We start from the raw sequence: 144,179 nt of genomic DNA, 5'->3' as shown, positions 1-144,179 counted from the left end.
AAAAAAAACATAACCTACTGATTTCTGCCAACATCTTCTGTTTAGTGCTTTGTCTGCTAAAATTGGTCTTAATACTGCTCAATTTTTGACTCAAGTAACATATTTAGCAAGTTATATGAAAACGGTGCTATATAGTGCTAAAAACAGTCACGTTAATAAAAGCCAGACCTGTTATTTTACCATTGCAAATTAACATATTCTGCTTGTTTTCTAAATATATAGATTGAGATACATTTTGATAAATAAATAGAATAGATTAAATTGCACAGATCTCTTGGTAACAACTGTGTGCTTTTCTAAGTTAACATCATCAGGTGTCTTTAATGATTTAAGCTTGAAATCTAAGTTTGCCTTAACTGCCAAACATAATAGGGTTTAAAGTGCATTCATCTCTGTGCAGTCAAGACATCCCAATGCTCTTGTTACAGTTTCCACAGAGCCTAAACACTGGCTCATGGCTTCTCACCAGCAGAGGCAGTAATAGTTTGTAATTGGATTTAACTCCATCCACTCATTCTGCTATAATTATTTGTACGCAGCAAAAAAGAAAATGTGGGCTTTTCCTGTAGCTTGTATTTTCTCTCTATTTTGAACACACTGCACTGAATGTTGCTAACTTCTTCATTCCTTGATTATCCCCCTGCTGATAAAGGTTGGCTGTGCAAGCAATTACAACCAATATGATGTAGTTAAATCACAGAGACAGTCTGTGTAGGAAGCATGATATGGAGAAGGTTGGGGTTGATAGACACAAAACCTGTTGCGACACTCGCATGATGTAACTTAATACCATAAATAAATGTAGCAAACTTAATTTGACCTAAAACCATGATTTTATTTTCTCACAAAGATTTTTTTTTGTCTTAACTGAACTACACTGCCTCCATAATCAAATCAATGAATATATTTGAACTACACATACCATGAAAGGTGACTGTTATGGTTAAATCCCTTTTTAGTGACAGTAATGCATAGGATAAGTGCATAACACTGATTATAACAGTCCCCAATCCTACTGCCACATGAACGTAATTTAAAATCTTGTGTACAAGGCAATGTTATGGGACAGATTAATAATACTGGCTATTGAAGGTAAATATCATTTAATAATCTTCTTCTTTTAGTTTGCATTTCCAACTATTTTTGGGCGGACACTGAACCTCATTTGCTCAATAACACATAAAAGTAACTTTCAGTATGTGAGTGTGTGTGTGTTTGATGATGATGATGACCCATGTAGGGCAATTCATTAGCATTTAAATGTTAATTGAATAGTTTCTTATTGTACAAGTAGTGTATAGAACACATTGAATTTTAATGGCAGTATTCAATGGCTTTGATTGTATGCAGTTTTCAGTGGGTTAAAGGGATACTTCACCCATTTACATGAAGCTGTGTATCATTAGAAACATGGTAGTAGTGTTGAATGGTCGTGAATCCAGCCCTCATGCAAATGGGTGAAGTATCCCTTTAAAGACTAAGTCAGCAAGGCACAGACTGTGCATTGTTTTATTCTAATACTGGTGAAACAGTTCCACCAAGCCCTGGATTCAGAGTAGAACTATTTCAACACAGACTTAGTTGGGGCTGACCTTTCAGAGTGCATCCAATAAAATAATAGCTGTGTGTTGCGTGGAGAAGAGACATGCACAGAACAGCGCTCATATTGTTTGAATAGCACATTAACGTACCACCTGAAACCTTATGTAAAGTCAGAAGTCTGTGGCGTATGTTCCTGCTTTTCACAACACACTTCCGCTGAGCTTTTTCCAAACACAGAATGTACAACAGCACATCGACGCCACGGTTTGATATCAGGGCATCTGCTGCTATATTCATATTGACTTTTTAATGGGACAGAGGGATGAGTGACAGCGACCAACAACAAGCTCTCCTTTATATGCACTCGTTTCATACACACTGAAGACCAAAGGTCTCAATGATGCCTGAAATAATGAAACATAAACTGTAAGAAGTCTGATATTGGTTTGTTGAAACAGACATAATCAGTTTTTTTTTTTACGTTTACTTTCTTCTACTTCTACATTTACTACAGTCCTTGCCATGTTGAACCCAAAAGCAGCATAAGGGTGTACCTGATGTTTGGTTAGTTATGTTGTAGCCTACACATTGGATGAGACATTAAACATGTTGTTATAACATTTACTGGTTCTATAAAGCCTTTCTGGTGATTGTGTTCGGAATATTTAAATATTCCATAACAACTCTTTGTGCATGTCTGATCGTAAATTCTCTATAGATAAGGGGACCAGGAGATGTTTCTTTATTTATATATGTCTCTTTTATGGTTTAACGATGTTGTCCAGGTCTATTTTTACTCGACTGTAATGGTACAGCACTAAAAACTTAAGATGACCTGGATTCCTACACCTATATAGAGTGAATCTCGGGAGACTATGGTGTCTCTGGGCCTGCCGTGAACCATACATACACCATTCTAATTTTGTTTGTATCTGTGTCACAAATATGTATAGATGTAGATATGTAGAGATGTACAGTGAAGTATCCCTAATTTGTTTTCAAACTATTATATAGACTTTTCTGTTGATTTGTTAAATGGTTCAGAAATGTTCTTTGTTTTTCCTGTAATGACAATGACCTCTGCACCTGTACAGCAGATGCCCGTTTGACAAGTAGTCTGGCTCCTTAAGCGTAAAGCAGCTGTGAGCATTAAAGAAAGCAGCCGTCATTGAGGGAAAAGAATACAGGGAAAACATGTTGAAATAAATAAATAAGGTGTATTTTATATATTTTTTTTACAGTATAGAAATATACAGCATAGGTTGGTACGAGCACCTTATGTACGAAGGGGATAATCCTCTGGGTGTGTGACTCGGGTTTGAATCCAACCTGTGCATTTTTTCCAGAATGTCATTCCCTGCTCTCCCCAATTTCTGACCCTGTCCTGGCTCCAAATGCCCCCTCAATAAACTCACACAAACACACAAGAACGACATGCATTTTGTTTGCATGCAGTTGCTCTCTGTCTGCACTGCCTTCTGCCATACCTGCAGATCTTACACAGCCACGACACAGCAAGACCGTTCAAAAATTCACAGGTCAGCTGAAAAACCCTGACTTTAGAAGGTAGTCCTACCCACAAATGTAGAGCCAGAACAAAAACGAACCTGGCACTCTCACTGAGCACTCTGAATAATGCAACAGTATAACATCCAGACCGGAGCTCGGAGGTTGAAAGGAGCTTTCCCCTCTCCTGACCTGAAGGTCTGGAGAAAGTTTTGAACTGGATGTGAGCAGAAGTGAACTCAGCAGAAAATTAGAGGGGTAGAACCTGTTGGGAAAGAGACCCTCCCTGGTATAAATCAACAAAGGTGGTTCATTTCAACTAGCATAAGACAAGAGAAAGTAAAGAATGACACTTACTTTTTACAAGTAGGGAGCCAACAACTTATCAAAATGAGGATAGAATTGCATTCGTAGACCTTGTACTTGAAGATGATGAAATTACGCGGATTAGAAGGCAACATAGTATTGATCGGCTAATTGTTTGACCCTTTAACATGTCATAAAGAGATAGAGGTATATTACTAAGACTGGAGATATTTCCTGTATACAAGAACGGATAGCATGGCTGCTTCAAGTCCCCTGTGTTTGTTTGGACATCGGCTGTGAACTCTTCAAAAATATCAACATATGATGTAGAATGCACAAGAATAATAGGGTCAGTGTCGATGCAGAGGGGATGCAACACACAAGAGGGACAGTAATGACAGAAAGTTATTTCAAGATATAGGCCACACCAAGCTGGCAATTATTCAGATGTATATGATGTGTCATTGTCACTCACAGAGACAAATGTGTCTGTCCAATTAGCTGGTGACAGATAAATTCCATTTTAGAAGTTGAGATGGTGACATGCAAAATCAAAAGGAAACAAGTCTGGTGTTTCAGTTCAACGAGCAACATTGTAAACTGGTGCATAGTGAGTCAGTGGCGGCATTGTTTTTATTATTTTTTATTTTCCAAATTCCAATAGCTGCTGTAACCATGAAATGTACGCTTTTCGATGAAAGTGTCTCATTTACAGGGTCACTTTTTAATCTGTAACACCAGGCACATTCAGTCTGTGCATGGAGGAAAATGCTGGAGAAACAGAATGCTTAATGTTCTGATCTTTTGTCACCTGAGTCTAACGTTATTATTGATTATTAATGCTAACATTATGTTAGTTCTGATCTCAGAATTAACATTACAGTAACCTCCTCGAGTCTGTACTTTACATCCCTCTCTAGAGGGCAGCCTCTAACCTTGTGTTAAACACATACACTATAATTATTAATGGATAAAGCATCTTTGAGTCCCGCCAATGGCAGTCGCCATACTGAAAATCCTGTCTCCACTTTACTTTTAGTCAATCTAATGACGGGCTTACAGCTGGAACTGAGGTGTGTTTTTAGCCTCTTGGCAAACTGCTATATCGTGTCCGCATCAGCTATGCACCTTATTGTGAGGAATGATTCTTCTGCATGAAATCAAAATAGAAACATTTTCTAAAAAATCTTGACAAACTGCAGGATTTTGTACTTTAGACAACAAGTATACCTACAGCCTAGTCTATAATATCAATCATCAATGTATGCTGGGTGAATAATATGGAGACCACTTCAGGGATCATGCTTGTCAGCATTAAATCTGTTATTACCTGACATATCTGATTCATATGTTCATAAAATATTTTCACAACACATTTACACTCTCCATGAACAAACAGGAGCAGGAAGAAGAAAACGTATAATACTTGCCCTGTACATAAATAACATAAATTACTGTCGATGCAGAATCGTTAACCTGTTGTTTTCTTTTACAACTCAAAAGTTATTAACAATGCCGACAGAAAATATCAAAAAACAATCATTGCAGAGTTAAATTTACTTAACAAATTTTCCCATAACTTTGTCTTGGGGCGGCAGTAGCTCAGTCTGTAGGGACTTGGGTTGGGAACTGGAGGGTTGCCGGTTCAAGTCCCGGCACGGACCAAGTTCGGAAATTGGTCTGGTAGCTGGAGAGGTGCCAGTCGATTTCCTGAGCACTGCCGAGGTGCCCCTGAGCAAGGCACCGAACCCCAAAACTGCTCTGGAGCGCTCGCTGTGGGCAGCCCCCTCACTCTGAGACCTCTCCATTAATGCATGTCACTGGAACCCTGTTTGTGCATGAGTGTGTATCTCGGCCTATGTGTGTGTCATTAGACAGAGTGTAAAAAACCGAATTTCCCCTCGTGGGATTAATAAAGTGTAACTTCTTCTTCTTCTTTGTACATTATTTTCAATTGAGTTAATTTTCCAGAACATTCCACTGTTTCAATGCATTTACGTTCCAAACATTTGTTTGAATGTAATGTGTTGGAATGGATTTAAATCTCTATGTCTAGGATCCTCATCATTAGATTATCATCGGATGGACATAGATTTATGGATGGACATAGATGTATAATTCATAGTTCATACTTTTTTTTAGTTTATTCCTATTCCATTATACAATGTAGGGTATATTTGATTTGTATGAATGACATATTTTATACAATTGTCAGTTCAATGTTTATAATATTAATCTATAGGAGTGGTTACAAAGCTTACATTTTACCTGGGGATGAATACATTTGATTAATTTTGATTTATTTAAGTTGCTTTTGTTCATTTTCTCATCTCAAAGGGAGGCACCATTTTTTTCAGTGATATCCCAGAGTTAGGATCAAGGGACTGGCCCTTCATTAGGGTACAGGTAACAAGAAGTATTGGTATATAAATCTAATCAGGCTTTTTATTGTGTGCCTGACATGATGTTCATAAAAAAGAGGCCATAAAGTCTTTCTTCTACACATATCCTCTCCCATTCTGTTTGATGAGAGCTCACAAACAGGCGGGTTCAAATCCAGGTTTCAGTAGAGTCTTATTATTGAAGTGCAACACAGAGGCAGAAGGAGGATCTGGAAATACACTGACAACTGCTAGTCACAGATGGAGACATGAGAAAATAGAAAGAGGCACTAACGTGTGGTGAATCTTCATCGAGAGTATTGAGAGAATGTTCACCCCCCTACATTATATGTCCTTTAATAGTATACAGTTATAGCTCTGTTCCTCTTCCAGGGCTGCACGTGATTCTGTCACTCTTTGTTGTCAAAGACTGCTAAATGAGCTCAAGATAACCAGAAATAAATGCTTTTATGTTATTTGCAAATATCTATTTAAAGAGTGACAAAAAATGGATCAGGGCTTAAGCAAATCTTCTGTCTGTGATGTTTTTCTTACATTCCCATCCATAAGCAGCTTGAAAACATGATTGATGAAATACTCAGTGCTAAGAGATGAAGACATGCAAATGCAAGCTTGTACATTTTTTTTTGTTTGGTCCTTAAGGTTAAATAACTTCTCATGAGCAAGGACGACATTATGCATTTTAGATATGTAAAGAGAGATTATATGAATGATAAGGCAGATGAATATATGCTAAGATAATGGTATAAGTAGGCTTGTGAGGTCAGGTTATAGGTGTGGCTCTTGACAATTAAGAGAATTGAATCACCAAGTGTGCGACAAGATCCGAGCAATCTGATAGTGTTCCTGGAAACAATTAACACGTCCACTCACTTTGTCAGGCTGTCTCATCCCTTCACTCGAGAAGTCCTTCTTGTGCTCTGTGTGTTGCTAGATTTGTTGAAGCAAATGCTTTCCTTTCCCATACTTAGCAACCACCAATTAGTGAGGAAATCCAGGAGTCACATAGTGATTAATTAATCCTCTCAGTGCTCCCTTTTAAATCACATAACACAGTGACTGTCAGACTAAAAATAGCTTACAGCTGCCACTATGTAGCCTAATTATAACATCATTGCAGTTTTTCTGTTTTTCCTGATATTCTGTGTTTTATAAATTCTTTTATTTAAAGGTCAGTTTCCCATGCAGCTGCACATAAATGTTTTTTTCTCATAGGTGATAGATAGTTAGAGGGCCGCCTTCTGCAAGCTTAGCTTGCTTGCCTTTCAGATGATAACTTGTGACTGCTATAACAATGCCTGAACTAAGTTCTTGAAAGTGCTATTCAAAAAATGAACACATGGTGGGGTGGGGCTGGTGGCGCAGTGGTTAATGTGCGCATCCCCATGTATGGAGGCTATAGTCCTCAACGCGGGTGGCCCGGGTTCGACCCTGGCCCGTGGCCCCTTTCCCGCATGTCACTCCCCTCTCTCTCTCTCTCTCTCTCTCTCTCTCTCTCTCTCTCTCTCTCCCTGATTTCCAACTCTGTGCCCTATCAGCGTCTAATAAAGGCATATAAGGCCAAAAAGAAATCTTAAAAAAAAAAATTAACACAAGGCAAGGAAAAAGACCTGCCACAACCCTGGAGCTCTGCATCACAGCTAAGCTGAGGTCTTCCTTCAAAGATAGCGGAACATACAGTTACAACCAGTTTGAGAACCTATCATTAATCAATACGTTAGGAATAATTTCCCTGATAACCACAACAATCTTTGAGTGGCTTATTTAATGCACAGATGTTATAGCCAGGATTGATTTTATTTGGTTGAATAAAGGTGCATCTTTTTCCTCCTATTCAGTAGTGCTAACCCTGCTACTGAAGCACCAATGTCTCTGATTGAAGTAGAGGGATACTTTAGGACATTGCTGTTCAATGGAGCTTTTGATATTGTTTTACAATATAGCATCACCTGCTTACTTTAAGGTCCAGTGTAGTTGGTTAATGAACCAATTAGTTCACTATTGAACCAGTACGCTGCTGAATGTGGGCCGGCTGTGGCTTGGTTGATAGACGCGGTCGTCTTTTAACCAGAAAGTCAGGGGTTCGATCACCAGCTCCTGCAGCTCCGTGTCGGATTTGTCCTTGGCAACACAATTAAATCCAAGTTTCTCCCGCTTCTTACTCAGTTGTGTAGAAATGGGAATAGTTTTAGCGCTTTGAGTAGTTAAAAAGCTTGGAAAGTGCTCTCAAGTCCTTCTGTAGTTTAACATTTGTGTACACGCAAAAAAATACATGCAATAAATAAACGTGAATAAACACGTTTTAGCTTAAACAGTTGTGTACAGTCAGAATGGACTGATTTATATTGTTTGAGAATGTAATGGAAGTATTTGGTGTTGCTACCATGAAAATGTCGTACATCAACGGAAGTGTTTTGTATTCACATGAGAAAACGAAGATGTGCTTGGTTTCTCTGAATTTGTCACAGTTTTTGGGCAGAAAACAGGGAGGGAGGACCCAATTGTAGAATAAACAAAAATGCTGATTTATTTAAACAAAAGCCAAAAACAAAGTCACTCAAACAATAATCCAAAATGTACAAAAACCACAAGAAGAAAAACAAAGCATATCCAGTGAGCATAAAACACAGGGCAACGTCCAACTAGTAGCACAGACCAAAAGACAATGAACTGATAAGGGGGTAACAAAAACACAGAGACGAAATAGACAGGGGTAATCAGACACAGGTGAAACTCATAAGACAGGTGAGGACAATCAGGGTAATCAAGACAGGAGGGAAACGCACGAGAGGCAGGAAACAAGACAACACTGAAGACCAGAACTACAACTTAAATCAAGGAACACTAAAGACTGACCCAAGAAACATTAATGTACAAGTAAAACAGGCAACAATATTAAAGACAACATAGAAGGACACGAGGAAACAAAGTAACACGGAAAAACAACACCAGGGAATAAATGAAACGGAACGCAAAACTCAGAAATACAACATACACAAAACCAAACCATGACAGAATTACCGAGAGAATTATCTGAATCACGTGTATTTATAAGAGGTGCGAGTGTTTCTCTTCACCACACCTGTGTCTCAGTTGACCTTAATGGAGATCATGTATTTGCAGCAATTAACTTGTTGTTTCTTGAGTCACCGCATAGCCAGTCTGAATGCATTTCAGATGCATCATGTGATATTAGTGAAGCATGACTAACTAGCAAAGCTGATCCTGACAGATCACAGTGTGATTTGTGTCTGAACTGCGGTGTCTACAAACTAACATCATCATCTTGTCTCAAAATAAAACTAGGTCAAACAAAACAGTCTCTGAATATTTGCCCCTTAATGTTTTTATTCATTTTGTATAAAAACTTTACTCCTAATTTCAAGATAATTCACTTGTTAACTAAGAGAAACAAAGCAGATGAGTTCACATCCCATGTTAAGTTCACAGAGTGTTAGTTGGTGAAAAAAATCCTGTCCAAATGGTTGGTGTGTCTAGAGTTTTTAGTATGTAATGTGACATTTTGTGTGTGAGCTGCTGAACAGCAAAATGGTGTGACAAAATGACTTTTCATTATCTCTGTGCTATACGCTATGACTGTGCATTCTCGAATTTCCCTGGATTAATAAAACATTCCTGATCTGAAAGAAGATTGCAGAAAGAGGGCAGAAAACCAGGCTCCTGTTGGTCGATGGCGCAGTCGCTTTCTCCTTCCTCAAGACAGGAAAGTCGCAGCTGTGCACCTGTTCATGTCTTATTTTCAGAACAACACAGGGCCTAGTTTGACAGTCTTAAACACATAAACAAGGCAAAGTGATTTGGGACATGTCCAATTTTGCTAGTTATGCACAATTTAGGAGACAAATGTATAAACAGCTTTGATTATAGATGTGTATTTAGGCATAAAATGAATTGTATCAGTGTTCATTCACTTTAGGAGACAGGTGCATCTGCAGGCTGGCAATGGGGTTTGGTCTTTATTCTTAAATAGAACAAACTCTGGTCAGCTCCTTTATCTTCTCTCCTCTCATTGTGCCAAACTGTGTGAACACATATTGAAGTATGCAATGTCAGACTGAAATGATTATTTTCTTGAGGCATTAGAAACTACCAGAAGGGTGAACACTGGTGAACAGTGAGGCCCACAAGTGTTACTTCATTATTTATTAAAATTTCCACACATGCCTTGTTCATTGATGTTCTGTGTGCTCAAAATCAAGTCAAGGTAGGCTGTAAACATTTACTTGTTTTCTCTACTGGAACGTTTGGCTATATTCTTGTGCATTCATGTGAATAATGGACATTGGACAGTCTCTATCGATATGTCTGGGTTTGATTGGAATTTAAGAATTCTTATAAATCAGACACTTGAGAGCCCGTGGGTTTGGGCTTCTGTGTGTATTTCTGTGTTCATAAGACACAATGTGCATTGGAACAAGCGCACATGATGGATTCCGAGTAAGCGGGTTTCTAAAAGCTACCTTTTAGATGCAAAACCCTGTTATAAGAAGTTCCAGATTATGATTAACCAGTGAGTGCTTCATTGTGAGCAGTGTTTAAAACAAGCTCAGGAGGTGGTCCCCGAGACAGAAATATGCCGCTTCTTGCCTTAAAACAAGGGGGGGAATAACCACAAATAACTTGAAACTCTTGTCGATCAAAGTTAAATGAAAACAGCTAAAAGGCACCATATCAAAATATAAAATGTTTGATGTCATGAGGTGGATATTACTTTGACCCGTGAATTCCAGCTCCCTGGAATTTTTGTTAAGGGTGAAATGAGACCTTCAAAGATGCAGTTGTGTCATTCCTTTCCATCAATGTGACTACAGGGAGAAACTTAGGAGGCTTATCTAATGTGCACCCAAAAGGCCAAAAGGAATATATAGCAGTAATTTTATAGAAATATCTAGCACTATCTGTAAAAGAGGATCGAATAGTGTAGTATGATTCTTTAAAGTACATGTTAATACTATGAGCTGATTCTGAGCTTAAATACTCAGTATTCCAGTGTCCATGTAAACTATACAAATATGATTACAGCTGCAGATAACACTGAACTTTACTGAGAAGTTAGCCACTTATTGTTTGCGCAGGTACTGTAGGTGGAGCAAGAGCAGTTGAACATAAATGAACATGATGAAAGTAGAACAATGCATGCACTGCATGATCAGTTGTCAAGTGGAGAGGTGAACAATAGCTCCTCTGATAATGGCTTTACTGATGCACTAACAAATAGAAACACATCATTTCAAGTGTTCTGCATGTGGTGTGGTACTGAAATCTACCTAACATGTTGCAAGTGACATGTGAGTGAAATGTTGAGGAAAAACATAATGTTGGCTGTTAAACTGTCAAAACGGATGACAGGATTAATTTGTTTAATGAAATGTCAAAAACCACAATTGTATGTTTGTATGTGTATTTATGCTGGGACAGTGGTAAGGAAGGTATAATGCTGTTCTCATGATATGATCTGGTGTGTCATGTTATTAAACGGTAATAAAGAGTCAATCATGCACACTGTTGTATTTGTCTGTATGGTTTCTGAGCTCTGCATTGTGTCACGCTCCCTGTTTTTGCATTGCAAAACTGCCCCCTGGTGTCTGAACTGTGCTATTCTTTCTTCAGTATTTACCCAGAACCCCTTTGACGGTCCCTCAGGGCAACAAGGATGTGGGGGTTGTATTTTAAACCCAATGAATAGTTTGATAGTTTAATCCTTAACAATGTTGCCTTCTTAAGAAGTTAAAGTGATGGAGGAAAAAGCACAAGTATTGCCACTTTACATGTGACATTTATGCTGATTGATCTAATCCAGAAGCCACTTATCATGCTGTTGTGTTAACATTTGATTGTTTGTTTTTGTATTGTCCACAACACACAACTTATTGTACTTATTAATTGAAAGACTGTGGGCCCAGGATTGTTATTTCACTTAAAGGTAAGAATGTGCAAGGCAAGTAGGGTTGAACCATTTTTCTACCTATACAGCAACTTATAAAGTCTTACTCTCCTGACATTGAGAGCTTTTTTTCTCTGTATGTTTCTGACTGATACAGTCTCTGTTTATGAGCTTTCCTGATGACAAATGGTTTCATGGTTGAATGCTGAAGGATGCTGTATCTGCTGTTGTCTCCTTTAGGGCCATGCTGAGTGACATTGGGGACTATGTAGGTACCGACATTGAAATATCCTGGTTACCTAATCTGGATGAATTAATGAAGGGCTATGCCAGAAATTTTCGCCCTGGGATAGGAGGTGAGTATGAGATCTACTGCTCGTGGTGTTTGGGTTTGCATTTCATCCCGTCACATTTACAGCCATCCTTAGCATCGAAAGTTACAACAACAAAGGACCTTAGCATTTCCTTTTTCCAATTCCATCATCTCCAGAGGTGTCTTTGTTTTCCTGTATGACAATAAACCACATCTGTATTGTCCATATATGAAAATCAGCATTGACTTTTCGGCAAAGAAACATTTCAAATTAAAATTCCCATTAAGGCAAAGAGGGAGATGGGGGCTGAAAACAATAAAAATCCCTCTGGAGAATCTGCTAAGAATGGCTTTAAGATGCGAAGAATCCAACGACCACAGCGATAGATTTCTCAATCTCACAGCTTAACTCAGCTGAGAAAAGGTGAAAATGAGGAGCAGCAGCATCGCTTTCACCACATATGGCTCCGTGCACGTCAGATGTGCAACAAAACCATCCGATCACAGCATCACGTGGTGAATACATTTCTATCGATGTTACATTATATTGACCACTGAGGAATCATGTCATTTTATTTGGAATCATTCCCATCATTCAACCCACATCATGTAGCATTAGTCATGAATTTGTGTTTGTGTCATGACGTTTACACGGTGAGAGAAGGATTCATTAATATTTTCTATATCTTAAAAATGAGATAACGATCAAAAATAGGACTTTTTAAATATTTGTGTATTTCTTAAAGAGAATCCACACGGGTAAGGTGATACACAACTACAATAACAAGTATAAGGTTTATTTTAGCCTATGCCTTTATTTAGAGATATGACAGTGGATAGAGAGAGAGAGAGAGAGAGAGAGTAGGGGATGACGTGGGAAAATAGCCACAGGTCAGAATCGAACCATGGCAGTCCACTTGGAGGACTATAAGCTCTGTACACAGGGCACACATAACTGCGACGCTACAGACGCCACACAATTAAAGTTTTTAATGAAATATTTACGGTTTGGAAAGTACAGACAGATTGTTTTTTCTTCATGTGGGAACATAAAAAAAGACAAAGTAGTGATGGATTTAATTTATCAAAATTCATACTATTTGTGTTGTGTAAATGTAAACCCTCGCTTTTAACCTACTCAGGTGTTTGCACTACGCAAGAAAATCATTTCTGAATCCTATGGATCTTAGTAAGAGTAAAAACCTTAACAATAGATTCTGTTTGTTCAAAACAACTGATTAACAGAAACCCAAGAGGTCATGACAATATTTTTTTCAAGACCTACTTTTGCATCCCTTTAAATGCTTCTGTATTCCCCTTATGATAACTTCTTCTTTTTCTCCCTCTTCTTTTAAGCTGTTAGACTTTTTCTTTCTGAATTTTACATTGAACTTGGCATTAAATATGCTGAAAGGAAATGGATAACAGCATGGTTACAGATGGATGTAACTGGGTTAAACTGCAGTCATTGTTTTAATAAAAAAAGAGAGAAGATTATAATGCCAATATTAATAGATGTATGTATTCATCTATTTATTGTTTTTTATGCCATACAGTTCTGCAGTGTGGGTCGGTCCCTCCTTGCCGTTTGTCTTTCCTCTCCCTTTTTCTAGATTGTCCTTCCATATAGATGGATACTGTGTGTTAATCATAAGGCGTACCTTTATTTTAGTCATGCAAATTCAGTTTTCTTACTTGTACAGTAATATTATGCATTTCAAAAACTGAATCAAATAATGTGAATTCCATAACTTAAGTCTTCTCAGTGTAAATAATACAGGAACGTGGGGAGATAAGAAATCATAAATGCAACGTGTTTTCATCAAAATGTCTTTGATTTACAGATTTAGACTACGTTACTATAAATAAAACAGCCATTAAAACTGGAGCTATGGGGAACAGATGGTCTAGCGGTTAGGTCCTGCTGTGCCATGTACGGAGACTGCAGTTCTCCAAGCAGGCAACCAGCACATCTCCTCTCCGACATTCCTTACTCTCTCTCCCTGATTACCAAATCTACCGCCCCCCCCCCCCCCCCCCAAAAAAAAGACAATCATGTGTAAAAATACATGGATTATATTTATAATTTAACAACAAATAATAATAAATATAGTAGGTAACATAAATGTTTTGGTAACAATAAAACAAATGTCTCCATGACCTCTAGTTGCTCTTTATACATTGCGTTCCTGCCTGTCAAACAGACACTTCAGAGAGTGTTAGTAGCAGTAGTTAATTCAATCAAGAGTTACAATGTAGCAATGTCAAAAATACAAAGATATTCAAGTTTCAAATAAAAACATGTAGGGATTAAGCTGATGGGAAAGATGTGTGCTGAAGTTTAAGCTTGCTTTAATGACCCTTTTTACTTTAAATAAACTTGAACACAACCCAATAACACAATAACAAAATAAAGTTTCAGAACATTCCACACTAATGAAGTGGGAAGCAAATAAAGAAGATACAATAAAGAGTTTCAATCTTTTCTTAGTCACATGTTCTTTATATCTGTTTATCATCCTTTTTTTTAAATTTAAAAATATACTTCCCCCTCAGGGAGTTTGAATTAGACCCAAATCCAAGTGCTGCATACATTCAGCTTCTTTCACATTGTACATTACCCATATTGCCTGAGAACTGCATAAAACACATCAGAAGTAGAGAAAATATAAAGAGGTTCAGGAAATGTTACAACACCATGATGCTATTACACAACCCATACAGCCTAAGAAACACTATTCAATCATTATGCTTTTAAATCACTTCCCACTGTACTCAGAAGCTGTGGTCAGTCACATGTAATTATACGTTAACTGTGACTCAGTCAAGAAATAGTTGAAGCAAACAAAGCAAGAGGGCAAAACATAATTCATGGGCATTATTTACAACATAAAACCTTTTTGAAATAGGTAACACTTTACATCCACTGCAGAGCTGGTAGATTTTTATTCACTGTTTTTAGGGATGATGTTGAATGGGGGGAAATTCTGAAATATGATTCCTTAATGTTCAGTATAAATAGCCTTTCATTCTGCCAATTGAACTCCCCGGTAGATTCCGAACTCTCATATCCAATAGCATAGGCGCAGTCTATGCTAATTATATGACAAACTGTTGAATTAAAAAAATACATTAGTGTGTGTGTGTGTGTGTGTGTGTGTGTGTGTGTGTGTGTGTGTGTGTGTGAGTGGGTGCGTGTCAATGTTGGCGGGAGCTCAGTCTGTGCGTGTCTGTAAAAGCTCAGTGCAGTTCATGAATGCCCACAGTTTGATGTGCCACTTAGCTTGGTTAAGCTGAATAATGCTTCATCTCTATGCACTGGAGAAGTGTAGGAGACGTGGGAGGATGGTAGGTGGGAGGGAAACAGATGGGTGATGGAGTGAGAATGAGAGCTACTGATGGATCCAAAAGGAGCAGGGAAGCTACGTGTGGGTGTGTGTTTAATTGTGAAGGGTTAGGTGTGTTTTCCTTTTCTTACTTCTCCCTCCATAGGTCCACCAGTGAATGTGGCCATGGCTATTGAAGTGGCTAGCATTGACCACATTTCTGAAGCCAACATGGTAATGTATACATTCCCTTTCTCAAACCTTCTACAGTGACGTTCTCTTAATTCCCTCAACTTTGCTATAGCTGCAAAGATCACATATTTGCTATTAGCATAATCCTGATTTATCGTGGAGCGTTTGTAAGTACTCAATGTGAACATATGTGACACATTAGCTGAGTTAAAAGATAATCTGATACTTTGATGAATATGGTACGGTTAGAATAAAATCTAGTGGGGAGCTCTCATTGTGAATGTAGTCATGATTCTTTTACAAACAAAGCCATCTTTTCCTTCCTTCAACAGAAAAAGTTTAAGAGTGTTAGATTTCTTTTAAATGTCACATATTATGCAAATACACGTTACCATGTTTTTCGAACACTAATATATGTCACTATAGTCTATCCTTTTCGTCTTTTGCCTGCTCCACTTTTCAGAAAATGTGTCCTCAACAGGACATTAAGAGGTTTTCCCTTTGTGACATCACAAAGGGCAGTAACCCCTCCCCTAGGTGGGTTATAATCCAACCGCGAAGTGTCTGCTGTGTCCCATGAGCTTGCCTTCTTACTGAAAAGGAGGCAAGGCAAGGCAATTTTATTTATATAGCACATTTCAACAACAAGGCAATTCAACGCGCTTCAAACAAGACATCAAAAGCATTATGACAGGGAAGAAAAGAAGGAGGAGGATTATATGTGACCTTTACTTTTCTTGAAATTGATACTATTAATGACTCCTTTGAGAAATAAAATCCATTAAAGAATAGTAGAGCCCTAGAAGATACTATTCACATATTTTTCCACATACCGAGTAAATTCCAGTGTTTCTTGTTCCTTGCAGGATTATACCATGACTGTGTTCTTGCGGCAGAGTTGGCACGATGACCGCCTGTCCTACAATCACACCAACAAGACATTAGGGTTGGATAGTCGATTTGTGGACAAGCTGTGGCTCCCTGATACTTTCATCGTTAATGCCAAATCTGCTTGGTTTCACGATGTCACCGTGGAGAATAAGTTGATCCGCTTGCAGCCCAATGGAGTCATCCTATACAGCAGCCGGTATGAGTGAACAGAATACTGTCTTTAATCGTCAAACCAGTTCCAAACCTGTAAACCTCCACAGTTTGTATCAACATGCGTTGATGTTTATCTTGTGCTCTATAGACAAGATTTCACCAAAGGCAACCGGGACCTCAATATAACAATATGTACAAAATATATATTGAGTAATGAAAATGTGTACTTTATACTTTAATAAAAGACATTGTAAATGTATAAAAATCATACAAATTAAAATGTATAGGTATCAATCCTACAGTATTACTCTGCTAAAGCTATGCAACATTATAAACATTAAAATAGAAATTATCAATATTATCCTGACAAAATATAACATTGAGTAAAAGCTTTCTAAAAGAAGAGGAAGCCAAACTCCATGGGGCTTTATTGTTCTTAGCTCTGTGTTCACTCTAATGGGATGGCACTTCCTTCAGCTTGTTTTTGTCTCATTTAGAGTCTCAAACATGTTTCAGACATGTTTGATTTTTTTGGTCAACCCCGTCCTTTTCCAATTGTTAGCCCTTCTACAGTTCCACACACTCAGGGAGTCTGTTTTTAGAAGCATAATCTTAGATTGTCACCACATTAGAATAATTGCAGAAGAACCATCAGACTTTTTTGTTCTTCTATGATACAAAGTAAAAATAAGAACCAAACCATCTTTGGCAGTAAGTCCATATGGACATGAGACTTACAAACAGCTGCACTCCATTGGCACACTAATGGACAGATGCTGTGCAGCAGGGAGTGAGGGGCTGCACTGAGAGAGGTTGTTTTTATCTGAGAGACTTGAGCTGAAAGGTGACTTCTACATGTTTAAAAGTTGCATATTATACCTTTAAAATGTTACCAAAAAATCATGAATGAGTTTTGATCATGGAATGTGTTGTAGCTGTTGACAGGGATCTACTACAAGTCTAAGGGCCTGTTGATTAAGACTGAGTGACTAACACTGCAAAAGGGAGAAGATGAAAGTCTGATGATCACAACAAACAGCAACCTCAAGTGTAAAAAAGACACTTTCACAGGAGTTTCCACTGACTGATAACATCAAAATGATGACTCTTTTGTTGCTCAGAATTGTATATTCTATTTTCTTTTTTTAGTATCACTTCAACAGTGGCATGTGATATGGACCTGACCAAGTATCCCATGGATGAACAGGAATGTATGCTAGACCTGGAGAGCTGTAAGTTGGGGTTTACACACTCATTTCACACATAATTGAGGGAAAAGTAGCTGTCTTTATATCTCTCCGTGTGTCCTTAAATGAAAGGGACATCTAGAGGAGTCTACTTTGTTTTGGTTTTATTTTATACATTTTATTTGATTCCATGCTTTCAAGCAGCTTTGTTAAGAGTTAGTGATGCACAGATGCATTGGTTCAACTTTGGTATTGGCCAATATCAACCATGACATTGGCACATCAGCAAATAACCCTCTGGTCCCGAATATGTTTGCAAGCTACTGTAATAGGAAACATTAATACATTTACTTTGGACACTAGATTTGAGGCACTTTTGTGAATTCACGCAATGTTTATTTAAAGATATAAAATCTTCCTGTACGCCTCGAAAGAAGGATAAAAGTGGTGAGCAACCCTATAACTAATGCATCTTTCTAATTCGGACGAATTTTTTCACCCCCTAGATGGTTACTCCTCAGAGGACATAGTGTATCACTGGTCTGAGAGTCAGAGACACATCCATGGCCTGGACAAACTGGAGCTCTCCCAGTTCACCATCACAGACTATCGGTTTGTCACAGAAATGATGAACTTTAAATCTGGTGAGAGTTCATTTCAGTTTCTTCTTTTTGTCTCCAGTTGTCAAGTTCTTTCAGTTAAAAAAACCCTTGCATGTTTCTTGATTTTTTTTCATGCATTATCTACTGTTGTGAGATTTTGGACTTGGTTTGCCTCTTACAGTGAAGCCTCAAATTCCATTTGATGCTTAGTTTTTTTTTTAAAAAACATCAAGCAGTTTTGTGGTCATATTCTATGCAAAGAGGGAATGGATCAAGTCAGGCTCACTGCTGAGCCAGGCAGGGGGTTTAGGAGATGAGAGGAGCTGCTACTGCAAGTGTAGTTTTAATACTCTTCTATATCTTGTAGAAGCCTTGCTGCCATGGAAACGTGATAAGTCAGTCATCCTATAGTATCAGTATCTGTGTAGAACAACTGGACATTTTCTAACTGATAATTAGCTTCTCTAGTGAAGCAGATTAACTCAGTGTCTGTCCTCTTCTTCCCAGCGGGGAGATTTCCAAGACTCAGCCTTCGCTTTGAGCTGAGACGTAACCGAGGTGTCTACATCATACAGTCATATATGCCTTCAATTCTTCTGGTTGCCATGTCTTGGGTATCCTTCTGGATCAGCCAATCAGCAGTCCCTGCTCGTGTATCCTTAGGTCAGTATTGGTTACTTTTTACCTTTTGAAATAATGTCTAAAAAAGTGTCACTTTAATCAGTGAAAATATTGATTAATCTGTTGAGTCTTTAACCATTTAGCATGAGTGTAACATGCTCTTGTTGTCAGGTGTTGCAGCTTGCTTAGTCATACATTGAACTGCCAATAGCCAGACTTTTAGTTTAAATTTTTGAGTGAATTTGTCTGGGATCATAAAATTCTCCTGTCTCTTTATCAGCAGTTTGGCTTCTTTAAAAAAAATTACAAAGTTAAAATGTTTTAGTTGGTTTGAGCCAAAGAAAAATATCATATCATCGTTAAAAATGTAAAAGGTATCTTCACTTGTAAAGGTATCTTCACTTGCAGTGTATGATCCCTTATACATTTCATTGCAATATGTGTGCAATACATTGATTTTTGATGTGGAAGATTTTGGTTAGACACCTGGCCAAATTCTTGTTTGCTTAACCATTGTAGAGCCATAAAGGTAACTATTGTAAAAAAACAACAAAAAAGCCTATTAGCTTCTACTGTCATGAAGATACTGTTGTTTATCATTCTGTCAATAATTAGCTTTGACACATAAGAGAAGAATTGAGTCTCACTCAGTAGGACCAAAGAGACAGAAAAAATAGGGTCTTATTACTTTTGTATTATCTTGCTTTGGTAGACTATAACTACAGAGAGTACATAAAGAATCACTGCTAGTTGAGCATTTAAGATTTAACATCAACAAAGAAATGAAAAGCTGAAGGGTGAGTAGTGTGTACTAGTTATTACCTTCAAAATGTAAAAATAAGGGTCACATTGCAGCAGCTCCAACTATGGTTGTCATAACGAAGCACTGGGTATGGGAGTTCAGACACTCTTATTTAAAGCAATGAGTTTTTTTTATGCTTTGATGTCATATTCCTCAGCTACCCACCACATAAATAAAAAAAAACATAAAAGTCATTCAGGATAGCATAAAGTACAATTGCAAAACAAATTGTGTTATGGATTAAAACAGCATAAGCTAAATGTTAAAATTATAATTTATCATAATTTTCTTTGACCTTTAAAAATGTCAAAGAATAGCCTTTGCGGTATTTCTTCCTATACAACTGGGTCAGTGCTTGCATATTTTTCTTGTTTATCTATTTATTTGTCTTTCTCGCTTTCTCGCACACACACACAAACACACACACACACTTACAAAATGTTTTTTTTGCAGATGCACTATACAAAGTAAATTATTATTTTTTGAATGACACATTCAAAGCAAATGACATGACTAACTATCCAATTAGTAAGTAATCATGCAAACATGTATCAATCAATATGTACTCGCAACCAAGTGAGTTGTTTAAAATGAAATTAGCTTGATATAAAGACATAATACATAATGAAGGTCCTACCATTGACAAGACTGCCATCTAGTGGCCACCAAATGAAATACCTCAACTGTACTAATGTACAATGCTGATCATCTTCAAAGTAATTTTAACAAGACCAGTTGTAGTTCAATAAGATTGGAGGCTGAAGTTTCTGGTTGCAGTATTGAGAAAGAATCTCTATGACAGGATAAAGTCATAGAATTGATATCAGATTGTTTTTAGCCATTTTGGCATCATCTGATGTCTTATTCTATTTAATAATTATTGTAATGATAGATATAGATATTAAGGAAAATGCAAATTGGATCTCAAGATAATCCAGCTATGTGGTGGTGCCTCCAGCATGTGTTTTAAGTCTCAGATCCCTCACGTGTACTTTGTGTTTGTGTCCTTACCACAGGGATCACTACTGTTCTCACTATGACCACACTGATGGTAAGCGCCCGCTCCTCCCTGCCGAGAGCATCAGCCATCAAGGCGTTAGACGTCTACTTCTGGATCTGTTATGTGTTTGTGTTTGCTGCACTCATTGAGTATGCCTTTGCGCACTACAACGCTGACTACAGACTTAAAGAAAAGGCCAAGGTGAAGGCCAACAAGCTCAGCTCGGAGGTGAGGAAATCATTTCCCATCATGTGCTTCCATCAGTATAGAGGTTTTGGGGGATGGAGTGAAGGGGCTGTAAAAACATTATCATGGCCAGGCATTCAAACTGATGCATTGACATTTCACTGACTTCTAGGTAAACAAACACATTTCTACTTAGCATACTGAACTACAGGATAAAATACGAAGTACAAGAGAAAAGAAGAGCATTGCTTTTGATCTTAAAATATCAAGACTTTAAAACTACATAAAGCTCTCTGCAGATCATCACTGAAATCTGGTATTACAGAAATATCTCACACATATGAAAGGATGCTTTATTGCATGGAAACAGGGGAAAACATGTCCTTCTGCATCCCAAAGCATGCAGAGCTATTATATTCTGCTTTTTTTATTTTTTAGATATTTAAAGTGCGGCTGAAGGGTTTACTGTCACTTCTCCCTGTTATGTCAAATAGGTTGCTTGATACTGAGAGATTATAAATCACATTCTTTGAGACCTCTACAAGTTTTTACATTCTTCTGTGTGCCTCCCTACAGTCCATTGTGAAGAATGGAAAACAGGCTATGGTTCTGTTTTCCCTTTCGGTTACCGGTATGAACCAGAGCGTGATGATAGCCAACCGCCATGGACGGGCCCAGCGTTCAAGCAGTGAAATCCCCGGAGAGGGCGGCAGCGAGGAGACTGAGCCGAGGAGGAGAAGGTCCAAGCAGACAGAGGAGACCAAGGAGGAAAAGAAGTGCTGTTCCAAGTGTGTCTGCAAGCCCATTGATGCCGATACAATCGACATCTATGCCAGGGCTGTTTTCCCTTTCACTTTTGCTGTGGTGAACGTGATCTACTGGGTGGCTTACACCATGTGAAGAAAAGGCAACCTTGCTTTGAGAATGGCTGCCATCTAGAGCTGTACATAAGACACTGCTGGAGCTGTGCAGCTACAAAGCTGGCAGAAAGATGCAGCTGAAGTAAATCGTAGGCCTCAGTTAGAAATCAAAATGTAAGAAGAAAAAGTGTTAAGCCTTTGACAATGAATATCTGGTTATTAATGATTTATGGAAGTAGTAAGGAGTACACAAAATGTAAAAAGGACTTCCTTTATTTAAATACAAATACAGAAATGAAGTCACAGAACTAGGTTGCCTATTAAAAGTACACATATATATTGTGAAGTTGTAGAAGCTTTACAAAAGGACATATTGGCAAATGTTCCTGCCGAAAGTTCTGCCCTCAAGCTGACATCTTCAAAAGACGATCGCATACAGTTGCTGAACTGCCTTCGAAAAAACCTGGAGTGAAACAATGTTATTATCTCTGTTCCATGTATCCCACAACACCAAGCCGACTAGAGGATAACATGATGAGGTGTACTATGACTCTGCATGGCTCGAATCTCGTCCGCTTCCCCTGTAACTCCCCCCCCCCCCCTCTCTCTCCTCTTTCCTCCATCTGTTTTCTTTCAACTGATTTTTTTTTTTTGTCGAGTTCACACACCTGGAGTGTTTTATCTCCTTCTGCTAGTTCTGCCTGTTTCCTCACCAGTAAATGAATACTTCCATTACCTGTAAGTGTCTCCTGTCTGGCTTATTATTTCATGAATGAAATAAAAGCAAATTATAATCCCCTTTGACAGATGCAACTTGTCAATGCACTCCTGAAGTCCTGAACTCCTGAAGCAAAACTATTAGCTGCTGGCAGTATCACATCAACAAGAAGGATTAAAATCCCCCTGATGGAGTATGGACACTGGCAGTTGCGCTGAGGGGGTCGAGAGCATGGGTGGAGATCTGGATATGGATGACGGACCCCCAGGCGCTGAATGACAAGAAGACCGCGGGGTGAGGGGGGGATTCTGTCACGTTGCTGAAATGACAACAGCAAAGAGGAACAGTTTCAAATATAACAGTTATTAAAGGATGCGCTAACTGAGTTTGGTTTCACTGAAAGTGGAAAAAAACACCACAACAGTGAGCTGACAAACGATCACAAGAAAAACAAGACGGAGAAAGAGAGACATAGTGTGAGTAATGAATGAAAACAATGAAAACCTTACAGGTAATATATATACCGTTTTACGAAGGTCTGGAAATAATTACACCTGTACGAGGTAGTGCTCTCCAGGTGTTGTTTTGTGAAGGGTTGTAGCTCTGCACCCAATTGGATAAACCCACTACCTTCTAGTTTGCTGAATATTCATGCCATCCTAAAGCCAATGACAGTCGTCTTTGTTGTTTCTAAAAATGTCTCAGTTATCATATTAAACCCTGATAATTCAAAAAGGGCTGTGATTGGCCCTGCCTGATCCAGGTCGACTTGAAAACTCAGCGTTTTCCTGAAGTTTTCAGGAAACTCAGGGATGTGCACAAGGACTTTTGGGAGCAGCACAAGAAAAACAGCTTTCTTTTCACAGGAATTCCTGAGCTGAGCCAGGCTCATGATGAACGTTCCTCTGCCAAGACTGTTCTGGGCTGAGAAAGTGGGAGAGCGGGAGGGGCAGAAAGAGAGAGAGTGAGAGAGAAATAGAGTTGTCTGACTTCTCCAAGTGCTTCCCTGTCACAGTCACCCCCTCACACAACATCCACACACTGATTGCAGAGGCTACTACCTTAAACTCCCACACTGTAAAAATGATCAAGGTGGCTCAACTTAGAAACTCAAGTTCAAATGCTGCCTTAAAAACACAAGCTGACTCAACTTCAAGATGAGCTTTGTTTCATCTCACAATGTTAAGTTGCAGAACTCGTTTAATTCATGATCACACTTTTTACTTGATACTCTGAGTTAAAACAACTATCACTCATAATTCATTCAAGAAAACTAGCTTTCTCTTGTCAAAGCAACACAGAATTCCACATTATTTCAACTCTCAAATTGAACTTATGCAAGTCGTTTAATTAATAATCATTTATTGCTTGAACTTGATACTTTGAGTTCAAACACCTAATTATGATATGTAATATGTACAGGAAAACTAGCTTTCTAGTGTCAAATCAATGCACACTATTTCTCACTCACATTTCCAAGTTAAGGTAACTTAAACCAATTCAAACTAATTGCCTTTTCGAGTTTGGTTAACTCGAGTTTTTAAGGCAGCAATTCAACTTAAGTTTTCAAACTAAGTATCATACAGTAGATGATGGCCATAAGTATTGCAAAGCTGCATGGAATATCCTTCTTGTTGTGCAGCACAATGGTCTCCTCAACCACAACTGCCACGTCCAAGATATCACATGGAACGGCCTCCCGTCCAGCACCTTCATGGCCTATCAGTAGGTCAAGTTTCATCCCCTTCACGGCTTCATCCAGAGTCTAAAGAGGCTTTACAAGTGTCATTTTCAAAATAACGTCTCACTGGCTCGTATACATTTTCCTGTGTCACTATCCCAGATGTAAACCTTAACTGTGCAAAATATTCAGACGCACAAGCCCGGTCCTACGCTCTCGCTGCTTTGATCGTTATATCCTACACATCTGTAGTGTTGCATTACTAAATACTTACGGTCTTACGTCACACATCCTGATGACATCTGATGGATCTTTGCCGGTTATGAAGTGTGGCAGAACAAGCAGAGCAGCAGTCCTCCTTCTCTCATTTGAGTCCTACAAGACAAAGAAACATGCAGTATGAGGACAATCTCATACCAAACAACAACGGCTGCATCATTTTATGCTCGTCAGCTCCTCCACTTACATCTTTCTCAAGGCAGTACAACATGTCAAGCTGCTTCTGCTTGATTAGTCAAACATTTTAAATAGAAAACACAGGGCCTGATTTACTAAACCTTTGCGCGTCTTAAAACGTGTGCAAACTTGATACCACCAGAAATAAATGTGCCATCTGATCTACGAACAGCGTGCAGTGAGGAATGAGTCTTTCATGTGAACAAAACAACACCTATTGTCCAAATAGTACGTTTGCCTTAATGAATATGCAACGCAAGGCGTTTCTGTCTCAGCGTGCAAAATACTGGGAGGAGAAAATGCAAACAAGTTGAGTTAGTACACGCTATGTGATTTACCAAGCCAGTGACGGTGTCTAAATTTAACACCTTTGAAAGGAACGTGCTAATCCAAGTGCCCAGTGTTACGTACAACAGGCTGCAGTTAGGAGACATAGGCTCAATAAAAGAAGGTGTAAAGATCATTTCAACTTCCATCATCTTGCGCTTTTCCTCCATGTTTTCAGGACTCAATCCTTCACCCTCACCCTTCTTTGACTTCTTCAGACGTTTTCCCTTCGCATCTCCTCCTTTTCTTTTGTTCACTACCACCTCCGAGCATCCTGCTGCACTCAACTTTTGCAGATAGTTTCCAAACTTAAATTTGAGGCTGTGAAACCACCAGTACTATCCTTTTTCGGACCCTGGCTCCTTCAGACTGGGATGTTTCTCAACAAGCCAAGCGTTGACTGGATTTGACGGCTCTTAGTAAATGAAAGTTCAATGTCTTTCCATCTGGATTTGTGATCTTTGTTGCATATGTAGCACTTATGGTGCTTTCTGTACCCTTATGTAGTGCAAGATAGACTGAAGGGATAACTGGGCCTGATCAGAAGATTCAAGATTCGTAGGAGCCTTGGGGATGCAACACCAAAGGAGGCGCACACACAAAGTTGCAGTGAAACAATGACTTTACTCTGCAAATTGTTTCAGAAGAATTATATACAAGAGCAATACAACATGCGTGCTTTGAAAAATAAAATAAAGTACCCTCAAAAACAGTAAAGTTCTTTCAATGTTCTTTAAGTCCTTCAAAGTTTTGTTTAGTCGTTCAATGTTCTTTTGAAACTGTAGTTGGGTTACGGTTACCAGTAGTTGTGGTTCGGGCTACGGCTCGCCATCCAGATCTGGAGAATCTTCGGAAATCCAATCCAGAACAAAAAACCTAACCTGGAAACAGGTCAGACAATATCTTAAACTGCGTTTGTAACACTGGTTCATTTAAATTTCCCACTCCCTCAAATGCACCGTCACATGAGGCGATCATGTGACGTGGACTCACCAATCACAAGGTACCAGTTTAGCTGCCCTGGCTTCATTCTCCTCAGGTGTGTGGGAGAGAAGCCAAGGGACAGCAGTTGCAGAAACCAGACCATTGTCACTGCGTTGGGGAGCTGGTATCTTGTGCGTGCCTTTTGATTTGACTGAACTGGCCAGGTGTCCTGCTTTAGGACCAGTTCCCCGATGGCGAGCTACGGAACACGGCCAGGAGCCTGAAAACTGTACCTGCTGTTGATGGTTTGGTAGGAGGCCCTGCAAGCCTGTTACCCCTCCCACATCCTCCAACTGAGCATTAAACTGCATCACAACCAAACCGTACTGGACTTTGCACTATTGGATCATTACTTTTCAAATCTATAACCTGTTTTTTTCGAAAGCTCAGTGAATTAATTGTTTATGCAGTTAAGGACTTGGGGACCAGGCTACTGCAGTTCAGGTTGGCAGTTTAAACAACTGCACTGGAATATTGCTTAGTGTGTCCATTTTTGAATTTTGTTTTGAATTTCCAACCGGCTCATGAACTGCAATATGTAAATATTTTGGGCTTTACTTTGGGATTTTTTCACTGGTATTCAATATATACTCAACAAAAATATAAACGCAACACTTTTGTTTTTGCTCCCATTTGTCATGAGATGGACTCAAAGATCTAAAATTCATTCCAGATACACAATATTACCATTTCTCTCAAACATTGTTCACAAATCTGTCTAAATGTGTGATAGTGAGCACTTTTGCTTTGCTGAGATAATCCATCCCACCTCACAGGTGTGCCACATCAAGATGCTCATCAGACACCATGATTAGTGCACAGGTGTACCTTATACTGCCCACAATAAAAGGCCACTCTGAAATGTGCAGTTTTGTCTCACAGCAAAATGCCACAGATGGCGCAAGCATTGAGGGAGCGTGCAATTGGCATGCTGACAGCAGGAATGTCAACCAGATCTGTTGCTCGGGCATTGAATGTTCATTTCTCCACCATAAGCCGTCTCCAAAGGCGTTTCAGAGAATATGGCAGTACATCCAACCGGCCTCACAACCGCAGACCACGTGTAACCACACCAGCCCAGGACCTCCACATCCAGCAGGTTCACCTCCAAGATCGTCTGAGACCAGCTACTCAGACAGCTGCTGAAACAATTGGTTTGCATAACCAAAGAATTTCTGCACAAACTGTCAGAAACCGTCTCAGCGAAGCTCAACTGCATGCTCGTCGTCCTCATCGGGGTCTTAACCTGACTCCAGATCGTCGCCGTAACAGACTTGAGTGGGCAAATGCTCACATTCGATGGCGTCTGGCACGTTGGAGAGGTGTTCTCTTCACGGATGAATCTCGGTTTACATTGTTCAGGGCAGATGGCAGACAGCGTGTGTGGCGTCGTGTGGGTGAGTGCTTTGCTGATGTCAATGTTGTGGATCGAGTGGCCCATGGTGGTGGTGGGGTTATGGTATGGGCAGGCATCTGTTATGGACGAAGAACACAGGTGCATTTTATTGATGGCATTTTGAATGCACAGAGATACCGTGATGAGATCCTGAGGCCCATTGTTGTGCCATACATCCATGAACATCACCTCATGTTTCAGCAAGATAATGCACGGCCCCATGTTGCAAGGATCTGTACACAATTCTTGGAAGCTGAAAATGTCCCAGTTCTTGCATGGCCAGCATACTCACCGGACATGTCACCCATTGAGCATGTTTGGGATGTGCTTGACCGGCGTATACGACAGCGCGTACCAGTTCCCACTAATATCCAGCAACTTCGCACAGCCATTGAAGAGGAGTGGACCAACATTCCACAGGCCACAATTGACAATCTGATAAACTCTATGCGAAGAAGATGTGTTGCACTGCATGAGGCAAATGGTGGTCACACCAGATACTGACTGGTTCTGAGTCCCCAGACCCTCAATAAAGCAAAAACTGCACATTTCAGGGTGGCCTTTTATTGTGGACAGTCTAAGGTACACCTATGCACTAATCATGGTGTCTGATGAGCATCTTGATGTGGCACACCTGTGAGGTGGGATGGATTATCTCAGCAAAGCAAAAGTGCTCACTATCACACATTTAGACAGATTTGTGAACAATGTTTGAGAGAAATGGTAATATTGTGTATCTGGAATGAATTTTAGATCTTTGAGTCCATCTCATGACAAATGGGAGCAAAAACAAAAGTGTTGCGTTTATATTTTTGTTGAGTGTATTTTCACATTTAACTGCAACTGTTGTGTGTCTCTTTGTTTGCTGCACCTGCCCTCCAGCAGCCGAATCCTAGTCTTCTAATAATTTACTAGCCACATCAAATTAACTGCAGTAACTACATTGTGTAAACTCTATACATGTTACACGTTCTATATAGCTACTAGAACTATAGCTACTAGAAAAGCATTAAGAATTTCTTAAATGTCTCAGTTGTACAACATTATATTTCAAAAGTTACTAAATGGAAAATAAACCATGTTTACAATAGTTTACATTCAGTAACAAAATGAGTGTTTCTAAAGTGTATAGCAAGTACACTTTGACTCCAACAATTACACTTGCAGGCTTTAAGTGTATAAAAATAAACCCAAAAAACAGGCAAAGTGCGTGTGCCAGCACTTCACGTGAACTCTACTCATTTTCACAATGGCTAACCACACATTAGCACTACAAGGAAAAATGAGCATGTGCTAAGTCCACAATTTTGCAGAAAACAGCAATTTACAACTCTACACAAGTGACTTTTTATACATCTTGCAATAGTATTTCGTATCAATTGAATTGGGACCTTGGGTAATCATTTATACCTCTTAAAAGTGCATTTAAGTAATGAAAAAGCTAGCGGAGATACCACTCGGAGGTTAGCATCCGGAGATTAGCATGCTAACTAGCTCCCATACAGTTCCATCTTTGAATAAATGATCTTATTTGAGTCATAAGGGGGCTATAATTAATCTTCCCCAATGTGGGCATTTCTTTTGGTAACAGTATCCCAAAGTTTTTCAGAGTAGTCTGATCCCACTTCAACCTGAATTGTTGTCAAATTAAAGGTCATTATCTGGGTTTTTGGATAAGGGCTTATTCTATGTGTTGTTAGTCTGTCATTAACTCCTTGTTTCTCTACACCTTGATTAATTCAAAGTTATATTTCAAGCACTTTCTTACTGTAGATTCTGGCAGATATTTCTCCAACAACTAAATGTAGTTTCTGTCTGGGATTGGTGGCGGATTGTTACACATTGAGCCATCAAAGTCAAAGAGCAGCATCTTAAAGTCATGGGATTGATCCAGTCAGGCACAGCTTCCTTTTTAATGATCATGTCATCCACTCCAACCATACAGCTTATTTATGTTTTGATATGTTTCTCAACAACAGTGTCTTCATCACCTGATACGGTTTTGGCTACACAGGCGACATCGGTGCGTAGGACACATTCTTTGATGTTTGGGTTTTAAAATGGGATTGCTTTTCATTTTTTAAAAGCATTAAATATAGTTTAGCAATTCTTCTGTCTACTGATTCTCTGACCAACATGCTGAATACATTCAAAGAGTCCTTTCTGTGGATATGAGTGGTCCCGCAGGGTGCTCCTCACCCGACTGCGACTCACCCCCTCACAGTCCCCATGTCTCCTGGCTCCGGGGCAGCACAAGTCCCTGAAGCACCTCTTGAAGTTCTCCTGGAGGAAAGCGTCGAGGATGGCCTCCAGGTGGTCTCCGGCACGTTGGCTGACAGGGCCTTAACCATGATGACGATGCGGATGGGGGTCCAGTACACCACCAAGACTCCAACCACCACCAGCACTAGGCGTGTGATCCTCTTCAGCCCATGAGCAACAGAGTGTGGCAGACATGATGGTTATGACAGGTGCTACAAAGGTGAAGACACAGATCTTCATCAGGGTGTCCCAGTAGATGTAAGCTTCAGGGAACTGTAGAGCACACTCTGTAATCCCTGTTTGAACACAGTTAGCACCAAGGATTCAGTCACTCAATAAAACTACAGTCGCCTTGCTAACAAATGCCCTTTAAGCATTGACAGTAATGCTACATTTTAATGTTTGCTGCTAGCTTATGTACTCACAACGACAATGCAAACCTGTTGATGACATCTTAGTCAACATATACTATTATGCATACAGTGTTAGCCGTTTTAACATGCTAACATTTAAGCTATGATGCTCTCCAGCCGATTCCTCCACTAAGAGCCATGGATGTCTGAAAGGTTAATAACCCCTAAAGTCAGATCTCTAACAGCAGTCAGATTGACACTACACACAGCTAGTCTCACATCATATACCTGGGTTAAGTGCACTTTGCTTATTGTCTACAGGCCTGTTGTCAACACACACCATCTATCAGTCTGCCCCTGAAAATGAGCAATATTTCAATTTATTTTCTCAAACTGTGTCAACCAATAATTCAGGCTATAGCTTTACCAGGGCCTTGATTGGTTGGCACACGTAGCTCACCACGCTCATCATGGTCAGGGTAAAGATGCTGGTGAACGTCTTGTAGAAATCCATGGAGATCAAAACCTTGCACGCCAAACAGCCAGGAGCCGAGCAGATAGTCAGTGCTCTGGAAAGACATGCTGTGAGTGACCAGAGCGTCGGCCACGCCCACACTGAAGATGTAGATGTTGGTGGCTGTTTTCATCTCGTTCTGTCTGTTGTGGGGGCAGACGTGAAGAGCAGGTCGCCGTTCACCTGCTGCAGCTGTCCGCTGAGCCACAGGAAACCGGACCAACAGTAAATCTGACAGAGAGAAGGAAGAAGAGCGTGGAGATGGATGTCATTGGAGAAGGATTCTTAAACATGCCTCTGCATACCAGGAGTGTACGTGTGATAACTGCACCTTGAGGAGAGAGAACCTTTCATTCTAATATTGACATCTATCTTCATTTATCCTGACTCTTGACCAGCTCTAACCACACCGTTTCTCATTCAGCTTTATCTTATCTTCCGCTTGCTTTCAGCCTCACTGTGACCTGAATGAAGTTGAACTACAGCAGCACTTGCACACAAATCAAGCATTTCACACTACAACTCCATACAGAGGATCAACTCACTCACTTAGCTGCAGTTAAACTCATACAGCCTAATATGACAGTCTGCATGGAATATCCTTCATGTTGTGCAGAACAATGCTCTCCTCATCCACACAACTTCTTGGAGGCTGTATTCTTCACCTTTTCCTCAGCTTCTCTTGGATTGTGTTCATTTACTTAACCCTCATCTTATTTCTAACATGAAATAATGTCAAATGCAGCTTTTAATCGTGTAGCATCTCTTTCACAGTGGCTCCTTATTTATCAAATTAGAAATCCTCTTGTCAGTTCACTTTTACTTGAATAATGACTCTGATTCCTCTATGCTCAATAAAATAAACTATCAATGGTAATCCTTCTGCTTGAAAACAAATGGTTTATAGTTGTTGTTTTGTTTTTTGTCAGTCTTTTGACTATGTGCTGTTCTACCAATCAGGTGTTCCGATTATACCTCAAGTCACACCTACACATTGACACACTGTTGTCAAGAAGACGATCTCAGTAATTAATGCCACCATTCACAGCATTCATACTGGGCACAACGGACATGTTTCTGCAAGAATCAAACTTGGCTCATTCACATTGTACCCATCAGCTCGACCCAATTAATAAATGATGATGTGTCCTACTAATACGATAATAACGATGATAGAGAAAACATTAATGGACGCTATCGCCAGGCTGCGATGAGTTGGGCGGGGTCTCAGCTGGTCACGTGCTCTACTAGCCGAATCCGCAGTCTAGGAGCGGCAACTTGGCCATGTGTACCTGCAGGTCGCTGCTTTACATCGACCCCCTGATGATAGCGTGCATAGGGCAAGCCCTGGAAGGGCAGGAGCTGGAATCGAACTCTCAACCTTGCGATTGAGAGACGACCTCGCTACCTGTTTCGCCACTTCCGCCCCGAAAAAATTCGATTTTTTTCGTATTTAAGGTATCCACCCCCATACAATGTTAAAAAACTTGATTATTAGTAGAATTTAAATCAACGTAGCCACAGAAACAATTTACAGATCACAAAAGCGCTTAATTTTGAGCTAATACAAGCTCGACTTTCATGGACAATAACTCGTTTTACGTTTCTATGGAAACAGCGCTACATAAGGCAAGCTGGCCAGCAGTTCCATCCTAGCTAGCGTTAGTCTACAGCTAACATTAAAACAAGCAGGCAGCTTACTAGAAAGTCAAAACACTTACTTTCAATATATACGCAGGTCTTTAGACAGTCTTCTTTATCTGATCCCATTAATTATTTCCATAAGAGATTTAATGCTCCATAATTACATAACCATCCAATGAAGACTTACAGCCTGAGTGTAAAGACGCTGGTTTTGACCGCTCGGAGCCAAATGTGAGCCGAACACGGAGGTTTGCTAGCAGGTTAGCTAGCACGAAAAGTACTAATAACTTTGTCATGCCGCTGTGAATGTAGCAAATTATCATTTAACACAACACACGCTAAAATATATATACATCACTTGCACTGACAGTATAAGAACTATCAAAACAACAAAAGTCCCTTTTCAGAAGAAATATAGAAATGAAATGACAGTGTCTTCAAAGTGAGGTCTGAAGTGAATGGAAGGCTGCTATTGCCACTCGTGTGGACAAGAAAATGTATTTTACACATCAATCAAATAAGTGGATTATACATTTTTATATATTTTATAATATTCTTGCGGAGGCTTTGACGTAATTGAACGTTCACTGTCTCATGCACAGACATCATACAGAATGAAGGTCCTACCATTGACAAGACTGCCATCTAGTGACCACCAAATGAAATACCTCAACTGTACTAATGTACAATGCTGATCATCTTCAAAGTAATTTTAACAAGACCAGTTGTAGTTCAATAAGATTGGAGGCTGAAGTTTCTGGTTGCAGTATTGAGAAAGAATCTCTATGACAGGATAAAGTCATAGAATTGATATCAGATTGTTTTTAGCTTTTTTGGCATCATCTGATGTCTTATTCTATTTAATAATTATTGTATTGGTTACAGTGTGGATAATTTACCTGCTGTAGGTAACATAAAACATATGTCATAGATATTAAGGAAAATGCAAATTCGATCTCAAGATAATCCAGCTATGTGGTGGTGCCTCCAGCATGTGTTTCAAGTCTCAGATCCCTCACGTGTACTTTGTGTTTGTGTCCTTATCATATGAAAGGATGCTTTATTGCATGGAAACAGGGGAAGACAGGTCCTTCTGCTGAAGGGTTTACTGTCTTTTTTATGTCAAATAGGTTGACATTCTTCTGTGTGCCTCCCTACAGTCCATTGTGAAGAATGGAGAACAGGCTATGGTTCTGTTTTCCTTTTTGGTTACCGGTATGAACCAGAGCGTGATGATAGCCAACCGCCATGGACGGGCCCAGCGGTCAAGCAGTGAAATCCCCGGAGAGGGCGGCAGCGAGGAGACTGAGCCGAGGAGGAGAAGGTCCAAGCAGACAGAGGAGACCAAGGAGGAAAAGAAGTGCTGTTCCAAGTGTGTCTGCAAGCCCATTGATGCCGATACAATGGACATCTATGCCAGGGCTGTTTTCCCTTTCACTTTTGCTGTGGTGAACGTGATCTACTGGGTGGCTTACACCATGTGAAGAAAAGGCAACCTTGCTTTGAGAATGGCTGCCATCTAGAGCTGTACATAAGACACTGCTGGAGCTGTGCAGCTACAAAGCTGGCAGAAAGATGCAGCTGAAGTAAATCGTAGGCCTCAGTTAGAAATCAAAATGTAAGAAGAAAAAGTGTTAAGCCTTTGACAATGAATATCTGGTTATTAATGATTTATGGAAGTAGTAAGGAGTACACAAAATGTAAAAAGGACTTCCTTTATTTAAATACAAATACAGAAATGAAGTCACAGAACTAGGTTGCCTATTAAAAGTACACATATATATTGTGAAGTTGTAGAAGCTTTACAAAAGGACATATTGGCAAATGTTCCTGCCGAAAGTTCTGCCCTCAAGCTGACATCTTCAAAAGACGATCGCATACAGTTGCTGAACTGCCTTCGAAAAAACCTGGAGTGAAACAATGTTATTATCTCTGTTCCATGTATCCCACAACACCAAGCCGACTAGAGGATAACGTGATGAGGTGTACTATGACTCTGCATGGCTCGAATCTCGTCCGCTTCCCCTGTAACTCCCCCCCCCCCTCTCTCTCCTCTTTCCTCCATCTGTTTTCTTTCAACTGATTTTTTTTTTTTGTCGAGTTCACACACCTGGAGTGTTTTATCTCCTTCTGCTAGTTCTGCCTGTTTCCTCACCAGTAAATGAATACTTCCATTACCTGTAAGTGTCTCCTGTCTGGCTTATTATTTCATGAATGAAATAAAAGCAAATTATAATCCCCTTTGACAGATGCAACTTGTCAATGCACTCCTGAAGTCCTGAACTCCTGAAGCAAAACTATTAGCTGCTGGCAGTATCACATCAACAAGAAGGATTAAAATCCCCCTGATGGAGTCTGGACACTGGCAGTTGCGCTGAGGGGGTCGAGAGCATGGGTGGAGATCTGGATATGGATGACGGACCCCCAGGCGCTGAATGACAAGAAGACCGCGGGGTGAGGGGGGGATTCTGTCACGTTGCTGAAATGACAACAGCAAAGAGGAACAGTTTCAAATATAACAGTTATTAAAGGATGCGCTAACTGAGTTTGGTTTCACTGAAAGTGGAAAAAAACACCACAACAGTGAGCTGACAAACGATCACAAGAAAAACAAGATGGAGAAAGAGAGACATAGTGTGAGTAATGAATGAAAACAATGAAAACCTTACAGGTAATATATACCGTTTTATGAAGGTCTGGAAATAATTACACCTGTACGAGATAGTGCTCTCCAGGTGTTGTTTTGTGAAGGGTTGTAGCTCTGCACCCAATTGGATAAACCCACTACCTTCTAGTTTGCTGAATATTCATGCCATCCTAAAGCCAATGACAGTCGTCTTTGTTGTTTCTAAAAATGTCTCAGTTATCATATTAAACCCTGATAATTCAAAAAGGGCTGTGATTGGCCCTGCCTGATCCAGGTCGACTTGAAAACTCAGCGTTTTCCTGAAGTTTTCAGGAAACTCAGGGATGTGCACAAGGACTTTTGGGAGCAGCACAAGAAAAACAGCTTTCTTTTCACAGGAATTCCTGAGCTGAGCCAGGCTCATGATGAACGTTCCTCTGCCAAGACTGTTCTGGGCTGAGAAAGTGGGAGAGCGGGAGGGGCAGAAAGAGAGAGAGTGAGAGAGAAATAGAGTTGTCTGACTTCTCCAAGTGCTTCCCTGTCACAGTCACCCCCTCACACAACATCCACACACTGATTGCAGAGGCTACTACCTTAAACTCCCACACTGTAAAAATGATCAAGGTGGCTCAACTTAGAAACTCAAGTTCAAATGCTGCCTTAAAAACACAAGCTGACTCAACTTCAAGATGAGCTTTGTTTCATCTCACAATGTTAAGTTGTAGAACTCGTTTAATTCATGATCACACTTTTTACTTGATACTCTGAGTTAAAACAACTATCACTCATAATTCATTCAAGAAAACTATCTTTCTCTTGTCAAAGCAACACAGAATTCCACATTATTTCAACTCTCAAATTGAACTTATGCAAGTCGTTTAATTAATAATCATTTATTGCTTGAACTTGATACTTTGAGTTCAAACACCTAATTATGATATGTAATATGTACAGGAAAACTAGCTTTCTAGTGTCAAATCAATGCACACTATTTCTCACTCACATTTCCAAGTTAAGGTAACTTAAACCAATTCAAACTAATTGCCTTTTCGAGTTTGGTTAACTCGAGTTTTTAAGGCAGCAATTCAACTTAAGTTTTCAAACTAAGTATCATACAGTAGATGATGGCCATAAGTATTGCAAAGCTGCATGGAATATCCTTCTTGTTGTGCAGCACAATGGTCTCCTCAACCACAACTGCCACGTCCAAGATATCACATGGAACGGCCTCCCGTCCAGCACCTTCATGGCCTATCAGTAGGTCAAGTTTCATCCCCTTCACGGCTTCATCCAGAGTCTAAAGAGGCTTTACAAGTGTCATTTTCAAAATAACGTCTCACTGGCTCGTATACATTTTCCTGTGTCACTATCCCAGATGTAAACCTTAACTGTGTAAAATATTCAGACGCACAAGCCCGGTCCTACGCTCTCGCTGCTTTGATCGTTATATCCTAAATACTTATGGTCTTACGTCACACATCCTGATGACATCTGATGGATCTTTGCCGGTTATGAAGTGTGGCAGAACAAGCAGAGCAGCAGTCCTCCTTCTCTCATTTGAGTCCTACAAGACAAAGAAACATGCAGTATGAGGATACCACCAGAAATAAATGTGCCATCTGATCTACGAACAGCGTGCAGTGAGGAATGAGTCTTTCATGTGAACAAAAACAACACCTATTGTCCAAATAGTACGTTTGCCTTAATGAATATGCAACGCGAGGCGTTCCTGCCTCAGCGTGCAAAATACTGGGAGGAGAAAATGCAAAGAAGTTGAGTTAGTACACGCTATGTGATTTACCAAGCCAGTGACGGTGTCTAAATTTAACACCTTTGAAAGGAACGTGCTAATCCAAGTGCCCAGTGTTACGTACAACAGGCTGCAGTTAGGAGACATAGGCTCAATAAAAGAAGGTGTAAAGATCATTTCAACTTCCATCATCTTGCGCTTTTCCTCCATGTTTTCAGGACTCAATCCTTCACCCTCACCCTTCTTTGACTTCTTCAGACGTTTTCCCTTCGCATCTCCTCCTTTTCTTTTGTTCACTACCACCTCCGAGCATCCTGCTGCACTCAACTTTTGCAGATAGTTTCCAAACTTAAATTTGAGGCTGTGAAACCACCAGTACTATCCTTTTTCGGACCCTGGCTCCTTCAGACTGGGATGTTTCTCAACAAGCCAAGCGTTGACTGGATTTGACGGCTCTTAGTAAATGAAAGTTCAATGTCTTTCCATCTGGATTTGTGATCTTTGTTGCATATGTAGCACTTATGGTGCTTTCTGTACCCTTATGTAGTGCAAGATAGACTGAAGGGATAACTGGGCCTGATCAGAAGATTCAAGATTCGTAGGAGCCTTGGGGATGCAACACCAAAGGAGGCGCACACACAAAGTTGCAGTGAAACAATGACTTTACTCTGCAAATTGTTTCAGAAGAATTATATACAAGAGCATTACAACATGCGTGCTTTGAAAAATAAAATAAAGTACCCTCAAAAACAGTAAAGTCCTTTCAATGTTCTTTAAGTCCTTCAAAGTTTTGTTTAGTCGTTCAATGTTCTTTTGAAACTGTAGTTGGGTTACGGTTACCAGTAGTTGTGGTTCGGGCTACGGCTCGCCATCCAGATCTGGAGAATCTTCGGAAATCCAATCCAGAACAAAAAACCTAACCTGGAAACAGGTCAGACAATATCTTAAACTGCGTTTGTAACACTGGTTCATTTAAATTTCCCACTCCCTCAAATGCACCGTCACATGAGGCGATCATGTGACGTGGACTCACCAATCACAAGGTACCAGTTTAGCTGCCCTGGCTTCATTCTCCTCAGGTGTGTGGGAGAGAAGCCAAGGGACAGCAGTTGCAGAAACCAGACCATTGTCACTGCGTTGGGGAGCTGGTATCTTGTGCGTGCCTTTTGATTTGACTGAACTGGCCAGGTGTCCTGCTTTAGGACCAGTTCCCCGATGGCGAGCTACGGAACACGGCCAGGAGCCTGAAAACTGTACTTGCTGTTGGGGTTGCCATGGAGACCAAACCGTACTGGCGCCTGTGACTGGCATTGCCACGGTTCGCTCTCTGTTTTGTAGATTATTGATGATTATTGTTTCACTATATGTGATATTTGCAGCCCAGATGACAAATGGAAGTGTCCTGGCTTTACTAACCTATGATCGGGACTCTTTATTTCGTATCAAAGAGTCATTGGAGGACATGTTTCATACCTGGGACCGTTACAAACAGGCATTTCCGCCTCCGTTTGAAATCGATCCCGTCTCACCTGACTACTTGGTGCTGTATCGGGTGCCGGGTAGGACCCGCAGGAGAACCAGAAAAAGGGGCTCTCGGTCCGGTATCCAAGTGAAGCGAGGGCGTGCTGCGGCTGCCGGGGGCTCCATCGTCTTCGGCTGCCGGGACCACGCTCGGTTCCTGCGCCGGATTCCTCTCCTCGATGTGTGCGCCAGCGTGTCCTCGCTGCTGCCTGCCCGCACTTCAACAACTGTCCTGGACCCTTCGCAGTGCTGGAGCCATGATCAGGGGTTTTCATCGCCATCGCCTACTTCCGTGTTTATGCCGGCTTTTCCAGCGTGGACCAGCTGGAGCTCACGTGACCGCTGGATGTGCCTTCGTCCAGTCCCGCTCCGCAACACGGACACTACCTCCGAGACGTCAATCCACGTCGGCCTATTGGATACTCGTTCAATGTGACTCCGACACTTTCAAGAGTCAACTGGGGACGTTTTTATTTGTCCAGGCTTTTGGTTGGTCTCTTTTAGGGCTGCTATGATCTCTATACTGTCTGTTTGTTGCTTGTGATGTTTTAAACCCTGTTTGTGAAGCACTTTGTGGCCCCTGCCTGCGAAAAGTGCTATATAAATAAATTTTACTTACTTACTTACTTACTTACTTGATGGTTTGGTAGGAGGCCCTGCAAGCCTGTTACCCCTCCCACATCCTCCAACTGAGCATTAAACTGCATCACAACCAAACCGTACTGGACTTTGCACTATTGGATCATTACTTTTCAAATCTATAACCTGTTTGTTCGAAAGCTCAGTGAATTAATTGTTTATGCAGTTAAGGACTTGGGGACCAGGCTACTGCAGTTCAGGTTGGCAGTTTAAACAACTGCACTGGAATATTGTTTAGTGTGTCCATTTTTGAATTTTGTTTTGAATTTCCAACCGGTTCATGAACTGCAATATGTAAATATTTTGGGCTTTACTTTGGGATTTTTTCACTGGTATTCAATATATTTTCACATTTAACTGCAACTGTTGCGTGTCTCTTTGTTTGCTGCACCTGCCCTCCAGCAGCCGAATCCTAGTGTCTTCTAATAATTTACTAGCCACATCAAATTAACTGCAGTAACAACATTGTGTAAACTCTATACATGTTACACGTTCTATATAGCTACTAGAACTATAGCTACTAGAAAAGCATTAAGAATTTCTTAAATATCTCAGTTGTACAACATTATATTTCAAAAGTTACTAAATGGAAAATAAACCATGTTTACAATAGTTTACATTCAGTAACAAAAAGAGTGTTTCTAAAGTGTATAGCAAGTACACTTTGACTCCAACAATTACACTTGCAGGCTTTAAGTGTATAAAAATAAACAAAAAAACAGGCAAAGTGCGTGTGCCAGCACTTCACATTAACTCTACTCATTTTCACAATGGCTAACCACACATTAGCACTACAAGGAAAAATTAGCATGTGCTAAGTCCACAATTTTGCACAGAAAACAGCAATTTACAACTCTACACAAGTGACTTTGCATAAACCTTGCAATAGTATTTCGTATCGATTGAATTGGGACCTTGGTAATCATTTATACCTCTTAAAAGTGCATTTTCGTAATGAAAAAGCTAGCGGAGATACCACTCAGAGGTTAGCATCCGGAGATTAGCATGCTAACTAGCTCCCATACACAATGAATAGCACTCACCATGCTACATCTCACGCGGGACACACGGTTTCCCAGCTCACATCGTTTCACAGCCTTTGGGACTCTCAGTATCAATCACGTTGTATTTCCACCAAAAACTGCGACTGACACGTTAGCTTCCCCGGAGCAGTTAAAAGGTTTCTCTCATGCAGAGCACGTAGTGATCAGGAGGAGACTTGACCTTATTGGCTAATATGGATTTTAGACTACAGCGCAACTGGCTGCTCGGAGTGTCAACGAAAATACGTATCACGTATTTTGAAATGATTTCTTTTAAACAATATTTATCAATTTATATTTATGTGCTTTTTAGTCAATATTAATGCCTACTCTGACATGTGGGGATTTTAATTAGTTACATCAATATTTATATTTTAATCCCGTTTTTAAGACTGGGTTACACATAGATTCAACAATGGCCTTAATTGAACTGAAAATAATCTTTCATGTGTGGTACTGCCATGGCATCGTCTTTTTTGACCAGTTGTAATGTTTTAAACCTAACTCCAGGTTGTTTTTTCACTGCCAAATTTCTCAGGAGATAATTCTATCCCATTTTTTTTAAATGTCAACTGGTAGAGCCTAAAAGAGAAATCAAAGTCTTGGAAGAATACTCATTTGAACAGATTCAAGCCTCTGGGTGAGACTCACAAACGGGATACAGTTCCATCATTGAATATCTGATCTTATTTGAGTCATAATTAATCTTCCCCAATGTGGGCATTTCTTTTGGTAACAGTATCCCAAAGTTTTTCAGAGTAGTCTGATCCCACTTCAACCTGAACCTGAAATTGTTGTCAAACTAAAGGTCATTATCTGGGTTTTTGGATAAGTAAGTAAGTAAGTAAGTAAGTAAAATTTATTTATATAGCACTTTTCGCAGGCAGGGGCCACAAAGTGCTTCACAAACAGGGTTTAAAAACATCACAGGGCTTATTCTATGTGTTGTTAGTCTGTCATTAACTCCTTGTTTCTCTACACCTTGATTAGTTCAAAGTTATATTTCAAGCACTTTCTTACTGTAGATTCTGGCAGATATTTCTCCAACAACTAAATGTAGTTTCTGTCTGGGATTGGTGGCGGATTGTTACACATTGAGCCATCAAAGTCAAAGAGCAGCATCTTAAAGTCATGGGATTGATCCAGTCAGGCACAGCTTCCTTTTTAATGATCATGTCATCCACTCCAACCATACAGCTTATTTATGTTTTGATATGTTTCTCAACAACAGTGTCTTCATCACCTGATACGGTTTTGGCTACACAGGCGACATCGGTGCGTAGGACACATTCTTTGATGTTTGGGTTTTAAAATGGGATTGCTTTTCATTTTTTAAAAGCATTAAATATAGTTTAGCAATTCTTCTGTCTACTGATTCTCTGACCAACATGCTGAATACATTCAAAGAGTCCTTTCTGTGGATATGAGTGGTCCCGCAGGGTGCTCCTCACCCGACTGCGACTCACCCCCTCACAGTCCCCATGTCTCCTGGCTCCGGGGCAGCACAAGTCCCTGAAGCACCTCTTGAAGTTCTCCTGGAGGAAAGCGTCGAGGATGGCCTCCAGGTGGTCTCCGGCACGTTGGCTGACAGGGCCTTAACCATGATGACGATGCGGATGGGGGTCCAGTACACCACCAAGACTCCAACCACCACCAGCACTAGGCGTGTGATCCTCTTCAGCCCATGAGCAACAGAGTGTGGCAGACATGATGGTTATGACAGGTGCTACAAAGGTGAAGACACAGATCTTCATCAGGGTGTCCCAGTAGATGTAAGCTTCAGGGAACTGTAGAGCACACTCTGTAATCCCTGTTTGAACACAGTTAGCACCAAGGATTCAGTCACTCAATAAAACTACAGTCGCCTTGCTAACAAATGCCCTTTAAGCATTGACAGTAATGCTACATTTTAATGTTTGCTGCTAGCTTATGTACTCACAACGACAATGCAAACCTGTTGATGACATCTTAGTCAACATATACTATTATGCATACAGTGTTAGCCGTTTTAACATGCTAACATTTAAGCTATGATGCTCTCCAGCCGATTCCTCCACTAAGAGCCATGGATGTCTGAAAGGTTAATAACCCCTAAAGTCAGATCTCTAACAGCAGTCAGATTGACACTACACACAGCTAGTCTCACATCATATACCTGGGTTAAGTGCACTTTGCTTATTGTCTACAGGCCTGTTGTCAACACACACCATCTATCAGTCTGCCCCTGAAAATGAGCAATATTTCAATTTATTTTCTCAAACTGTGTCAACCAATAATTCAGGCTATAGCTTTACCAGGGCCTTGATTGGTTGGCACACGTAGCTCACCACGCTCATCATGGTCAGGGTAAAGATGCTGGTGAACGTCTTGTAGAAATCCATGGAGATCAAAACCTTGCACGCCAAACAGCCAGGAGCCGAGCAGATAGTCAGTGCTCTGGAAAGACATGCTGTGAGTGACCAGAGCGTCGGCCACGCCCACACTGAAGATGTAGATGTTGGTGGCTGTTTTCATCTCGTTCTGTCTGTTGTGGGGGCAGACGTGAAGAGCAGGTCGCCGTTCACCTGCTGCAGCTGTCCGCTGAGCCACAGGAAACCGGACCAACAGTAAATCTGACAGAGAGAAGGAAGAAGAGCGTGGAGATGGATGTCATTGGAGAAGGATTCTTAAACATGCCTCTGCATACCAGGAGTGTACGTGTGATAACTGCACCTTGAGGAGAGAGAACCTTTCATTCTAATATTGACATCTATCTTCATTTATCCTGACTCTTGACCAGCTCTAACCACACCGTTTCTCATTCAGCTTTATCTTATCTTCCGCTTGCTTTCAGCCTCACTGTGACCTGAATGAAGTTGAACTACAGCAGCACTTGCACACAAATCAAGCATTTCACACTACAACTCCATACAGAGGATCAACTCACTCATCACAACAGCCTCCAACTACACAAACAGCCCAGAAACTCCACTCCCCTCTTTTTATCTGCTTCCAACAGGCCTGATGACTTTTCTCCAATAATATCATCCTGGAAACGCAAAGACTTACAAATTCACATCAACTGATGACAGTGCTCTGTTCATATTTTCAAAATCTTACCACATGATATAAAGAGCAGATGAAAGAAAGCCAATTGCAAGTTGATTAAGTCTTAGCTGCAGTTAAACTCATGCAGCCTAATATGACAGTCTGCATGGAATATCCTTCATGTTGTGCAGAACAATGCTCTCCTCATCCACACAACTTCTTGGAGGCTGTATATTCTTCACCTTTTCCTCAGCTTCTCTTGGATTGTGTTCATTTACTTAACCCTCATCTTATTTCTAACATGAAATAATGTCAAATGCAGCTTTTAATCGTGTAGCATCTCTTTCACAGTGGCTCCTTATTTATCAAATTAGAAATCCTCTTGTCAGTTCACTTTTACTTGAATAATGACTCTGATTCCTCTATGCTCAATAAAATAAACTATCAATGGTAATCCTTCTGCTTGAAAACAAATGGTTTATAGTTGTTGTTTTGTTTTTTGTCAGTCTTTTGACTATGTGCTGTTCTACCAATCAGGTGTTCCGATTATACCTCAAGTCACACCTACACATTGACACACTGTTGTCAAGAAGACGATCTCAGTAATTAATGCCACCATTCACAGCATTCATACTGGGCAAGTGGTTGGTCAAATGTCTTGCCCAGGGACACAACGGACATGTTTCTGCAAGAATCAAACTTGGCTCATTCACATTATACCCATCAGCTCGACCCAATTAATAAATGATGATGTGTCCTACTAATACGATAATAACGATGATAGAGAAAACATTAATGGACGCTATCGCCAGGCTGCGATGAGTTGGGCGGGGTCTCAGCTGGTCACGTGCTCTACTAGCCGAATCCGCAGTCTAGGAGCGGCAACTTGGCCATGTGTACCTGCAGGTCGCTGCTTTACATCGACCCCCTGATGATAGCGTGCATAGGGCAAGCCCTGGAAGGGCAGGAGCTGGAATCGAACTCTCAACCTTGCGATTGAGAGACGACCTCGCTACCTGTTTCGCCACTTCCGCCCCGAAAAAATTCGATTTTTTTCGTATTTAAAGTATCCACCCCCATACAATGTTAAAAACTTGATTATTAGTAGAATTTAAATCAACGTAGCCACAGAAACAATTTACAGATCACAAAAGCGCTTAATTTTGAGCTAATACAAGCTCGACTTTCATGGACAATAACTCGTTTTACGTTTCTATGGAAACAGCGCTACATAAGGCAAGCTGGCCAGCAGTTCCATCCTAGCTAGCGTTAGTCTACAGCTAACATTAAAACAAGCCGGCAGCTTACTAGAAAGTCAAAACACTTACTTTCAATATATACGCAGGTCTTTAGACAGTCTTCGTTATCTGATCCCATTAATTATTTCCATAAGAGATTTAATGCTCCATAATTACATAACCATCCAATGAAGACTTACAGCCTGAGTGTAAAGACGCTGGTTTTGACCGCTCGGAGCCAAATGTGAGCCGAACACGGAGGTTTGCTAGCAGGTTAGCTAGCACGAAAAGTACTAATAACTTTGTCATGCCGCTGTGAATGTAGCAAATTATCATTTAACACAACACACGCTAAAATATATATACATCACTTGCACTGACAGTATAAGAACTATCAAAACAACAAAAGTCCCTTTTCAGAAGAAATATAGAAATGAAATGACAGTGTCTTCAAAGTGAGGTCTGAAGTGAATGGAAGGCTGCCATTGCCACTCGTGTGGACAAGAAAAATAAAATCATTTTTCAAATGTATTTTACACATCAATCAAATAAGTGGATTATACATTTTTATATATTTTATAATATTCTTGCGGAGGCTTTGACGTAATTGAACGTTCACTGTCTCATGCACAGACATCATACAGAATGAAGGTCCTACCATTGACAAGACTGCCATCTAGTGACCACCAAATGAAATACCTCAACTGTACAAATGTACAATGCTGATCATCTTCAAAGTAATTTTAACAAGACCAGTTGTAGTTCAATAAGATTGGAGGCTGAAGTTTCTGGTTGCAGTATTGAGAAAGAATCTCTATGACAGGATAAAGTCATAGAATTGATATCAGATTGTTTTTAGCTTTTTTGGCATCATCTGATGTCTTATTCTATTTAATAATTATTGTATTGGTTACAGTGTGGATAATTTACCTGCTGTAGGTAACATAAAACATATGTCATAGATATTAAGGAAAATGCAAATTCGATCTCAAGATAATCCAGCTATGTGGTGGTGCCTCCAGCATGTGTTTCAAGTCTCAGATCCCTCACGTGTACTTTGTGTTTGTGTCCTTATCATATGAAAGGATGCTTTATTGCATGGAAACAGGGGAAGACAGGTCCTTCAGCTGAAGGGTTTACTGTCTTTTTTATGTCAAATAGGTTGCTTGATACTGAGAGATTATAAATCACATTCTTCGAGACCTCTACAAGTTTTTACATTCTTCTGTGTGCCTCCCTACAGTCCATTGTGAAGAATGGAGAACAGGCTATGGTTCTGTTTTCCTTTTTGGTTACCGGTATGAACCAGAGCGTGATGATAGCCAACCGCCATGGACGGGCCCAGCGGTCAAGCAGTGAAATCCCCGGAGAGGGCGGCAGCGAGGAGACTGAGCCGAGGAGGAGAAGGTCCAAGCAGACAGAGGAGACCAAGGAGGAAAAGAAGTGCTGTTCCAAGTGTGTCTGCAAGCCCATTGATGCCGATACAATGGACATCTATGCCAGGGCTGTTTTCCCTTTCACTTTTGCTGTGGTGAACGTGATCTACTGGGTGGCTTACACCATGTGAAGAAAAGGCAACCTTGCTTTGAGAATGGCTGCCATCTAGAGCTGTACATAAGACACTGCTGGAGCTGTGCAGCTACAAAGCTGGCAGAAAGATGCAGCTGAAGTAAATCGTAGGCCTCAGTTAGAAATCAAAATGTAAGAAGAAAAAGTGTTAAGCCTTTGACAATGAATATCTGGTTATTAATGATTTATGGAAGTAGTAAGGAGTACACAAAATGTAAAAAGGACTTCCTTTATTTAAATACAAATACAGAAATGAAGTCACAGAACTAGGTTGCCTATTAAAAGTACACATATATATTGTGAAGTTGTAGAAGCTTTACAAAAGGACATATTGGCAAATGTTCCTGCCGAAAGTTCTGCCCTCAAGCTGACATCTTCAAAAGACGATCGCATACAGTTGCTGAACTGCCTTCGAAAAAACCTGGAGTGAAACAATGTTATTATCTCTGTTCCATGTATCCCACAACACCAAGCCGACTAGAGGATAACATGATGAGGTGTACTATGACTCTGCATGGCTCGAATTTCGTCCGCTTCCCCTGTAACTCCCCCCCCCTCCCTCTCTCTCCTCTTTCCTCCATCTGTTTTCTTTCAACTGATTTTTTTTTTTGTCGAGTTCACACACCTGGAGTGTTTTATCTCCTTCTGCTAGTTCTGCCCGTTTCCTCACCAGTAAATGAATACTTCCATTACCTGTAAGTGTCTCCTGTCTGGCTTATTATTTCATGAATGAAATAAAAGCAAATTATAATCCCCTTTGACAGATGCAACTTGTCAATGCACTCCTGAAGTCCTGAACTCCTGAAGCAAAACTATTAGCTGCTGGCAGTATCACATCAACAAGAAGGATTAAAATCCCCCTGATGGAGTCTGGACACTGGCAGTTGCGCTGAGGGGGTCGAGAGCATGGGTGGAGATCTGGATATGGATGACGGACCCCCAGGCGCTGAATGACAAGAAGACCGCGGGGTGAGGGGGGGATTCTGTCACGTTGCTGAAATGACAACAGCAAAGAGGAACAGTTTCAAATATAACAGTTATTAAAGGATGCGCTAACTGAGTTTGGTTTCACTGAAAGTGGAAAAAAACACCACAACAGTGAGCTGACAAACGATCACAAGAAAAACAAGACGGAGAAAGAGAGACATAGAGTGTGAGTAATGAATGAAAACAATGAAAACCTTACAGGTAATATATATACCGTTTTATGAAGGTCTGGAAATAATTGCACCTGTACGAGGTAGTGCTCTCCAGGTGTTGTTTTGTGAAGGGTTGTAGCTCTGCACCCAATTGGATAAACCCACTACCTTCTAGTTTGCTGAATATTCATGCCATCCTAAAGCCAATGACAGTCGTCTTTGTTGTTTCTAAAAATGTCTCAGTTATCATATTAAACCCTGATAATTCAAAAAGGGCTGTGATTGGCCCTGCCTGATCCAGGTCGACTTGAAAACTCAGCGTTTTCCTGAAGTTTTCAGGAAATTCAGGGATGTGCACAAGGACTTTTGGGAGCAGCACAAGAAAAACAGCTTTCTTTTCACAGGAATTCCTGAGCTGAGCCAGGCTCATGATGAACGTTCCTCTGCCAAGACTGTTCTGGGCTGAGAAAGTGGGAGAGCGGGAGGGGCAGAAAGAGAGAGAGTGAGAGAGAAATAGAGTTGTCTGACTTCTCCAAGTGCTTCCCTGTCACAGGCACCCCCTCACACAACCTCCACACACTGATTGCAGAGGCTACCACCTTAAACTCCCACACTGTAAAAATGATCAAGGTGGCTTAACTTAGAAACTCAAGTTCAAATGCTGCCTTAAAAACACAAGCTGACTCAACTTCAAGATGAGCTTTGTTTCATCTCACAATGTTAAGTTGTAGAACTCGTTTAATTCATGATCACACTTTTTACTTGATACTCTGAGTTAAAACAACTATCACTCATAATTCATTCAAGAAAACTAGCTTTCTCTTGTCAAAGCAACACAGAATTCCACATTATTTCAACTCTCAAATTGAACTTATGCAAGTCGTTTAATTAATAATCATTTATTGCTTGAACTTGATACTTTGAGTTCAAACACCTAATTATGATATGTAATATGTACAGGAAAACTAGCTTTCTAGTGTCAAATCAATGCACACTATTTCTCACTCACATTTCCAAGTTAAGGTAACTTAAACCAATTCAAACTAATTGCCTTTTCGAGTTTGGTTAACTCGAGTTTTTAAGGCAGCAATTCAACTTAAGTTTTCAAACTAAGTATCATACAGTCATCATACAGTAGATGATGGCCATAAGTATTGCAAAGCTGCATGGAATATCCTTCTTGTTGTGCAGCACAATGGTCTCCTCAACCACAACTGCCACGTCCAAGATATCACATGGAACGGCCTCCCGTCCAGCACCTTCATGGCCTATCAGTAGGTCAAGTTTCATCCCCTTCACGGCTTCATCCAGAGTCTAAAGAGGCTTTACAAGTGTCATTTTCAAAATAACGTCTCACTGGCTCGTATACATTTTCCTGTGTCACTATCCCAGATGTAAACCTTAACTGTGCAAAATATTCAGACGCACAAGCCCGGTCCTACGCTCTCGCTGCTTTGATCGTTATATCCTACACATCTGTAGTGTTGCATTACTAAATACTTACGGTCTTACATCCTGATGACATCTGATGGATCTTTGCCGGTTATGAAGTGTGGCAGAACAAGCAGAGCAGCAGTCCTCCTTCTCTCATTTGAGTCCTACAAGACAAAGAAACATGCAGTATGAGGACAATCTCATACCAAACAACAACGGCTGCATCATTTTATGCTCGTCAGCTCCTCCACTTACATCTTTCTCAAGGCAGTACAACATGTCAAGCTGCTTCTGCTTGATTAGTCAAACATTTTAAATAGAAAACACAGGGCCTGATTTACTAAACCTTTGCGCGTCTTAAAACGTGTGCAAACTTGATACCACCAGAAATAAATGTGCCATCTGATCTACGAACAGCGTGCAGTGAGGAATGAGTCTTTCATGTGAACAAAAACAACACCTATTGTCCAAATAGTACGTTTGCCTTAATGAATATGCAACGCAAGGCGTTTCTGTCTCAGCGTGCAAAATACTGGGAGGAGAAAATGCAAACAAGTTGAGTTAGTACACGCTATGTGATTTACCAAGCCAGTGACGGTGTCTAAATTTAACACCTTTGAAAGGAACGTGCTAATCCAAGTGCCCAGTGTTACGTACAACAGGCTGCAGTTAGGAGACATAGGCTCAATAAAAGAAGGTGTAAAGATCATTTCAACTTCCATCATCTTGCGCTTTTCCTCCATGTTTTCAGGACTCAATCCTTCACCCTCACCCTTCTTTGACTTCTTCAGACGTTTTCCCTTCGCATCTCCTCCTTTTCTTTTGTTCACTACCACCTCCGAGCATCCTGCTGCACTCAACTTTTGCAGATAGTTTCCAAACTTAAATTTGAGGCTGTGAAACCACCAGTACTATCCTTTTTCGGACCCTGGCTCCTTCAGACTGGGATGTTTCTCAACAAGCCAAGCGTTGACTGGATTTGACGGCTCTTAGTAAATGAAAGTTCAATGTCTTTCCATCTGGATTTGTGATCTTTGTTGCATATGTAGCACTTATGGTGCTTTCTGTACCCTTATGTAGTGCAAGATAGACTGAAGGGATAACTGGGCCTGATCAGAAGATTCAAGATTCGTAGGAGCCTTGGGGATGCAACACCAAAGGAGGCGCACACACAAAGTTGCAGTGAAACAATGACTTTACTCTGCAAATTGTTTCAGAAGAATTATATACAAGAGCAATACAACATGCGTGCTTTGAAAAATAAAATAAAGTACCCTCAAAAACAGTAAAGTCCTTTCAATGTTCTTTAAGTCCTTCAAAGTTTTGTTTAGTCGTTCAATGTTCTTTTGAAACTGTAGTTGGGTTACGGTTACCAGTAGTTGTGGTTCGGGCTACGGCTCGCCATCCAGATCTGGAGAATCTTCGGAAATCCAATCCAGAACAAAAAACCTAACCTGGAAACAGGTCAGACAATATCTTAAACTGCATTTGTAACACTGGTTCATTTAAATTTCCCACTCCCTCAAATGCACCGTCACATGAGGCGATCATGTGACGTGGACTCACCAATCACAAGGTACCAGTTTAGCTGCCCTGGCTTCATTCTCCTCAGGTGTGTGGGAGAGAAACCAAGGGACAGCAGTTGCAGAAACCAGACCATTGTCACTGCGTTGGGGAGCTGGTATCTTGTGCGTGCCTTTTGATTTGACTGAACTGGCCAGGTGTCCTGCTTTAGGACCAGTTCCCCGATGGCGAGCTACAGAACACGGCCAGGAGCCTGAAAACTGTACCTGCTGTTGATGGTTTGGTAGGAGGCCCTGCAAGCCTGTTACCCCTCCCACATCCTCCAACTGAGCATTAAACTGCATCACAACCAAACTGTACTGGACTTTGCACTATTGGATCATTACTTTTCAAATCTATAACCTGTTTGTTCGAAAGCTCAGTGAATTAATTGTTTATGCAGTTAAGGACTTGGGGACCAGGCTACTGCAGTTCAGGTTGGCAGTTTAAACAACCGCACTGGAATATTGTTTAGTGTGTCCATTTTTGAATTTTGTTTTGAATTTCCAACCGGTTCATGAACTGCAATATGTAAATATTTTGGGCTTTACTTTGGGATTTTTTCACTGGTGTTCAATATATTTTCACATTTAACTGCAACTGTTGTGTGTCTCTTTGTTTGCTGCACCTGCCCTCCAGCAGCCGAATCCTAGTGTCTTCTAATAATTTACTAGCCACATCAAATTAACTGCAGTAACAACATTGTGTAAACTCTATACATGTTACACATTCTATATAGCTACTAGAACTATAGCTACTAGAAAAGCATTAAGAATTTCTTAAATATCTCAGTTGTACAACATATTTCAAAAGTTACTAAATGGAAAATAAACCATGTTTACAATAGTTTACATTCAGTAACAAAATGAGTGTTTCTAAAGTGTATAGCAAGTACACTTTGACTCCAACAATTACACTTGCAGGCTTTAAGTGTATAAAAATAAACCAAAAAACAGGCAAAGTGCGTGTGCCAGCACTTCACATTAACTCTACTCATTTTCACAATGGCTAACCACACATTAGCACTACAAGGAAAAATTAGCATGTGCTAAGTCCACAATTTTGCACAGAAAACAGCAATTTACAACTCTACACAAGTGACTTTGCATAAACCTTGCAATAGTATTTCGTATCAATTGAATTGGGACCTTGGGTAATCATTTATACCTCTTAAAAGTGCATTTTCGTAATGAAAAAGCTAGCGGAGATACCACTCGGAGGTTAGCATCCGGAGATTAGCATGCTAACTAGCTCCCATACACAATGAATAGCACTCACCATGCTACATCTCACGCGGGACACACGGTTTCCCAGCTCACATCGTTTCACAGCCTTTGGGACTCTCAGTATCAATCACGTTGTATTTCCACCAAAAACTGCGACTGACACGTTAGCTTCCCCGGAGCAGTTAAAAGGTTTCTCTCATGCAGAGCACGTGATCAGGAGGAGACTTGACCTTATTGGCTAATATGGATTTTAGACTACAGCGCAACTGGCTGCTCGGAGTGTCAACGAAAATACGTATCACGTATTTTGAAATGATTTCTTTTAAACAATATTTATCAATTTATATTTATGTGCTTTTTAGTCAATATTAATGCCTACTCTGACATGTGGGGATTTTAATTAGTTACATCAATATTTATATTTTAATCCCGTTTTTAAGACTGGGTTACACATAGATTCAACAATGGCCTTAATTGAACTGAGGAAAAATGATCTTTCATGTGTGGTACTGCCATGGCATCGTCTTTTTTGACCAGTTGTAATGTTTTAAACCTAACTCCAGGTTGTTTTTTCACTGCCAAATTTCTCAGGAGATAATTCTATCCCATTTTTTTTAAATGTCAACTGGTAGAGCCTAAAAGAGAAATCAAAGTCTTGGAAGAATACTCATTTGAACAGATTCAAGCCTCTGGGTGAGACTCACAAACGGGATACAGTTCCATCTTTGAATATCTGATCTTATTTGAGTCATAAGGGGGCTATAATTAATCTTCCCCAATGTGGGCATTTCTTTTGGTAACAGTATCCCAAAGTTTTTCAGAGTAGTCTGATCCCACTTCAACCTGAATTGTTGTCAAATTAAAGGTCATTATCTGGGTTTTTGGATAAGGGCTTATTCTATGTGTTGTTAGTCTGTCATTAACTCCTTGTTTCTCTACACCTTGATTAGTTCAAAGTTATATTTCAAGCACTTTCTTACTGTAGATTCTGGCAGATATTTCTCCAACAACTAAATGTAGTTTCTGTCTGGGATTGGTGGCGGATTGTTACACATTGAGCCATCAAAGTCAAAGAGCAGCATCTTAAAGTCATGGGATTGATCCAGTCAGGCACAGCTTCCTTTTTAATGATCATGTCATCCACTCCAACCATACAGCTTATTTATGTTTTGATATGTTTCTCAACAACAGTGTCTTCATCACCTGATACGGTTTTGGCTACACAGGCGACATCGGTGCGTAGGACACATTCTTTGATGTTTGGGTTTTAAAATGGGATTGCTTTTCATTTTTTAAAAGCATTAAATATAGTTTAGCAATTCTTCTGTCTACTGATTCTCTGACCAACATGCTGAATACATTCAAAGAGTCCTTTCTGTGGATATGAGTGGTCCCGCAGGGTGCTCCTCACCCGACTGCGACTCACCCCCTCACAGTCCCCATGTCTCCTGGCTCCGGGGCAGCACAAGTCCCTGAAGCACCTCTTGAAGTTCTCCTGGAGGAAAGCGTCGAGGATGGCCTCCAGGTGGTCTCCGGCACGTTGGCTGACAGGGCCTTAACCATGATGACGATGCGGATGGGGGTCCAGTACACCACCAAGACTCCAACCACCACCAGCACTAGGCGTGTGATCCTCTTCAGCCCATGAGCAACAGAGTGTGGCAGACATGATGGTTATGACAGGTGCTACAAAGGTGAAGACACAGATCTTCATCAGGGTGTCCCAGTAGATGTAAGCTTCAGGGAACTGTAGAGCACACTCTGTAATCCCTGTTTGAACACAGTTAGCACCAAGGATTCAGTCACTCAATAAAACTACAGTCGCCTTGCTAACAAATGCCCTTTAAGCATTGACAGTAATGCTACATTTTAATGTTTGCTGCTAGCTTATGTACTCACAACGACAATGCAAACCTGTTGATGACATCTTAGTCAACATATACTATTATGCATACAGTGTTAGCCGTTTTAACATGCTAACATTTAAGCTATGATGCTCTCCAGCCGATTCCTCCACTAAGAGCCATGGATGTCTGAAAGGTTAATAACCCCTAAAGTCAGATCTCTAACAGCAGTCAGATTGACACTACACACAGCTAGTCTCACATCATATACCTGGGTTAAGTGCACTTTGCTTATTGTCTACAGGCCTGTTGTCAACACACACCATCTATCAGTCTGCCCCTGAAAATGAGCAATATTTCAATTTATTTTCTCAAACTGTGTCAACCAATAATTCAGGCTATAGCTTTACCAGGGCCTTGATTGGTTGGCACACGTAGCTCACTACGCTCATCATGGTCAGGGTAAAGATGCTGGTGAACGTCTTGTAGAAATCCATGGAGATCAAAACCTTGCACGCCAAACAGCCAGGAGCCGAGCAGATAGTCAGTGCTCTGGAAAGACATGCTGTGAGTGACCAGAGCGTCAGCCACGCCCACACTGAAGATGTAGATGTTGGTGGCTGTTTTCATCTCGTTCTGTCTGTTGTGGGGGCAGACGTGAAGAGCAGGTCGCCGTTCACCTGCTGCAGCTGTCCGCTGAGCCACAGGAAACCGGACCAACAGTAAATCTGACAGAGAGAAGGAAGAAGAGCGTGGAGATGGATGTCATTGGAGAAGGATTCTTAAACATGCCTCTGCATACCAGAAGTGTACGTGTGATAACTGCACCTTGAGGAGAGAGAACCTTTCATTCTAATATTAACATCTATCTTCATTTATCCTGACTCTTGAGCAGCTCTAACCACACCGTTTCTCATTCAGCTTTATCTTATCTTCCGCTTGCTTTCAGCCTCACTGTGACCTGAATGAAGTTGAACTACAGCAGCACTTGCACACAAATCAAGCATTTCACACTACAACTCCATACAGAGGATCAACTCACTCACTTAGCTGCAGTTAAACTCATACAGCCTAATATGACAGTCTGCATGGAATATCCTTCATGTTGTGCAGAACAATGCTCTCCTCATCCACACAACTTCTTGGAGGCTGTATTCTTCACCTTTTCCTCAGCTTCTCTTGGATTGTGTTCATTTACTTAACCCTCATCTTATTTCTAACATGAAATAATGTCAAATGCAGCTTTTAATCGTGTAGCATCTCTTTCACAGTGGCTCCTTATTTATCAAATTAGAAATCCTCTTGTCAGTTCACTTTTACTTGAATAATGACTCTGATTCCTCTATGCTCAATAAAATAAACTATCAATGGTAATCCTTCTGCTTGAAAACAAATGGTTTATAGTTGTTGTTTTGTTTTTTGTCAGTCTTTTGACTATGTGCTGTTCTACCAATCAGGTGTTCCGATTATACCTCAAGTCACACCTACACATTGACACACTGTTGTCAAGAAGACGATCTCAGTAATTAATGCCACCATTCACAGCATTCATACTGGGCAAGTGGTTGGTCAAATGTCTTGCCCAGGGACACAACGGACATGTTTCTGCAAGAATCAAACTTGGCTCATTCACATTATACCCATCAGCTCGACCCAATTAATAAATGATGATGTGTCCTACTAATACGATAATAACGATGATAGAGAAAACATTAATGGACGCTATCGCCAGGCTGCGATGAGTTGGGCGGGGTCTCAGCTGGTCACGTGCTCTACTAGCCGAATCCGCAGTCTAGGAGCGGCAACTTGGCCATGTGTACCTGCAGGTCGCTGCTTTACATCGACCCCCTGATGATAGCGTGCATAGGGCAAGCCCTGGAAGGGCAGGAGCTGGAATCGAACTCTCAACCTTGCGATTGAGAGACGACCTCGCTACCTGTTTCGCCACTTCCGCCCCGAAAAAATTCGATTTTTTTCGTATTTAAAGTATCCACCCCCATACAATGTTAAAAAACTTGATTATTAGTAGAATTTAAATCAACGTAGCCACAGAAACAATTTACAGATCACAAAAGCGCTTAATTTTGAGCTAATACAAGCTCGACTTTCATGGACAATAACTCGTTTTACGTTTCTATGGAAACAGCGCTACATAAGGCAAGCTGGCCAGCAGTTCCATCCTAGCTAGCGTTAGTCTACAGCTAACATTAAAACAAGCAGGCAGCTTACTAGAAAGTCAAAACACTTACTTTCAATATATACGCAGGTCTTTAGACAGTCTTCGTTATCTGATCCCATTAATTATTTCCATAAGAGATTTAATGCTCCATAATTACATAACCATCCAATGAAGACTTACAGCCTGAGTGTAAAGACGCTGGTTTTGACCGCTCGGAGCCAAATGTGAGCCGAACACGGAGGTTTGCTAGCAGGTTAGCTAGCACGAAAAGTACTAATAACTTTGTCATGCCGCTGTGAATGTAGCAAATTATCATTTAACACAACACACGCTAAAATATATATACATCACTTGCACTGACAGTATAAGAACTATCAAAACAACAAAAGTCCCTTTTCAGAAGAAATATAGAAATGAAATGACAGTGTCTTCAAAGTGAGGTCTGAAGTGAATGGAAGGCTGCCATTGCCACTCGTGTGGACAAGAAAAATAAAATCATTTTTCAAATGTATTTTACACATCAATCAAATAAGTGGATTATACATTTTTATATATCTTATAATATTCTTGCGGAGGCTTTGACGTAATTGAACGTTCACTGTCTCATGCACAGACATCATACAGAATGAAGGTCCTACCATTGACAAGACTGCCATCTAGTGACCACCAAATGAAATACCTCAACTGTACTAATGTACAATGCTGATCATCTTCAAAGTAATTTTAACAAGACCAGTTGTAGTTCAATAAGATTGGAGGCTGAAGTTTCTGGTTGCAGTATTGAGAAAGAATCTCTATGACAGGATAAAGTCATAGAATTGATATCAGATTGTTTTTAGCTTTTTTGGCATCATCTGATGTCTTATTCTATTTAATAATTATTGTATTGGTTACAGTGTGGATAATTTACCTGCTGTAGGTAACATAAAACATATGTCATAGATATTAAGGAAAATGCAAATTCGATCTCAAGATAATCCAGCTATGTGGTGGTGCCTCCAGCATGTGTTTCAAGTCTCAGATCCCTCACGTGTACTTTGTGTTTGTGTCCTTATCATATGAAAGGATGCTTTATTGCATGGAAACAGGGGAAGACAGGTCCTTCAGCTGAAGGGTTTACTGTCTTTTTTATGTCAAATAGGTTGCTTGATACTGAGAGATTATAAATCACATTCTTCGAGACCTCTACAAGTTTTTACATTCTTCTGTGTGCCTCCCTACAGTCCATTGTGAAGAATGGAGAACAGGCTATGGTTCTGTTTTCCTTTTTGGTTACCGGTATGAACCAGAGCGTGATGATAGCCAACCGCCATGGACGGGCCCAGCGGTCAAGCAGTGAAATCCCCAGAGAGGGCGGCAGCGAGGAGACTGAGCCGAGGAGGAGAAGGTCCAAGCAGACAGAGGAGACCAAGGAGGAAAAGAAGTGCTGTTCCAAGTGTGTCTGCAAGCCCATTGATGCCGATACAATGGACATCTATGCCAGGGCTGTTTTCCCTTTCACTTTTGCTGTGGTGAACGTGATCTACTGGGTGGCTTACACCATGTGAAGAAAAGGCAACCTTGCTTTGAGAATGGCTGCCATCTAGAGCTGTACATAAGACACTGCTGGAGCTGTGCAGCTACAAAGCTGGCAGAAAGATGCAGCTGAAGTAAATCGTAGGCCTCAGTTAGAAATCAAAATGTAAGAAGAAAAAGTGTTAAGCCTTTGACAATGAATATCTGGTTATTAATGATTTATGGAAGTAGTAAGGAGTACACAAAATGTAAAAAGGACTTCCTTTATTTAAATACAAATACAGAAATGAAGTCACAGAACTAGGTTGCCTATTAAAAGTACACATATATATTGTGAAGTTGTAGAAGCTTTACAAAAGGACATATTGGCAAATGTTCCTGCCGAAAGTTCTGCCCTCAAGCTGACATCTTCAAAAGACGATCGCATACAGTTGCTGAACTGCCTTCGAAAAAACCTGGAGTGAAACAATGTTATTATCTCTGTTCCATGTATCCCACAACACCAAGCCGACTAGAGGATAACATGATGAGGTGTACTATGACTCTGCATGGCTCGAATTTCGTCCGCTTCCCCTGTAACTCCCCCCCCCCCTCTCTCTCCTCTTTCCTCCATCTGTTTTCTTTCAACTGATTTTTTTTTTTGTCGAGTTCACACACCTGGAGTGTTTTATCTCCTTCTGCTAGTTCTGCCTGTTTCCTCACCAGTAAATGAATACTTCCATTACCTGTAAGTGTCTCCTGTCTGGCTTATTATTTCATGAATGAAATAAAAGCAAATTATAATCCCCTTTGACAGATGCAACTTGTCAATGCACTCCTGAAGTCCTGAACTCCTGAAGCAAAACTATTAGCTGCTGGCAGTATCACATCAACAAGAAGGATTAAAATCCCCCTGATGGAGTATGGACACTGGCAGTTGCGCTGAGGGGGTCGAGAGCATGGGTGGAGATCTGGATATGGATGACGGACCCCCAGGCGCTGAATGACAAGAAGACCGCGGGGTGAGGGGGGGATTCTGTCACGTTGCTGAAATGACAACAGCAAAGAGGAACAGTTTCAAATATAACAGTTATTAAAGGATGCGCTAACTGAGTTTGGTTTCACTGAAAGTGGAAAAAAACACCACAACAGTGAGCTGACAAACGATCACAAGAAAAACAAGACGGAGAAAGAGAGACATAGAGTGTGAGTAATGAATGAAAACAATGAAAACCTTACAGGTAATATATATACCGTTTTATGAAGGTCTGGAAATAATTACACCTGTACGAGGTAGTGCTCTCCAGGTGTTGTTTTGTGAAGGGTTGTAGCTCTGCACCCAATTGGATAAACCCACTACCTTCTAGTTTGCTGAATATTCATGCCATCCTAAAGCCAATGACAGTCGTCTTTGTTGTTTCTAAAAATGTCTCAGTTATCATATTAAACCCTGATAATTCAAAAAGGGCTGTGATTGGCCCTGCCTGATCCAGGTCGACTTGAAAACTCAGCGTTTTCCTGAAGTTTTCAGGAAACTCAGGGATGTGCACAAGGACTTTTGGGAGCAGCACAAGAAAAACAGCTTTCTTTTCACAGGAATTCCTGAGCTGAGCCAGGCTCATGATGAACGTTCCTCTGCCAAGACTGTTCTGGGCTGAGAAAGTGGGAGAGCGGGAGGGGCAGAAAGAGAGAGAGTGAGAGAGAAATAGAGTTGTCTGACTTCTCCAAGTGCTTCCCTGTCACAGTCACCCCCTCACACAACATCCACACACTGATTGCAGAGGCTACCACCTTAAACTCCCACACTGTAAAAATGATCAAGGTGGCTCAACTTAGAAACTCAAGTTCAAATGCTGCCTTAAAAACACAAGCTGACTCAACTTCAAGATGAGCTTTGTTTCATCTCACAATGTTAAGTTGTAGAACTCGTTTAATTCATGATCACACTTTTTACTTGATACTCTGAGTTAAAACAACTATCACTCATAATTCATTCAAGAAAACTAGCTTTCTCTTGTCAAAGCAACACAGAATTCCACATTATTTCAACTCTCAAATTGAACTTATGCAAGTCGTTTAATTAATAATCATTTATTGCTTGAACTTGATACTTTGAGTTCAAACACCTAATTATGATATGTAATATGTACAGGAAAACTAGCTTTCTAGTGTCAAATCAATGCACACTATTTCTCACTCACATTTCCAAGTTAAGGTAACTTAAACCAATTCAAACTAATTGCCTTTTCGAGTTTGGTTAACTCGAGTTTTTAAGGCAGCAATTCAACTTAAGTTTTCAAACTAAGTATCATACAGTCATCATACAGTAGATGATGGCCATAAGTATTGCAAAGCTGCATGGAATATCCTTCTTGTTGTGCAGCACAATGGTCTCCTCAACCACAACTGCCACGTCCAAGATATCACATGGAACGGCCTCCCGTCCAGCACCTTCATGGCCTATCAGTAGGTCAAGTTTCATCCCCTTCACGGCTTCATCCAGAGTCTAAAGAGGCTTTACAAGTGTCATTTTCAAAATAACGTCTCACTGGCTCGTATACATTTTCCTGTGTCACTATCCCAGATGTAAACCTTAACTGTGCAAAATATTCAGACGCACAAGCCCGGTCCTACGCTCTCGCTGCTTTGATCGTTATATCCTACACATCTGTAGTGTTGCATTACTAAATACTTACGGTCTTACGTCACACATCCTGATGACATCTGATGGATCTTTGCCGGTTATGAAGTGTGGCAGAACAAGCAGAGCAGCAGTCCTCCTTCTCTCATTTGAGTCCTACAAGATAAAGAAACATGCAGTATGAGGACAATCTCATACCAAACAACAACGGCTGCATCATTTTATGCTCGTCAGCTCCTCCACTTACATCTTTCTCAAGGCAGTACAACATGTCAAGCTGCTTCTGCTTGATTAGTCAAACATTTTAAATAGAAAACACAGGGCCTGATTTACTAAACCTTTGCGCGTCTTAAAACGTGTGCAAACTTGACACCACCAGAAATATATGTGCCATCTGATCTACGAACAGCGTGCAGTGAGGAATGAGTCTTTCATATGAACAAAACAACACCTATTGTCCAAATAGTACGTTTGCCTTAATGAATATGCAACGCAAGGCGTTTCTGTCTCAGCGTGCAAAATACTGGGAGGAGAAAATGCAAACAAGTTGAGTTAGTACACGCTATGTGATTTACCAAGCCAGTGACGGTGTCTAAATTTAACACCTTTGAAAGGAACGTGCTAATCCAAGTGCCCAGTGTTACGTACAACAGGCTGCAGTTAGGAGACATAGGCTCAATAAAAGAAGGTGTAAAGATCATTTCAACTTCCATCATCTTGCGCTTTTCCTCCATGTTTTCAGGACTCAATCCTTCACCCTCACCCTTCTTTGACTTCTTCAGACGTTTTCCCTTCGCATCTCCTCCTTTTCTTTTGTTCACTACCACCTCCGAGCATCCTGCTGCACTCAACTTTTGCCGATAGTTTCCAAACTTAAATTTGAGGCTGTGAAACCACCAGTACTATCCTTTTTCGGACCCTGGCTCCTTCAGACTGGGATGTTTCTCAACAAGCCAAGCGTTGACTGGATTTGACGGCTCTTAGTAAATGAAAGTTCAATGTCTTTCCATCTGGATTTGTGATCTTTGTTGCATATGTAGCACTTATGGTGCTTTCTGTACCCTTATGTAGTGCAAGATAGACTGAAGGGATAACTGGGCCTGATCAGAAGATTCAAGATTCGTAGGAGCCTTGGGGATGCAACACCAAAGGAGGCGCACACACAAAGTTGCAGTGAAACAATGACTTTACTCTGCAAATTGTTTCAGAAGAATTATATACAAGAGCAATACAACATGCGTGCTTTGAAAAATAAAATAAAGTACCCTCAAAAACAGTAAAGTCCTTTCAATGTTCTTTAAGTCCTTCAAAGTTTTGTTTAGTCGTTCAATGTTCTTTTGAAACTGTAGTTGGGTTACGGTTACCAGTAGTTGTGGTTCGGGCTACGGCTCGCCATCCAGATCTGGAGAATCTTCGGAAATCCAATCCAGAACAAAAAACCTAACCTGGAAACAGGTCAGACAATATCTTAAACTGCATTTGTAACACTGGTTCACTTTGTATTCATTTAAATTTCCCACTCCCTCAAATGCACCGTCACATGAGGCGATCATGTGACGTGGACTCACCAATCACAAGGTACCAGTTTAGCTGCCCTGGCTTCATTCTCCTCAGGTGTGTGGGAGAGAAGCCAAGGGGCAGCAGTTGCAGAAACCAGACCATTGTCACTGCGTTGGGGAGCTGGTATCTTGTGCGTGCCTTTTGATTTGACTGAACTGGCCAGGTGTCCTGCTTTAGGACCAGTTCCCCGATGGCGAGCTACGGAACACGGCCAGGAGCCTGAAAACTGTACCTGCTGTTGATGGTCTGGTAGGAGGCTCTGCAAGCCTGTTACCCCTCCCACATCCTCCAACTGAGCATTAAACTGCATCACAACCAAACCTTACTGGACTTTGCACTATTGGATCATTACTTTTCAAATCTATAACCTGTTTGTTCGAAAGCTCAGTGAATTAATTGTTTATGCAGTTAAGGACTTGGGGACCAGGCTACTGCAGTTCAGGTTGGCAGTTTAAACAACTGCACTGGAATATTGTTTAGTGTGTCCATTTTTGAATTTTGTTTTGAATTTCCAACCGGTTCATGAACTGCAATATGTAAATATTTTGGGCTTTACTTTGGGATTTTTTCACTGGTATTCAATATATTTTCACATTTAACTGCAACTGTTGTGTGTCTCTTTGTTTGCTGCACCTGCCCTCCAGCAGCCGAATCCTAGTCTTCTAATAATTTACTAGCCACATCAAATTAACTGCAGTAACTACATTGTGTAAACTCTATACATGTTACACGTTCTATATAGCTACTAGAACTATAGCTACTAGAAAAGCATTAAGAATTTCTTAAATATCTCAGTTGTACAACATTATATTTCAAAAGTTACTAAATGGGAAAATAAACCATGTTTACAATAGTTTACATTCAGTAACAAAATGAGTGTTTCTAAAGTGTATAGCAAGTACACTTTGACTCCAACAATTACACTTGCAGGCTTTAAGTGTATAAAAATAAACCAAAAAACAGGCAAAGTGCGTGTGCCAGCACTTCACGTTAACTCTACTCATTTTCACAATGGCTAACCACACATTAGCACTACAAGGAAAAATTAGCATGTGCTAAGTCCACAATTTTGCAGAAAACAGCAATTTACAACTCTACACAAGTGACTTTGCATACACCTTGCAATAGTATTTCGTATCAATTGAATTGGGACCTTGGGTAATCATTTATACCTCTTAAAAGTGCATTTTCGTAATGAAAAAGCTAGCGGAGATACCACTCAGAGGTTAGCATCCGGAGATTAGCATGCTAACTAGCTCCCATACACAATGAATAGCACTCACCATGCTACATCTCACGCGGGACACACGGTTTCCCAGCTCACATCGTTTCACAGCCTTTGGGACTCTCAGTATCAATCACGTTGTATTTCCACCAAAAACTGCGACTGACACGTTAGCTTCCCCGGAGCAGTTAAAAGGTTTCTCTCATGCAGAGCACGTAGTGATCAGGAGGAGACTTGACCTTATTGGCTAATATGGATTTTAGACTACAGCGCAATTGGCTGCTCGGAGTGTCAACGAAAATACGTATCACGTATTTTGAAATGATTTCTTTTAAACAATATTTATCAATTTATATTTATGTGCTTTTTAGTCAATATTAATGCCTACTCTGACATGTGGGGATTTTAATTAGTTACATCAATATTTATATTTTAATCCCGTTTTTAAGACTGGGTTACACATAGATTCAACAATGGCCTTAATTGAACTGAGGAAAAAAGATCTTTCATGTGTGGTACTGCCATGGCATCGTCTTTTTTGACCAGTTGTAATGTTTTAAACCTAACTCCAGGTTGTTTTTTCACTGCCAAATTTCTCAGGAGATAATTCTATCCTATTAAATGTCAACTGGTAGAGCCTAAAAGAGAAATCAAAGTCTTGGAAGAATACTCATTTGAACAGATTCAAGCCTCTGGGTGAGACTCACAAACGGGATACAGTTCCATCTTTGAATATCTGATCTTATTTGAGTCATAATTAATCTTCCCCAATGTGGGCATTTCTTTTGGTAACAGTATCCCAAAGTTTTTCAGAGTAGTCTGATCCCACTTCAACCTGAATTGTTGTCAAACTAAAGGTCATTATCTGGGTTTTTGGATAAGTAAGTAAGTAAGTAAGTAAGTAAGTAAAATTTATTTATATAGCACTTTTCGCAGGCAGGGGCCACAAAGTGCTTCACAAACAGGGTTTAAAAACATCACAGGGCTTATTCTATGTGTTCTTAGTCTGTCATTAACTCCTTGTTTCTCTACACCTTGATTAGTTCAAAGTTATATTTCAAGCACTTTCTTACTGTAGATTCTGGCAGATATTTCTCCAACAACTAAATGTAGTTTCTGTCTGGGATTGGTGGCGGATTGTTACACATTGAGACATCAAAGTCAAAGAGCAGCGTCTTAAAGTCATGGGATTGATCCAGTCAGGCACAGCTTCCTTTTTAATGATCATGTCATCCACTCCAACCATACAGCTTATTTATGTTTCTCAACAACAGTGTCTTCATCACCTGATACGGTTTTGGCTACACAGGCAACATCGGTGCGTAGGACACATTCTTTGATGTTTGGGTTTTAAAATGGGATTGCTTTTCATTTTTTAAAAGCATTAAATATAGTTTAGCAATTCTTCTGTCTACTGATTCTCTGACCAACATGCTGAATACATTCAAAGAGTCCTTTCTGTGGATATGAGTGGTCCCGCAGGGTGCGACTCACCCGACTGCGACTCACCCCCTCACAGTCCCCATGTCTCCTGGCTCCGGGGCAGCACAAGTCCCTGAAGCACCTCTTGAAGTTCTCCTGGAGGAAAGCGTCGAGGATGGCCTCCAGGTGGTCTCCGGCACGTTGGCTGACAGGGCCTTAACCATGATGACGATGCGGATGGGGGTCCAGTACACCACCAAGACTCCAACCACCACCAGCACTAGGCGTGTGATCCTCTTCAGCCCATGAGCAACAGAGTGTGGCAGACATGATGGTTATGACAGGTGCTACAAAGGTGAAGACACAGATCTTCATCAGGGTGTCCCAGTAGATGTAAGCTTCAGGGAACTGTAGAGCACACTCTGTAATCCCTGTTTGAACACAGTTAGCACCAAGGATTCAGTCACTCAATAAAACTACAGTCGCCTTGCTAACAAATGCCCTTTAAGCATTGACAGTAATGCTACATTTTAATGTTTGCTGCTAGCTTATGTACTCACAACGACAATGCAAACCTGTTGATGACATCTTAGTCAACATATACTATTATGCATACAGTGTTAGCCGTTTTAACATGCTAACATTTAAGCTATGATGCTCTCCAGCCGATTCCTCCACTAAGAGCCATGGATGTCTGAAAGGTTAATAACCCCTAAAGTCAGATCTCTAACAGCAGTCAGATTGACACTACACACAGCTAGTCTCACATCATATACCTGGGTTAAGTGCACTTTGCTTATTGTCTACAGGCCTGTTGTCAACACACACCATCTATCAGTCTGCCCCTGAAAATGAGCAATATTTCAATTTATTTTCTCAAACTGTGTCAACCAATAATTCAGGCTATAGCTTTACCAGGGCCTTGATTGGTTGGCACACGTAGCTCACCACGCTCATCATGGTCAGGGTAAAGATGCTGGTGAACGTCTTGTAGAAATCCATGGAGATCAAAACCTTGCACGCCAAACAGCCAGGAGCCGAGCAGATAGTCAGTGCTCTGGAAAGACATGCTGTGAGTGACCAGAGCGTCAGCCACGCCCACACTGAAGATGTAGATGTTGGTGGCTGTTTTCATCTCGTTCTGTCTGTTGTGGGGGCAGACGTGAAGAGCAGGTCGCCGTTCACCTGCTGCAGCTGTCCGCTGAGCCACAGGAAACCGGACCAACAGTAAATCTGACAGAGAGAAGGAAGAAGAGCGTGGAGATGGATGTCATTGGAGAAGGATTCTTAAACATGCCTCTGCATACCAGGAGTGTACGTGTGATAACTGCACCTTGAGGAGAGAGAACCTTTCATTCTAATATTGACATCTATCTTCATTTATCCTGACTCTTGAGCAGCTCTAACCACACCGTTTCTCATTCAGCTTTATCTTATCTTCCGCTTGCTTTCAGCCTCACTGTGACCTGAATGAAGTTGAACTACAGCAGCACTTGCACACAAATCAAGCATTTCACACTACAACTCCATACAGAGGATCAACTCACTCATCACAACAGCCTCCAACTACACAAACAGCCCAGAAACTCCACTCCCCTCTTTTTATCTGCTTCCAACAGGCCTGATGACTTTTCTCCAATAATATCATCCTGGAAACGCAAAGACTTACAAATTCACATCAACTGATGACAGTGCTCTGTTCATATTTTCAAAATCTTACCACATGATATAAAGAGCAGATGAAAGAAAGCCAATTGCAAGTTGATTAAGTCTTAGCTGCAGTTAAACTCATACAGCCTAATATGACAGTCTGCATGGAATATCCTTCATGTTGTGCAGAACAATGCTCTCCTCATCCACTTAGAAATAATGTCAAATGCAGCTTTTAATCGTGTAGCATCTCTTTCACAGTGGCTCCTTATTTATCAAATTAGAAATCCTCTTGTCAGTTCACTTTTACTTGAATAATGACTCTGATTCCTCTATGCTCAATAAAATAAACTATCAATGGTAATCCTTCTGCTTGAAAACAAATGGTTTATAGTTGTTGTTTTGTTTTTTGTCAGTCTTTTGACTATGTGCTGTTCTACCAATCAGGTGTTCCGATTATACCTCAAGTCACACCTACACATTGACACACTGTTGTCAAGAAGACGATCTCAGTAATTAATGCCACCATTCACAGCATTCATACTGGGCAAGTGGTTGGTCAAATGTCTTGCCCAGGGACACAACGGACATGTTTCTGCAAGAATCAAACTTGGCTCATTCACATTATACCCATCAGCTCGACCCAATTAATAAATGATGATGTGTCCTACTAATACGATAATAACGATGATAGAGAAAACATTAATGGACGCTATCGCCAGGCTGCGATGAGTTGGGCGGGGTCTCAGCTGGTCACGTGCTCTACTAGCCGAATCCGCAGTCTAGGAGCGGCAACTTGGCCATGTGTACCTGCAGGTCGCTGCTTTACATCGACCCCCTGATGATAGCGTGCATAGGGCAAGCCCTGGAAGGGCAGGAGCTGGAATCGAACTCTCAACCTTGCGATTGAGAGACGACCTCGCTACCTGTTACGCCACTTCCGCCCCGAAAAAAATTCGATTTTTTTCGTATTTAAAGTATCCACGCCCATACAATGTTAAAAACTTGATTATTAGTAGAATTTAAATCAACGTAGCCACAGAAACAATTTACAGATCACAAAAGCGCTTAATTTTGAGCTAATACAAGCTCGACTTTCATGGACAATAACTCGTTTTACGTTTCTATGGAAACAGCGCTACATAAGGCAAGCTGGCCAGCAGTTCCATTCTAGCTAGCGTTAGTCTACAGCTAACATTAAAACAAGCAGGCAGCTTACTAGAAAGTCAAAACACTTACTTTCAATATATACGCAGGTCTTTAGACAGTCTTCGTTATCTGATCCCATTAATTATTTCCATAAGAGATTTAATGCTCCATAATTACATAACCATCCAATGAAGACTTACAGCCTGAGTGTAAAGACGCTGGTTTTGACCGCTCGGAGCCAAATGTGAGCCGAACACGGAGGTTTGCTAGCAGGTTAGCTAGCACGAAAAGTACTAATAACTTTGTCATGCCGCTGTGAATGTAGCAAATTATCATTTAACACAACACACGCTAAAATATATATACATCACTTGCACTGACAGTATAAGAACTATCAAAACAACAAAAGTCCCTTTTCAGAAGAAATATAGAAATGAAATGACAGTGTCTTCAAAGTGAGGTCTGAAGTGAATGGAAGGCTGCTATTGCCACTCGTGTGGACAAGAAAAATAAAATCATTTTTCACATGTATTTTACACATCAATCAAATAAGTGGATTATACATTTTTATATATTTTATAATATTCTTGCGGAGGCTTTGACGTAATTGAACGTTCACTGTCTCATGCACAGACATCATACAGAATGAAGGTCCTACCATTGACAAGACTGCCATCTAGTGACCACCAAATGAAATACCTCAACTGTACTAATGTACAATGCTGATCATCTTCAAAGTAATTTTAACAAGACCAGTTGTAGTTCAATATGATTGGAGGCTGAAGTTTCTGGTTGCAGTATTGAGAAAGAATCTCTATGACAGGATAAAGTCATAGAATTGATATCAGATTGTTTTTAGCTTTTTTGGCATCATCTGATGTCTTATTCTATTTAATAATTATTGTATTGGTTACAGTGTGGATAATTTACCTGCTGTAGGTAACATAAAACATATGTCATAGATATTAAGGAAAATGCAAATTCGATCTCAAGATAATCCAGCTATGTGGTGGTGCCTCCAGCATGTGTTTCAAGTCTCAGATCCCTCACGTGTACTTTGTGTTTGTGTCCTCATCATATGAAAGGATGCTTTATTGCATGGAAACAGGGGAAGACAGGTCCTTCAGCTGAAGGGTTTACTGTCTTTTTTATGTCAAATAGGTTGCTTGATACTGAGAGATTATAAATCACATTCTTCGAGACCTCTACAAGTTTTTACATTCTTCTGTGTGCCTCCCTACAGTCCATTGTGAAGAATGGAGAACAGGCTATGGTTCTGTTTTCCTTTTTGGTTACCGGTATGAACCAGAGCGTGATGATAGCCAACCGCCATGGACGGGCCCAGCGGTCAAGCAGTGAAATCCCCGGAGAGGGCGGCAGCGAGGAGACTGAGCCGAGGAGGAGAAGGTCCAAGCAGACAGAGGAGACCAAGGAGGAAAAGAAGTGCTGTTCCAAGTGTGTCTGCAAGCCCATTGATGCCGATACAATGGACATCTATGCCAGGGCTGTTTTCCCTTTCACTTTTGCTGTGGTGAACGTGATCTACTGGGTGGCTTACACCATGTGAAGAAAAGGCAACCTTGCTTTGAGAATGGCTGCCATCTAGAGCTGTACATAAGACACTGCTGGAGCTGTGCAGCTACAAAGCTGGCAGAAAGATGCAGCTGAAGTAAATCGTAGGCCTCAGTTAGAAATCAAAATGTAAGAAGAAAAAGTGTTAAGCCTTTGACAATGAATATCTGGTTATTAATGATTTATGGAAGTAGTAAGGAGTACACAAAATGTAAAAAGGACTTCCTTTATTTAAATACAAATACAGAAATGAAGTCACAGAACTAGGTTGCCTATTAAAAGTACACATATATATTGTGAAGTTGTAGAAGCTTTACAAAAGGACATATTGGCAAATGTTCCTGCCGAAAGTTCTGCCCTCAAGCTGACATCTTCAAAAGACGATCGCATACAGTTGCTGAACTGCCTTCGAAAAAACCTGGAGTGAAACAATGTTATTATCTCTGTTCCATGTATCCCACAACACCAAGCCGACTAGAGGATAACATGATGAGGTGTACTATGACTCTGCATGGCTCGAATTTCGTCCGCTTCCCCTGTAACTCCCCCCCCCTCCCTCTCTCTCCTCTTTCCTCCATCTGTTTTCTTTCAACTGATTTTTTTTTTTGTCGAGTTCACACACCTGGAGTGTTTTATCTCCTTCTGCTAGTTCTGCCCGTTTCCTCACCAGTAAATGAATACTTCCATTACCTGTAAGTGTCTCCTGTCTGGCTTATTATTTCATGAATGAAATAAAAGCAAATTATAATCCCCTTTGACAGATGCAACTTGTCAATGCACTCCTGAAGTCCTGAACTCCTGAAGCAAAACTATTAGCTGCTGGCAGTATCACATCAACAAGAAGGATTAAAATCCCCCTGATGGAGTCTGGACACTGGCAGTTGCGCTGAGGGGGTCGAGAGCATGGGTGGAGATCTGGATATGGATGACGGACCCCCAGGCGCTGAATGACAAGAAGACCGCGGGGTGAGGGGGGGATTCTGTCACGTTGCTGAAATGACAACAGCAAAGAGGAACAGTTTCAAATATAACAGTTATTAAAGGATGCGCTAACTGAGTTTGGTTTCACTGAAAGTGGAAAAAAACACCACAACAGTGAGCTGACAAACGATCACAAGAAAAACAAGACGGAGAAAGAGAGACATAGAGTGTGAGTAATGAATGAAAACAATGAAAACCTTACAGGTAATATATATACCGTTTTATGAAGGTCTGGAAATAATTGCACCTGTACGAGGTAGTGCTCTCCAGGTGTTGTTTTGTGAAGGGTTGTAGCTCTGCACCCAATTGGATAAACCCACTACCTTCTAGTTTGCTGAATATTCATGCCATCCTAAAGCCAATGACAGTCGTCTTTGTTGTTTCTAAAAATGTCTCAGTTATCATATTAAACCCTGATAATTCAAAAAGGGCTGTGATTGGCCCTGCCTGATCCAGGTCGACTTGAAAACTCAGCGTTTTCCTGAAGTTTTCAGGAAATTCAGGGATGTGCACAAGGACTTTTGGGAGCAGCACAAGAAAAACAGCTTTCTTTTCACAGGAATTCCTGAGCTGAGCCAGGCTCATGATGAACGTTCCTCTGCCAAGACTGTTCTGGGCTGAGAAAGTGGGAGAGCGGGAGGGGCAGAAAGAGAGAGAGTGAGAGAGAAATAGAGTTGTCTGACTTCTCCAAGTGCTTCCCTGTCACAGGCACCCCCTCACACAACATCCACACACTGATTGCAGAGGCTACCACCTTAAACTCCCACACTGTAAAAATGATCAAGGTGGCTTAACTTAGAAACTCAAGTTCAAATGCTGCCTTAAAAACACAAGCTGACTCAACTTCAAGATGAGCTTTGTTTCATCTCACAATGTTAAGTTGTAGAACTCGTTTAATTCATGATCACACTTTTTACTTGATACTCTGAGTTAAAACAACTATCACTCATAATTCATTCAAGAAAACTAGCTTTCTCTTGTCAAAGCAACACAGAATTCCACATTATTTCAACTCTCAAATTGAACTTATGCAAGTCGTTTAATTAATAATCATTTATTGCTTGAACTTGATACTTTGAGTTCAAACACCTAATTATGATATGTAATATGTACAGGAAAACTAGCTTTCTAGTGTCAAATCAATGCACACTATTTCTCACTCACATTTCCAAGTTAAGGTAACTTAAACCAATTCAAACTAATTGCCTTTTCGAGTTTGGTTAACTCGAGTTTTTAAGGCAGCAATTCAACTTAAGTTTTCAAACTAAGTATCATACAGTCATCATACAGTAGATGATGGCCATAAGTATTGCAAAGCTGCATGGAATATCCTTCTTGTTGTGCAGCACAATGGTCTCCTCAACCACAACTGCCACGTCCAAGATATCACATGGAACGGCCTCCCGTCCAGCACCTTCATGGCCTATCAGTAGGTCAAGTTTCATCCCCTTCACGGCTTCATCCAGAGTCTAAAGAGGCTTTACAAGTGTCATTTTCAAAATAACGTCTCACTGGCTCGTATACATTTTCCTGTGTCACTATCCCAGATGTAAACCTTAACTGTGCAAAATATTCAGACGCACAAGCCCGGTCCTACGCTCTCGCTGCTTTGATCGTTATATCCTACACATCTGTAGTGTTGCATTACTAAATACTTACGGTCTTACATCCTGATGACATCTGATGGATCTTTGCCGGTTATGAAGTGTGGCAGAACAAGCAGAGCAGCAGTCCTCCTTCTCTCATTTGAGTCCTACAAGACAAAGAAACATGCAGTATGAGGACAATCTCATACCAAACAACAACGGCTGCATCATTTTATGCTCGTCAGCTCCTCCACTTACATCTTTCTCAAGGCAGTACAACATGTCAAGCTGCTTCTGCTTGATTAGTCAAACATTTTAAATAGAAAACACAGGGCCTGATTTACTAAACCTTTGCGCGTCTTAAAACGTGTGCAAACTTGATACCACCAGAAATAAATGTGCCATCTGATCTACGAACAGCGTGCAGTGAGGAATGAGTCTTTCATGTGAACAAAAACAACACCTATTGTCCAAATAGTACGTTTGCCTTAATGAATATGCAACGCGAGGCGTTCCTGCCTCAGCGTGCAAAATACTGGGAGGAGAAAATGCAAAGAAGTTGAGTTAGTACACGCTATGTGATTTACCAAGCCAGTGACGGTGTCTAAATTTAACACCTTTGAAAGGAACGTGCTAATCCAAGTGCCCAGTGTTACGTACAACAGGCTGCAGTTAGGAGACATAGGCTCAATAAAAGAAGGTGTAAAGATCATTTCAACTTCCATCATCTTGCGCTTTTCCTCCATGTTTTCAGGACTCAATCCTTCACCCTCACCCTTCTTTGACTTCTTCAGACGTTTTCCCTTCGCATCTCCTCCTTTTCTTTTGTTCACTACCACCTCCGAGCATCCTGCTGCACTCAACTTTTGCCGATAGTTTCCAAGCTTAAAGAGCATATTGCAGGTTAAAGACAAAACTTAACTAATCATAGGAAAATACGTTAACAATACTGTTTTTAAAGAAATTCTGAAATTAATAACCCACAGGGTCTCCTGGAGACGTTTTAGTACGTTTTCGCACGTCTTTGCTCTTTACTTCCGCATTCGGCTGTGACGTAACATAAGAGAGTCCCGCTGAATCCCCGTCTATCTATCCATAGAAAAGCATGGATCCGAGTGTCACTCCCGTCAATAAATAGGAAGAAAATATGTATTCCTTTACATATAATGGTCCACTGGCTTATTATTCTGAACCTGTTAGATGTGATAGAGAGCAGAAACAGGCAGGATTAGAGGAATAACGGCCTCAGGAGAGAAGTGGTGTGAGGAGAGATCGGAGCAGGCGTCCTGCTGAGTGACAGGTGTCAGCTCGCCATATATGGGCTTGTGCTGTGTTCACATCAGCATATGTAAAGTTTGTAATCACATTCAATCAATTAAAAAACAATTTGTAGAAGGTGCAAGTGCCGATCATTCACCTTTACATTGTATGGGAGCTGCTCGTAAAAACGGCAAATCTGTACAATGTATTACGGTACCGCGCTGTGCGCGTGCGAGAGAGAGAGAGACAGACAGACAGACAGGCAGACAGACAGACAGACAGACAGACAGACAGACATAGAACCTGATTACACGGCCTTTGCAAATGCAGCACTATGTCTTTATTGTTTATTCCTGATGCAGCCCAGTGCTCACGTTGTTATAGAAAATACAGTGTATGATGCAGGATTCTCCTGACGTGAGTTCACAGCGCACGTAATCCACACAAACATGCACAACAGCGCACACACTCCACAGTTTAATGCGTGCACATATATTAGGCTACTACAAAAAGTTTAACATTTTAATGGGATAAAGGACCGACAGAAGTAAAGCTTATGTTTCGTTTTGTTTCCAAACTGCGCGTTCCGTATTACGCTCACACTAGAGAATATAACAGAGGATTCCAGCAGATCAAATCATTAAATGCTGCGTATATAATATTTTATGTTAAACACCCAGAGATTTAAATGAATAAGGAAATGCTTTTGCGCCTGATGCCGAAATATTCAACGTGTCTGTTCGATCGTTTCTGAGGTTCAGGGAATAATTCACCAAAAAACACTTTGAATAATCAAGCCACTTACACTATGCACCCGAATGTGTGCCGCGCAAATTACAAACTATTGCAGGGAGGCATCCTGTCTATTCTCACTCACTACCACGTATCATTACACCTCTTTAATCATGTTTTGGCCTGTTTTTTGTGCTTTAATTCTTTTGTGCTGCCTTCTAAATGTTTGTTTGTAAAGTGTTTGATGCTCTCGGTGCAAGACAAGTTCCCCCAGGGACAAAAAAGGCTTCATTCATTCATTCATACACTTACGCATAAAGCCCATCAAAGCAGAGTGACAGAACGCGACTCCCTTACGTGACGTCATATGACGCGTTGTTGAAAAAAAGCGAGTTCTAAACAGCTACGCTAAAAACAGCCACTTTCTCCTCTAAATTAGAGCACTTATGTGTTGAAGAATATACAGAAAATTGATGTACTTATTCTACAGCCCTTATCTGACAACATGAAGTGTTAATCCCAACTTTTTTTTAACCTGCAATATGCTCTTTAAATTTGAGGCTGTGAAACCACCAGTACTATCCTTTTTCGGACCCTGGCTCCTTTAGACTGGGATGTTTCTCAACAAGCCAAGCGTTGACTGGATTTGACGGCTCTTAGTAAATGAAAGTTCAATGTCTTTCCATCTGGATTTGTGATCTTTGTTGCATATGTAGCACTTATGGTGCTTTCTGTACCCTTATGTAGTGCAAGATAGACTGAAGGGATAACTGGGCCTGATCAGAAGATTCAAGATTCGTAGGAGCCTTGGGGATGCAACACCAAAGGAGGCGCACACACAAAGTTGCAGTGAAACAATGACTTTACTCTGCAAATTGTTTCAGAAGAATTATATACAAGAGCAATACAACATGCGTGCTTTGAAAAATAAAATAAAGTACCCTCAAAAACAGTAAAGTCCTTTCAATGTTCTTTAAGTCCTTCAAAGTTTTGTTTAGTCGTTCAATGTTCTTTTGAAACTGTAGTTGGGTTACGGTTACCAGTAGTTGTGGTTCGGGCTACGGCTCGCCATCCAGATCTGGAGAATCTTTGGAAATCCAATCCAGAACAAAAAACCTAACCTGGAAACAGGTCAGACAATATCTTAAACTGCATTTGTAACACTGGTTCACTTTGTATTCATTTAAATTTCCCACTCCCTCAAATGCACCGTCACATGAGGCGATCATGTGACGTGGACTCACCAATCACAAGGTACCAGTTTAGCTGCCCTGGCTTCATTCTCCTCAGGTGTGTGGGAGAGAAGCCAAGGGACAGCAGTTGCAGAAACCAGACCAAAAGGCACACACAAGATACCAGCTCCCCAACGCAGTGACGCGTTGGGGAGCTGGTATCTTGTGCGTGCCTTTTGATTTGACTGAACTGGCCAGGTGTCCTGCTTTAGGACCAGTTCCCCGATGGCGAGCTACGGAACACGGCCAGGAGCCTGAAAACTGTACCTGCTGTTGATGGTCTGGTAGGAGGCTCTGCAAGCCTGTTACCCCTCCCACATCCTCCAACTGAGCATTAAACTGCATCACAACCAAACCGTACTGGACTTTGCACTATTGGATCATTACTTTTCAAATCTATAACCTGTTTGTTCGAAAGCTCAGTGAATTAATTGTTTATGCAGTTAAGGACTTGGGGACCAGGCTACTGCAGTTCAGGTTGGCAGTTTAAACAACTGCACTGGAATATTGTTTAGTGTGTCCATTTTTGAATTTTGTTTTGAATTTCCAACCGGTTCATGAACTGCAATATGTAAATATTTTGGGCTTTACTTTGGGATTTTTTCACTGGTATTCAATATATTTTCACATTTAACTGCAACTGTTGTCTGTCTCTTTGTTTGCTGCACCTGCCCTCCAGCAGCCGAATCCTAGTCTTCTAATAATTTACTAGCCACATCAAATTAACTGCAGTAACTACATTGTGTAAACTCTATACATGTTACACGTTCTATATAGCTACTAGAACTATAGCTACTAGAAAAGCATTAAGAATTTCTTAAATATCTCAGTTGTACAACATTATATTTCAAAAGTTACTAAATGGAAAATAAACCATGTTTACAATAGTTTACATTCAGTAACAAAATGAGTGTTTCTAAAGTGTATAGCAAGTACACTTTGACTCCAACAATTACACTTGCAGGCTTTAAGTGTATAAAAATAAACTAAAAAACAGGCAAAGTGCGTGTGCCAGCACTTCACATTAACTCTACTCATTTTCACAATGGCTAACCACACATTAGCACTACAAGGAAAAATTAGCATGTGCTAAGTCCACAATTTTGCAGAAAACAGCAATTTACAACTCTACACAAGTGACTTTGCATACACCTTGCAATAGTATTTCGTATCAATTGAATTGGGACCTTGGGTAATCATTTATACCTCTTAAAAGTGCATTTTCGTAATGAAAAAGCTAGCGGAGATACCACTCGGAGGTTAGCATCCGGAGATTAGCATGCTAACTAGCTCCCATACACAATGAATAGCACTCACCATGCTACATCTCACGCGGGACACACGGTTTCCCAGCTCACATCGTTTCACAGCCTTTGGGACTCTCAGTATCAATCACGTTGTATTTCCACCAAAAACTGCGACTGACACGTTAGCTTCCCCGGAGCAGTTAAAAGGTTTCTCTCATGCAGAGCACGTAGTGATCAGGAGGAGACTTGACCTTATTGGCTAATATGGATTTTAGACTACAGCGCAATTGGCTGCTCGGAGTGTCAACGAAAATACGTATCACGTATTTTGAAATGATTTCTTTTAAACAATATTTATCAATTTATATTTATGTGCTTTTTAGTCAATATTAATGCCTACTCTGACATGTGGGGATTTTAATTAGTTACATCAATATTTATATTTTAATCCCGTTTTTAAGACTGGGTTACACATAGATTCAACAATGGCCTTAATTGAACTGAAAATAATCTTTCATGTGTGGTACTGCCATGGCATCGTCTTTTTTGACCAGTTGTAATGTTTTAAACCCAACTCCAGGTTGTTTTTTCACTGCCAAATTTCTCAGGAGATAATTCTATCCCAATTTTTTTAAATGTCAACTGGTAGAGCCTAAAAGAGAAATCAAAGTCTTGGAAGAATACTCATTTGAACAGATTCAAGCCTCTGGGTGAGACTCACAAACGGGATACAGTTCCATCTTTGAATATCTGATCTTATTTGAGTCATAAGGGGGTCTATAATTAATCTTCCCCAATGTGGGCATTTCTTTTGGTAACAGTATCCCAAAGTTTTTCAGAGTAGTCTGATCCCACTTCAACCTGAATTGTTGTCAAATTAAAGGTCATTATCTGGGTTTTTGGATAAGGGCTTATTCTATGTGTTCTTAGTCTGTCATTAACTCCTTGTTTCTCTACACCTTGATTAGTTCAAAGTTATATTTCAAGCACTTTCTTACTGTAGATTCTGGCAGATATTTCTCCAACAACTAAATGTAGTTTCTGTCTGGGATTGGTGGCGGATTGTTACACATTGAGCCATCAAAGTCAAAGAGCAGCATCTTAAAGTCATGGGATTGATCCAGTCAGGCACAGCTTCCTTTTTAATGATCATGTCATCCACTCCAACCATACAGCTTATTTATGTTTTGATATGTTTCTCAACAACAGTGTCTTCATCACCTGATACGGTTTTGGCTACACAGGCGACATCGGTGCGTAGGACACATTCTTTGATGTTTGGGTTTTAAAATGGGATTGCTTTTCATTTTTTAAAAGCATTAAATATAGTTTAGCAATTCTTCTGTCTACTGATTCTCTGACCAACATGCTGAATACATTCAAAGAGTCCTTTCTGTGGATATGAGTGGTCCCGCAGGGTGCTCCTCACCCGACTGCGACTCACCCCCTCACAGTCCCCATGTCTCCTGGCTCCGGGGCAGCACAAGTCCCTGAAGCACCTCTTGAAGTTCTCCTGGAGGAAAGCGTCGAGGATGGCCTCCAGGTGGTCTCCGGCACGTTGGCTGACAGGGCCTTAACCATGATGACGATGCGGATGGGGGTCCAGTACACCACCAAGACTCCAACCACCACCAGCACTAGGCGTGTGATCCTCTTCAGCCCATGAGCAACAGAGTGTGGCAGACATGATGGTTATGACAGGTGCTACAAAGGTGAAGACACAGATCTTCATCAGGGTGTCCCAGTAGATGTAAGCTTCAGGGAACTGTAGAGCACACTCTGTAATCCCTGTTTGAACACAGTTAGCACCAAGGATTCAGTCACTCAATAAAACTACAGTCGCCTTGCTAACAAATGCCCTTTAAGCATTGACAGTAATGCTACATTTTAATGTTTGCTGCTAGCTTATGTACTCACAACGACAATGCAAACCTGTTGATGACATCTTAGTCAACATATACTATTATGCATACAGTGTTAGCCGTTTTAACATGCTAACATTTAAGCTATGATGCTCTCCAGCCGATTCCTCCACTAAGAGCCATGGATGTCTGAAAGGTTAATAACCCCTAAAGTCAGATCTCTAACAGCAGTCAGATTGACACTACACACAGCTAGTCTCATATCATATGCCTGGGTTAAGTGCACTTTGCTTATTGTCTACAGGCCTGTTGTCAACACACACCATCTATCAGTCTGCCCCTGAAAATGAGCAATATTTCAATTTATTTTCTCAAACTGTGTCAACCAATAATTCAGGCTATAGCTTTACCAGGGCCTTGATTGGTTGGCACACGTAGCTCACCACGCTCATCATGGTCAGGGTAAAGATGCTGGTGAACGTCTTGTAGAAATCCATGGAGATCAAAACCTTGCACGCCAAACAGCCAGGAGCCGAGCAGATAGTCAGTGCTCTGGAAAGACATGCTGTGAGTGACCAGAGCGTCAGCCACGCCCACACTGAAGATGTAGATGTTGGTGGCTGTTTTCATCTCGTTCTGTCTGTTGTGGGGGCAGACGTGAAGAGCAGGTCGCCGTTCACCTGCTGCAGCTGTCCGCTGAGCCACAGGAAACCGGACCAACAGTAAATCTGACAGAGAGAAGGAAGAAGAGCGTGGAGATGGATGTCATTGGAGAAGGATTCTTAAACATGCCTCTGCATACCAGGAGTGTACGTGTGATAACTGCACCTTGAGGAGAGAGAACCTTTCATTCTAATATTGACATCTATCTTCATTTATCCTGACTCTTGAGCAGCTCTAACCACACCGTTTCTCATTCAGCTTAATCTTATCTTCCGCTTGCTTTCAGCCTCACTGTGACCTGAATGAAGTTGAACTACAGCAGCACTTGCACACAAATCAAGCATTTCACACTACAACTCCATACAGAGGATCAACTCACTCACTTAGCTGCAGTTAAACTCATACAGCCTAATATGACAGTCTGCATGGAATATCCTTCATGTTGTGCAGAACAATGCTCTCCTCATCCACACAACTTCTTGGAGGCTGTATTCTTCACCTTTTCCTCAGCTTCTCTTGGATTGTGTTCATTTACTTAACCCTCATCTTATTTCTAACATGAAATAATGTCAAATGCAGCTTTTAATCGTGTAGCATCTCTTTCACAGTGGCTCCTTATTTATCAAATTAGAAATCCTCTTGTCAGTTCACTTTTACTTGAATAATGACTCTGATTCCTCTATGCTCAATAAAATAAACTATCAATGGTAATCCTTCTGCTTGAAAACAAATGGTTTATAGTTGTTGTTTTGTTTTTTGTCAGTCTTTTGATTATGTGCTGTTCTACCAATCAGGTGTTCCGATTATACCTCAAGTCACACCTACACATTGACACACTGTTGTCAAGAAGACGATCTCAGTAATTAATGCCACCATTCACAGCATTCATACTGGGCACAACGGACATGTTTCTGCAAGAATCAAACTTGGCTCATTCACATTGTACCCATCAGCTCGACCCAATTAATAAATGATGATGTGTCCTACTAATACGATAATAACGATGATAGAGAAAACATTAATGGACGCTATCGCCAGGCTGCGATGAGTTGGGCGGGGTCTCAGCTGGTCACGTGCTCTACTAGCCGAATCCGCAGTCTAGGAGCGGCAACTTGGCCATGTGTACCTGCAGGTCGCTGCTTTACATCGACCCCCTGATGATAGCGTGCATAGGGCAAGCCCTGGAAGGGCAGGAGCTGGAATCGAACTCTCAACCTTGCGATTGAGAGACGACCTCGCTACCTGTTTCGCCACTTCCGCCCCGAAAAAAATTCGATTTTTTTCGTATTTAAAGTATCCACCCCCATACAATGTTAAAAACTTGATTATTAGTAGAATTTAAATCAACGTAGCCACAGAAACAATTTACAGATCACAAAAGCGCTTAATTTTGAGCTAATACAAGCTCGACTTTCATGGACAATAACTCGTTTTACGTTTCTATGGAAACAGCGCTACATAAGGCAAGCTGGCCAGCAGTTCCATCCTAGCTAGCGTTAGTCTACAGCTAACATTAAAACAAGCAGGCAGCTTACTAGAAAGTCAAAACACTTACTTTCAATATATACGCAGGTCTTTAGACAGTCTTCGTTATCTGATCCCATTAATTATTTCCATAAGAGATTTAATGCTCCATAATTACATAACCATCCAATGAAGACTTACAGCCTGAGTGTAAAGACGCTGGTTTTGACCGCTCGGAGCCAAATGTGAGCCGAACACGGAGGTTTGCTAGCAGGTTAGCTAGCACGAAAAGTACTAATAACTTTGTCATGCCGCTGTGAATGTAGCAAATTATCATTTAACACAACACACGCTAAAATATATATACATCACTTGCACTGACAGTATAAGAACTATCAAAACAACAAAAGTCCCTTTTCAGAAGAAATATAGAAATGAAATGACAGTGTCTTCAAAGTGAGGTCTGAAGTGAATGGAAGGCTGCTATTGCCACTCGTGTGGACAAGAAAATGTATTTTACACATCAATCAAATAAGTGGATTATACATTTTTATATATTTTATAATATTCTTGCGGAGGCTTTGACGTAATTGAACGTTCACTGTCTCATGCACAGACATCATACAGAATGAAGGTCCTACCATTGACAAGACTGCCATCTAGTGACCACCAAATGAAATACCTCAACTGTACTAATGTACAATGCTGATCATCTTCAAAGTAATTTTAACAAGACCAGTTGTAGTTCAATAAGATTGGAGGCTGAAGTTTCTGGTTGCAGTATTGAGAAAGAATCTCTATGACAGGATAAAGTCATAGAATTGATATCAGATTGTTTTTAGCTTTTTTGGCATCATCTGATGTCTTATTCTATTTAATAATTATTGTATTGGTTACAGTGTGGATAATTTACCTGCTGTAGGTAACATAAAACATATGTCATAGATATTAAGGAAAATGCAAATTCGATCTCAAGATAATCCAGCTATGTGGTGGTGCCTCCAGCATGTGTTTCAAGTCTCAGATCCCTCACGTGTACTTTGTGTTTGTGTCCTTATCATATGAAAGGATGCTTTATTGCATGGAAACAGGGGAAGACAGGTCCTTCTGCTGAAGGGTTTACTGTCTTTTTTATGTCAAATAGGTTGCTTGATACTGAGAGATTATAAATCACATTCTTCGAGACCTCTACAAGTTTTTACATTCTTCTGTGTGCCTCCCTACAGTCCATTGTGAAGAATGGAGAACAGGCTATGGTTCTGTTTTCCTTTTTGGTTACCGGTATGAACCAGAGCGTGATGATAGCCAACCGCCATGGACGGGCCCAGCGGTCAAGCAGTGAAATCCCCGGAGAGGGCGGTAGCGAGGAGACTGAGCCGAGGAGGAGAAGGTCCAAGCAGACAGAGGAGACCAAGGAGGAAAAGAAGTGCTGTTCCAAGTGTGTCTGCAAGCCCATTGATGCCGATACAATGGACATCTATGCCAGGGCTGTTTTCCCTTTCACTTTTGCTGTGGTGAACGTGATCTACTGGGTGGCTTACACCATGTGAAGAAAAGGCAACCTTGCTTTGAGAATGGCTGCCATCTAGAGCTGTACATAAGACACTGCTGGAGCTGTGCAGCTACAAAGCTGGCAGAAAGATGCAGCTGAAGTAAATCGTAGGCCTCAGTTAGAAATCAAAATGTAAGAAGAAAAAGTGTTAAGCCTTTGACAATGAATATCTGGTTATTAATGATTTATGGAAGTAGTAAGGAGTACACAAAATGTAAAAAGGACTTCCTTTATTTAAATACAAATACAGAAATGAAGTCACAGAACTAGGTTGCCTATTAAAAGTACACATATATATTGTGAAGTTGTAGAAGCTTTACAAAAGGACATATTGGCAAATGTTCCTGCCGAAAGTTCTGCCCTCAAGCTGACATCTTCAAAAGACGATCGCATACAGTTGCTGAACTGCCTTCGAAAAAACCTGGAGTGAAACAATGTTATTATCTCTGTTCCATGTATCCCACAACACCAAGCCGACTAGAGGATAACGTGATGAGGTGTACTATGACTCTGCATGGCTCGAATCTCGTCCGCTTCCCCTGTAACTCCCCCCCCCCCTCTCTCTCCTCTTTCCTCCATCTGTTTTCTTTCAACTGATTTTTTTTTTTTTTGTCGAGTTCACACACCTGGAGTGTTTCATCTCCTTCTGCTAGTTCTGCCTGTTTCCTCACCAGTAAATGAATACTTCCATTACCTGTAAGTGTCTCCTGTCTGGCTTATTATTTCATGAATGAAATAAAAGCAAATTATAATCCCCTTTGACAGATGCAACTTGTCAATGCACTCCTGAAGTCCTGAACTCCTGAAGCAAAACTATTAGCTGCTGGCAGTATCACATCAACAAGAAGGATTAAAATCCCCCTGATGGAGTCTGGACACTGGCAGTTGCGCTGAGGGGGTCGAGAGCATGGGTGGAGATCTGGATATGGATGACGGACCCCCAGGCGCTGAATGACAAGAAGACCGCGGGGTGAGGGGGGGATTCTGTCACGTTGCTGAAATGACAACAGCAAAGAGGAACAGTTTCAAATATAACAGTTATTAAAGGATGCGCTAACTGAGTTTGGTTTCACTGAAAGTGGAAAAAAACACCACAACAGTGAGCTGACAAACGATCACAAGAAAAACAAGATGGAGAAAGAGAGACATAGTGTGAGTAATGAATGAAAACAATGAAAACCTTACAGGTAATATATACCGTTTTATGAAGGTCTGGAAATAATTACACCTGTACGAGGTAGTGCTCTCCAGGTGTTGTTTTGTGAAGGGTTGTAGCTCTGCACCCAATTGGATAAACCCACTACCTTCTAGTTTGCTGAATATTCATGCCATCCTAAAGCCAATGACAGTCGTCTCTGTTGTTTCTAAAAATGTCTCAGTTATCATATTAAACCCTGATAATTCAAAAAGGGCTGTGATTGGCCCTGCCTGATCCAGGTCGACTTGAAAACTCAGCGTTTTCCTGAAGTTTTCAGGAAACTCAGGGATGTGCACAAGGACTTTTGGGAGCAGCACAAGAAAAACAGCTTTCTTTTCACAGGAATTCCTGAGCTGAGCCAGGCTCATGATGAACGTTCCTCTGCCAAGACTGTTCTGGGCTGAGAAAGTGGGAGAGCGGGAGGGGCAGAAAGAGAGAGAGTGAGAGAGAAATAGAGTTGTCTGACTTCTCCAAGTGCTTCCCTGTCACAGTCACCCCCTCACACAACATCCACACACTGATTGCAGAGGCTACTACCTTAAACTCCCACACTGTAAAAATGATCAAGGTGGCTCAACTTAGAAACTCAAGTTCAAATGCTGCCTTAAAAACACAAGCTGACTCAACTTCAAGATGAGCTTTGTTTCATCTCACAATGTTAAGTTGTAGAACTCGTTTAATTCATGATCACACTTTTTACTTGATACTCTGAGTTAAAACAACTATCACTCATAATTCATTCAAGAAAACTAGCTTTCTCTTGTCAAAGCAACACAGAATTCCACATTATTTCAACTCTCAAATTGAACTTATGCAAGTCGTTTAATTAATAATCATTTATTGCTTGAACTTGATACTTTGAGTTCAAACACCTAATTATGATATGTAATATGTACAGGAAAACTAGCTTTCTAGTGTCAAATCAATGCACACTATTTCTCACTCACATTTCCAAGTTAAGGTAACTTAAACCAATTCAAACTAATTGCCTTTTCGAGTTTGGTTAACTCGAGTTTTTAAGGCAGCAATTCAACTTAAGTTTTCAAACTAAGTATCATACAGTCATCATACAGTAGATGATGGCCATAAGTATTGCAAAGCTGCATGGAATATCCTTCTTGTTGTGCAGCACAATGGTCTCCTCAACCACAACTGCCACGTCCAAGATATCACATGGAACGGCCTCCCGTCCAGCACCTTCATGGCCTATCAGTAGGTCAAGTTTCATCCCCTTCACGGCTTCATCCAGAGTCTAAAGAGGCTTTACAAGTGTCATTTTCAAAATAACGTCTCACTGGCTTGTATACATTTTCCTGTGTCACTATCCCAGATGTAAACCTTAACTGTGCAAAATATTCAGACGCACAAGCCCGGTCCTACGCTCTCGCTGCTTTGATCGTTATATCCTACACATCTGTAGTGTTGCATTACTAAATACTTACGGTCTTACGTCACACATCCTGATGACATCTGATGGATCTTTGCCGGTTATGAAGTGTGGCAGAACAAGCAGAGCAGCAGTCCTCCTTCTCTCATTTGAGTCCTACAAGACAAAGAAACATGCAGTATGAGGACAATCTCATACCAAACAACAACGGCTGCATCATTTTATGCTCGTCAGCTCCTCCACTTACATCTTTCTCAAGGCAGTACAACATGTCAAGCTGCTTCTGCTTGATTAGTCAAACATTTTAAATAGAAAACACAGGGCCTGATTTACTAAACCTTTGCGCGTCTTAAAACGTGTGCAAACTTGATACCACCAGAAATAAATGTGCCATCTGATCTACGAACAGCGTGCAGTGAGGAATGAGTCTTTCATGTGAACAAAAACAACACCTATTGTCCAAATAGTACGTTTGCCTTAATGAATATGCAACGCGAGGCGTTCCTGCCTCAGCGTGCAAAATACTGGGAGGAGAAAATGCAAAGAAGTTGAGTTAGTACACGCTATGTGATTTACCAAGCCAGTGACGGTGTCTAAATTTAACACCTTTGAAAGGAACGTGCTAATCCAAGTGCCCAGTGTTACGTACAACAGGCTGCAGTTAGGAGACATAGGCTCAATAAAAGAAGGTGTAAAGATCATTTCAACTTCCATCATCTTGCGCTTTTCCTCCATGTTTTCAGGACTCAATCCTTCACCCTCACCCTTCTTTGACTTCTTCAGACGTTTTCCCTTCGCATCTCCTCCTTTTCTTTTGTTCACTACCACCTCCGAGCATCCTGCTGCACTCAACTTTTGCCGATAGTTTCCAAACTTAAATTTGAGGCTGTGAAACCACCAGTACTATCCTTTTTCGGACCCTGGCTCCTTCAGACTGGGATGTTTCTCAACAAGCCAAGCGTTGACTGGATTTGACGGCTCTTAGTAAATGAAAGTTCAATGTCTTTCCATCTGGATTTGTGATCTTTGTTGCATATGTAGCACTTATGGTGCTTTCTGTACCCTTATGTAGTGCAAGATAGACTGAAGGGATAACTGGGCCTGATCAGAAGATTCAAGATTCGTAGGAGCCTTGGGGATGCAACACCAAAGGAGGCGCACACACAAAGTTGCAGTGAAACAATGACTTTACTCTGCAAATTGTTTCAGAAGAATTATATACAAGAGCAATACAACATGCGTGCTTTGAAAAATAAAATAAAGTACCCTCAAAAACAGTAAAGTTCTTTCAATGTTCTTTAAGTCCTTCAAAGTTTTGTTTAGTCGTTCAATGTTCTTTTGAAACTGTAGTTGGGTTACGGTTACCAGTAGTTGTGGTTCGGGCTACGGCTCGCCATCCAGATCTGGAGAATCTTCGGAAATCCAATCCAGAACAAAAAACCTAACCTGGAAACAGGTCAGACAATATCTTAAACTGCGTTTGTAACACTGGTTCATTTAAATTTCCCACTCCCTCAAATGCACCGTCACATGAGGCGATCATGTGACGTGGACTCACCAATCACAAGGTACCAGTTTAGCTGCCCTGGCTTCATTCTCCTCAGGTGTGTGGGAGAGAAGCCAAGGGACAGCAGTTGCAGAAACCAGACCATTGTCACTGCGTTGGGGAGCTGGTATCTTGTGCGTGCCTTTTGATTTGACTGAACTGGCCAGGTGTCCTGCTTTAGGACCAGTTCCCCGATGGCGAGCTACGGAACACGGCCAGGAGCCTGAAAACTGTACCTGCTGTTGATGGTTTGGTAGGAGGCCCTGCAAGCCTGTTACCCCTCCCACATCCTCCAACTGAGCATTAAACTGCATCACAACCAAACCGTACTGGACTTTGCACTATTGGATCATTACTTTTCAAATCTATAACCTGTTTGTTCGAAAGCTCAGTGAATTAATTGTTTATGCAGTTAAGGACTTGGGGACCAGGCTACTGCAGTTCAGGTTGGCAGTTTAAACAACTGCACTGGAATATTGCTTAGTGTGTCCATTTTTGAATTTTGTTTTGAATTTCCAACCGGTTCATGAACTGCAATATGTAAATATTTTGGGCTTTACTTTGGGATTTTTTCACTGGTGTTCAATATATTTTCACATTTAACTGCAACTGTTGTGCGTCTCTTTGTTTGCTGCACCTGCCCTCCAGCAGCCGAATCCTAGTCTTCTAATAATTTACTAGCCACATCAAATTAACTGCAGTAACAACATTGTGTAAACTCTATACATGTTACACGTTCTATATAGCTACTAGAACTATAGCTACTAGAAAAGCATTAAGAATTTCTTAAATATCTCAGTTGTACAACATTATATTTCAAAAGTTACTAAATGGAAAATAAACCATGTTTACAATAGTTTACATTCAGTAACAAAATGAGTGTTTCTAAAGTGTATAGCAAGTACACTTTGACTCCAACAATTACACTTGCAGGCTTTAAGTGTATAAAAATAAACCAAAAAACAGGCAAAGTGCGTGTGCCAGCACTTCACATTAACTCTACTCATTTTCACAATGGCTAACCACACATTAGCACTACAAGGAAAAATTAGCATGTGCTAAGTCCACAATTTTGCACAGAAAACAGCAATTTACAACTCTACACAAGTGACTTTGCATAAACCTTGCAATAGTATTTCGTATCAATTGAATTGGGACCTTGGGTAATCATTTATACCTCTTAAAAGTGCATTTTCGTAATGAAAAAGCTAGCGGAGATACCACTCGGAGGTTAGCATCCGGAGATTAGCATGCTAACTAGCTCCCATACACAATGAATAGCACTCACCATGCTACATCTCACGCGGGACACACGGTTTCCCAGCTCACATCGTTTCACAGCCTTTGGGACTCTCAATATCAATCACGTTGTATTTCCACCAAAAACTGCGACTGACACGTTAGCTTCCCCGGAGCAGTTAAAAGGTTTCTCTCATGCAGAGCACGTAGTGATCAGGAGGAGACTTGACCTTATTGGCTAATATGGATTTTAGACTACAGCGCAATTGGCTGCTCGGAGTGTCAACGAAAATACGTATCACGTATTTTGAAATGATTTCTTTTAAACAATATTTATCAATTTATATTTATGTGCTTTTTAGTCAATATTAATGCCTACTCTGACATGTGGGGATTTTAATTAGTTACATCAATATTTATATTTTAATCCCGTTTTTAAGACTGGGTTACACATAGATTCAACAATGGCCTTAATTGAACTGAGGAAAAAAGATCTTTCATGTGTGGTACTGCCATGGCATCGTCTTTTTTGACCAGTTGTAATGTTTTAAACCTAACTCCAGGTTGTTTTTTCACTGCCAAATTTCTCAGGAGATAATTCTATCCCATTTTTTTTAAATGTCAACTGGTAGAGCCTAAAAGAGAAATCAAAGTCTTGGAAGAATACTCATTTGAACAGATTCAAGCCTCTGGGTGAGACTCACAAACGGGATACAGTTCCATCTTTGAATATCTGATCTTATTTGAGTCATAAGGGGGTCTATAATTAATCTTCCCCAATGTGGGCATTTCTTTTGGTAACAGTATCCCAAAGTTTTTCAGAGTAGTCTGATCCCACTTCAACCTGAATTGTTGTCAAATTAAAGGTCATTATCTGGGTTTTTGGATAAGGGCTTATTCTATGTGTTCTTAGTCTGTCATTAACTCCTTGTTTCTCTACACCTTGATTAGTTCAAAGTTATATTTCAAGCACTTTCTTACTGTAGATTCTGGCAGATATTTCTCCAACAACTAAATGTAGTTTCTGTCTGGGATTGGTGGCGGATTGTTACACATTGAGCCATCAAAGTCAAAGAGCAGCATCTTAAAGTCATGGGATTGATCCAGTCAGGCACAGCTTTCTTTTTAATGATCATGTCATCCACTCCAACCATACAGCTTATTTATGTTTCTCAACAACAGTGTCTTCATCACCTGATACGGTTTTGGCTACACAGGCAACATCGGTGCGTAGGACACATTCTTTGATGTTTGGGTTTTAAAATGGGATTGCTTTTCATTTTTTAAAAGCATTAAATATAGTTTAGCAATTCTTCTGTCTACTGATTCTCTGACCAACATGCTGAATACATTCAAAGAGTCCTTTCTGTGGATATGAGTGGTCCCGCAGGGTGCTCCTCACCCGACTGCGACTCACCCCCTCACAGTCCCCATGTCTCCTGGCTCCGGGGCAGCACAAGTCCCTGAAGCACCTCTTGAAGTTCTCCTGGAGGAAAGCGTCGAGGATGGCCTCCAGGTGGTCTCCGGCACGTTGGCTGACAGGGCCTTAACCATGATGACGATGCGGATGGGGGTCCAGTACACCACCAAGACTCCAACCACCACCAGCACTAGGCGTGTGATCCTCTTCAGCCCATGAGCAACAGAGTGTGGCAGACATGATGGTTATGACAGGTGCTACAAAGGTGAAGACACAGATCTTCATCAGGGTGTCCCAGTAGATGTAAGCTTCAGGGAACTGTAGAGCACACTCTGTAATCCCTGTTTGAACACAGTTAGCACCAAGGATTCAGTCACTCAATAAAACTACAGTCGCCTTGCTAACAAATGCCCTTTAAGCATTGACAGTAATGCTACATTTTAGTTTGCTGCTAGCTTATGTACTCACAACGACAATGCAAACCTGTTGATGACATCTTAGTCAACATATACTATTATGCATACAGTGTTAGCCGTTTTAACATGCTAACATTTAAGCTATGATGCTCTCCAGCCGATTCCTCCACTAAGAGCCATGGATGTCTGAAAGGTTAATAACCCCTAAAGTCAGATCTCTAACAGCAGTCAGATTGACACTACACACAGCTAGTCTCACATCATATACCTGGGTTAAGTGCACTTTGCTTATTGTCTACAGGCCTGTTGTCAACACACACCATCTATCAGTCTGCCCCTGAAAATGAGCAATATTTCAATTTATTTTCTCAAACTGTGTCAACCAATAATTCAGGCTATAGCTTTACCAGGGCCTTGATTGGTTGGCACACGTAGCTCACCACGCTCATCATGGTCAGGGTAAAGATGCTGGTGAACGTCTTGTAGAAATCCATGGAGATCAAAACCTTGCACGCCAAACAGCCAGGAGCCGAGCAGATAGTCAGTGCTCTGGAAAGACATGCTGTGAGTGACCAGAGCGTCAGCCACGCCCACACTGAAGATGTAGATGTTGGTGGCTGTTTTCATCTCGTTCTGTCTGTTGTGGGGGCAGACGTGAAGAGCAGGTCGCCGTTCACCTGCTGCAGCTGTCCGCTGAGCCACAGGAAACCGGACCAACAGTAAATCTGACAGAGAGAAGGAAGAAGAGCGTGGAGATGGATGTCATTGGAGAAGGATTCTTAAACATGCCTCTGCATACCAGGAGTGTACGTGTGATAACTGCACCTTGAGGAGAGAGAACCTTTCATTCTAATATTAACATCTATCTTCATTTATCCTGACTCTTGAGCAGCTCTAACCACACCGTTTCTCATTCAGCTTTATCTTATCTTCCGCTTGCTTTCAGCCTCACTGTGACCTGAATGAAGTTGAACTACAGCAGCACTTGCACACAAATCAAGCATTTCACACTACAACTCCATACAGAGGATCAACTCACTCACTTAGCTGCAGTTAAACTCATACAGCCTAATATGACAGTCTGCATGGAATATCCTTCATGTTGTGCAGAACAATGCTCTCCTCATCCACACAACTTCTTGGAGGCTGTATTCTTCACCTTTTCCTCAGCTTCTCTTGGATTGTGTTCATTTACTTAACCCTCATCTTATTTCTAACATGAAATAATGTCAAATGCAGCTTTTAATCGTGTAGCATCTCTTTCACAGTGGCTCCTTATTTATCAAATTAGAAATCCTCTTGTCAGTTCACTTTTACTTGAATAATGACTCTGATTCCTCTATGCTCAATAAAATAAACTATCAATGGTAATCCTTCTGCTTGAAAACAAATGGTTTATAGTTGTTGTTTTGTTTTTTGTCAGTCTTTTGACTATGTGCTGTTCTACCAATCAGGTGTTCCGATTATACCTCAAGTCACACCTACACATTGACACACTGTTGTCAAGAAGACGATCTCAGTAATTAATGCCACCATTCACAGCATTCATACTGGGCACAACGGACATGTTTCTGCAAGAATCAAACTTGGCTCATTCACATTGTACCCATCAGCTCGACCCAATTAATAAATGATGATGTGTCCTACTAATACGATAATAACGATGATAGAGAAAACATTAATGGACGCTATCGCCAGGCTGCGATGAGTTGGGCGGGGTCTCAGCTGGTCACGTGCTCTACTAGCCGAATCCGCAGTCTAGGAGCGGCAACTTGGCCATGTGTACCTGCAGGTCGCTGCTTTACATCGACCCCCTGATGATAGCGTGCATAGGGCAAGCCCTGGAAGGGCAGGAGCTGGAATCGAACTCTCAACCTTGCGATTGAGAGACGACCTCGCTACCTGTTTCGCCACTTCCGCCCCGAAAAACATTCGATTTTTTTCGTGTTTAAAGTATCCACGCCCATACAATGTTAAAAACTTGATTATTAGTAGAATTTAAATCAACGTAGCCACAGAAACAATTTACAGATCACAAAAGCGCTTAATTTTGAGCTAATACAAGCTCGACTTTCATGGACAATAACTCGTTTTACGTTTCTATGGAAACAGCGCTACATAAGGCAAGCTGGCCAGCAGTTCCATTCTAGCTAGCGTTAGTCTACAGCTAACATTAAAACAAGCAGGCAGCTTACTAGAAAGTCAAAACACTTACTTTCAATATATACGCAGGTCTTTAGACAGTCTTCGTTATCTGATCCCATTAATTATTTCCATAAGAGATTTAATGCTCCATAATTACATAACCATCCAATGAAGACTTACAGCCTGAGTGTAAAGACGCTGGTTTTGACCGCTCGGAGCCAAATGTGAGCCGAACACGGAGGTTTGCTAGCAGGTTAGCTAGCACGAAAAGTACTAATAACTTTGTCATGCCGCTGTGAATGTAGCAAATTATCATTTAACACAACACACGCTAAAATATATATACATCACTTGCACTGACAGTATAAGAACTATCAAAACAACAAAAGTCCCTTTTCAGAAGAAATATAGAAATGAAATGACAGTGTCTTCAAAGTGAGGTCTGAAGTGAATGGAAGGCTGCTATTGCCACTCGTGTGGACAAGAAAATGTATTTTACACATCAATCAAATAAGTGGATTATACATTTTTATATATTTTATAATATTCTTGCGGAGGCTTTGACGTAATTGAACGTTCACTGTCTCATGCACAGACATCATACAGAATGAAAGTCCTACCATTGACAAGACTGCCATCTAGTGACCACCAAATGAAATACCTCAACTGTACTAATGTACAATGCTGATCATCTTCAAAGTAATTTTAACAAGACCAGTTGTAGTTCAATAAGATTGGAGGCTGAAGTTTCTGGTTGCAGTATTGAGAAAGAATCTCTATGACAGGATAAAGTCATAGAATTGATATCAGATTGTTTTTAGCTTTTTTGGCATCATCTGATGTCTTATTCTATTTAATAATTATTGTATTGGTTACAGTGTGGATAATTTACCTGCTGTAGGTAACATAAAACATATGTCATAGATATTAAGGAAAATGCAAATTCGATCTCAAGATAATCCAGCTATGTGGTGGTGCCTCCAGCATGTGTTTCAAGTCTCAGATCCCTCACGTGTACTTTGTGTTTGTGTCCTTATCATATGAAAGGATGCTTTATTGCATGGAAACAGGGGAAGACAGGTCCTTCTGCTGAAGGGTTTACTGTCTTTTTTATGTCAAATAGGTTGCTTGATACTGAGAGATTATAAATCACATTCTTCGAGACCTCTACAAGTTTTTACATTCTTCTGTGTGCCTCCCTACAGTCCATTGTGAAGAATGGAGAACAGGCTATGGTTCTGTTTTCCTTTTTGGTTACCGGTATGAACCAGAGCGTGATGATAGCCAACCGCCATGGACGGGCCCAGCGGTCAAGCAGTGAAATCCCCGGAGAGGGCGGCAGCGAGGAGACTGAGCCGAGGAGGAGAAGGTCCAAGCAGACAGAGGAGACCAAGGAGGAAAAGAAGTGCTGTTCCAAGTGTGTCTGCAAGCCCATTGATGCCGATACAATGGACATCTATGCCAGCGCTGTTTTCCCTTTCACTTTTGCTGTGGTGAACGTGATATCTACTGGGTGGCTTACACCATGTGAAGAAAAGGCAACCTTGCTTTGAGAATGGCTGCCATCTAGAGCTGTACATAAGACACTGCTGGAGCTGTGCAGCTACAAAGCTGGCAGAAAGATGCAGCTGAAGTAAATCGTAGGCCTCAGTTAGAAATCAAAATGTAAGAAGAAAAAGTGTTAAGCCTTTGACAATGAATATCTGGTTATTAATGATTTATGGAAGTAGTAAGGAGTACACAAAATGTAAAAAGGACTTCCTTTATTTAAATACAAATACAGAAATGAAGTCACAGAACTAGGTTGCCTATTAAAAGTACACATATATATTGTGAAGTTGTAGAAGCTTTACAAAAGGACATATTGGCAAATGTTCCTGCCGAAAGTTCTGCCCTCAAGCTGACATCTTCAAAAGACGATCGCATACAGTTGCTGAACTGCCTTCGAAAAAACCTGGAGTGAAACAATGTTATTATCTCTGTTCCATGTATCCCACAACACCAAGCCGACTAGAGGATAACATGATGAGGTGTACTATGACTCTGCATGGCTCGAATCTCGTCCGCTTCCCCTGTAACTCCCCCCCCCCCCTCTCTCTCCTCTTTCCTCCATCTGTTTTCTTTCAACTGATTTTTTTTTTTTGTCGAGTTCACACACCTGGAGTGTTTTATCTCCTTCTGCTAGTTCTGCCTGTTTCCTCACCAGTAAATGAATACTTCCATTACCTGTAAGTGTCTCCTGTCTGGCTTATTATTTCATGAATGAAATAAAAGCAAATTATAATCCCCTTTGACAGATGCAACTTGTCAATGCACTCCTGAAGTCCTGAACTCCTGAAGCAAAACTATTAGCTGCTGGCAGTATCACATCAACAAGAAGGATTAAAATCCCCCTGATGGAGTCTGGACACTGGCAGTTGCGCTGAGGGGGTCGAGAGCATGGGTGGAGATCTGGATATGGATGACGGACCCCCAGGCGCTGAATGACAAGAAGACCGCGGGGTGAGGGGGGGATTCTGTCACGTTGCTGAAATGACAACAGCAAAGAGGAACAGTTTCAAATATAACAGTTATTAAAGGATGCGCTAACTGAGTTTGGTTTCACTGAAAGTGGAAAAAAACACCACAACAGTGAGCTGACAAACGATCACAAGAAAAACAAGATGGAGAAAGAGAGACATAGTGTGAGTAATGAATGAAAACAATGAAAACCTTACAGGTAATATATACCGTTTTATGAAGGTCTGGAAATAATTACACCTGTACGAGGTAGTGCTCTCCAGGTGTTGTTTTGTGAAGGGTTGTAGCTCTGCACCCAATTGGATAAACCCACTACCTTCTAGTTTGCTGAATATTCATGCCATCCTAAAGCCAATGACAGTCGTCTCTGTTGTTTCTAAAAATGTCTCAGTTATCATATTAAACCCTGATAATTCAAAAAGGGCTGTGATTGGCCCTGCCTGATCCAGGTCGACTTGAAAACTCAGCGTTTTCCTGAAGTTTTCAGGAAACTCAGGGATGTGCACAAGGACTTTTGGGAGCAGCACAAGAAAAACAGCTTTCTTTTCACAGGAATTCCTGAGCTGAGCCAGGCTCATGATGAATGTTCCTCTGCCAAGACTGTTCTGGGCTGAGAAAGTGGGAGAGCGGGAGGGGCAGAAAGAGAGAGAGTGAGAGAGAAATAGAGTTGTCTGACTTCTCCAAGTGCTTCCCTGTCACAGTCACCCCCTCACACAACATCCACACACTGATTGCAGAGGCTACTACCTTAAACTCCCACACTGTAAAAATGATCAAGGTGGCTCAACTTAGAAACTCAAGTTCAAATGCTGCCTTAAAAACACAAGCTGACTCAACTTCAAGATGAGCTTTGTTTCATCTCACAATGTTAAGTTGTAGAACTCGTTTAATTCATGATCACACTTTTTACTTGATACTCTGAGTTAAAACAACTATCACTCATAATTCATTCAAGAAAACTAGCTTTCTCTTGTCAAAGCAACACAGAATTCCACATTATTTCAACTCTCAAATTGAACTTATGCAAGTCGTTTAATTAATAATCATTTATTGCTTGAACTTGATACTTTGAGTTCAAACACCTAATTATATGTAATATGTACAGGAAAACTAGCTTTCTAGTGTCAAATCAATGCACACTATTTCTCACTCACATTTCCAAGTTAAGGTAACTTAAACCAATTCAAACTAATTGCCTTTTCGAGTTTGGTTAACTCGAGTTTTTAAGGCAGCAATTCAACTTAAGTTTTCAAACTAAGTATCATACAGTCATCATACAGTAGATGATGGCCATAAGTATTGCAAAGCTGCATGGAATATCCTTCTTGTTGTGCAGCACAATGGTCTCCTCAACCACAACTGCCACGTCCAAGATATCACATGGAACGGCCTCCCGTCCAGCACCTTCATGGCCTATCAGTAGGTCAAGTTTCATCCCCTTCACGGCTTCATCCAGAGTCTAAAGAGGCTTTACAAGTGTCATTTTCAAAATAACGTCTCACTGGCTCGTATACATTTTCCTGTGTCACTATCCCAGATGTAAACCTTAACTGTGCAAAATATTCAGACGCACAAGCCCGGTCCTACGCTCTCGCTGCTTTGATCGTTATATCCTACACATCTGTAGTGTTGCATTACTAAATACTTACGGTCTTACGTCACACATCCTGATGACATCTGATGGATCTTTGCCGGTTATGAAGTGTGGCAGAACAAGCAGAGCAGCAGTCCTCCTTCTCTCATTTGAGTCCTACAAGACAAAGAAACATGCAGTATGAGGACAATCTCATACCAAACAACAACGGCTGCATCATTTTATGCTCGTCAGCTCCTCCACTTACATCTTTCTCAAGGCAGTACAACATGTCAAGCTGCTTCTGCTTGATTAGTCAAACATTTTAAATAGAAAACACAGGGCCTGATTTACTAAACCTTTGCGCGTCTTAAAACGTGTGCAAACTTGATACCACCAGAAATAAATGTGCCATCTGATCTACGAACAGCGTGCAGTGAGGAATGAGTCTTTCATGTGAACAAAAACAACACCTATTGTCCAAATAGTACGTTTGCCTTAATGAATATGCAACGCGAGGCGTTCCTGCCTCAGCGTGCAAAATACTGGGAGGAGAAAATGCAAAGAAGTTGAGTTAGTACACGCTATGTGATTTACCAAGCCAGTGACGGTGTCTAAATTTAACACCTTTGAAAGGAACGTGCTAATCCAAGTGCCCAGTGTTACGTACAACAGGCTGCAGTTAGGAGACATAGGCTCAATAAAAGAAGGTGTAAAGATCATTTCAACTTCCATCATCTTGCGCTTTTCCTCCATGTTTTCAGGACTCAATCCTTCACCCTCACCCTTCTTTGACTTCTTCAGACGTTTTCCCTTCGCATCTCCTCCTTTTCTTTTGTTCACTACCACCTCCGAGCATCCTGCTGCACTCAACTTTTGCCGATAGTTTCCAAACTTAAATTTGAGGCTGTGAAACCACCAGTACTATCCTTTTTCGGACCCTGGCTCCTTCAGACTGGGATGTTTCTCAACAAGCCAAGCGTTGACTGGATTTGACGGCTCTTAGTAAATGAAAGTTCAATGTCTTTCCATCTGGATTTGTGATCTTTGTTGCATATGTAGCACTTATGGTGCTTTCTGTACCCTTATGTAGTGCAAGATAGACTGAAGGGATAACTGGGCCTGATCAGAAGATTCAAGATTCGTAGGAGCTTTGGGGATGCAACACCAAAGGAGGCGCACACACAAAGTTGCAGTGAAACAATGACTTTACTCTGCAAATTGTTTCAGAAGAATTATATACAAGAGCAATACAACATGCGTGCTTTGAAAAATAAAATAAAGTACCCTCAAAAACAGTAAAGTTCTTTCAATGTTCTTTAAGTCCTTCAAAGTTTTGTTTAGTCGTTCAATGTTCTTTTGAAACTGTAGTTGGGTTACGGTTACCAGTAGTTGTGGTTCGGGCTACGGCTCGCCATCCAGATCTGGAGAATCTTCGGAAATCCAATCCAGAACAAAAAACCTAACCTGGAAACAGGTCAGACAATATCTTAAACTGCGTTTGTAACACTGGTTCATTTAAATTTCCCACTCCCTCAAATGCACCGTCACATGAGGCGATCATGTGACGTGGACTCACCAATCACAAGGTACCAGTTTAGCTGCCCTGGCTTCATTCTCCTCAGGTGTGTGGGAGAGAAGCCAAGGGACAGCAGTTGCAGAAACCAGACCATTGTCACTGCGTTGGGGAGCTGGTATCTTGTGCGTGCCTTTTGATTTGACTGAACTGGCCAGGTGTCCTGCTTTAGGACCAGTTCCCCGATGGCGAGCTACGGAACACGGCCAGGAGCCTGAAAACTGTACCTGCTGTTGATGGTTTGGTAGGAGGCCCTGCAAGCCTGTTACCCCTCCCACATCCTCCAACTGAGCATTAAACTGCATCACAACCAAACCGTACTGGACTTTGCACTATTGGATCATTACTTTTCAAATCTATAACCTGTTTGTTCGAAAGCTCAGTGAATTAATTGTTTATGCAGTTAAGGACTTGGGGACCAGGCTACTGCAGTTCAGGTTGGCAGTTTAAACAACTGCACTGGAATATTGTTTAGTGTGTCCATTTTTGAATTTGTTTTGAATTTCCAACCGGTTCATGAACTGCAATATGTAAATATTTTGGGCTTTACTTTGGGATTTTTTCACTGGTGTTCAATATATTTTCACATTTAACTGCAACTGTTGTGCGTCTCTTTGTTTGCTGCACCTGCCCTCCAGCAGCCGAATCCTAGTCTTCTAATAATTTACTAGCCACATCAAATTAACTGCAGTAACAACATTGTGTAAACTCTATACATGTTACACGTTCTATATAGCTACTAGAACTATAGCTACTAGAAAAGCATTAAGAATTTCTTAAATATCTCAGTTGTACAACATTATATTTCAAAAGTTACTAAATGGAAAATAAACCATGTTTACAATAGTTTACATTCAGTAACAAAATGAGTGTTTCTAAAGTGTATAGCAAGTACACTTTGACTCCAACAATTACACTTGCAGGCTTTAAGTGTATAAAAATAAACCAAAAAACAGGCAAAGTGCGTGTGCCAGCACTTCACATTAACTCTACTCATTTTCACAATGGCTAACCACACATTAGCACTACAAGGAAAAATTAGCATGTGCTAAGTCCACAATTTTGCACAGAAAACAGCAATTTACAACTCTACACAAGTGACTTTGCATAAACCTTGCAATAGTATTTCGTATCAATTGAATTGGGACCTTGGGTAATCATTTATACCTCTTAAAAGTGCATTTTCGTAATGAAAAAGCTAGCGGAGATACCACTCGGAGGTTAGCATCCGGAGATTAGCATGCTAACTAGCTCCCATACACAATGAATAGCACTCACCATGCTACATCTCACGCGGGACACACGGTTTCCCAGCTCACATCGTTTCACAGCCTTTGGGACTCTCAATATCAATCACGTTGTATTTCCACCAAAAACTGCGACTGACACGTTAGCTTCCCCGGAGCAGTTAAAAGGTTTCTCTCATGCAGAGCACGTAGTGATCAGGAGGAGACTTGACCTTATTGGCTAATATGGATTTTAGACTACAGCGCAATTGGCTGCTCGGAGTGTCAACGAAAATACGTATCACGTATTTTGAAATGATTTCTTTTAAACAATATTTATCAATTTATATTTATGTGCTTTTTAGTCAATATTAATGCCTACTCTGACATGTGGGGATTTTAATTAGTTACATCAATATTTATATTTTAATCCCGTTTTTAAGACTGGGTTACACATAGATTCAACAATGGCCTTAATTGAACTGAGGAAAAAAGATCTTTCATGTGTGGTACTGCCATGGCATCGTCTTTTTTGACCAGTTGTAATGTTTTAAACCTAACTCCAGGTTGTTTTTTCACTGCCAAATTTCTCAGGAGATAATTCTATCCCATTTTTTTTAAATGTCAACTGGTAGAGCCTAAAAGAGAAATCAAAGTCTTGGAAGAATACTCATTTGAACAGATTCAAGCCTCTGGGTGAGACTCACAAACGGGATACAGTTCCATCTTTGAATATCTGATCTTATTTGAGTCATAAGGGGGTCTATAATTAATCTTCCCCAATGTGGGCATTTCTTTTGGTAACAGTATCCCAAAGTTTTTCAGAGTAGTCTGATCCCACTTCAACCTGAATTGTTGTCAAATTAAAGGTCATTATCTGGGTTTTTGGATAAGGGCTTATTCTATGTGTTCTTAGTCTGTCATTAACTCCTTGTTTCTCTACACCTTGATTAGTTCAAAGTTATATTTCAAGCACTTTCTTACTGTAGATTCTGGCAGATATTTCTCCAACAACTAAATGTAGTTTCTGTCTGGGATTGGTGGCGGATTGTTACACATTGAGCCATCAAAGTCAAAGAGCAGCATCTTAAAGTCATGGGATTGATCCAGTCAGGCACAGCTTTCTTTTTAATGATCATGTCATCCACTCCAACCATACAGCTTATTTATGTTTCTCAACAACAGTGTCTTCATCACCTGATACGGTTTTGGCTACACAGGCAACATCGGTGCGTAGGACACATTCTTTGATGTTTGGGTTTTAAAATGGGATTGCTTTTCATTTTTTAAAAGCATTAAATATAGTTTAGCAATTCTTCTGTCTACTGATTCTCTGACCAACATGCTGAATACATTCAAAGAGTCCTTTCTGTGGATATGAGTGGTCCCGCAGGGTGCTCCTCACCCGACTGCGACTCACCCCCTCACAGTCCCCATGTCTCCTGGCTCCGGGGCAGCACAAGTCCCTGAAGCACCTCTTGAAGTTCTCCTGGAGGAAAGCGTCGAGGATGGCCTCCAGGTGGTCTCCGGCACGTTGGCTGACAGGGCCTTAACCATGATGACGATGCGGATGGGGGTCCAGTACACCACCAAGACTCCAACCACCACCAGCACTAGGCGTGTGATCCTCTTCAGCCCATGAGCAACAGAGTGTGGCAGACATGATGGTTATGACAGGTGCTACAAAGGTGAAGACACAGATCTTCATCAGGGTGTCCCAGTAGATGTAAGCTTCAGGGAACTGTAGAGCACACTCTGTAATCCCTGTTTGAACACAGTTAGCACCAAGGATTCAGTCACTCAATAAAACTACAGTCGCCTTGCTAACAAATGCCCTTTAAGCATTGACAGTAATGCTACATTTTAATGTTTGCTGCTAGCTTATGTACTCACAACGACAATGCAAACCTGTTGATGACATCTTAGTCAACATATACTATTATGCGTCCAGTGTTAGCCGTTTTAACATGCTAACATTTAAGCTATGATGCTCTCCAGCCGATTCCTCCACTAAGAGCCATGGATGTCTGAAAGGTTAATAACCCCTAAAGTCAGATCTCTAACAGCAGTCAGATTGACACTACACACAGCTAGTCTCACATCATATACCTGGGTTAAGTGCACTTTGCTTATTGTCTACAGGCCTGTTGTCAACACACACCATCTATCAGTCTGCCCCTGAAAATGAGCAATATTTCAATTTATTTTCTCAAACTGTGTCAACCAATAATTCAGGCTATAGCTTTACCAGGGCCTTGATTGGTTGGCACACGTAGCTCACCACGCTCATCATGGTCAGGGTAAAGATGCTGGTGAACGTCTTGTAGAAATCCATGGAGATCAAAACCTTGCACGCCAAACAGCCAGGAGCCGAGCAGATAGTCAGTGCTCTGGAAAGACATGCTGTGAGTGACCAGAGCGTCAGCCACGCCCACACTGAAGATGTAGATGTTGGTGGCTGTTTTCATCTCGTTCTGTCTGTTGTGGGGGCAGACGTGAAGAGCAGGTCGCCGTTCACCTGCTGCAGCTGTCCGCTGAGCCACAGGAAACCGGACCAACAGTAAATCTGACAGAGAGAAGGAAGAAGAGCGTGGAGATGGATGTCATTGGAGAAGGATTCTTAAACATGCCTCTGCATACCAGGAGTGTACGTGTGATAACTGCACCTTGAGGAGAGAGAACCTTTCATTCTAATATTGACATCTATCTTCATTTATCCTGACTCTTGACCAGCTCTAACCACACCGTTTCTCATTCAGCTTTATCTTATCTTCCGCTTGCTTTCAGCCTCACTGTGACCTGAATGAAGTTGAACTACAGCAGCACTTGCACACAAATCAAGCATTTCACACTACAACTCCATACAGAGGATCAACTCACTCATCACAACAGCCTCCAACTACACAAACAGCCCAGAAACTCCACTCCCCTCTTTTTATCTGCTTCCAACAGGCCTGATGACTTTTCTCCAATAATATCATCCTGGAAACGCAAAGACTTACAAATTCACATCAACTGATGACAGTGCTCTGTTCATATTTTCAAAATCTTACCACATGATATAAAGAGCAGATGAAAGAAAGCCAATTGCAAGTTGATTAAGTCTTAGCTGCAGTTAAACTCATACAGCCTAATATGACAGTCTGCATGGAATATCCTTCATGTTGTGCAGAACAATGCTCTCCTCATCCACACAACTTCTTGGAGGCTGTATTCTTCACCTTTTCCTCAGCTTCTCTTGGATTGTGTTCATTTACTTAACCCTCATCATATTTCTAACATGAAATAATGTCAAATGCAGCTTTTAATCGTGTAGCATCTCTTTCACAGTGGCTCCTTATTTATCAAATTAGAAATCCTCTTGTCAGTTCACTTTTACTTGAATAATGACTCTGATTCCTCTATGCTCAATAAAATAAACTATCAATGGTAATCCTTCTGCTTGAAAACAAATGGTTTATAGTTGTTGTTTTGTTTTTTGTCAGTCTTTTGACTATGTGCTGTTCTACCAATCAGGTGTTCCGATTATACCTCAAGTCACACCTACACATTGACACACTGTTGTCAAGAAGACGATCTCAGTAATTAATGCCACCATTCACAGCATTCATAATGGGCAAGTGGTTGGTCAAATGTCTTGCCCAGGGACACAACGGACATGTTTCTGCAAGAATCAAACTTGGCTCATTCACATTATACCCATCAGCTCGACCCAATTAATAAATGATGATGTGTCCTACTAATACGATAATAACGATGATAGAGAAAACATTAATGGACGCTATCGCCAGGCTGCGATGAGTTGGGCGGGGTCTCAGCTGGTCACGTGCTCTACTAGCCGAATCCGCAGTCTAGGAGCGGCAACTTGGCCATGTGTACCTGCAGGTCGCTGCTTTACATCGACCCCCTGATGATAGCGTGCATAGGGCAAGCCCTGGAAGGGCAGGAGCTGGAATCGAACTCTCAACCTTGCGATTGAGAGACGACCTCGCTACCTGTTTCGCCACTTCCGCCCCGAAAAACATTCGATTTTTTTCGTATTTAAAGTATCCACGCCCATACAATGTTAAAAACTTGATTATTAGTAGAATTTAAATCAACGTAGCCACAGAAACAATTTACAGATCACAAAAGCGCTTAATTTTGAGCTAATACAAGCTCGACTTTCATGGACAATAACTCGTTTTACGTTTCTATGGAAACAGCGCTACATAAGGCAAGCTGGCCAGCAGTTCCATTCTAGCTAGCGTTAGTCTACAGCTAACATTAAAACAAGCAGGCAGCTTACTAGAAAGTCAAAACACTTACTTTCAATATATACGCAGGTCTTTAGACAGTCTTCGTTATCTGATCCCATTAATTATTTCCATAAGAGATTTAATGCTCCATAATTACATAACCATCCAATGAAGACTTACAGCCTGAGTGTAAAGACGCTGGTTTTGACCGCTCGGAGCCAAATGTGAGCCGAACACGGAGGTTTGCTAGCAGGTTAGCTAGCACGAAAAGTACTAATAACTTTGTCATGCCGCTGTGAATGGAACAAATTATCATTTAACACAACACACGCTAAAATATATATACATCACTTGCACTGACAGTATAAGAACTATCAAAACAACAAAAGTCCCTTTTCAGAAGAAATATAGAAATGAAATGACAGTGTCTTCAAAGTGAGGTCTGAAGTGAATGGAAGGCTGCTATTGCCACTCGTGTGGACAAGAAAAATAAAATCATTTTTCAAATGTATTTTACACATCAATCAAATAAGTGGATTATACATTTTTATATATTTTATAATATTCTTGCGGAGGCTTTGACGTAATTGAACGTTCACTGTCTCATGCACAGACATCATACAGAATGAAGGTCCTACCATTGACAAGACTGCCATCTAGTGACCACCAAATGAAATACCTCAACTGTACTAATGTACAATGCTGATCATCTTCAAAGTAATTTTAACAAGACCAGTTGTAGTTCAATAAGATTGGAGGCTGAAGTTTCTGGTTGCAGTATTGAGAAAGAATCTCTATGACAGGATAAAGTCATAGAATTGATATCAGATTGTTTTTAGCTTTTTTGGCATCATCTGATGTCTTATTCTATTTAATAATTATTGTATTGGTTACAGTGTGGATAATTTACCTGCTGTAGGTAACATAAAACATATGTCATAGATATTAAGGAAAATGCAAATTCGATCTCAAGATAATCCAGCTATGTGGTGGTGCCTCCAGCATGTGTTTCAAGTCTCAGATCCCTCACGTGTACTTTGTGTTTGTGTCCTTATCATATGAAAGGATGCTTTATTGCATGGAAACAGGGGAAGACAGGTCCTTCAGCTGAAGGGTTTACTGTCTTTTTTATGTCAAATAGGTTGCTTGATACTGAGAGATTATAAATCACATTCTTCGAGACCTCTACAAGTTTTTACATTCTTCTGTGTGCCTCCCTACAGTCCATTGTGAAGAATGGAGAACAGGCTATGGTTCTGTTTTCCTTTTTGGTTACCGGTATGAACCAGAGCGTGATGATAGCCAACCGCCATGGACGGGCCCAGCGGTCAAGCAGTGAAATCCCCGGAGAGGGCGGCAGCGAGGAGACTGAGCCGAGGAGGAGAAGGTCCAAGCAGACAGAGGAGACCAAGGAGGAAAAGAAGTGCTGTTCCAAGTGTGTCTGCAAGCCCATTGATGCCGATACAATGGACATCTATGCCAGGGCTGTTTTCACTTTCACTTTTGCTGTGGTGAACGTGATCTACTGGGTGGCTTACACCATGTGAAGAAAAGGCAACCTTGCTTTGAGAATGGCTGCCATCTAGAGCTGTACATAAGACACTGCTGGAGCTGTGCAGCTACAAAGCTGGCAGAAAGATGCAGCTGAAGTAAATCGTAGGCCTCAGTTAGAAATCAAAATGTAAGAAGAAAAAGTGTTAAGCCTTTGACAATGAATATCTGGTTATTAATGATTTATGGAAGTAGTAAGGAGTACACAAAATGTAAAAAGGACTTCCTTTATTTAAATACAAATACAGAAATGAAGTCACAGAACTAGGTTGCCTATTAAAAGTACACATATATATTGTGAAGTTGTAGAAGCTTTACAAAAGGACATATTGGCAAATGTTCCTGCCGAAAGTTCTGCCCTCAAGCTGACATCTTCAAAAGACGATCGCATACAGTTGCTGAACTGCCTTCGAAAAAACCTGGAGTGAAACAATGTTATTATCTCTGTTCCATGTATCCCACAACACCAAGCCGACTAGAGGATAACATGATGAGGTGTACTATGACTCTGCATGGCTCGAATCTCGTCCGCTTCCCCTGTAACTCCCCCCCCCTCCCTCTCTCTCCTCTTTCCTCCATCTGTTTTCTTTCAACTGATTTTTTTTTTTTGACGAGTTCACACACCTGGAGTGTTTTATCTCCTTCTGCTAGTTCTGCCTGTTTCCTCACCAGTAAATGAATACTTCCATTACCTGTAAGTGTCTCCTGTCTGGCTTATTATTTCATGAATGAAATAAAAGCAAATTATAATCCCCTTTGACAGATGCAACTTGTCAATGCACTCCTGAAGTCCTGAACTCCTGAAGCAAAACTATTAGCTGCTGGCAGTATCACATCAACAAGAAGGATTAAAATCCCCCTGATGGAGTCTGGACACTGGCAGTTGCGCTGAGGGGGTCGAGAGCATGGGTGGAGATCTGGATATGGATGACGGACCCCCAGGCGCTGAATGACAAGAAGACCGCGGGGTGAGGGGGGGATTCTGTCACGTTGCTGAAATGACAACAGCAAAGAGGAACAGTTTCAAATATAACAGTTATTAAAGGATGCGCTAACTGAGTTTGGTTTCACTGAAAGTGGAAAAAAACACCACAACAGTGAGCTGACAAACGATCACAAGAAAAACAAGACGGAGAAAGAGAGACATAGAGTGTGAATAATGAATGAAAACAATGAAAACCTTACAGGTAATATATATACCGTTTTATGAAGGTCTGGAAATAATTGCACCTGTACGAGGTAGTGCTCTCCAGGTGTTGTTTTGTGAAGGGTTGTAGCTCTGCACCCAATTGGATAAACCCACTACCTTCTAGTTTGCTGAATATTCATGCCATCCTAAAGCCAATGACAGTCGTCTTTGTTGTTTCTAAAAATGTCTCAGTTATCATATTAAACCCTGATAATTCAAAAAGGGCTGTGATTGGCCCTGCCTGATCCAGGTCGACTTGAAAACTCAGCGTTTTCCTGAAGTTTTCAGGAAACTCAGGGATGTGCACAAGGACTTTTGGGAGCAGCACAAGAAAAACAGCTTTCTTTTCACAGGAATTCCTGAGCTGAGCCAGGCTCATGATGAACGTTCCTCTGCCAAGACTGTTCTGGGCTGAGAAAGTGGGAGAGCGGGAGGGGCAGAAAGAGAGAGAGTGAGAGAGAAATAGAGTTGTCTGACTTCTCCAAGTGCTTCCCTGTCACAGTCACCCCCTCACACAACATCCACACACTGATTGCAGAGGCTACTACCTTAAACTCCCACACTGTAAAAATGATCAAGGTGGCTCAACTTAGAAACTCAAGTTCAAATGCTGCCTTAAAAACACAAGCTGACTCAACTTCAAGATGAGCTTTGTTTCATCTCACAATGTTAAGTTGTAGAACTCGTTTAATTCATGATCACACTTTTTACTTGATACTCTGAGTTAAAACAACTATCACTCATAATTCATTCAAGAAAACTAGCTTTCTCTTGTCAAAGCAACACAGAATTCCACATTATTTCAACTCTCAAATTGAACTTATGCAAGTCGTTTAATTAATAATCATTTATTGCTTGAACTTGATACTTTGAGTTCAAACACCTAATTATGATATGTAATATGTACAGGAAAACTAGCTTTCTAGTGTCAAATCAATGCACACTATTTCTCACTCACATTTCCAAGTTAAGGTAACTTAAACCAATTCAAACTAATTGCCTTTTCGAGTTTGGTTAACTCGAGTTTTTAAGGCAGCAACTTAAGTTTTCAAACTAAGTAGACTAAAGTTTTACATTTCTAGCCTTTATCTTGACTAATAACAAGTTTACAAGTTTCACAATAAACATACAACTAATTTTTTCAAAAAGATCTACTTTAACTGAAACATTATTGACAGGAATGAGAAACAGATGTTAGAGTTCGTACCTCAGGATTCGTTTTTTTAACCCGCGCACTCGGGCAGAGGCCTGTTCTGCCTTTATGTACATCATCACTCTCTGCAGAAAATCAAAAGGAATACTTCATGTCATCTGGATATGCTAGATCCATACAGTAGAAGATGGCCATAAGTATTGCAAAGCTGCATGGAATATCCTTCATGTTGTGCAGCACAATGGTCTCCTCAACCACAACTGCCACGTCCAAGATATCACATGGAACGGCCTCCCGTCCAGCACCTTCATGGCCTATCAGTAGGTCAAGTTTCATCCCCTTCACGGCTTCATCCAGAGTCTCACCACGAGCCTTGAAGTGCAGAAATAATAGTGACTGTTTTCCTTTATAATAGGCTTTACAAGTGTCATTTTCAAAATAACGTCTCACTGGCTCGTATACATTTTCCTGTGTCACTATCCCAGATGTAAACCTTAACTGTGTAAAATATTCAGACGCACAAGCCCGGTCCTACGCTCTCGCTGCTTTGATCGTTATATCCTAAATACTTATGGTCTTACGTCACACATCCTGATGACATCTGATGGATCTTTGCCGGTTATGAAGTGTGGCAGAACAAGCAGAGCAGCAGTCCTCCTTCTCTCATTTGAGTCCTACAAGACAAAGAAACATGCAGTATGAGGACAATCTCATACCAAACAACAACGGCTGCATCATTTTATGCTCGTCAGCTCCTCCACTTACATCTTTCTCAAGGCAGTACAACATGTCAAGCTGCTTCTGCTTGATTAGTCAAACATTTTAAATAGAAAACACAGGGCCTGATTTACTAAACCTTTGCGCGTCTTAAAACGTGTGCAAACTTGATACCACCAGAAATAAATGTGCCATCTGATCTACGAACAGCGTGCAGTGAGGAATGAGTCTTTCATGTGAACAAAAACAACACCTATTGTCCAAATAGTACGTTTGCCTTAATGAATATGCAACGCGAGGCGTTCCTGCCTCAGCGTGCAAAATACTGGGAGGAGAAAATGCAAAGAAGTTGAGTTAGTACACGCTATGTGATTTACCAAGCCAGTGACGGTGTCTAAATTTAACACCTTTGAAAGGAACGTGCTAATCCAAGTGCCCAGTGTTACGTACAACAGGCTACAGTTAGGAGACATAGGCTCAATAAAAGAAGGTGTAAAGATCATTTCAACTTCCATCATCTTGCGCTTTTCCTCCATGTTTTCAGGACTCAATCCTTCACCCTCACCCTTCTTTGACTTCTTCAGACGTTTAAACTGCGTTTGTAACACTGGTTCATTTAAATTTCCCACTCCCTCAAATGCACCGTCACATGAGGCGATCATGTGACGTGGACTCACCAATCACAAGGTACCAGTTTAGCTGCCCTGGCTTCATTCTCCTCAGGTGTGTGGGAGAGAAGCCAAGGGACAGCAGTTGCAGAAACCAGACCATTGTCACTGCGTTGGGGAGCTGGTATCTTGTGCGTGCCTTTTGATTTGACTGAACTGGCCAGGTGTCCTGCTTTAGGACCAGTTCCCCGATGGCGAGCTACGGAACACGGCCAGGAGCCTGAAAACTGTACCTGCTGTTGATGGTTTGGTAGGAGGCCCTGCAAGCCTGTTACCCCTCCCACATCCTCCAACTGAGCATTAAACTGCATCACAACCAAACCGTACTGGACTTTGCACTATTGGATCATTACTTTTCAAATCTATAACCTGTTTGTTCGAAAGCTCAGTGAATTAATTGTTTATGCAGTTAAGGACTTGGGGACCAGGCTACTGCAGTTCAGGTTGGCAGTTTAAACAACTGCACTGGAATATTGTTTAGTGTGTCCATTTTTGAATTTTGTTTTGAATTTCCAACCGGTTCATGAACTGCAATATGTAAATATTTTGGGCTTTACTTTGGGATTTTTTCACTGGTATTCAATATATTTTCACATTTAACTGCAACTGTTGTGTGTCTCTTTGTTTGCTGCACCTGCCCTCCAGCAGCCGAATCCTAGTCTTCTAATAATTTACTAGCCACATCAAATTAACTGCAGTAACAACATTGTGTAAACTCTATACATGTTACACGTTCTATATAGCTACTAGAACTATAGCTACTAGAAAAGCATTAAGAATTTCTTAAATATCTCAGTTGTACAACATTATATTTCAAAAGTTACTAAATGGAAAATAAACCATGTTTACAATAGTTTACATTCAGTAACAAAATGAGTGTTTCAAAGTGTATAGCAAGTACACTTTGACTCTGTGACGGCCCCTGTTTTTGCTTGGTACTGTTTTTGGTTTGTGTTTCAGTTTGTTGGTGTCATCTGGTGGTTGGAGGTAACATGCCGGCTGGTTGGTTGGAGACCAGCACCTACTGTTGATTGCAGATGAAGTACAGCTGAGTGGGAGGGCATATAAGCCAGGCTGCCAAGGCTTTCTCTCTCTCTCTCATCGGTGGACCACCAAGATCAACAACCTGCTACTTGTGTTTTGGGGTGATTGTAAAATAAATGTCACTTAAAAGCAAGTTGGCTGTGTGGTTCTCCACTGTTTGTTAGGACCTAAACGAGCGGGTCGTAACACAATGGGGGCTCGTCCAATGAGGAAACAAGTCAGTATGTTGATTGTTTAGCTGCGTTGTAGTAATCTGGAGAAGTGACATTCTGTTTTTCCTTGTGTATGTTTTAGTCATTGTTAAACTGGTTGCTTATTGGAGATTGGTTTTGTGCTCATGCAGTGTGTGGCTGTAGAAGGGTTGTGAAAATTTTTTTCGGGAGCTTGTATTTTTCCCCTGCGTAGGATGTAGCAGCAGTCCTCACAAGGAGGCTGTTGAGTTTGTTTTTTTCAGGTTTTTTTATTTTTGTATGTTGTCCGTGTGGCTTAAAGCAGTTGTCTTGGGGGTGCTATCCGTAGCATTGGCTGAAGACAATTTGTTTTCCCCTTTGCAAGCGGGCTTTAAGCACATAAGTACCCACCACCAGTACGCATACGAAGATTCTAGGGTTGAGTTATTAAGATTTGGGTAGGCAGTTCAGGTGGGGGAATGCTCCTTTTTCTCAAATCAGCCCTCTCTATGGTTGTGCATTGTGTGTTGCACCGAAGGTGATTTTCTTTAAATAGTTACAAGGGTTGAATGTTAAAAGTGTCTCTTTTGTGTACAATATGTCTACCAAACACAAAAATCCTTTGGTGGCAGAGTTTTTGGAGCGGCCTTCTCGGAGAACATTGTGTCAATTTACAAAGGCAGATTTTGTTGATTTAGCTGTGCATTTAGGTTGGAGGAAGACTGAGATTATTCCTAGGAAAGATGACTTAAGGGTCATTGTTGAGGGGTTGGCAGTTGCAGGAGGTATTTTGGAACCTGAGGAGAGTAAGGGTTCTGAAATACAGTTTCCAGGAGTGGTTGGGAAATTTTCTTTTGATCAATACATGCAGTTAGAAAGAGAAAAGGCTAACTGGGAAAGGGAAATGTTGCAGTTGAAATTGCAGTCAGAGCAGGCAAATAAAGATAAAGAGGCCGAGGTGATGTTGATTCTAGAGAGGGAAAGGTTAAAGCTTGAAGAGTTGAAGCTGGAGTTGGTAAGAGAGGGGAAAGCTAGTGAAGCTCTCCTGGGCTCTGGTTCGTTGGGACAGAGTGTTGTTGGCAATGCTGGGTTTGATGTTTCTGGTAATTTGCGCTTGTTACCAAGGTTTAATGACAAGGATCCGGACACATTCTTTTCGTTGTTTGAGAGAGTTGCAGATACAAGGAGTTGGCCCGATGCGGACAGAACCCTAATGCTGCAATGTGTATTCACAGGGAAAGCTCAGGAAGCATATGCTGCCCTCAGTTCTGGTGATTCTGTTGATTATAGTAAAGTGAAAGCTGCAGTTTTGAAAGCTTATGAATTAGTTCCTGAGGCATATAGGCAAAGATTTAGAAGCTGGAAGAAAGGTGATAGACAGACTCATGTAGAGTTTGCACGTGAAATTTCAGCTCATTTTGCACGTTGGTGCTCAGCCTCAGAGGTGGATAATTTCGATGATTTGGGTAACCTTATTATATTGGAACAATTTAAAAACTCTGTTCCACATCACATTGCGGTACACCTTAATGAGAGTAAAGTTAAGACAGCTTCAGCGGCTGCGGTGCTAGCAGATGAGTATGTGTTGACTCATGCTACTTCCCCAGACTGGCGCAGAGGTACAAAGGACTATGGGAGGTTTAGTCCAGGGAAATTTGTCGGGGCTGATCGGGGTTCATGGGCGACTGTAAGAAGTGTACCGGGTACCGATGGTAAATTTGATCCAGGAAAAGTGTGCCATTCATGTAAAAATAAAGGTCACTGGAAAGGAGTGTCCAATTTCCAGGTCAGACCAGGATTCAGCCAATTCAAGTGTGTATGTGAAATCGGTTGGTATGGTGGCTTCAATTTCAGCAGTGCGGACTCAGGGAGTGTCAGATACATCTCCTAAACTGTCATCAAAGGGGACGGATGAATTGTATACTCCTTTCATATCCAAGGGGTTTGTGTCTCTGAATGATGGCGAGAGGAAGTCTGTAAATATTTTGAGGGATTCGGGAGCATCGCAGAGTTTCATTTTGGAACACATGTTGCCGTTTTCTTCAGCCACAGACGCGTGTGAGAGGACTCCAGTTCTTGGAATTAGTTTGGTTCCACTGTTTGTACCATTGCATCGTCTTACCCTCTTTTCAGATCTAGTTAAGGGTGAGGTGGTCATGGGGGTGCGGAACTCATTGCCAATGGAGGGTGTGGATGTTATATTGGGTAATGACCTGGCAGGGGCAAGAGTGTGGAAAGACGATTCCCCTTCTCTCGTAGTGACTGCATCACCAGAGTACTCTCAAGGTCCAGATGAGTGTGCTAGACCACATCCAACTGTTTTTCCTGTTTGTCCATCTGAGGACTTTGCGGTTCAGTCAGAGCAAGTTGTTACAGGAAAACTGAGCATCTCAGCCTTTTTGAAGGACTTGGGGGATCTGCTGATGGAATTGTCAGAGGAACAATCTAAGGATGTAATTAAATTGATTAATTCTCATCTCTCTCTTTTTTCAGACACTCCGTCGCGTACCACCTTTGTGCAACATGACATAGATGTTGGTGATGTTAAAACTATTAAACAGCATTTTTATCGTGTCTCTGTAGAGGTAAGACGTAGTTCAAGTGAAGTTAAACTGAGCAGAGAGGCTGTCCAGTCAGTCAGGTCTTTGAAAGGCACACAGGGAGCCTCGATGGATACACTGCACGGGAAAGACATGGAGGAGATGGCCGGTGCAACAGCATACGGGGTTTCGCTCGCTGGAGGAGGCTTCAACGTCAACAAGTTTGTCCAGAACGACTCGGCATGTCACTACGCTATTGGTATCGGGGTCATTGCCTTCCTGGCGTGTGTCGGCTTCCTGGTGTTGGATGTTTGTGTGCCCTACAGGACCAATGCACAGGAGAGGAAGTACGCTGTCATGGCCGACCTGGGATTCTCAGGGGCGTGGACCTTCCTGTGGTTTGTGTGTTTCTGCCTGTTGACCAGTCAGTGGGGGAAAACTCATGATATCGGAGGAGTACCAGTGGATGCTACACGTGCTACAGGGGCCTTCTCTTTCTTCTCCATCGCAACATGGGGAATTCTGACCTACTTTGCACTGGGCCGTTTCCGCCAAGACGTGAATGAAGTAACTTGATTATTACGTTGACCCACAAGGGGTCTCCGTTTTTTATGGGGGGAGGTGTGACGGCCCCTGTTTTTGCTTGGTACTGTTTTTGGTTTGTGTTTCAGTTTGTTGGCGTCATCTGGTGGTTGGAGGTAACATGCCGGCTGGTTGGTTGGAGACCAGCACCTACTGTTGATTGCAGATGAAGTACAGCTGAGTGGGAGGGCATATAAGCCAGGCTGCCAAGGCTTTCTCTCTCTCTCTCATCGGTGGACCACCAAGATCAACAACCTGCTACTTGTGTTTTGGGGTGATTGTAAAATAAATGTCACTTAAAAGCAAGTTGGCTGTGTGGTTCTCCACTGTTTGTTAGGACCTAAACGAGCGGGTCGTAACAACTCCAACAATTACACTTGCAGGCTTTAAGTGTATAAAAATAAACCAAAAAACAGGCAAAGTGCGTGTGCCAGCACTTCACATTAACTCTACTCATTTTCACAATGGCTAACCACACATTAGCACTACAAGGAAAAATTCGCATGTGCTAAGTCCACAATTTTGCACAGAAAACAGCAATTTACAACTCTACACAAGTGACTTTGCATAATAGTATTTCGTATCAATTGAATTGGGACCTTGGTAATCATTTATACCTCTTAAAAGTGCATTTTCGTAATGAAAAAGCTAGCGGAGATACCACTCAGAGGTTAGCATCCGGAGATTAGCATGCTAACTAGCTCCCATACACAATGAATAGCACTCACCATGCTACATCTCACGCGGGACACACGGTTTCCCAGCTCACATCGTTTCACAGCCTTTGGGACTCTCAGTATCAATCACGTTGTATTTCCACCAAAAACTGCGACTGACACGTTAGCTTCCCCGGAGCAGTTAAAAGGTTTCTCTCATGCAGAGCACGTAGTGATCAGGAGGAGACTTGACCTTATTGGCTAATATGGATTTTAGACTACAGCGCAATTGGCTGCTCGGAGTGTCAACGAAAATACGTATCACGTATTTTGAAATGATTTCTTTTAAACAATATTTATCAATTTATATTTATGTGCTTTTTAGTCAATATTAATGCCTACTCTGACATGTGGGGATTTTAATTAGTTACATCAATATTTATATTTTAATCCCGTTTTTAAGACTGGGTTACACATAGATTCAACAATGGCCTTAATTGAACTGAGGAAAAAAGATCTTTCATGTGTGGTACTGCCATGGCATCGTCTTTTTTGACCAGTTGTAATGTTTTAAACCTAACTCCAGGTTGTTTTTTCACTGCCAAATTTCTCAGGAGATAATTCTATCCTATTAAATGTCAACTGGTAGAGCCTAAAAGAGAAATCAAAGTCTTGGAAGAATACTCATTTGAACAGATTCAAGCCTCTGGGTGAGACTCACAAACGGGATACAGTTCCATCTTTGAATATCTGATCTTATTTGAGTCATAATTAATCTTCCCCAATGTGGGCATTTCTTTTGGTAACAGTATCCCAAAGTTTTTCAGAGTAGTCTGATCCCACTTCAACCTGAATTGTTGTCAAACTAAAGGTCATTATCTGGGTTTTTGGATAAGTAAGTAAGTAAGTAAGTAAGTAAGTAAAATTTATTTATATAGCACTTTTCGCAGGCAGGGGCCACAAAGTGCTTCACAAACAGGGTTTAAAAACATCACAGGGCTTATTCTATGTGTTCTTAGTCTGTCATTAACTCCTTGTTTCTCTACACCTTGATTAGTTCAAAGTTATATTTCAAGCACTTTCTTACTGTAGATTCTGGCAGATATTTCTCCAACAACTAAATGTAGTTTCTGTCTGGGATTGGTGGCGGATTGTTACACATTGAGACATCAAAGTCAAAGAGCAGCGTCTTAAAGTCATGGGATTGATCCAGTCAGGCACAGCTTCCTTTTTAATGATCATGTCATCCACTCCAACCATACAGCTTATTTATGTTTCTCAACAACAGTGTCTTCATCACCTGATACGGTTTTGGCTACACAGGCAACATCGGTGCGTAGGACACATTCTTTGATGTTTGGGTTTTAAAATGGGATTGCTTTTCATTTTTTAAAAGCATTAAATATAGTTTAGCAATTCTTCTGTCTACTGATTCTCTGACCAACATGCTGAATACATTCAAAGAGTCCTTTCTGTGGATATGAGTGGTCCCGCAGGGTGCGACTCACCCGACTGCGACTCACCCCCTCACAGTCCCCATGTCTCCTGGCTCCGGGGCAGCACAAGTCCCTGAAGCACCTCTTGAAGTTCTCCTGGAGGAAAGCGTCGAGGATGGCCTCCAGGTGGTCTCCGGCACGTTGGCTGACAGGGCCTTAACCATGATGACGATGCGGATGGGGGTCCAGTACACCACCAAGACTCCAACCACCACCAGCACTAGGCGTGTGATCCTCTTCAGCCCATGAGCAACAGAGTGTGGCAGACATGATGGTTATGACAGGTGCTACAAAGGTGAAGACACAGATCTTCATCAGGGTGTCCCAGTAGATGTAAGCTTCAGGGAACTGTAGAGCACACTCTGTAATCCCTGTTTGAACACAGTTAGCACCAAGGATTCAGTCACTCAATAAAACTACAGTCGCCTTGCTAACAAATGCCCTTTAAGCATTGACAGTAATGCTACATTTTAATGTTTGCTGCTAGCTTATGTACTCACAACGACAATGCAAACCTGTTGATGACATCTTAGTCAACATATACTATTATGCATACAGTGTTAGCCGTTTTAACATGCTAACATTTAAGCTATGATGCTCTCCAGCCGATTCCTCCACTAAGAGCCATGGATGTCTGAAAGGTTAATAACCCCTAAAGTCAGATCTCTAACAGCAGTCAGATTGACACTACACACAGCTAGTCTCACATCATATACCTGGGTTAAGTGCACTTTGCTTATTGTCTACAGGCCTGTTGTCAACACACACCATCTATCAGTCTGCCCCTGAAAATGAGCAATATTTCAATTTATTTTCTCAAACTGTGTCAACCAATAATTCAGGCTATAGCTTTACCAGGGCCTTGATTGGTTGGCACACGTAGCTCACCACGCTCATCATGGTCAGGGTAAAGATGCTGGTGAACGTCTTGTAGAAATCCATGGAGATCAAAACCTTGCACGCCAAACAGCCAGGAGCCGAGCAGATAGTCAGTGCTCTGGAAAGACATGCTGTGAGTGACCAGAGCGTCAGCCACGCCCACACTGAAGATGTAGATGTTGGTGGCTGTTTTCATCTCGTTCTGTCTGTTGTGGGGGCAGACGTGAAGAGCAGGTCGCCGTTCACCTGCTGCAGCTGTCCGCTGAGCCACAGGAAACCGGACCAACAGTAAATCTGACAGAGAGAAGGAAGAAGAGCGTGGAGATGGATGTCATTGGAGAAGGATTCTTAAACATGCCTCTGCATACCAGGAGTGTACGTGTGATAACTGCACCTTGAGGAGAGAGAACCTTTCATTCTAATATTAACATCTATCTTCATTTATCCTGACTCTTGACCAGCTCTAACCACACCGTTTCTCATTCAGCTTTATCTTATCTTCCGCTTGCTTTCAGCCTCACTGAATGAAGTTGAACTACATCAGCACTTGCACACAAATCAAGCATTTCACACTACAACTCCATACAGAGGATCAACTCACTCATCACAACAGCCTCCAACTACACAAACAGCCCAGAAACTCCACTCCCCTCTTTTTATCTGCTTCCAACAGGCCTGATGACTTTTCTCCAATAATATCATCCTGGAAACGCAAAGACTTACAAATTCACATCAACTGATGACAGTGCTCTGTTCATATTTTCAAAATCTTACCACATGATATAAAGAGCAGATGAAAGAAAGCCAATTGCAAGTTGATTAAGTCTTAGCTGCAGTTAAACTCATGCAGCCTAATATGACAGTCTGCATGGAATATCCTTCATGTTGTGCAGAACAATGCTCTCCTCATCCACACAACTTCTTGGAGGCTGTATTCTTCACCTTTTCCTCAGCTTCTCTTGGATTGTGTTCATTTACTTAACCCTCATCTTATTTCTAACATGAAATAATGTCAAATGCAGCTTTTAATCGTGTAGCATCTCTTTCACAGTGGCTCCTTATTTATCAAATTAGAAATCCTCTTGTCAGTTCACTTTTACTTGAATAATGACTCTGATTCCTCTATGCTCAATAAAATAAACTATCAATGGTAATCCTTCTGCTTGAAAACAAATGGTTTATAGTTGTTGTTTTGTTTTTTGTCAGTCTTTTGACTATGTGCTGTTCTACCAATCAGGTGTTCCGATTATACCTCAAGTCACACCTACACATTGACACACTGTTGTCAAGAAGACGATCTCAGTAATTAATGCCACCATTCACAGCATTCATACTGGGCAAGTGGTTGGTCAAATGTCTTGCCCAGGGACACAACGGACATGTTTCTGCAAGAATCAAACTTGGCTCATTCACATTATACCCATCAGCTCGACCCAATTAATAAATGATGATATGTCCTACTAATACGATAATAACGATGATAGAGAAAACATTAATGGACGCTATCGCCAGGCTGCGATGAGTTGGGCGGGGTCTCAGCTGGTCACGTGCTCTACTAGCCGAATCCGCAGTCTAGGAGCGGCAACTTGGCCATGTGTACCTGCAGGTCGCTGCTTTACATCGACCCCCTGATGATAGCGTGCATAGGGCAAGCCCTGGAAGGGCAGGAGCTGGAATCGAACTCTCAACCTTGCGATTGAGAGACGACCTCGCTACCTGTTTCGCCACTTCCGCCCCGAAAAAAATTCGATTTTTTTCGTATTTAAAGTATCCACGCCCATACAATGTTAAAAATTTGATTATTAGTAGAATTTAAATCAACGTAGCCACAGAAACAATTTACAGATCACAAAAGCGCTTAATTTTGAGCTAATACAAGCTCGACTTTCATGGACAATAACTCGTTTTACGTTTCTATGGAAACAGCGCTACATAAGGCAAGCTGGCCAGCAGTTCCATTCTAGCTAGCGTTAGTCTACAGCTAACATTAAAACAAGCAGGCAGCTTACTAGAAAGTCAAAACACTTACTTTCAATATATACGCAGGTCTTTAGACAGTCTTCGTTATCTGATCCCATTAATTATTTCCATAAGAGATTTAATGCTCCATAATTACATAACCATCCAATGAAGACTTACAGCCTGAGTGTAAAGACGCTGGTTTTGACCGCTCGGAGCCAAATGTGAGCCGAACACGGAGGTTTGCTAGCAGGTTAGCTAGCACGAAAAGTACTAATAACTTTGTCATGCCGCTGTGAATGTAGCAAATTATCATTTAACACAACACACGCTAAAATATATATACATCACTTGCACTGACAGTATAAGAACTATCAAAACAACAAAAGTCCCTTTTCAGAAGAAATATAGAAATGAAATGACAGTGTCTTCAAAGTGAGGTCTGAAGTGAATGGAAGGCTGCTATTGCCACTCGTGTGGACAAGAAAAATAAAATCATTTTTCACATGTATTTTACACATCAATCAAATAAGTGGATTATACATTTTTATATATTTTATAATATTCTTGCGGAGGCTTTGACGTAATTGAACGTTCACTGTCTCATGCACAGACATCATACAGAATGAAGGTCCTACCATTGACAAGACTGCCATCTAGTGACCACCAAATGAAATACCTCAACTGTACAAATGTACAATGCTGATCATCTTCAAAGTAATTTTAACAAGACCAGTTGTAGTTCAATATGATTGGAGGCTGAAGTTTCTGGTTGCAGTATTGAGAAAGAATCTCTATGACAGGATAAAGTCATAGAATTGATATCAGATTGTTTTTAGCTTTTTTGGCATCATCTGATGTCTTATTCTATTTAATAATTATTGTATTGGTTACAGTGTGGATAATTTACCTGCTGTAGGTAACATAAAACATATGTCATAGATATTAAGGAAAATGCAAATTCGATCTCAAGATAATCCAGCTATGTGGTGGTGCCTCCAGCATGCGTTTCAAGTCTCAGATCCCTCACGTGTACTTTGTGTTTGTGTCCTTATCATATGAAAGGATGCTTTATTGCATGGAAACAGGGGAAGACAGGTCCTTCAGCTGAAGGGTTTACTGTCTTTTTTATGTCAAATAGGTTGCTTGATACTGAGAGATTATAAATCACATTCTTCGAGACCTCTACAAGTTTTTACATTCTTCTGTGTGCCTCCCTACAGTCCATTGTGAAGAATGGAGAACAGGCTATGGTTCTGTTTTCCTTTTTGGTTACCGGTATGAACCAGAGCGTGATGATAGCCAACCGCCATGGACGGGCCCAGCGGTCAAGCAGTGAAATCCCCAGAGAGGGCGGCAGCGAGGAGACTGAGCCGAGGAGGAGAAGGTCCAAGCAGACAGAGGAGACCAAGGAGGAAAAGAAGTGCTGTTCCAAGTGTGTCTGCAAGCCCATTGATGCCGATACAATGGACATCTATGCCAGGGCTGTTTTCCCTTTCCCTTTTGCTGTGGTGAACGTGATCTACTGGGTGGCTTACACCATGTGAAGAAAAGGCAACCTTGCTTTGAGAATGGCTGCCATCTAGAGCTGTACATAAGACACTGCTGGAGCTGTGCAGCTACAAAGCTGGCAGAAAGATGCAGCTGAAGTAAATCGTAGGCCTCAGTTAGAAATCAAAATGTAAGAAGAAAAAGTGTTACGCCTTTGACAATGAATATCTGGTTATTAATGATTTATGGAAGTAGTAAGGAGTACACAAAATGTAAAAAGGACTTCCTTTATTTAAATACAAATACAGAAATGAAGTCACAGAACTAGGTTGCCTATTAAAAGTACACATATATATTGTGAAGTTGTAGAAGCTTTACAAAAGGACATATTGGCAAATGTTCCTGCCGAAAGTTCTGCCCTCAAGCTGACATCTTCAAAATCGCATACAGTTGCTGAACTGCCTTCGAAAAAACCTGGAGTGAAACAATGTTATTATCTCTGTTCCATGTATCCCACAACACCAAGCCGACTAGAGGATAACATGATGAGGTGTACTATGACTCTGCATGGCTCGAATTTCGTCCGCTTCCCCTGTAACTCCCCCCCCCCCCCCCTCTCCTCTTTCCTCCATCTGTTTTCTTTCAACTGATTTTTTTTTTTTTTGTCGAGTTCACACACCTGGAGTGTTTTATCTCCTTCTGCTAGTTCTGCCTGTTTCCTCACCAGTAAATGAATACTTCCATTACCTGTAAGTGTCTCCTGTCTGGCTTATTATTTCATGAATGAAATAAAAGCAAATTATAATCCCCTTTGACAGATGCAACTTGTCAATGCACTCCTGAAGTCCTGAACTCCTGAAGCAAAACTATTAGCTGCTGGCAGTATCACATCAACAAGAAGGATTAAAATCCCCCTGATGGAGTCTGGACACTGGCAGTTGAGCTGAGGGGGTCGAGAGCATGGGTGGAGATCTGGATATGGATGACGGACCCCCAGGCGCTGAATGACAAGAAGACCGCGGGGTGAGGGGGGGATTCTGTCACGTTGCTGAAATGACAACAGCAAAGAGGAACAGTTTCAAATATAACAGTTATTAAAGGATGCGCTAACTGAGTTTGGTTTCACTGAAAGTGGAAAAAAACACCACAACAGTGAGCTGACAAACGATCACAAGAAAAACAAGACGGAGAAAGAGAGACATAGAGTGTGAGTAATGAATGAAAACAATGAAAACCTTACAGGTAATATATATACCGTTTTATGAAGGTCTGGAAATAATTACACCTGTACGAGGTAGTGCTCTCCAGGTGTTGTTTTGTGAAGGGTTGTAGCTCTGCACCCAATTGGATAAACCCACTACCTTCTAGTTTGCTGAATATTCATGCCATCCTAAAGCCAATGACAGTCGTCTTTGTTGTTTCTAAAAATGTCTCAGTTATCATATTAAACCCTGATAATTCAAAAAGGGCTGTGATTGGCCCTGCCTGATCCAGGTCGACTTGAAAACTTAGCGTTTTCCTGAAGTTTTCAGGAAACTCAGGGATGTGCACAAGGACTTTTGGGAGCAGCACAAGAAAAACAGCTTTCTTTTCACAGGAATTCCTGAGCTGAGCCAGGCTCATGATGAACGTTCCTCTGCCAAGACTGTTCTGGGCTGAGAAAGTGGGAGAGTGGGAGGGGCAGAAAGAGAGAGAGTGAGAGAGAAATAGAGTTGTCTGACTTCTCCAAGTGCTTCCCTGTCACAGTCACCCCCTCACACAACATCCACACACTGATTGCAGAGGCTACTACCTTAAACTCCCACACTGTAAAAATGATCAAGGTGGCTCAACTTAGAAACTCAAGTTCAAATGCTGCCTTAAAAACACAAGCTGACTCAACTTCAAGATGAGCTTTGTTTCATCTCACAATGTTAAGTTGTAGAACTCGTTTAATTCATGATCACACTTTTTACTTGATACTCTGAGTTAAAACAACTATCACTCATAATTCATTCAAGAAAACTAGCTTTCTCTTGTCAAAGCAACACAGAATTCCACATTATTTCAACTCTCAAATTGAACTTATGCAAGTCGTTTAATTAATAATCATTTATTGCTTGAACTTGATAACTCGAGTTTTTAAGGCAGCAATTCAACTTAAGTTTTCAAACTAAGTATCATACAGTCATCATACAGTAGATGATGGCCATAAGTATTGCAAAGCTGCATGGAATATCCTTCTTGTTGTGCAGCACAATGGTCTCCTCAACCACAACTGCCACGTCCAAGATATCACATGGAACGGCCTCCCGTCCAGCACCTTCATGGCCTATCAGTAGGTCAAGTTTCATCCCCTTCACGGCTTCATCCAGAGTCTAAAGAGGCTTTACAAGTGTCATTTTCAAAATAACGTCTCACTGGCTCGTATACATTTTCCTGTGTCACTATCCCAGATGTAAACCTTAACTGTGCAAAATATTCAGACGCACAAGCCCGGTCCTACGCTCTCGCTGCTTTGATCGTTATATCCTAAATACTTATGGTCTTACGTCACACATCCTGATGACATCTGATGGATCTTTGCCGGTTATGAAGTGTGGCAGAACAAGCAGAGCAGCAGTCCTCCTTCTCTCATTTGAGTCCTACAAGATAAAGAAACATGCAGTATGAGGACAATCTCATACCAAACAACAACGGCTGCATCATTTTATGCTCGTCAGCTCCTCCACTTACATCTTTCTCAAGGCAGTACAACATGTCAAGCTGCTTCTGCTTGATTAGTCAAACATTTTAAATAGAAAACACAGGGCCTGATTTACTAAACCTTTGCGCGTCTTAAAACGTGTGCAAACTTGATACCACCAGAAATATATGTGCCATCTGATCTACGAACAGCGTGCAGTGAGGAATGAGTCTTTCATATGAACAAAACAACACCTATTGTCCAAATAGTACGTTTGCCTTAATGAATATGCAACGCGAGGCGTTTCTGTCTCAGCGTGCAAAATACTGGGAGGAGAAAATGCAAAGAAGTTGAGTTAGTACACGCTATGTGATTTACCAAGCCAGTGACGGTGTCTAAATTTAACACCTTTGAAAGGAACGTGCTAATCCAAGTGCCCAGTGTTACGTACAACAGGCTGCAGTTAGGAGACATAGGCTCAATAAAAGAAGGTGTAAAGATCATTTCAACTTCCATCATCTTGCGCTTTTCCTCCATGTTTTCAGGACTCAATCCTTCACCCTCACCCTTCTTTGACTTCTTCAGACGTTTTCCCTTCGCATCTCCTCCTTTTCTTTTGTTCACTACCACCTCCGAGCATCCTGCTGCACTCAACTTTTGCTGATAGTTTCCAAACTTAAATTTGAGGCTGTGAAACCACCAGTACTATCCTTTTTCGGACCCTGGCTCCTTCAGACTGGGATGTTTCTCAACAAGCCAAGCGTTGACTGGATTTGACGGCTCTTAGTAAATGAAAGTTCAATGTCTTTCCATCTGGATTTGTGATCTTTGTTGCATATGTAGCACTTATGGTGCTTTCTGTACCCTTATGTAGTGCAAGATAGACTGAAGGGATAACTGGGCCTGATCAGAAGATTCAAGATTCGTAGGAGCCTTGGGGATGCAACACCAAAGGAGGCGCACACACAAAGTTGCAGTGAAACAATGACTTTACTCTGCAAATTGTTTCAGAAGAATTATATACAAGAGCAATACAACATGCGTGCTTTGAAAAATAAAATAAAGTACCCTCAAAAACAGTAAAGTCCTTTCAATGTTCTTTAAGTCCTTCAAAGTTTTGTTTAGTCGTTCAATGTTCTTTTGAAACTGTAGTTGGGTTACGGTTACCAGTAGTTGTGGTTCGGGCTACGGCTCGCCATCCAGATCTGGAGAATCTTCGGAAATCCAATCCAGAACAAAAAACCTAACCTGGAAACAGGTCAGACAATATCTTAAACTGCATTTGTAACACTGGTTCATTTTGTGTTCATTTAAATTTCCCACTCCCTCAAATGCACCGTCACATGAGGCGATCATGTGACGTGGACTCACCAATCACAAGGTACCAGTTTAGCTGCCCTGGCTTCATTCTCCTCAGGTGTGTGGGAGAGAAGCCAAGGGACAGCAGTTGCAGAAACCAGACCATTGTCACTTCGTTGGGGAGCTGGTATCTTGTGCGTGCCTTTTGATTTGACTGAACTGGCCAGGTGTCCTGCTTTAGGACCAGTTCCCCGATGGCGAGCTACGGAACACGGCCAGGAGCCTGAAAACTGTACCTGCTGTTGATGGTCTGGTAGGAGGCTCTGCAAGCCTGTTACCCCTCCCACATCCTCCAACTGAGCATTAAACTGCATCACAACCAAACCTTACTGGACTTTGCACTATTGGATCATTACTTTTCAAATCTATAACCTGTTTGTTCGAAAGCTCAGTGAATTAATTGTTTATGCAGTTAAGGACTTGGGGACCAGGCTACTGCAGTTCAGGTTGGCAGTTTAAACAACTGCACTGGAATATTGTTTAGTGTGTCCATTTTTGAATTTTGTTTTGAATTTCCAACCGGTTCATGAACTGCAATATGTAAATATTTTGGGCTTTACTTTGGGATTTTTTCACTGGTATTCAATATATTTTCACATTTAACTGCAACTGTTGTGTGTCTCTTTGTTTGCTGCACCTGCCCTCCAGCAGCCGAATCCTAGTGTCTTCTAATAATTTACTAGCCACATCAAATTAACTGCAGTAACAACATTGTGTAAACTCTATACATGTTACACGTTCTATATAGCTACTAGAACTATAGCTACTAGAAAAGCATTAAGAATTTCTTAAATATCTCAGTTGTACAACATTATATTTCAAAAGTTACTAAATGTAAAATAAACCATGTTTACAATAGTTTACATTCAGTAACAAAATGAGTGTTTCTAAAGTGTATAGCAAGTACACTTTGACTCCAACAATTACACTTGCAGGCTTTAAGTGTATAAAAATAAACCAAAAAACAGGCAAAGTGCGTGTGCCAGCACTTCACGTTAACTCTACTCATTTTCACAATGGCTAACCACACATTAGCACTACAAGGAAAAATTAGCATGTGCTAAGTCCACAATTTTGCACAGAAAACAGCAATTTACAACTCTACACAAGTGACTTTGCATAAGCCTTGCAATAGTATTTCGTATCAATTGAATTGGGACCTTGGTAATCATTTATACCTCTTAAAAGTGCATTTTCGTAATGAAAAAGCTAGCGGAGATACCACTCAGAGGTTAGCATCCGGAGATTAGCATGCTAACTAGCTCCCATACACAATGAATAGCACTCACCATGCTACATCTCACGCGGGACACACGGTTTCCCAGCTCACATCGTTTCACAGCCTTTGGGACTCTCAGTATCAATCACGTTGTATTTCCACCAAAAACTGCGACTGACACGTTAGCTTCCCCGGAGCAGTTAAAAGGTTTCTCTCATGCAGAGCACGTAGTGATCAGGAGGAGACTTGACCTTATTGGCTAATATGGATTTTAGACTACAGCGCAATTGGCTGCTCGGAGTGTCAACGAAAATACGTATCACGTATTTTGAAATGATTTCTTTTAAACAATATTTATCAATTTATATTTATGTGCTTTTTAGTCAATATTAATGCCTACTCTGACATGTGGGGATTTTAATTAGTTACATCAATATTTATATTTTAATCCCGTTTTTAAGACTGGGTTACACATAGATTCAACAATGGCCTTAATTGAACTGAAAATAATCTTTCATGTGTGGTACTGCCATGGCATCGTCTTTTTTGACCAGTTGTAATGTTTTAAACCTAACTCCAGGTTGTTTTTTCACTGCCAAATTTCTCAGGAGATAATTCTATCCTATTAAATGTCAACTGGTAGAGCCTAAAAGAGAAATCAAAGTCTTGGAAGAATACTCATTTGAACAGATTCAAGCCTCTGGGTGAGACTCACAAACGGGATACAGTTCCATCTTTGAATATCTGATCTTATTTGAGTCATAATTAATCTTCCCCAATGTGGGCATTTCTTTTGGTAACAGTATCCCAAAGTTTTTCAGAGTAGTCTGATCCCACTTCAACCTGAATTGTTGTCAAACTAAAGGTCATTATCTGGGTTTTTGGATAAGTAAGTAAGTAAGTAAGTAAGTAAAATTTATTTATATAGCACTTTTCGCAGGCAGGGGCCACAAAGTGCTTCACAAACAGGGTTTAAAAACATCACAGGGCTTATTCTATGTGTTCTTAGTCTGTCATTAACTCCTTGTTTCTCTACACCTTGATTAGTTCAAAGTTATATTTCAAGCACTTTCTTACTGTAGATTCTGGCAGATATTTCTCCAACAACTAAATGTAGTTTCTGTCTGGGATTGGTGGCGGATTGTTACACATTGAGCCATCAAAGTCAAAGAGCAGCGTCTTAAAGTCATGGGATTGATCCAGTCAGGCACAGCTTCCTTTTTAATGATCATGTCATCCACTCCAACCATACAGCTTATTTATGTTTCTCAACAACAGTGTCTTCATCACCTGATACGGTTTTGGCTACACAGGCAACATCGGTGCGTAGGACACATTCTTTGATGTTTGGGTTTTAAAATGGGATTGCTTTTCATTTTTTAAAAGCATTAAATATAGTTTAGCAATTCTTCTGTCTACTGATTCTCTGACCAACATGCTGAATACATTCAAAGAGTCCTTTCTGTGGATATGAGTGGTCCCGCAGGGTGCGACTCACCCGACTGCGACTCACCCCCTCACAGTCCCCATGTCTCCTGGCTCCGGGGCAGCACAAGTCCCTGAAGCACCTCTTGAAGTTCTCCTGGAGGAAAGCGTCGAGGATGGCCTCCAGGTGGTCTCCGGCACGTTGGCTGACAGGGCCTTAACCATGATGACGATGCGGATGGGGGTCCAGTACACCACCAAGACTCCAACCACCACCAGCACTAGGCGTGTGATCCTCTTCAGCCCATGAGCAACAGAGTGTGGCAGACATGATGGTTATGACAGGTGCTACAAAGGTGAAGACACAGATCTTCATCAGGGTGTCCCAGTAGATGTAAGCTTCAGGGAACTGTAGAGCACACTCTGTAATCCCTGTTTGAACACAGTTAGCACCAAGGATTCAGTCACTCAATAAAACTACAGTCGCCTTGCTAACAAATGCCCTTTAAGCATTGACAGTAATGCTACATTTTAATGTTTGCTGCTAGCTTATGTACTCACAACGACAATGCAAACCTGTTGATGACATCTTAGTCAACATATACTATTATGCATACAGTGTTAGCCGTTTTAACATGCTAACATTTAAGCTATGATGCTCTCCAGCCGATTCCTCCACTAAGAGCCATGGATGTCTGAAAGGTTAATAACCCCTAAAGTCAGATCTCTAACAGCAGTCAGATTGACACTACACACAGCTAGTCTCACATCATATACCTGGGTTAAGTGCACTTTGCTTATTGTCTACAGGCCTGTTGTCAACACACACCATCTATCAGTCTGCCCCTGAAAATGAGCAATATTTCAATTTATTTTCTCAAACTGTGTCAACCAATAATTCAGGCTATAGCTTTACCAGGGCCTTGATTGGTTGGCACACGTAGCTCACCACGCTCATCATGGTCAGGGTAAAGATGCTGGTGAACGTCTTGTAGAAATCCATGGAGATCAAAACCTTGCACGCCAAACAGCCAGGAGCCGAGCAGATAGTCAGTGCTCTGGAAAGACATGCTGTGAGTGACCAGAGCGTCAGCCACGCCCACACTGAAGATGTAGATGTTGGTGGCTGTTTTCATCTCGTTCTGTCTGTTGTGGGGGCAGACGTGAAGAGCAGGTCGCCGTTCACCTGCTGCAGCTGTCCGCTGAGCCACAGGAAACCGGACCAACAGTAAATCTGACAGAGAGAAGGAAGAAGAGCGTGGAGATGGATGTCATTGGAGAAGGATTCTTAAACATGCCTCTGCATACCAGGAGTGTACGTGTGATAACTGCACCTTGAGGAGAGAGAACCTTTCATTCTAATATTAACATCTATCTTCATTTATCCTGACTCTTGAGCAGCTCTAACCACACCGTTTCTCATTCAGCTTTATCTTATCTTCCGCTTGCTTTCAGCCTCACTGTGACCTGAATGAAGTTGAACTACAGCAGCACTTGCACACAAATCAAGCATTTCACACTACAACTCCATACAGAGGATCAACTCACTCACTTAGCTGCAGTTAAACTCATACAGCCTAATATGACAGTCTGCATGGAATATCCTTCATGTTGTGCAGAACAATGCTCTCCTCATCCACACAACTTCTTGGAGGCTGTATTCTTCACCTTTTCCTCAGCTTCTCTTGGATTGTGTTCATTTACTTAACCCTCATCTTATTTCTAACATGAAATAATGTCAAATGCAGCTTTTAATCGTGTAGCATCTCTTTCACAGTGGCTCCTTATTTATCAAATTAGAAATCCTCTTGTCAGTTCACTTTTACTTGAATAATGACTCTGATTCCTCTATGCTCAATAAAATAAACTATCAATGGTAATCCTTCTGCTTGAAAACAAATGGTTTATAGTTGTTGTTTTGTTTTTTGTCAGTCTTTTGACTATGTGCTGTTCTACCAATCAGGTGTTCCGATTATACCTCAAGTCACACCTACACATTGACACACTGTTGTCAAGAAGACGATCTCAGTAATTAATGCCACCATTCACAGCATTCATACTGGGCACAACGGACATGTTTCTGCAAGAATCAAACTTGGCTCATTCACATTGTACCCATCAGCTCGACCCAATTAATAAATGATGATGTGTCCTACTAATACGATAATAACGATGATAGAGAAAACATTAATGGACGCTATCGCCAGGCTGCGATGAGTTGGGCGGGGTCTCAGCTGGTCACGTGCTCTACTAGCCGAATCCGCAGTCTAGGAGCGGCAACTTGGCCATGTGTACCTGCAGGTCGCTGCTTTACATCGACCCCCTGATGATAGCGTGCATAGGGCAAGCCCTGGAAGGGCAGGAGCTGGAATCGAACTCTCAACCTTGCGATTGAGAGACGACCTCGCTACCTGTTTCGCCACTTCCGCCCCGAAAAAAATTCGATTTTTTTCGTGTTTAAAGTATCCACGCCCATACAATGTTAAAAACTTGATTATTAGTAGAATTTAAATCAACGTAGCCACAGAAACAATTTACAGATCACAAAAGCGCTTAATTTTGAGCTAATACAAGCTCGACTTTCATGGACAATAACTCGTTTTACGTTTCTATGGAAACAGCGCTACATAAGGCAAGCTGGCCAGCAGTTCCATTCTAGCTAGCGTTAGTCTACAGCTAACATTAAAACAAGCAGGCAGTTTACTAGAAAGTCAAAACACTTACTTTCAATATATACGCAGGTCTTTAGACAGTCTTCGTTATCTGATCCCATTAATTATTTCCATAAGAGATTTAATGCTCCATAATTACATAACCATCCAATGAAGACTTACAGCCTGAGTGTAAAGACGCTGGTTTTGACCGCTCGGAGCCAAATGTGAGCCGAACACGGAGGTTTGCTAGCAGGTTAGCTAGCACGAAAAGTACTAATAACTTTGTCATGCCGCTGTGAATGTAGCAAATTATCATTTAACACAACACACGCTAAAATATATATACATCACTTGCACTGACAGTATAAGAACTATCAAAACAACAAAAGTCCCTTTTCAGAAGAAATATAGAAATGAAATGACAGTGTCTTCAAAGTGAGGTCTGAAGTGAATGGAAGGCTGCTATTGCCACTCGTGTGGACAAGAAAATGTATTTTACACATCAATCAAATAAGTGGATTATACATTTTTATATATTTTATAATATTCTTGCGGAGGCTTTGACGTAATTGAACGTTCACTGTCTCATGCACAGACATCATACAGAATGAAAGTCCTACCATTGACAAGACTGCCATCTAGTGACCACCAAATGAAATACCTCAACTGTACTAATGTACAATGCTGATCATCTTCAAAGTAATTTTAACAAGACCAGTTGTAGTTCAATAAGATTGGAGGCTGAAGTTTCTGGTTGCAGTATTGAGAAAGAATCTCTATGACAGGATAAAGTCATAGAATTGATATCAGATTGTTTTTAGCTTTTTTGGCATCATCTGATGTCTTATTCTATTTAATAATTATTGTATTGGTTACAGTGTGGATAATTTACCTGCTGTAGGTAACATAAAACATATGTCATAGATATTAAGGAAAATGCAAATTCGATCTCAAGATAATCCAGCTATGTGGTGGTGCCTCCAGCATGTGTTTCAAGTCTCAGATCCCTCACGTGTACTTTGTGTTTGTGTCCTTATCATATGAAAGGATGCTTTATTGCATGGAAACAGGGGAAGACAGGTCCTTCAGCTGAAGGGTTTACTGTCTTTTTTATGTCAAATAGGTTGCTTGATACTGAGAGATTATAAATCACATTCTTCGAGACCTCTACAAGTTTTTACATTCTTCTGTGTGCCTCCCTACAGTCCATTGTGAAGAATGGAGAACAGGCTATGGTTCTGTTTTCCTTTTTGGTTACCGGTATGAACCAGAGCGTGATGATAGCCAACCGCCATGGACGGGCCCAGCGGTCAAGCAGTGAAATCCCCGGAGAGGGCGGCAGCGAGGAGACTGAGCCGAGGAGGAGAAGGTCCAAGCAGACAGAGGAGACCAAGGAGGAAAAGAAGTGCTGTTCCAAGTGTGTCTGCAAGCCCATTGATGCCGATACAATGGACATCTATGCCAGCGCTGTTTTCCCTTTCACTTTTGCTGTGGTGAACGTGATATCTACTGGGTGGCTTACACCATGTGAAGAAAAGGCAACCTTGCTTTGAGAATGGCTGCCATCTAGAGCTGTACATAAGACACTGCTGGAGCTGTGCAGCTACAAAGCTGGCAGAAAGATGCAGCTGAAGTAAATCGTAGGCCTCAGTTAGAAATCAAAATGTAAGAAGAAAAAGTGTTAAGCCTTTGACAATGAATATCTGGTTATTAATGATTTATGGAAGTAGTAAGGAGTACACAAAATGTAAAAAGGACTTCCTTTATTTAAATACAAATACAGAAATGAAGTCACAGAACTAGGTTGCCTATTAAAAGTACACATATATATTGTGAAGTTGTAGAAGCTTTACAAAAGGACATATTGGCAAATGTTCCTGCCGAAAGTTCTGCCCTCAAGCTGACATCTTCAAAAGACGATCGCATACAGTTGCTGAACTGCCTTCGAAAAAACCTGGAGTGAAACAATGTTATTATCTCTGTTCCATGTATCCCACAACACCAAGCCGACTAGAGGATAACGTGATGAGGTGTACTATGACTCTGCATGGCTCGAATCTCGTCCGCTTCCCCTGTAACTCCCCCCCCCCCCCCTCTCTCTCCTCTTTCCTCCATCTGTTTTCTTTCAACTGATTTTTTTTTTTTGTCGAGTTCACACACCTGGAGTGTTTTATCTCCTTCTGCTAGTTCTGCCTGTTTCCTCACCAGTAAATGAATACTTCCATTACCTGTAAGTGTCTCCTGTCTGGCTTATTATTTCATGAATGAAATAAAAGCAAATTATAATCCCCTTTGACAGATGCAACTTGTCAATGCACTCCTGAAGTCCTGAACTCCTGAAGCAAAACTATTAGCTGCTGGCAGTATCACATCAACAAGAAGGATTAAAATCCCCCTGATGGAGTCTGGACACTGGCAGTTGCGCTGAGGGGGTCGAGAGCATGGGTGGAGATCTGGATATGGATGACGGACCCCCAGGCGCTGAATGACAAGAAGACCGCGGGGTGAGGGGGGGATTCTGTCACGTTGCTGAAATGACAACAGCAAAGAGGAACAGTTTCAAATATAACCACTGATTTAGGTAGCCTGCCGCGAAGCCGCTTTTTGCACGGCCTATTTTAAAAAAACACGGCCTTGAAATTTTTGCACGGCTTGACCTAGGCCGTGCAAAAATCTACATTTAATAGACGTGCTTACTACACGGGTTTCTGTACGGTGCCACCCGTGCCCTATTTGGTAGGCGGAATGTCAGGATAACGATAGCCGCTATGTAAATAGCGTCAAATGGTAGCAGCTAACCGCTAACAGCTATCCGCTAACTAATAAATCCAACAAAAGAGAAAAAATGCTACACAAACAAAATCAACGCTGGAGACATCCAGCTGCTCATCCACTCTGTCACTGACATGTGACTCTTTATTACAAGAACTCAATCAAGCTTTGTTTCAGAGAAGGCTGTGTGCGGCGAGGAGAAATACAGACGTCAACAATCAGCTGTGTGTTACACTCAATGGTTTAAACACGGCGGAGTTTTGTTTACCGACGTAACACGGGAAGTGACGATTTTTTCAACCAATCAACGGACTGCAGGGTTTAGCTCCACCTTTTCGGGTCAGCGCCACATTCGAAAATGCTGACAGATGATTGACTTATCAAGGTCTAGGGATCTATTATTACTGGATGACACATGTAATATTATGAATTTATGTGTTTGTTTGTTTTTTAAAGAAAGTGCAGAGAGAAGCAGTGGGCCAACAAAGGGGTTAGACAACATGAACCAAGTGAGTTGCAGTCAAATGACAAAGGGGTGTGTCAGGGCAGGGGCTGTACAGTAAATCAACATTATCAAGCTTGGGAAAACTAAAATGTGTAACAATGCATCTTATTGAACAGAATGCACCATTTAGAGACTTATTCAAAACCAGTGTGTTAGGGAGCACATAACCTCCGCTCCGGCGTGCCGCGCCGCCGTGAGTGACACTGAAAAAAATTTGCACCCCCTGTATTTTTTTTTGCACCCCCTGTTTTCCCATTTCTGCCTAAATCACTGAATATAACAGTTATTAAAGGATGCGCTAACTGAGTTTGGTTTCACTGAAAGTGGAAAAAAACACCACAACAGTGAGCTGACAAACGATCACAAGAAAAACAAGATGGAGAAAGAGAGACATAGTGTGAGTAATGAATGAAAACAATGAAAACCTTACAGGTAATATATATACCGTTTTATGAAGGTCTGGAAATAATTACACCTGTACGAGGTAGTGCTCTCCAGGTGTTGTTTTGTGAAGGGTTGTAGCTGCACCCAATTGGATAAACCCACTACCTTCTAGTTTGCTGAATATTCATGCCATCCTAAAGCCAATGACAGTCGTCTCTGTTGTTTCTAAAAATGTCTCAGTTATCATATTAAACCCTGATAATTCAAAAAGGGCTGTGATTGGCCCTGCCTGATCCAGGTCGACTTGAAAACTCAGCGTTTTCCTGAAGTTTTCAGGAAACTCAGGGATGTGCACAAGGACTTTTGGGAGCAGCACAAGAAAAACAGCTTTCTTTTCACAGGAATTCCTGAGCTGAGCCAGGCTCATGATGAACGTTCCTCTGCCAAGACTGTTCTGGGCTGAGAAAGTGGGAGAGCGGGAGGGGCAGAAAGAGAGAGAGTGAGAGAGAAATAGAGTTGTCTGACTTCTCCAAGTGCTTCCCTGTCACAGTCACCCCCTCACACAACATCCACACACTGATTGCAGAGGCTACTACCTTAAACTCCCACACTGTAAAAATGATCAAGGTGGCTCAACTTAGAAACTCAAGTTCAAATGCTGCCTTAAAAACACAAGCTGACTCAACTTCAAGATGAGCTTTGTTTCATCTCACAATGTTAAGTTGTAGAACTCGTTTAATTCATGATCACACTTTTTACTTGATACTCTGAGTTAAAACAACTATCACTCATAATTCATTCAAGAAAACTAGCTTTCTCTTGTCAAAGCAACACAGAATTCCACATTATTTCAACTCTCAAATTGAACTTATGCAAGTCGTTTAATTAATAATCATTTATTGCTTGAACTTGATACTTTGAGTTCAAACACCTAATTATGATATGTAATATGTACAGGAAAACTAGCTTTCTAGTGTCAAATCAATGCACACTATTTCTCACTCACATTTCCAAGTTAAGGTAACTTAAACCAATTCAAACTAATTGCCTTTTCGAGTTTGGTTAACTCGAGTTTTTAAGGCAGCAATTCAACTTAAGTTTTCAAACTAAGTATCATACAGTCATCATACAGTAGATGATGGCCATAAGTATTGCAAAGCTGCATGGAATATCCTTCTTGTTGTGCAGCACAATGGTCTCCTCAACCACAACTGCCACGTCCAAGATATCACATGGAACGGCCTCCCGTCCAGCACCTTCATGGCCTATCAGTAGGTCAAGTTTCATCCCCTTCACGGCTTCATCCAGAGTCTAAAGAGGCTTTACAAGTGTCATTTTCAAAATAACGTCTCACTGGCTCGTATACATTTTCCTGTGTCACTATCCCAGATGTAAACCTTAACTGTGCAAAATATTCAGACGCACAAGCCCGGTCCTACGCTCTCGCTGCTTTGATCGTTATATCCTACACATCTGTAGTGTTGCATTACTAAATACTTACGGTCTTACGTCACACATCCTGATGACATCTGATGGATCTTTGCCGGTTATGAAGTGTGGCAGAACAAGCAGAGCAGCAGTCCTCCTTCTCTCATTTGAGTCCTACAAGACAAAGAAACATGCAGTATGAGGACAATCTCATACCAAACAACAACGGCTGCATCATTTTATGCTCGTCAGCTCCTCCACTTACATCTTTCTCAAGGCAGTACAACATGTCAAGCTGCTTCTGCTTGATTAGTCAAACATTTTAAATAGAAAACACAGGGCCTGATTTACTAAACCTTTGCGCGTCTTAAAACGTGTGCAAACTTGATACCACCAGAAATAAATGTGCCATCTGATCTACGAACAGCGTGCAGTGAGGAATGAGTCTTTCATGTGAACAAAAACAACACCTATTGTCCAAATAGTACGTTTGCCTTAATGAATATGCAACGCGAGGCGTTCCTGCCTCAGCGTGCAAAATACTGGGAGGAGAAAATGCAAAGAAGTTGAGTTAGTACACGCTATGTGATTTACCAAGCCAGTGACGGTGTCTAAATTTAACACCTTTGAAAGGAACGTGCTAATCCAAGTGCCCAGTGTTACGTACAACAGGCTGCAGTTAGGAGACATAGGCTCAATAAAAGAAGGTGTAAAGATCATTTCAACTTCCATCATCTTGCGCTTTTCCTCCATGTTTTCAGGACTCAATCCTTCACCCTCACCCTTCTTTGACTTCTTCAGACGTTTTCCCTTCGCATCTCCTCCTTTTCTTTTGTTCACTACCACCTCCGAGCATCCTGCTGCACTCAACTTTTGCCGATAGTTTCCAAACTTAAATTTGAGGCTGTGAAACCACCAGTACTATCCTTTTTCGGACCCTGGCTCCTTCAGACTGGGATGTTTCTCAACAAGCCAAGCGTTGACTGGATTTGACGGCTCTTAGTAAATGAAAGTTCAATGTCTTTCCATCTGGATTTGTGATCTTTGTTGCATATGTAGCACTTATGGTGCTTTCTGTACCCTTATGTAGTGCAAGATAGACTGAAGGGATAACTGGGCCTGATCAGAAGATTCAAGATTCGTAGGAGCTTTGGGGATGCAACACCAAAGGAGGCGCACACACAAAGTTGCAGTGAAACAATGACTTTACTCTGCAAATTGTTTCAGAAGAATTATATACAAGAGCAATACAACATGCGTGCTTTGAAAAATAAAATAAAGTACCCTCAAAAACAGTAAAGTTCTTTCAATGTTCTTTAAGTCCTTCAAAGTTTTGTTTAGTCGTTCAATGTTCTTTTGAAACTGTAGTTGGGTTACGGTTACCAGTAGTTGTGGTTCGGGCTACGGCTCGCCATCCAGATCTGGAGAATCTTCGGAAATCCAATCCAGAACAAAAAACCTAACCTGGAAACAGGTCAGACAATATCTTAAACTGCGTTTGTAACACTGGTTCATTTAAATTTCCCACTCCCTCAAATGCACCGTCACATGAGGCGATCATGTGACGTGGACTCACCAATCACAAGGTACCAGTTTAGCTGCCCTGGCTTCATTCTCCTCAGGTGTGTGGGAGAGAAGCCAAGGGACAGCAGTTGCAGAAACCAGACCATTGTCACTGCGTTGGGGAGCTGGTATCTTGTGCGTGCCTTTTGATTTGACTGAACTGGCCAGGTGTCCTGCTTTAGGACCAGTTCCCCGATGGCGAGCTACGGAACACGGCCAGGAGCCTGAAAACTGTACCTGCTGTTGATGGTTTGGTAGGAGGCCCTGCAAGCCTGTTACCCCTCCCACATCCTCCAACTGAGCATTAAACTGCATCACAACCAAACCGTACTGGACTTTGCACTATTGGATCATTACTTTTCAAATCTATAACCTGTTTGTTCGAAAGCTCAGTGAATTAATTGTTTATGCAGTTAAGGACTTGGGGACCAGGCTACTGCAGTTCAGGTTGGCAGTTTAAACAACTGCACTGGAATATTGTTTAGTGTGTCCATTTTTGAATTTTGTTTTGAATTTCCAACCGGTTCATGAACTGCAATATGTAAATATTTTGGGCTTTACTTTGGGATTTTTTCACTGGTGTTCAATATATTTTCACATTTAACTGCAACTGTTGTGCGTCTCTTTGTTTGCTGCACCTGCCCTCCAGCAGCCGAATCCTAGTCTTCTAATAATTTACTAGCCACATCAAATTAACTGCAGTAACAACATTGTGTAAACTCTATACATGTTACACGTTCTATATAGCTACTAGAACTATAGCTACTAGAAAAGCATTAAGAATTTCTTAAATATCTCAGTTGTACAACATATTTCAAAAGTTACTAAATGGAAAATAAACCATGTTTACAATAGTTTACATTCAGTAACAAAATGAGTGTTTCTAAAGTGTATAGCAAGTACACTTTGACTCCAACAATTACACTTGCAGGCTTTAAGTGTATAAAAATAAACCAAAAAACAGGCAAAGTGCGTGTGCCAGCACTTCACATTAACTCTACTCATTTTCACAATGGCTAACCACACATTAGCACTACAAGGAAAAATTAGCATGTGCTAAGTCCACAATTTTGCACAGAAAACAGCAATTTACAACTCTACACAAGTGACTTTGCATAAACCTTGCAATAGTATTTCGTATCAATTGAATTGGGACCTTGGGTAATCATTTATACCTCTTAAAAGTGCATTTTCGTAATGAAAAAGCTAGCGGAGATACCACTCGGAGGTTAGCATCCGGAGATTAGCATGCTAACTAGCTCCCATACACAATGAATAGCACTCACCATGCTACATCTCACGCGGGACACACGGTTTCCCAGCTCACATCGTTTCACAGCCTTTGGGACTCTCAATATCAATCACGTTGTATTTCCACCAAAAACTGCGACTGACACGTTAGCTTCCCCGGAGCAGTTAAAAGGTTTCTCTCATGCAGAGCACGTAGTGATCAGGAGGAGACTTGACCTTATTGGCTAATATGGATTTTAGACTACAGCGCAATTGGCTGCTCGGAGTGTCAACGAAAATACGTATCACGTATTTTGAAATGATTTCTTTTAAACAATATTTATCAATTTATATTTATGTGCTTTTTAGTCAATATTAATGCCTACTCTGACATGTGGGGATTTTAATTAGTTACATCAATATTTATATTTTAATCCCGTTTTTAAGACTGGGTTACACATAGATTCAACAATGGCCTTAATTGAACTGAGGAAAAAAGATCTTTCATGTGTGGTACTGCCATGGCATCGTCTTTTTTGACCAGTTGTAATGTTTTAAACCTAACTCCAGGTTGTTTTTTCACTGCCAAATTTCTCAGGAGATAATTCTATCCCATTTTTTTTAAATGTCAACTGGTAGAGCCTAAAAGAGAAATCAAAGTCTTGGAAGAATACTCATTTGAACAGATTCAAGCCTCTGGGTGAGACTCACAAACGGGATACAGTTCCATCTTTGAATATCTGATCTTATTTGAGTCATAAGGGGGTCTATAATTAATCTTCCCCAATGTGGGCATTTCTTTTGGTAACAGTATCCCAAAGTTTTTCAGAGTAGTCTGATCCCACTTCAACCTGAATTGTTGTCAAATTAAAGGTCATTATCTGGGTTTTTGGATAAGGGCTTATTCTATGTGTTCTTAGTCTGTCATTAACTCCTTGTTTCTCTACACCTTGATTAGTTCAAAGTTATATTTCAAGCACTTTCTTACTGTAGATTCTGGCAGATATTTCTCCAACAACTAAATGTAGTTTCTGTCTGGGATTGGTGGCGGATTGTTACACATTGAGCCATCAAAGTCAAAGAGCAGCATCTTAAAGTCATGGGATTGATCCAGTCAGGCACAGCTTTCTTTTTAATGATCATGTCATCCACTCCAACCATACAGCTTATTTATGTTTCTCAACAACAGTGTCTTCATCACCTGATACGGTTTTGGCTACACAGGCAACATCGGTGCGTAGGACACATTCTTTGATGTTTGGGTTTTAAAATGGGATTGCTTTTCATTTTTTAAAAGCATTAAATATAGTTTAGCAATTCTTCTGTCTACTGATTCTCTGACCAACATGCTGAATACATTCAAAGAGTCCTTTCTGTGGATATGAGTGGTCCCGCAGGGTGCTCCTCACCCGACTGCGACTCACCCCCTCACAGTCCCCATGTCTCCTGGCTCCGGGGCAGCACAAGTCCCTGAAGCACCTCTTGAAGTTCTCCTGGAGGAAAGCGTCGAGGATGGCCTCCAGGTGGTCTCCGGCACGTTGGCTGACAGGGCCTTAACCATGATGACGATGCGGATGGGGGTCCAGTACACCACCAAGACTCCAACCACCACCAGCACTAGGCGTGTGATCCTCTTCAGCCCATGAGCAACAGAGTGTGGCAGACATGATGGTTATGACAGGTGCTACAAAGGTGAAGACACAGATCTTCATCAGGGTGTCCCAGTAGATGTAAGCTTCAGGGAACTGTAGAGCACACTCTGTAATCCCTGTTTGAACACAGTTAGCACCAAGGATTCAGTCACTCAATAAAACTACAGTCGCCTTGCTAACAAATGCCCTTTAAGCATTGACAGTAATGCTACATTTTAATGTTTGCTGCTAGCTTATGTACTCACAACGACAATGCAAACCTGTTGATGACATCTTAGTCAACATATACTATTATGCATACAGTGTTAGCCGTTTTAACATGCTAACATTTAAGCTATGATGCTCTCCAGCCGATTCCTCCACTAAGAGCCATGGATGTCTGAAAGGTTAATAACCCCTAAAGTCAGATCTCTAACAGCAGTCAGATTGACACTACACACAGCTAGTCTCACATCATATACCTGGGTTAAGTGCACTTTGCTTATTGTCTACAGGCCTGTTGTCAACACACACCATCTATCAGTCTGCCCCTGAAAATGAGCAATATTTCAATTTATTTTCTCAAACTGTGTCAACCAATAATTCAGGCTATAGCTTTACCAGGGCCTTGATTGGTTGGCACACGTAGCTCACCACGCTCATCATGGTCAGGGTAAAGATGCTGGTGAACGTCTTGTAGAAATCCATGGAGATCAAAACCTTGCACGCCAAACAGCCAGGAGCCGAGCAGATAGTCAGTGCTCTGGAAAGACATGCTGTGAGTGACCAGAGCGTCAGCCACGCCCACACTGAAGATGTAGATGTTGGTGGCTGTTTTCATCTCGTTCTGTCTGTTGTGGGGGCAGACGTGAAGAGCAGGTCGCCGTTCACCTGCTGCAGCTGTCCGCTGAGCCACAGGAAACCGGACCAACAGTAAATCTGACAGAGAGAAGGAAGAAGAGCGTGGAGATGGATGTCATTGGAGAAGGATTCTTAAACATGCCTCTGCATACCAGGAGTGTACGTGTGATAACTGCACCTTGAGGAGAGAGAACCTTTCATTCTAATATTAACATCTATCTTCATTTATCCTGACTCTTGAGCAGCTCTAACCACACCGTTTCTCATTCAGCTTTATCTTATCTTCCGCTTGCTTTCAGCCTCACTGTGACCTGAATGAAGTTGAACTACAGCAGCACTTGCACACAAATCAAGCATTTCACACTACAACTCCATACAGAGGATCAACTCACTCATCACAACAGCCTCCAACTACACAAACAGCCCAGAAACTCCACTCCCCTCTTTTTATCTGCTTCCAACAGGCCTGATGACTTTTCTCCAATAATATCATCCTGGAAACGCAAAGACTTACAAATTCACATCAACTGATGACAGTGCTCTGTTCATATTTTCAAAATCTTACCACATGATATAAAGAGCAGATGAAAGAAAGCCAATTGCAAGTTGATTAAGTCTTAGCTGCAGTTAAACTCATGCAGCCTAATATGACAGTCTGCATGGAATATCCTTCATGTTGTGCAGAACAATGCTCTCCTCATCCACACAACTTCTTGGAGGCTGTATTCTTCACCTTTTCCTCAGCTTCTCTTGGATTGTGTTCATTTACTTAACCCTCATCTTATTTCTAACATGAAATAATGTCAAATGCAGCTTTTAATCGTGTAGCATCTCTTTCACAGTGGCTCCTTATTTATCAAATTATCAGTCTTTTGACTATGTGCTGTTCTACCAATCAGGTGTTCCGATTATACCTCAAGTCACACCTACACATTGACACACTGTTGTCAAGAAGACGATCTCAGTAATTAATGCCACCATTCACAGCATTCATACTGGGCAAGTGGTTGGTCAAATGTCTTGCCCAGGGACACAACGGACATGTTTCTGCAAGAATCAAACTTGGCTCATTCACATTGTACCCATCAGCTCGACCCAATTAATAAATGATGATGTGTCCTACTAATAACGAAAACATTAATGGACGCTATCGCCTCAGCTTCTCTTGGATTGTGTTCATTTACTTAACCCTCATCTTATATCTAACATGAGTTGACCCCGCCCAACATGAGTTGGGCGGGGTCTCAGCTGGTCACGTGCTCTACTAGCCGAATCCGCAGTCTAGGAGCGGCAACTTGGCCATGTGTACCTGCAGGTCGCTGCTTTACATCGACCCCCTGATGATAGCGTGCATAGGGCAAGCCCTGGAAGGGCAGGAGCTGGAATCGAACTCTCAACCTTGCGATTGAGAGACGACCTCGCTACCTGTTTCGCCACTTCCGCCCCGAAAAAGACTTCGATTTTTTTCGTATTTAAAGTATCCACCCCCATACAATGTTAGAAACTTGATCATTAGTAGAATTTAGATCAACGTAGCCACAGAAACAATTTACAGATCACAAAAGCGCTCAATTTTGAGCTAATACAAGCTCGACTTTTATGGACAATAACTCATTTTACGTTTCTATGGAAACAGCGCTACATAAGGCAAGCTGGCCAGCAGTTCCATTCTAGCTAGCGTTAGTCTACAGCTAACACTAAAACAGAAGCAGGCAGCTTACTAGAAAGTCAAAACACTTACTTTCAATATATACGCAGGTCTTTAGACAGTCTTCGTTATATGATCCCATTAATTATTTCCATATGGGATTTAATGCTCCATAATTACATAACCATCCAATGAAGACTTACAGCCTGAGTGTAAAGACGCTGGTTTTGACCGCTCGGAGCCAAATGTGAGCCGAACACGGAGGTTTGCTAGCAGGTTAGCTAGCACTAGTACTAATAACTTTGTCATGCCGCTGTGAATGCAGTAAATTATCATTTAACACAACACACGCTAAAATATATATACATCACTTGCACTGACGGTATAAGAACTATCAAAACAACACAAGTCACTTTTAAGAAGAAACTACATCATTCGCAATGGATTGTGGGATGTGTGGTTCTCTGACTCCGGACGTAAATGAACACAGCCTCCTGCCTTTTTCTGCATTTTTATTACCGTTTTGGTATGATGAGTATTATGGTACCTGATTGTCCTGGTTCCAGGTGCTCATCTCTGATATAAGGATTTATTTTAAAAAGTTTTTTTTTTTACTTTCTTAGAAGTTTGCAAATGTGGAGAACAAATACAAAGTATTGTAACATTAATATCTCAGATTCTGTACAGGATTGTCAAGAGAAACAGCTGTCATGTCGACACTCATATACAGTATATCATCAGGAAATATAGAAATGAAATGACAGTGTCTTCAAAGTTAGGTCTGAAGTGAATGGAAGGCTCCTATTACCACTCGTGTGGACAACAAAATAAAATCATTTTTCAATTGTATTTTACACATCAACCAAACAAGTGGATTATACTTTTTTATATATTTTATAATATTCTTGCGGAGGCTTTGACGTAATTGAACGTTCACTGTCATAGACTCACGTCTTTTGGAGCTGACGTGCAGCGCGGCCGTCTTCTTGGATGTGTCTCTGGTCCGTCCGCTCTGTATTCATTTCAATTGAGGAAGGTCTATCTTTAATTACAATAATCATCATAACTCCCCGAATTTCTAACGGATTTTCACACTGTTTGGTTTTCTACAAACAGCAGAAATGTAGTTATGATACAGGACGTTTGACACGTTGAAAAATAAGTGTTTTCATGTCTAAATACTTTGTATTATGCTCTAACAAAGACATATGGTAGGCTTTGGTTTGCTTTGGAGCAGAGCGGGACTCAGAAGCACCAAGGCTTACGCACATTGTTCTTTCTGCAAGATAAGATCTAAACCAGTCCAGGGCGCTACCACAAATGCCCACGAGGTGCTGCAACCTAGACACTAAGATCTTGTGGTCCACAGTATCAAATGCCGCAGTTAGGTCCAGCAGGACAAGGATCACATAGTCTTCAGAATCATTCGCCAAGAGGATGTCATTGAACACTTTTAATAAAGCTGACTCCGTGCTATGTCGTGTTTTAAAACCACGCTGAAAGACCTCCAGGACATCATACTCATCCAGGAAGGACTTCAGCTGAGCATGGACTACCTTCTCCAGGATCTTTGAAATAAAGGGCAGCTTTGAGACAGGTCTGTAATTGGCTAAAACACTATGATCAAGGCCAGGTTTCTTAAGCAGGGGCTGCACCACAGCGTGTTTAAAACTTTGGGGGACAACACCAGAAGACAAACTGCTGTTAATAATGGTCAGAACCGACTGCCCTATACTAGGGAAAACCTTTTTTAAAAAGTGAGGTGGGACAGTGTCACAGGGAGAGCCTGATGGCTTAATCTGGCCAACCACATCATGTAAAGCCTTCAGAGACACAGGCTCAAACAACTCAAACACAGCTGAGCAAGGAACAGGATCAGATGGGTCAGATGCAGGAGGGGCAATGAGAGCCCTTGCAGTAGCAAACTTATCAATGAAGAAATTAAGGAAGCTATTGCACATTTCTGGGGATTCCTCTGTGCACACAGGTTGAGGGGGATCAAGAACGGATTCAATGGTCTTAAATAACACACGTGGGTTGTGAGAATTTGACTCAATAATGTTAGACAGGTGCTCTCTTCTGGCCTCTTTAACAGTGCTCTGGTAGAAGTGCCAGCAGTCCTTTAGGATTTGGTGAGAAACCTGCAGCCTGTCCTTCCTCCACCTGCGTTCAGCTTTGCTGTACTCCTGTCTAGCTGCGCGAGTTCTCATATTGAACCACGGCTCAGGTTTAGCTTTGGGCTGCACAGTGTAACCGAGCGGTTTTTATGACGCCTATACTTATTAAACTATAAAATAAAGAAATACGGAATCGGGCATGAAGTGAACACACGTCTCCTCCTTTACTGCTGCACACAGCCGAACACACAGCACACACGCTTAACCACACACTTCCCTTCCTTGAACCTCTTCAAAATAAAAGCTGCCGCTACAGGCTATACACTGTTTAACCAGGTAACTCGCATAACATAATAACATACCTTACATACCTCCCCTCCTCCGAAAAGAAACGTCCTCGTTTCACAAAATTAACAAGCATAAATGCAAGAAATGTACAAAAACAGGAACCTGCCACCAGAACACAATTGTCAGAGCAAATAATTGCATCACCCAACTTCACAGCCTCAACACCATATGCCCCCCACAATCTCAAACGTACACCAGACACAACTGATACACAGAGAATCGTGTTCGAACATACCATTAGCATTGACAGCCTGCCATAACAGGAAGACACATGAACATGAACACTCAGATCCCTTCACCCTTTTTTTTTTTTTTTTTTTTCACACAGCATGAACCAAGCAAATCACTTATAACTGACAAAGTCACTGAAACGAACTGGCTGATTCACAGTCCTGCCAAAACGAGACACAGTCAGTTTCGGCCTGCTGGCGGCCGTATCCAGTGCAGCCCCAGGGCCACCATCAGCCATTCGCTCCTCAGCCCCCCAGTCCCCATGTGTCGACCCCTCCTCCAGCAGTGAGGGAGCATGAATGGGAGAAGCCGAGACGCTATCCGGAGAAACAGCAGGCAATGGCAGCGTGTAGGGTCTCAGTCTGTCATAACCTGCCCCAATCCGTCAGAGTTCAAAGGATTGTCAATGCGATACGTAAGTCCAGGTTCCCCCTGCGAGTCCAACACAGCCAGGACCCTGAAGGGCCCTCTCCAGTGAGGGGCCAGCTTCATTCGGTCCTCAGTAGGATTATGCAGCCATCACCTACAGCACACACGCTTAACCACACACTTCCCTTCCTTGAACCTCTTCAAAATAAAAGCTGCCGCTACAGGCTATACACTGTTTAACCAGGTAACTCGCATAACATAATAACATAATAACATACCTTACAACAGTTTTTACTGTGCAGTATGGTTCGGCAAGAGGAGTGAAACCAAGAACTGAGCTCATCCGTGTCTGCAGATGTCAAGGAAGAGGGGACACAGGTGGTTGAAGGCAGCTGAGAACTGGCTGGCAGTGACAGGGTTAAAAATCCGACGGCTGCAAGCAGGAGCGCCAGATTTAACTGTAGTACAGGAGAAAGCAGCTTCAAACAATACAGGCAAATGATCGGAAAACACATTGTCACAGATTTCCACGTTATATAATACAAAATACATTAAATACATTACATAATACAAAGTATTTAGACATGAAAACACTTATTTTTCAACGTGTCAAACGTCCTGTATCATAACTACATTTCTGCTGTTTGTAGAAAACCAAACAGTGTGAAAATCCGTTAGAAATTCGGGGAGTTATGATGATTATTGTAATTGAAGATAGACCTTCCTCAATTGAAATGAATACAGAGCGGACGGACCAGAGACACATCCAAGAAGGCGGCCGCGCTGCACGTCAGCTCCAAAAGACGTGAGTCTATGACAGTGAACGTTCAATTACGTCAAAGCCTCCGCAAGAATATTATAAAATATATAAAAAAGTATAATCCACTTGTTTGGTTGATGTGTTGAAAAATGATTTTATTTTGTTGTCCACACGAGTGGTAATAGGAGCCTTCCATTCACTTCAGACCTAACTTTGAAGACACTGTCATTTCATTTCTATATTTCCTGATGATATACTGTATATGAGTGTCGACATGACAGCTGTTTCTCTTGACAATCCTGTAGAGAATCTGAGATATTAATGTTACAATACTTTGTATTTGTTCTCCACATTTGCAAACTTCTAAGAAAGTAAAAAAAAAAACTTTTTAAAATAAATCCTTATATCAGAGATGAGCACCTGGAACCAGGACAATCAGGTACCATAATACTCATCATACCAAAACGGTAATAAAAATGCAGAAAAAGGCAGGAGGCTGTGTTCATTTACGTCCGGAGTCAGAGAACCACACATCCCACAATCCATTGCGAATGATGTAGTTTCTTCTTAAAAGTGACTTGTGTTGTTTTGATAGTTCTTATACCGTCAGTGCAAGTGATGTATATATATTTTAGCGTGTGTTGTGTTAAATGATAATTTACTGCATTCACAGCGGCATGACAAAGTTATTAGTACTAGTGCTAGCTAACCTGCTAGCAAACCTCCGTGTTCGGCTCACATTTGGCTCCGAGCGGTCAAAACCAGCGTCTTTACACTCAGGCTGTAAGTCTTCATTGGATGGTTATGTAATTATGGAGCATTAAATCCCATATGGAAATAATTAATGGGATCATATAACGAAGACTGTCTAAAGACCTGCGTATATATTGAAAGTAAGTGTTTTGACTTTCTAGTAAGCTGCCTGCTTCTGTTTTAGTATTAGCTGTAGACTAACGCTAGCTAGAATGGAACTGCTGGCCAGCTTGCCTTATGTAGCGCTGTTTCCATAGAAACGTAAAATGAGTTATTGTCCATAAAAGTCGAGCTTGTATTAGCTCAAAAGTGAGCGCTTTTGTGATCTGTAAATTGTTTCTGTGGCTACGTTGATTTAAATTCTACTAATAATCAAGTTTTTAACATTGTATGGGGGTGGATACTTTAAATACGAAAAAAATCGAAGTTTTTTTCGGGGCGGAAGTGGCGAAACAGGTAGCGAGGTCGTCTCTCAATCGCAAGGTTGAGAGTTCGATTCCAGCTCCTGCCCTTCCAGGGCTTGCCCTATGCACGCTATCATCAGGGGGTCGATGTAAAGCAGCGACCTGCAGGTACACATGGCCAAGTTGCCGCTCCTAGACTGCGGATTCGGCTAGTAGAGCACGTGACCAGCTGAGACCCCGCCCAACTCATCGCAGCCTGGCGATAGCGTCCATTAATGTTTTTGTTATTATCGTATTAGTAGGACACATCATCATTTATTAATTGGGTCGAGCTGATGGGTACAATGTGAATGAGCCAAGTTTGATTCTTGCAGAAACATGTCCGTTGTGTCCCTGGGCAAGACATTTGACCAACCACTTGCCCATTATGAATGCTGTGAATGGTGGCATTAATTACTAAGATCGTCTTCTTGACAACAGTGTGTCAATGTGTAGGTGTGACTTGAGGTATAATCGGAACACCTGATTGGTAGAACAGCACATAGTCAAAAGACTGATAATTTGATAAATTAGGAGCCACTGTGAAAGAGATGCTACACGATTAAAAGCTGCATTTGACATTATTTCATGTTAGAAATAAGATGAGGGTTAAGTAAATGAACACAATCCAAGAGAAGCTGAGGAAAAGGTGAAGAATACAGCCTCCAAGAAGTTGTGTGGATGAGGAGAGCATTGTTCTGCACAACATGAAGGATACTCCGTGCAGACTGTCATATTAGGCTGTATGAGTTTAACTGCAGCTAAGACTTAATCAACTTGCAATTGGCTTTCTTTCATCTGCTCTTTTTATCATATGGTAAGATTTTGAAAATATGAACAGAGCACTGTCATCAGTTGATGTGAATTTGTAAGTCTTTCCGTTTCCAGGATGATATTATTGGAGAAAAGTAGCCTGATAGCCTGAGATAGCACATTTTTTGCTGGTAGTATCAAGTTTGCACACGTTTTAAGACACGCAGAGGTTCAGTAAATCAGGCCCTGTGTTTTCTATTTCA

At 41.2% G+C, this 144,179-nt stretch overlaps 6 protein-coding genes and 3 long non-coding RNA genes across 24 annotated transcripts in view; 1 reads left to right on the top strand and 8 right to left on the bottom strand.

Moving 5' to 3' along the window:
- gabrd (gamma-aminobutyric acid type A receptor subunit delta) overlaps positions 1 to 22,391 on the top strand; it is a 23,321-nt gene extending 930 nt beyond the window's left edge. The window contains exons 2-9 of the mRNA XM_079359231.1: positions 11,902 to 12,017; positions 15,467 to 15,534; positions 16,359 to 16,579; positions 17,686 to 17,768; positions 18,230 to 18,367; positions 18,833 to 18,988; positions 20,765 to 20,976; positions 21,511 to 22,391. Of these exons, the coding sequence (XP_079215357.1) occupies positions 11,902 to 12,017; positions 15,467 to 15,534; positions 16,359 to 16,579; positions 17,686 to 17,768; positions 18,230 to 18,367; positions 18,833 to 18,988; positions 20,765 to 20,976; positions 21,511 to 21,834 (1,318 nt within the window). The 3' untranslated portion in view covers positions 21,835 to 22,391. The remainder of the gene's footprint in view (positions 1 to 11,901; positions 12,018 to 15,466; positions 15,535 to 16,358; positions 16,580 to 17,685; positions 17,769 to 18,229; positions 18,368 to 18,832; positions 18,989 to 20,764; positions 20,977 to 21,510) is intronic.
- A 325-nt stretch (positions 22,392 to 22,716) lies between these two features.
- On the bottom strand, positions 22,717 to 30,565 carry LOC306833743. 2 transcript variants are annotated; one of them, XR_013780415.1, is made up of 4 exons: positions 30,399 to 30,565; positions 29,556 to 29,914; positions 24,476 to 24,568; positions 22,717 to 22,831 (listed from the first exon to the last, which is right to left on the bottom strand). It is a non-coding gene; the product is annotated as an uncharacterized lncRNA (long non-coding RNA). The 2 variants fall into 2 exon arrangements; XR_013780416.1 differs by having other exon boundaries at positions 30,432 to 30,565.
- Positions 30,566 to 30,586: 21 nt separating this feature from the next.
- LOC306833742 lies at positions 30,587 to 44,313 on the bottom strand. 4 transcript variants are annotated; one of them, XR_013780411.1, is made up of 6 exons: positions 44,064 to 44,313; positions 42,273 to 42,320; positions 42,003 to 42,144; positions 41,160 to 41,518; positions 36,227 to 36,319; positions 34,188 to 34,608 (listed from the first exon to the last, which is right to left on the bottom strand). It is a non-coding gene; the product is annotated as an uncharacterized lncRNA (long non-coding RNA). The 4 variants fall into 4 exon arrangements; XR_013780412.1 differs by lacking the exons at positions 34,188 to 34,608; positions 42,273 to 42,320; positions 44,064 to 44,313 and adding an exon at positions 30,587 to 30,716 and having other exon boundaries at positions 42,003 to 42,169; XR_013780413.1 differs by lacking the exons at positions 42,273 to 42,320; positions 44,064 to 44,313 and having other exon boundaries at positions 42,003 to 42,169.
- Positions 44,314 to 48,196: 3,883 nt separating this feature from the next.
- On the bottom strand, positions 48,197 to 54,664 carry LOC306833738 (delta-type opioid receptor-like). The gene is made up of 4 exons (XM_079359230.1): positions 54,569 to 54,664; positions 53,159 to 53,476; positions 52,316 to 52,674; positions 48,197 to 48,279 (listed from the first exon to the last, which is right to left on the bottom strand). Exons 2-3 carry the CDS (start codon positions 53,376 to 53,378, stop codon positions 52,460 to 52,462), a joined length of 435 nt encoding a protein of 144 aa, XP_079215356.1. The 5' UTR covers positions 53,379 to 53,476; positions 54,569 to 54,664; the 3' UTR covers positions 48,197 to 48,279; positions 52,316 to 52,459.
- Positions 54,665 to 57,357: 2,693 nt separating this feature from the next.
- Positions 57,358 to 66,408, bottom strand: LOC306833739. Of its 2 annotated transcripts, none has more exons than XR_013780409.1 (5): positions 66,159 to 66,408; positions 64,185 to 64,502; positions 63,342 to 63,700; positions 59,126 to 59,218; positions 57,358 to 57,468 (listed from the first exon to the last, which is right to left on the bottom strand). It is a non-coding gene; the product is annotated as an uncharacterized lncRNA (long non-coding RNA). The 2 variants fall into 2 exon arrangements; XR_013780410.1 differs by having other exon boundaries at positions 64,218 to 64,502.
- A 1,872-nt stretch (positions 66,409 to 68,280) lies between these two features.
- On the bottom strand, positions 68,281 to 89,890 carry LOC306833681 (delta-type opioid receptor-like). Of its 8 annotated transcripts, none has more exons than XM_079359119.1 (7): positions 89,641 to 89,890; positions 87,833 to 88,150; positions 86,992 to 87,350; positions 82,868 to 82,960; positions 76,951 to 77,268; positions 76,108 to 76,466; positions 70,289 to 70,374 (listed from the first exon to the last, which is right to left on the bottom strand). In XM_079359119.1, the coding sequence occupies exons 1-3, from the start codon at positions 89,687 to 89,689 to the stop codon at positions 87,136 to 87,138; spliced, it is 582 nt and encodes a 193-aa protein (XP_079215245.1). In that variant the 5' UTR covers positions 89,690 to 89,890; the 3' UTR covers positions 70,289 to 70,374; positions 76,108 to 76,466; positions 76,951 to 77,268; positions 82,868 to 82,960; positions 86,992 to 87,135. The 8 variants fall into 8 exon arrangements, 7 of the variants coding, with proteins under 7 accessions (XP_079215249.1, XP_079215251.1, XP_079215245.1 ...); XM_079359121.1 differs by having other exon boundaries at positions 87,866 to 88,150; XM_079359120.1 differs by lacking the exons at positions 82,868 to 82,960; positions 86,992 to 87,350; positions 87,833 to 88,150; positions 89,641 to 89,890 and adding an exon at positions 78,759 to 79,008.
- A 1,426-nt stretch (positions 89,891 to 91,316) lies between these two features.
- On the bottom strand, positions 91,317 to 100,984 carry LOC306833684 (uncharacterized protein). Its single transcript, XM_079359129.1, has 3 exons — positions 100,774 to 100,984; positions 98,747 to 99,031; positions 91,317 to 92,097 (listed from the first exon to the last, which is right to left on the bottom strand). The coding sequence occupies exons 1-3, from the start codon at positions 100,820 to 100,822 to the stop codon at positions 92,090 to 92,092; spliced, it is 342 nt and encodes a 113-aa protein (XP_079215255.1). The 5' UTR covers positions 100,823 to 100,984; the 3' UTR covers positions 91,317 to 92,089.
- A 1,481-nt stretch (positions 100,985 to 102,465) lies between these two features.
- On the bottom strand, positions 102,466 to 115,627 carry LOC306833683 (uncharacterized protein). Its single transcript, XM_079359128.1, has 3 exons — positions 115,378 to 115,627; positions 113,358 to 113,642; positions 102,466 to 103,247 (listed from the first exon to the last, which is right to left on the bottom strand). The coding sequence occupies exons 1-3, from the start codon at positions 115,424 to 115,426 to the stop codon at positions 103,240 to 103,242; spliced, it is 342 nt and encodes a 113-aa protein (XP_079215254.1). The 5' UTR covers positions 115,427 to 115,627; the 3' UTR covers positions 102,466 to 103,239.
- Positions 115,628 to 117,243: 1,616 nt separating this feature from the next.
- On the bottom strand, positions 117,244 to 138,382 carry LOC306833680 (delta-type opioid receptor-like). Of its 4 annotated transcripts, XM_079359115.1 has the most exons (8): positions 138,236 to 138,382; positions 136,255 to 136,572; positions 135,412 to 135,770; positions 131,291 to 131,383; positions 124,383 to 124,700; positions 123,540 to 123,898; positions 119,330 to 119,422; positions 117,244 to 117,846 (listed from the first exon to the last, which is right to left on the bottom strand). In XM_079359115.1, exons 1-3 carry the CDS (start codon positions 138,282 to 138,284, stop codon positions 135,556 to 135,558), a joined length of 582 nt encoding a protein of 193 aa, XP_079215241.1. In that variant the 5' UTR covers positions 138,285 to 138,382; the 3' UTR covers positions 117,244 to 117,846; positions 119,330 to 119,422; positions 123,540 to 123,898; positions 124,383 to 124,700; positions 131,291 to 131,383; positions 135,412 to 135,555. The 4 variants fall into 4 exon arrangements, with proteins under 4 accessions (XP_079215241.1, XP_079215243.1, XP_079215244.1 ...); XM_079359117.1 differs by lacking the exons at positions 119,330 to 119,422; positions 123,540 to 123,898 and having other exon boundaries at positions 124,416 to 124,700; XM_079359116.1 differs by lacking the exons at positions 117,244 to 117,846; positions 119,330 to 119,422; positions 123,540 to 123,898; positions 124,383 to 124,700 and adding an exon at positions 127,869 to 128,649.
- Between the last annotated feature and the right edge of the window lie 5,797 nt (positions 138,383 to 144,179).

Source organism: Symphodus melops (genome assembly GCF_947650265.1).
Source record: "Symphodus melops genome assembly, chromosome: 13".
Taxonomy (NCBI): domain Eukaryota; kingdom Metazoa; phylum Chordata; class Actinopteri; order Labriformes; family Labridae; genus Symphodus; species Symphodus melops.
Note: the sequence above shows the minus strand (reverse complement) of the source record. Positions and strands in the feature narration are given on the sequence as shown.

Coding starts and splice junctions, on each gene's coding strand:
- LOC306833738 (XM_079359230.1), bottom strand. CDS start 53,378: ATGAAAACAGCCACCAACATCTACATCTTCAGTGTGGGCGTGGCTGAC. Junction 52,675..53,158: donor GCCAACCAATCAAGGCCCTG/GTAAAGCTATAG, acceptor GTGTTCAAACAG/GGATTACAGAGTGTGCTCTA.
- LOC306833681 (XM_079359119.1), bottom strand. CDS start 89,689: ATGGGATCAGATAACGAAGACTGTCTAAAGACCTGCGTATATATTGAA. Junction 88,151..89,640: donor GACCTGCGTATATATTGAAA/GTAAGTGTTTTG, acceptor TCTCTCTGTCAG/ATTTACTGTTGGTCCGGTTT. Junction 87,351..87,832: donor GCCAACCAATCAAGGCCCTG/GTAAAGCTATAG, acceptor GTGTTCAAACAG/GGATTACAGAGTGTGCTCTA.
- LOC306833684 (XM_079359129.1), bottom strand. CDS start 100,822: ATGGGATCAGATAACGAAGACTGTCTAAAGACCTGCGTATATATTGAA. Junction 99,032..100,773: donor GACCTGCGTATATATTGAAA/GTAAGTGTTTTG, acceptor TCTCTCTGTCAG/ATTTACTGTTGGTCCGGTTT.
- LOC306833683 (XM_079359128.1), bottom strand. CDS start 115,426: ATGGGATCAGATAACGAAGACTGTCTAAAGACCTGCGTATATATTGAA. Junction 113,643..115,377: donor GACCTGCGTATATATTGAAA/GTAAGTGTTTTG, acceptor TCTCTCTGTCAG/ATTTACTGTTGGTCCGGTTT.
- LOC306833680 (XM_079359115.1), bottom strand. CDS start 138,284: ATGGGATCATATAACGAAGACTGTCTAAAGACCTGCGTATATATTGAA. Junction 136,573..138,235: donor GACCTGCGTATATATTGAAA/GTAAGTGTTTTG, acceptor TCTCTCTGTCAG/ATTTACTGTTGGTCCGGTTT. Junction 135,771..136,254: donor GCCAACCAATCAAGGCCCTG/GTAAAGCTATAG, acceptor GTGTTCAAACAG/GGATTACAGAGTGTGCTCTA.